Genomic DNA, 110,858 nt, shown 5'->3' with positions numbered 1-110,858 from the left:
TCAGTAGATTAGTATTTATACCTGATTTTATAAAACCAGTCAAAAATTGGCCCCTTTTAGCTAAATTGTTGCTGCAATACTTGCCCCAGGAAGGAAGGTGACTGCAAATGCAATTCCCACTGGTAGTTCTGTATTTCCAGTTCAGATGGATTTAATTTATTTGTATCTGAATTATTGAATAGCAAGAGGAAACTGGTGTCTCAAGGAGCAAGGCTGCCTTTCCTGAGTAAACATTAACCTCTTTCACATATGGAAACAGTGGTTAACATACAAAGAGGTTTTCTGTACAATGTCCAGTTGAAAACCATTTAGATCACCAGAAAACCTTGAAAATAAGTATTCTGAAGCCTGATAAACTTTCACTGGTGATAAAGGCATTTTACAAGATCAAGACCTGCCATTGAAATGTCTTCACAGACACATCTATTGCTCAAGAACACAATGCTGTAACAGCTACAATGACATTTTAGATTACTTTGATCTGGGTTGTGTATCTTGAAGCTAGGATTTCTGAATAAGGTGGATCAAACACATCATGTCGGAATAGCTCCCCTGTAGGTTTTTAATGTTGCAAATACTAAAGAGCCATTTCCAGGGAGGTCTCAGACCATCGCACATTACTCAGAGGATTTCAGGATTCCACAGCTGTATAAATCCTTTAATTAAAATTCCCCTGTGCACATTTTAAGGTAGGCTATGGTGTTCTTGATATACGTGGGTTTGTTAACTGTTCTTTCCATCTCCTACTCAAAACCCCAACATCTTTGCCAGGTGACAGTAGTCACCTCTGCTACTGAGCTGCAGTTCCTGGCAACTTTTTGAATTTCTGCATAGTCATATATCTCTCTGACAAGGATATACCTGCTGCCTTCTGTTTGATGGCTGTGCCACTGATAGATTCCTTCTCCAAAATCCAGCAAGGAAACCCTTCCAACCCAAATGAAGATCAATCGCACTGCACCTGAAGTTTTGATAAATACTTTTGATCATCCAATAATGACTAATTGCTTCAGGAGAGCACAGTAATTCTGATGACACTCATTTATCAAACCAGGGAGAAGTACAACTTGGACCTTTATAGCAACATCAGCCATCCCACTTTAGCAACTATATTTTATTTTATACAGTGTAGGTCAGCAAAGAGAGCCTCTCCTACCCTGCTCAAATTAATAGGTAAGCCTCTCTGAAGCCTGAGAGTGAGCACAGTGTAAATGTTGTCACAAATTATGCTCTTTGTCTCACAGCCTCTGTCCTTAACCAGTTCATCTGATGTCTGAAGGAGGTTATCAATAGACATTAATAAGATATGGCCAAAGCACATTGTCAGTTATAGAAACTGTTTCCACATCTGCAAATGGTGAGCTTCTCAAGCTTTTCACTGTCTTCTGAAACCCATCTGGTGTCATGGTTTGAGCCCAGAGGATAACTGAGGACCATAAAGCCACTCACTCACTCTTGCCCCCTCAGGGGTGTGGAGGAGAAAATACAACAAAAGGTGCAGGATCCAGACAAGGACAGGGAGGGACTTATCCATTATGGTCACGGGCAAAAGACAGACTTCTTTGGGGAAGAAAAGGAACATCACCACCACCACCACCACTTAATTTACCAATCAAGCAGAGTAGGATAGTGAGAAATACAATCATATCTTAAAAACACCTTTCCCCTACCCCTCCTTTCTTCCTGGGCTCAGCTTTGCTCCTGATTTCTCTACCTCCTTCCCCTGCAGTGGCAGAGGGTGCCGCGAATGGGGGTTGCGGTCAGTTCATCACCCGTTGTTTCAGCCTCTCCCTCCTCAGGGGGAGGACTCCTCACATTCTTCCCCTGCTTCAGTGTGGGGACCCTCTCACACGAGGCAGTCCTCCGTGAGCTTTCTCTGACATGAGTCCTTCCCACAGGCTGCAGCTCTTCGCAGACACCTCCAGGGTGGGCCCTTCCCATGGGCTGCTGTCCTCCCAGCAGCAGACTGCTCCCGTGTGGGTTTGCCTCAGAGTCACAGCCTTCTTCAGGTGCAGACACCTGCTTTGGCAGGGGGTCCTCCATGGGCTGCAGGAGGGCATCTGCTCCACCATGGACCTCCGTGGTCTGCAAAGGGACAGCCTGCCCTCTCACCACAAGCTGCGGGGGGGGGTCTCTGCTCTGGCACACCTCCCTCCCTCCTCCATCAACTGACCTCTGTGTTTGCATAGGTGCCTCCCTCACAACTCCAACTCCTCTCAAGTTCTCCTTCTTAAATACATCCTCACAGAGGCGAAGCCACCGTTGCTAATTGGCTTGGCCTTGGCCAGAGGTGAGTCTGACTTGGAGCTGGGGGAGCTTCGAGAAGCTTCTCACAGGGGGCCACCCCTGTAGACCCCTCCCCTGCTACCAAAACACTGCCACACACAAACCCAACCCACCTGGCTAAAGTAACCACGAGTACTTCATGTTACATCCATGGAAAGATGAATCCCGGTGTGTGGAATACAGAGCTAGTAGCTGCACTTCTCTCATACGCTGAAATGACTGTGTCTCAGATATGGACCCCTCTCACCGGCTGTCCCTGACTTCAGGGGACCTTGCCAAAGTCAAGCCAGAATTCTTCCTGCCTTCTGCTGGAAAGGTGGGAGCTGCTTGCTGTTCCAGCTGGTTTTGTCACACAGTGCGTGTCACTCTTCAGCTGCAGTATCCAGGCTAACCTGTGGGTGGAAGTCCTGCAGAAGGAAATGGGAGGCACAGAGGCAAGTTTCTGAAAAACTGAAAAACCAAGAGCGTTACCAAGACCCAAATATGGTGTCACTCTGGATGACGTTCTGGATGACCTTGCTGTCCTCTTCCAGCGACACATGGTAATTGTGCTTCTATCCTCTCTCAAGGTGTCAGTGAACCAAAGAGAGTGCATGAGTATCAGCTGCACTCTGGGCTGTGGAAAATGTCTGGTACAACTCTTCCCTCCCTTCAATGCATGTAGTGGTGGCTGAAATTAATACATCAGCCCATAAGCTACTGCTTTAGTTCGTGTTGTGGATTACTGTTTCATACTGAACTCTAGCTATGCTCTAGAGCAAATGCACTACCTATTCTGTCATATCCATGCAAAATGATAAATTATTTCAGAAGGCATTGCAGACAGTGGGGTGACAATCTTTTAGTTACCACAGAAAAACTGAGCTGGACTAGAGGATCAGAACCCTTGGACATAAGAAGGAATCAGTGATTGTCTCTTTGTCCAGCTCACCATTAAATTTCATGCTGTCTTCTTGCACATCTTTATGTAGCTTCCAGTCAGGAAGTGAATTAGCTGGTACCTTCAAGATTTCATGCTATACACAAGCATGGGTAAAATGCTCTCAATTTTAGCGTGATAGGTCGAAAGCCTCAGAGACAAATCTGCTTTGCTTTGAAGGGAGAAAAGATTGCACTTGACCTCTTCCTTCACATAGAAACTGCCTCTGGAGCTAGCTGGCCATAGTATCCAATACTCCATCTTCATCTAAGCAGTCTCCATGGAGTTTTGAACCGCCACCTACACTTAGAATATCTAAGTCAGATTTCAGGTGCTGTAGATTGTTGTCACCCTGGAGGTCAAGTGTCTAAAAGAGAGGAGCAGCTATAGCAAGCATGCTGTAAAGGTGTATGCATACATGACATGCAATGCTATCTGTTACATCTTGATAATATATTGGCCACTTTAAGCAGTAGCTGATGTGAACTTAACTTGTCCCAAGACAGTTATCAAATTGAGCTCTATATACATAGGTATATAACTCACTTGTTACCATTAGTGCAAGAGAGCACACTGATGAATACATTCAGATTCCAAGACCTGGGTTTTACTTTCTAAGGTTGCTGGTTATTATTCTGGCAAATCTTCATGGCATTAAGAATACTGCTCCTCAGAGAGAAATCTATAAAAGCCCAACCACATCCTTTTACCAAGGTGTTGATGCTATAGGAAGTATGGTGGGGAATGCATCAATATTCCTGTTATAATTCCTACATAATTCCCATCATAACAATAGATAAGTAAATAGATAATACTGATTGACCTAGCAAGCCAACAGCTCTAATGGATTCTTGGTAGAATGGCAATAGCCTCATCTGCTGGCTCAGAGCAACCATGGAGCTGAGTGGCTGTTGCTGCTTTTGCCATCCTTGTTATATGGACAGAGAGAGACACTACACACCTGGTTCTTTCTTAGTTTGGCCAACATAATGATTCCTGATAAACCGGACAGCAAGGCTGAAGAAACCAGTTAAAGATTTGGGTGAGAACACGGTGTGAGGGCTGTTTCTTTCTTGGGCTTCCCTTGCTTGCTGACACCAGTTTTACCTTGGACATCAACAGCTTTTACATACCAATGGTTACCACATGCCAAAGTGATTAATTCAGTATGTAGGAACTAGACCATCCGGATCCTTTTTTTATGACAAATTAAATGATATTGAAAACCATTGTCCCTTGGTCAGCAACAAAACACCACACAGCCGCTCACTCACTCCCCCACCAGTGGGATGAGAAGAGAATCAGAAGGGGTAAAAGTGAGAAAGAAACTCATGGGTTAAGATTAAAACAGTTTAATAATTAAAAATAAATAAAAATAATAAAAGTTATTATTATTAGCAAGGAAAAGAGACGGGGAAAAAAACCCGACAACACAACAAAGAGAGAGGAGAATAAAACCCAAGAAGGACAAGTGATGCAAATGAAAACAATCGCCTACCACCAACCAACTAATACCCAGTCAGCCCCAGAGCAGTGGCCCCCTGCCAACCCAGCCCCCCGCCCTGCTTTATATGCTGATCATGACATCATATGGTATGGGATATCCTTTTGGTCAGTTGGAGTCAGCTGTCCTGGCTGTGTCCCCTCCTAACTTCTTGTGCACCCCCAGCCCACTCACTGGTGGGGTAGCAAGAGAAACAGAAAAGGCCTTGATGTTGTGCAGATGCTGCTCAGCAGTAACTAAAAAAAAAAAACAGTACGATATCAACACTGTTTTCAGCACAAACCCAAAACATAGACCCATAACAGCTACTATGAAGAAATTGAACTCTATCCCCAACAAAACCAGTACACCTTGATGGATATTTTAGAATCCCTCCCTTCTCCACACTCCTGCCTCATAATCCTGCTTCATACACATAAATGCACCAATATCTGTGCATACTTATTATCATAAACTTGTTACAATGTGCTGTAACGACAAAATACTCTACACAATGTCAATCTTTTTTCCTTTTTTTCGATACTACAACACATCAGACCTGTGCTGGCAGACTGAAATGTTTGCATTTGGATACATTTCTTTATGGTGGATGTGTTAGGAATTCGCACTGGCTGGTACTTTGCTGCCTTCATTCACTATAACCTAGTAGATAAAAACTTTTTCTCTTCCCAAACACCTACAAACAAGAAACAAGAGTTTAAATGAAGGGAAGTCAGTGAGTGCTCTTTAGGTAGGATAGGAAACTAGTTAACACTTGGCAGATGGTTTCCTGGTTTTGTGATGACTTATACTAACCTTGTGCCTCCTACTCAAGCATTTCAGTGTGAAAGAGGAAGAAAAACTTTGAATAGTGTCCTTCTTAAAAGGGTCACAAGTCTAAGGTACAATGGATATGTGTAGTCATGGCTGATGCTAACTATTCAAGAAAGGACACATGCAGAGGGAGCTGACTTTAGTGTAGCAGAAGATGACAATGATGGGGTTTTTTTTCTTTTTTTTTTTTTTTTTTTTTTTTAACTGCTGCATTTGTGTGAAAGAGAAGCAGAAATAGATTAGCTGGACCTTACTTCTTGAAAGTGCCAAATTTTTTGTTACTAGTGTCATGGTAGTTTGCTCTTGTTCTGTAACAGCTCTTTTCTGTTGGACTAGAAACGGTAGCTGTGATGAGTCTGTGATATAATGACCAGCAGATAACAGTGGAAAGGGCTTATGAGAGAAGGAGAGGAATTTCTGAGTCTGTCAGGCTGCTAATACTAACTCCAAACAGCTAGCCTGTGCTAAGATATTATACCAGGAACATGATGGTTCAGTACAAACCACTGAAGAGTTGTTCATCTTCATATATTCCTCTTCCAAAAAAGGCAAAGTTGAAGTATGGACTGTGAGACATCATACCTTATATTCTCAGCCTGTGAACTGGTTTGCCTAGTCTCTGCATTGTTCTTCTCAGTCTGTCCTTGTAAAGATGTCAGGCTCTTCCATGACCTTCTGATTCTAGGACTCAGCATCCAAACCCCTTTTCTTCTGTGAAGGCATTTCCTCTTCATTTTGTTAGTCTGTTCTGGTTCAAAAAAATTAAAAACAACTTCAAAAAATCAAAAGAAACTTTTTAACCTGTATTTAATCTTCATATTAATATACATATCATTCTGCCATAGCATAGACTGTAGCTTGCGCTTCATGATTTCTGTGTGCTTGCTTCTAGTGTTTAAGAGATTCCACAACTCCCTATTTTTAATTTTCACCCTTAAACAGACAGATTGTTTGATAATAACCTTTCTGTTGAACAACACTTCCTGCAGGTAGCAGCTCTGCATACAGGGGTATAACATTCCTTCGCTTTTTATTTAAAACATTATTTTAACCATGTTAACGTTATCTCAATGGAACCATTGGCTATTCTGGTCTCAGATGAGAGCGCTTGTTGTCATGTTCTTCTGATAAATATTTGAAAACATAACTATCAAGTTGCAGCTCAGTATTTCTTACTACAAGTGGTTTCTGGCAATATCCATTTTCTAACTGCCTTCACAAACAGTGCAACTCTGGCCAATGATGGTAATAATCCAAAACCAATACATATTTGTCTGCAGTGCAAAGAATCAAATCTGTGCCAAACTTAGACCACAGTTGGCCTTACAATTTCTGAAACTGTCCTTCCAGATTTTTCATTCTGCTATTTTTGATATTTTTTTTTTTAAAACATCCATTGATATTTTTTCTCTACTTAGGTCCATTTATCCCTGCATAGCATGGTTCTGACCTATGGTCTAGATTCCATATCTAGGTATGCTATACAGCAGATGTAACACATTTTGTTTCAAGGATTTAAGAGCAATCAGTCCATTTCATCCCAACAAAACCCCAATAACATTATTACAGGGATGATGTATATGTTGTATAGAAAAACCAGTCTTGAAACCTGGTATTAGTTTTGGAAAATCTCATGACATTGTAGGTTCTGCAATGACTGGCCACCTTTTCTTAGAGGCTGAAAACCTCCTCTTGAACACTGGTACACAGGAAAGGCTGTACTGAGCCAGACTACAAGTCAAACTAGTCAGCATCCTCTGCTGATGATGGCCAGTAGCATATCAGTAAGGAGAAATTGCAAGAACAGGACAAATACAGCATCAAACATTCCTGAGATTACCCTCAAAGCCTTTTGCAGTCAACAGCTTGTTTTCTGAGACAACCACAGAGCTTACATTCTCCACATTTTATTTTATCACGCACCATTGGAACCATATTCACAACATAATCTGATACGATCTCACGTAGCTGTCAGTGCAGTCGCCTTTGTGTGGCATACACTCTCCAGGCTATGTGGAGTTTGCTTTTCTACTGTTTCATTCCCCTTAGCAGCAAGCTTTTGTGAAACGGCTTTTTTCTTACAGGTATAGCTATGGGTGGAAGAGCGCTGCTTAGTACTGTGTGTGCCCCCAGCCTGTACAGAATCATTCAGCTCCTTGGAAATCCAGAGAGTTCAAATTCCATAGACTTTTCTTTGTCATGCTTATTTTTGCCCAGACATTGCCTGTTTCTATGAGTTCAAGACTGCCTAATACCATCATCTACTGTGGCAGTCAGATTTATCTTCTAAACGGGCAGCTGGTCTGATGACATGTTCTGCTAGCTTTTTTGAAAGACTATTTTTCTATTCTTTGGCTCCCTGATGGATGGAAGTAAAGGACTTGGAAGCAAATTTGCAAGGTGTGCTCCTATGCCAAGCTCTGCCTATTTCTCTTATAAACACAGCTAAAGACAAATAAACAATAACTCTGGATCTTGGTACTTCAGCGGAATTGCTGCACTCTGAATCACATCTCTTCAAGGCCCATGCATCCTCTCACTCATTGCTTTCTACCTATTATGCAGCTACTCCTACTCCTGCCTTTAACATCAAGTACAAAAACACAAGAACAGAAAAACAAAATTCAGGAAGATATAGTACACCTCAGAATACTTTACTCTTCAAATAAGTCTATTTAATCTGCCATCTTCAGACATGTCTAATGCTGGTTCCTATCAGCAACATTAGCCATTAGCTAACATAATGGTATTCTAATGCAGAAAACCCCAGAAAAATAAGGTCAATATTGTGGTGCAGAAACCAACAGATTTTTTTTTTTAAACTCACAGCAGACCAGGAAGAAAAAAGTCATGTAGCTTATGTGTGCCTCAGTTTCCCAATCTGCAAAATGGGACTTGCATAATTGAGGTCTACTTGAAATGTAAATTATAAATTTAAGTAATGAATGCAGAGTAATTTACCCATATTAATATGAAAAAGGGAAACTGGATGCTAGCACTACATAATCTACATTGTTATTAGCATTACATTTCTATTCTCTTGTTAATTGTTGTGTTTATTCAGATAGCACCTTTAGTACTGGAACATCTCTGTCACATCTGTCAGTATACAAATATGGAATAAAAAGAGAGTCCAAGCCTTTCCAGAGCTGTTGCTCACCATTGGTTGGAGCAAGGAGTAAAGAATGGTGCTCCTTGGTCCTCTCTGTCAACAGGTCCTCCTAGTCTGGATGACAGGCTTTCCCATTAAATTCCTTTCCTCCTTCCCCCTCCTCAGCTCCTGATATATTTTGCTGTTACTATAGGTATTCAAAAGACCAATTCTTAAGGTTCCTGTGACCCAGTTATTCTGGTAAGATGCCTTACTCATCTACTTACCAAGGGAACACGCCAAGAAGTCAACCGGCAGGATGCAAACATTTGTTTTGACTAAGACCCTGCATGGGTGCACTTAGAGGCAGCTAAGGCAAAAGTAAACTCCCTCTGTTCTGTATTCTGATATGGAAAAGTTTAGGGAAAGAGAGTGATACACAGGAGAGAGCTATGATAAATTATCTTTAAGTTCACACTCTCACTCTGCATGCTGCATAGCCCTCAGGAGCATAAGTTAATGTTCCAGTAAGATGAAAAAGAGATAGAGTTTTGGGACCTGGTGCCACCTATATACACACTGAATATCAATGTCATTTATTTCACCTGACATGCTTACACAAATATGTTAAACTTCAAGAAAATTAGCTTTTCATCTTACTCTAGAAAGCTGAATTTAAGCTTTGGAAAGAAACCACAGAGCAATTCTTTATTTGTTAGAAAGCTAGCTGCCTTTTAAAATAAGGCGCTTTTGAGAATAGATGCATTGATCAAAGTTGTTTTGATCAGGGGACAAAAGGCTTTGTTTTTGGCATGGATTTTCTGTTTATGTTTGTTCTTCTGATTTTTCTTAGCTTGTTTTCCATCCTCCTTTTCCTTCCCCTCCCCACCATGTAGGTTTGGGGCATTTTTTTTTTTTTTTTTTTTAAATGCTGATGGGAGACAGCAGATACTCCCTACCTTTTCCTACTGTGCTGCTCAGCCTGGTTCAGCAGGCAACACCGAGCACTTGCTCTTCAGAGCCCACTCGCCTTCACTGCACCATTTGCCAGGACAGTTGCTAAAAGCAGCACTGAGGATTTGCAATATGGTACTTAAGCCTCAATGTTGGACCACTGTTTTAAGTGGAAGTAGGATCAGGTCCTTAATTCTTTTGGAACCAGACTGTGGTTTCCAGTCTGATTTAACACAGTTCACAAAAGCCAGCAAATTGTCGGTGCCTTGCATTCTTCACTAGCCTCAGTCGTGCGACTTACAAATGAAGCCCCAGCAGCCTTAGTCTCTATCCCCTGAGCCATCCTGTCCCCATCTAGCTGGCATTTTATAATTTAAGCACTTTTGTTCTCAGAAGCAGGTGAGATGCAAGATTAAATAGTCATTTTACAAACCTTTCAAATAACTGGAGAAATCTCTGACAGTTAAGTTAATCCTCCTCTCTCTTCCCCTCACGCAAACACTTTGTACGAAAGTAAATTCTGCAATTAGTCGCCTAAATCCTCTAATCCCACCTGTCGTGCCTGGAATCCTGGCAGATGGTTCAGTCGGTGCGGTCTGTGCCTGCGCCTCCAGCCCACGATGCTGGTGGCTCTCCCTGGCAGCGGCGTGTGGGCAGCCGTGGGCAGCAGGATGAACCCCACTCCTGGGGCTGCTGGGCACAGCGTGGTTTGCAGCAAGGTGGGGGTTCCGTACAGGTACAGCCTGTAAAGGTCTTGGGGAGCTGCTGCCTGGCCCTGCAGGCTGCAGGGCGGGAGAAGTTCTGCTTTTGAGAAACGGAGGTTTCCCCAGGTGGAAATTTTGCCCCAAGCTCCCGTTGCCCAAGAACAGAAATAGGATCAAAAGGTAGAGACAGAAATAGGATCTCTGGTGGAGACAGTTGGCAGTTGGATGTGGTTGGGCACAGTTGGCATCGTGGCATCGGGAGGTGTAACTGCCCGGAAAATCAAAGCAGGCCTTCCCTGGACATGATGGAGGGCTGCTGATCAGACGCCTGCCTTCAGACACGAAGCAGTTAATACAAAGTGTTCATAATTAGACTTCATATTAGCTCTCAATTAAGGTGAACGAGGAGCGTTCACACCTCTCTCAGTGCTATTATTTCAGCCTTGCTGGCTGGCAGACTCCACAAGACAGCAATGTATCCTTGTCATAGGGACCAGCTGTCCCTGCTTAGGTGAAACAGTCCCTTTTTTGTCATTCTGTCCCATTAAAATAATTCATCAATTCCGATGCATTTTAGTAGGGGCTAATGGTGCGACCCTGTTTTCCCTTCAAATGTCCCTATTAATTACTTCTATGTATTGTTGTCTCATACAGTAAAGTATTTTACTTTTCTTTTTTCTTAATTCTTGAACATCGAGGGTAAAACAGCTGAAAAAAATCCACACTAAATAACCACCCTATTTCTAACACAAACCCTTTCTGGACATGGTAAATCACCATTGGATTACTTTGTCTCTCCAAATACATTGCAGTTAATTGCTTTTTGGGCAGGTGACTATCACTGCCCTCCACTGGATGGAGTCCAAACAATCCAGTCATATATCACAGACCCTATGTTGTGAGCTACCTGCTTCTGTTTTTTTGGACAGCAGGTAAAGAAGCAAAAAGGAAGGTTAGGAATCAGTAACATTAAAAAAAAATCCTGTTGAGTTGAATACTATATATTGAAGATATTTTAAGGTGTAGAATAAAGTTGTGTAGGTAATTTGTGGAAGGGTACACAATAATATTGAAACGGATCATATGGAAGATTAGACAAAGTTTCCAGATTACTGACTGTTTGTTTTGGTTTTTTTTTTTTAGAAAATAGTGAGCTAAATTTGACAGGACAAATTCTTTTCTGTGTCCATCTAGGAGAAATCCACAATGAAGAAATCTCTACTTGTTGCCTTGAAGGCTACTTATACTACTTTCAAGGCTTCTGGTTACCTTGTGCGAAGTGACTGTCACAAAGCATGGGCTGAATCTGACCCCTTAGGTAGGGATGGCATCTTTAATTATTGCCATGAAAGAAAAGGCATGGTTTAAAGATCTGTTTGATGTTTAAATATCTTTCCACTTAGACAAGTAGCATGGATAGCCCACATAGTTGTTGTTGATAGGAAGGTCTAGAACAATTTTTTTTAACCTTTTGAGGCTTTCATATGACAAGGTGAAACGGAATCATACAACGATGGTTCGGGACAGGGTCAGCTGCACAGCTTTGTGGCCATTCCTTCTGCCATCACCCAGGTTATGTGCATCACACCAGGCTGTGCTGTCACAGGGTACGTGTATCCCTTAAGCGTCAGACCAGCATGGAAGCAGCAACCTCATCAGGTGTTTGGAGCTGAGCCATCCTCGCTCCACGGGCAGAGCCTTCAATGGTTGCCATCCACAGCATCAACCTTGGGCATGCTGAGGATGCGGCTCACGCCTCAGTCTCAAACTCATACCTAAGGAAAGCTTAGGCATCTCTTCTCTGCAGGGTGGGGGGCAAGGCTGCTGGAGCCCATTCAGAATGGTCCTGTCTCTTTCCTGTTTCAGTAACCTTCATCCTCCCTGCATGAGGTGGTCTATACAACTAAGGTCTTAGCATTTTGAAATTAAAGCCCACAAAGAACCTACATCTTTAAGTGTCATTAAATAGATTTAAATCATGTTTTTAAATGACTTTTGGAAAAGAAAAAAAAAATGAAGGAAAGAAAAAAAAATCAAATCCAGCATGTGTTTTCAGTCCTCACTACTAGAACTTTATATCACTAATGTGGGGATGAATTAAATGAAAGTCAATGAAATCAATGTTGAGGTGTGTCATGGATAGAAATTTACATTGCTCTCCTATTACCACCTTCTCTCTTGAAAAGTGTCTTTCTCAAATACAAGGACCTAAAAGATATGACCTGTGGGACATTTCCATTGTGTCAGGAATTTCAAGCAGATACATATTAAAAAAAGGAAGCAGAATGGATTCCTTAGCCCGGCCAGCATTAATCTCTGTTGGACAAGTACCTCAGCTTTCTGTGTCATTCCTGTTGATAGAAAAGGAGCAGACATCAAGGGGCATAAGACTCCCAAAGATTGAGCTTGCTTTAACTGAATACTAAGGTTTCCTTCAAATCATCTTTCCTCATAAGGCACCAGTTTCCCCACCTCTAGTGGGGAGGATGGCAAAAGGGACAGACATGGCTGGGTTTCCGGCTGATTTCCTCACATCCCATATGTTTCGCGGCAAGGGGGAAGAACTGGCTCATTATTCAGAAAATTGAAAGATGCCCAGATTCATCAGTCAATTCTTCATGAAAGGCTTTATTATCTCTGCTGCTAAGGGGGTTCAGCTCTAGTGTGATTATTCTGTTTCTTTCAAGGGGGTTGTTCTCTCATCCTCTCTTTAATTCCTTTAAATTCAAATGGGTGAGTCCAGTTAGCTTGATAACAATAAGATAATAGATCTACACCTACAAGAGGATTGTGAAATTTACCTTTTACACAATCTCTTGGGCCATACCCTTATGAGTCTAATGCTAGCAAATTTTGGTGTGAAACTACACAACTAAGATACAGGCTCAGTGAAGATATGTCTGGTTTTCATTTGGCAGATAAACAGTCACTGAGGCTCATATCAAAATAAAGGTATAGCTAAAATATCTCAAGTGATACAAAATCATGATTATACAAAAGAAGCTGAAAATTGAGATGGACTTCCTGAGGTGAATCACACATGTACAGGCTAAGGTAAGGAATTTTTCCTGGCATAATTATTTTCTGTTTTTCTCCAAGCTGTTTCTTCTTGGAAATTACACATGTAAATGTGCATGTCTAGTTATGAAAGCATAGACACATACAAACATATAATATATGATTTGGATTTGTTCTTCTTTACCACAGTTTTTAATAGTTAAGCATGAAGCATTTTTCTGTGCTTTACATTCCCAAAATCCCAAAGGACTTTCAAAGTCCTACATTCATACCAGAGACACTGACCTTGCTCTCACTAAAACAAGAGAACTTTCCCCATTGTCCCTATGGATAGGAAAGCTGGCATTCTGCTTGATGATATTCAACTCATACACAGCCTTGGCTATTCTAATTTTTAAATTTATTTTATTTGCATACAGGTAAAGCAATGCCATTGGGGGCCAGAGATTTTCTATGGTTTTAGTGAAATGCCATGGAGTCTTTAACTTCCACTTGGACAGCCACCAGAGACAAACAGAAAGGACCTTGGGTTTAATGTCTCATCTAAAGGATATTATAATGTGTTGGCCTCATTATTCACAGCAGAAAAGGCCTTTGTCATGGTCAGATGGCTTTAATGTGTTTCGTATGCTACATAAATTCAAACTTGATGGCTCATTTATTTGTTGGATTGCAGCGTTATTCAACCTAAATGAAGCCTTGGTATTTACTAATAATTTGGGCTCTGGCTGTTGTTTACTTAAGCAAGCAGCGTCCACTATCTCCTCTGTTGTCTGTATTAAGTTTGGACTCTACTAATTCAATGAATATTATAGAGGGAGCCAAAAAATTGCAGAGAAAATAGCTTTTCATTTGCAGACAATTATTTATCTAAGCCTTAAATGATTAGTATTCCAATATTGCAATTTCTGACATCAATTTTCTCAGGGTCAGAAACAACTTCTCAGACTACATCTAAGCCTCAAAGTACCCCCCATGAGGAAGTGAGTCGTTGTTATCAACATTTTGAAGAGGGGCAAATTGGAGGTAAGAGGAGGTTAGATGGCTTATTCCATGTTGACAGAAAGACACCGATTAAAATGCATCCAGAGTCCGAATCTGCCTTTTAATCTTAGGACCGTATTTCCTGTTGTGATGTGACAATATTCTCTGATGAAGCTACATACATCAATTATCAAACTGTGTAGTCACACCACACCAGAAATGTTCAGAACATAGAAATTCTCTTCTATTGTCTGAAAAATGAGACTACATGGCTATGTGGAATTATGTAACTATGCATCCTCTATTCTACCTTATAGAGAGATTTACCTTTTAATGTGGCGGTTTTTTAAATCTGAATTTCATAGTGAAATTCTAGCTGAGCTGTCCCAAAGATGATTTTAAAATCTTCACCCACTTGGATATTGTGAGAGCAATCTTGAAATTAAAAATTATCCATTAAATCAAAAGATAAACTAAGAATCCTATTGTGCCATCTTAGATCAAGTCAGAAACATGAGTAAATATCCATAACCAAGGCAAAAGACACTCATTCTTCCTGCAGAAACATACAACTGGATTTTAATAAACTGAATAACCACAAGAACTCAAATTGATTAATAGATTCAGAGTGGAACAGGATTTGTAGAACTAATTCACAGCTAGGAAATACATAAATATAGTATAAATACCAGAAGTTCCTTTATGCCATAACTTTAAAATTATATACATGGACCCAATTTTTCCCTTTCCCTGTGGATACAAGTGGGGAATAATAGGATAACTTTAAAACTTAGGAAAAAAAAAAAAATTCTGGCACTGAACACAGGTGTTCTTGGGCCAGTTCTCCCAGTCAAGTTTCTAGTATGAAACAGCTGCTGCTTGCTGGATCTCCAGCCAGTTAATAATTTGCCACTCTACCAAATAACTTTGAGTGATTTATTAAGCGATTAGCAGTCTGCTCAGACAAATCAATTGGACGTTATTATCACAGCAGCAATAATTCAGCCCTGTATCAGAAGGAAAGGTGTACCTGGAAGTACAAAACAAAGTCCTTATTCAATACCTTTCACTTTCCTCTTGGAAGTGCAAAGCACTTTAGCAGTGACTTACAAATCTATTTTCTCTTTTCCCTTCCAGCACAGAGCTATGCCAGCATCCAGCCTTGCGGGCATACTGGCTCTGGCTGGGAAGGAGTTAATTTTCTTCACGGTAGCTCATATGGTGCCGTGGTTTGGATTTGTGACCGAAGCAGCGTTGATAATGCAGGGATGGTTTAGCTCTTGCTGAGCAGTGCTCACACAGAGCCAGGGCCTTTCCTGCTTCTCGCCCTGCCCCACCAGCGAGTAGCCTCGGGGTGGGCAAGAGGCTGGGAGGGGACACAGCGAGGACAGCTGACCCCAGGGATATTCCATACCACATGATGTCATGCTCAGCAGTCCATATGACATCATGCTCAGCAGCAAACTTAGGGACCGAAGCTTCTCCAAAGTTGCTGTTACTCGGGGACTGCTGGGCACTCCTCTGCTGGCAGGGAGGGACCGCTTTTTCATCACGTTGTCTTCGCCACCTTTTTTTTTTTCCTTAAATTCTCCTTTCCCCTTCCTGCCCCCCCCTCTCCATTAAACTATCTTTATTTCATCCCCTGAGTTTTCTTGCTTTTACCCTTCCAATTCTCTCCCCCATGCTGTTGGGGGTCGGGGAGCGAGTGAGCTGCCCACCGGGGTTAACCCACCACAGCAGGTTACAATGCATCATGCAAAATGCTAGAAGCTTCTGGAAATTTCTTGACTCACCCTACTCTTAAGCGAAGACCCTGTTGAAATTACCTCCTCAGTAGCTTCTGAGTGGCCTTAGTTAGACAAGTTCATCACTGTGAGAAAATGGTGGCTCTAAGGTCAGATTTAACTTTTTTTTAGTGTTGATGTTCTCCTCTGATTTCTTACTTTAGGTTCACTAGCTCGAGCTAGACCCTAACTCATAAGCACACCAATGTATTGACATTAAGAGAGTTAGTTATACGTCATCATAATCTCATGCCTTAGGAGCAAGAAGTTTGCTTTAGGGCCTAGTGTCATGTACTAGGGATATGCAAGTTATAAAAAGCTACAAGAAGTGTTAGGTATTTTCGCTATATTTAAAACTAACCTTGAAGCACATCCTTTACACGCTGATTCATTTTGTTGCCTATAACATGTGCCAGCAGTGGAAAAGGATTCAGAAGTGAACAAGACATTGGAATATTTGGCATTTTGTGGTAGGTGAGATACTTTCTGCCATGACCACTGCACTTTTTCCAGTGAAACCATTTACATAATTTGCAGTGATTCAGCTTTATACATCACCAACGTGACCTATCCTTGTCATGGTTAAAGAACTGGACCTTGCTAAGGTGCAGCTCTGTATCTGCTTCGGGATCAGATGTTTCATAACAAGTACAGCAGAGCTTCCAGTGGAATTATTCAGGCGCACTCCTGTTAACAAAATTTGGTAATCCTCTAATAAAAACATCCAATCTGTATCTGGCTTCTACCATGTACTGAGTAACCTTATAATCCTCAGTTTTAATAACATCTGCAGATTTAGGGAATAAAGTCTTGCAAGTGACAAAACAGATGACAACCCATGGGAGGGAAACCTGGAGGCTGAAGATGAAAGGAAGGTTTGTAATAAAATGGGATGAAGAAAATAGATTTTTCTCTTTGTTTTTTTTCCTGTATCTATTAGAACAATTTCTGATGCATTCAAAGGGTTGCTTTCCCTTCAAGAAGGCCACAGTGAATTTTTTCTGTGTTTTTATTCTTTTTTTTGCAGGCATCCTAAGGCTGAGAGTAGAAACAACAACCAATCCAAGGATTTCTCTATGTGCCCTGGAAACAGCTGGTTATCCTGTTTAACTGGAACTGAAAGACTCCACATTCATAAAACACCCCAGCAGGAACCTTATTTTGTACGAATGTGTACTAACTTCATGGGGGAAATCTACACCAGCATACCTCATTATATCTAATGGAATACTATTAAGAACTCCATGCCCTGCGAGTTGAAAACCTTCTTGTAAGCAGGTGGCATTCTCAGTTTTGCTTATTAATGCATAGATTGGAGCTAGTAAAAATGTAGTCCCTTCATGTGTTTTGCCTCCTATCTGCCCTCTGTTTTTCTAGAGCCAAACACCCAGCTTCAGAGATGCTCCAATCATTTGTGCTGCTGGGTTGGAACTAATGGGATTCACCTGGTCTGAAATGAGAATCCACAGAACTACGCTGTGTCTTTGCAGAGACCCTAAAACCTGGCACCATTTGAGGAAGCTTTGTTCCACTGCACAGTTAAAGGGAAAATAAAAAAAAAAAAAAACAAAAAAAAAAGAAAAGAAAACAAAAAAAAAAAACAAGACAATAACAAGCAAATATCAACAATACCAAGATCATCTTCAGACCAAAGTGATCGTTCTTACTTGCTCTCCCTCAGGATGGTCCCTGATTTTAATTAATCTTCCCAGAGGATAAATTCAGATGAAAATATTTACTTCAGATAGGAACTTCAGTGTACAAAATATTTATGATAAAATTCTTAAAGGTAAGAAATTTAGAAACTAAAATGTTTTTATTTAATTTTCCTAAAAATGGTTCACCCATACCATGGCCCATTTGACTGGTCAAGAAAACAATCTTAACAACTTACACCAAAATGTCAAAATGATTTTAAACAAAGTAAAAAACTCTTGTGTTTCTAATCCATGAACATCTGATCTCCAGAACCACTCTCCACAGGGGAACTTAAATACGTGCCCAGGCTTACAAAAGCTGCATGGAACTAAGAGACGTTAAGGTCAGATGAGGAGCTGGAACCTCTGAAATTTCAGATTGTAAATAGAGGATTTAGGATCCCGTGTTTTCACCAAGACAACAAAAGTGGATATAATTAACACACATTGTTAAACTTCATTAGTCTTCCAGGGTTTCAGTTATGCTTACAAAAATCAACCCATTAGGATAAATATGGCTAAAAAGGTGGGGAGCCACTTTACAATTCTTATTCTACAAAAAAAAAAAACCAAACCAAACAAACAAAAAAAACACGTTTGTTTTTTTTTTTTTTTTCTTTTTCTGCTGTTCTGAAAGATATGAATACAATGTTTTTTACCACAAACTGATTTGAAAAGTACTCATCAGTTCAGCCCCTGAAACAGCCATCTTCTTTGAAAACTGCATGTAGTATCCAACCTTAAACCATATTTTTATTTATTTGCTTTTTTAATAGCAGCATACCACAACACCTGTGGTGAAATACCTGCTTTGAGAAAGCTTCCAGGAACAAAACCTGCTCCTCTGCACCATTCAAGGACAAGGAACCTCCTCAAGAGCCTCCCAGATGCTGCTGAGCGTTGACTTCAGCAAAATCCCAGGGCTGCTGCCTTTCCTCGCTGCTGGTCAGAGGCACCTGCCCCCTCCCACAGCACTTGCAGTTCAGCTCTTAGCAGGGAGGGAACTGCTGTCTGCTAATAGAGCCAGGTGGGCTTTTTAATTCATAAAACATGATTGCCCACAGCTTCTTCTGAGCTCTAGCTCGCTCTTGTGCAAAGCAGAGCCTTTAGTGCCTACAGGTGTCAGCAAGAATTTAAGTGCTAATGGGAGGCTTCTTGTCTGGGGCATGGGAGTGCCAAGATCCTCCCAAGTTTGTAAATAAAACCTCATAATTTTTCGTTTTATTTTGTAACTTGACATGCCCATATGACTCTCCATTAAAATGCAAATTTAGGAATGAGCACAGCTTTCCTGGTTTGGGAGAGGTGTGTCTTATGGTATTGGCAATTGTAATGAAGGTGCTGGGGAGTATGGACCAACTGGGAGACTTTTACAAACAGGTGCTGCTTGCAAGAAATAAGAGGGTCAGAAATGTGAAACTTTGGAGGTGTATTTAGTCTAGTTAGCATGAAATATCCTCATCTTTGCTTCCGTGGCTGATGAACCATTAAATTACAACAGGTCCCATTGACTCTTTTGGTAGAAGGGAGATATAGTGATGTGAGGATGTGCACATAAAAGGTGGTTTTTCATTAGTTTTCAGATACCTAAGGTTTCAGACACTACTTAGTGTCAGGCAGCAGTTCAAAGACACTTCGCCTCTCCCAGGGGAATACTGGTAATTCACTGAGATAGGGCCAGTAAATGATTTTAGTTCCTATGAAGTCTGAGGACTCAAGGAGGATAGACGAGGCCCAATCCAGGAGTCGCAGACACAGAAAAACCACTAGAAGAGGCAGACTTTTTGCATTCGCCTGAAATCTGGAAAGGGAAATAAAAAAAAGTCATCAGGTACTTCTTATTTTCTTTCTGTGAGAGAATAACAAGTCTCACATACAGATGTTTATCTTAACTTTACTTGCTTTACTAAATATCTTAACTACCATCTCACACAATATTCTTACACACAGGCTGGGGGAAAAAAATGGTCTTGATCACACTCCTATAAAGCAGGTACAGAAACAGCGGGAAATCTGCACCCAGTCTGGAAACCAGACAGTTCCCAGTAGGGAGGACAGCCTGCCCTGGGTGCAGAAGTTTGTCTGTGATTTGGTTTTATTCAGCCCTTCTGTTAATGACTCGGATGACAGAACAAAACGTAAACTGATTAAATTCACAGCTGACACCAAGCTGGAAGGGCTGTAAATACACTGTGGGGAAGGATTAGAACTCAAAATGTTTGTGACAAGCTGGAGAAACAATAAGGGGTGGGGGAAATAAAAAAAAAAAAGGAGGTAACTCAACTAAGACAAAGGTAAAATCCCATTTCTGGCAGGAGTAGCCAATTAAAGAAATGTAAAATGGAAACAACTGCATAGACAGCAGTTCTGCAAGAAATGATTGGGCAAAGATCACATTATGATATAGAGAGTAATATAGTTTGTCAGACAGTGCAGTAGCAGTCCATGCTGGTCAGCTGGTGTGCTGAGGTGTTTATGCACTTCTCTTCCAGAGAGAGGTGCACAGTCCATAGGAAATGGTGATCTACACAATGTAGGAGCCTATCAAATTTAGGAGGAAAGCTTAAAAGAATTGGGACTGTTCAGCTGAAAGAGGGAAGGGCCCTTGGTGCAGAGTTAAACTCTCAGGTTTGCACAGGGCTGTTGCAAAGAGGAGAATAATCTGTCCCCCGTGGCTGTAGTGGATACAACCAAACCAGTGGGTCTAATCTGCAGCGAGATCCAAGCTAGAGAGCAGAAAAACCTATAAGAGAAACGATAATCAAGCTATGGGTGATGGTGGAGTCTTAATCAACGACGAGTTTGAAGAACGGGAGAGACAAGTTTAAGTTATGATTTACATTGGCATGGTTGGATACAGCGCCTCTAATCCCTTTCAGACTTTAGCACAGATACAAACCAGAGGGGCAGGAGTGGACACACCACCACTTTTCTAGCATTCTTTAAACAACTTGTATTCATTTGCAGTTTGTTTTCCTCCTACTCTTTAACTGCACTGGCTATCCATGACAGTCCATAGCCTTTCAAATAAAATTTGGAGGGTATTTAAAGAGAACACTGGGTTATGGTTTGTTCGTGGGGGTTTTTTTGTTTACTTGTTTAAATAAAGTGTATCTGTATTGTAATATGTAAATCAAAAGAGTTTAAACTCTTTTTTTTTGAAATATGTCTGCTGTTTAAGTGAAACTGGACCAATCCTTTACATATAAACGTAACAGAAGTTACACTGAAATGTGTGAAGAAGGATCAGGCCAGTTTTGGGGCTCTTAAACTTTTTGCCTGTACAAGCACCTGTAATTCCTCCTTTCCTACCTGCTTTCATCCCCGCTTCTCGCAGTGGCTCTTACCTGCCCTCCCTCACCTTGCTGACATGCTCCTGAGGCCGGGGACGAGCCTGGGCCGGGACTGGGCTTTGCTCCTGTGAGAAGGGACCCAGCTTCCCTCTTTTGGTCCTGGAAAGTCCCGCTGCCCCCTACTCGAGTAGGAGGCCTGACGTTGCCCGCTGAGGGCCAAGGAGCCCGTGGCGGCTGTCGCTGCCCACAAACCCACCTCCCGCCCCAGCAGCGACCGCGGGCGCCTCGCAGCCTGCACAAGCAGGGATTAACCCGTTACCAACGGTTGTGCCTCTTTAGCACACTAGAAGGACAGAAATACCTGAAAGTCACGCTCAGTTCATCCACGGTGCTCGTTAGACTTCCGAGACGCTTGCTATCAAGTGTCATTAAAAGAGAGATCGTTCGGCATGTGGTTATTTGTACGTAGCCGCTGCTCGTGTATCTGACCTACTGGCCCCACCTCCCTGAGGCTCCTGAGCTTTGCCCTGAAGATGCACACAGTGTTGAAGTGGTGAGAATATGCACAGTGTGTTCAATGTGCACTTTGAAATAAAGAAAAAGTCAAGATACTTCCATTTATGGACACTGGACACTGAACTTGAAGAAAGCCTTATTTCTTGTCTCCTCTCAAACAGCAAACCCCCTCTTCAGATTAATGTTATACAGCAGAAAGGATAAACATTTTATAAACGATGAGGGAATTAATGCAAACACAAATAATAACCTAAATTATTTAATAGCTGGGTTCCGTCCCTACTTTTTACGTTACATATTTATATTTTATATCCACATGTGAAGATGAAATTCTGTTAAATTAGGTTGACAGACTAGAATGAGTTTCTGAATGCCACTTTTTCAGAAACCTTACTTCAGTTCATCTCTCCCTCACTCTCATAAAATGATTTCTTCTTAAGCTATTAAAGAGGAAAAATTTCAAGAATTTTTCAAACTGGCTGATGTAGAGAAGTTTGACAGTTGCATGATCTTCTATTTTCAAGAGAAATTATTTCCCAGAGAGAACAGTGTTGTTTCCCTTTTGTATATTTATCTACCTTGATTTTTTTATGGGCAATGCCCTGAAAAGTTGAAAATGCATATAGCTCTTTTGCAAGATTATTATAAATGGATTCTTATCTCAGGCACTAAATATTTTTATTTCTTTAAATAGAAACACCAAGTCAAGGAACAGGATTAAACAGGAGGAGTAAGCCTAGACCAGTGACAGATTTTTCCATTTGCTACAGCAAGATTTTTTTTTTTTTTCCCTTCCTATAGCAATTGCAAACGAGTTCCTCCACTGTGATTTTATTCAGGACTAGGTGCAGCTTGCAGTCCAGCGCCAGCCTTGCGCCCACCACGCAGGCTAAACCCCCCCACTCCAGGCCCCAGCCCCTCTCTCGCGAGCACCAGAGCTCCGCTGGACACTCACAGGCCGTGTCGGGCAACGCGACCACCAGTCAACAGCCAAAGCCACCGCGCCCCTGCGGACACCCTGCCAGCATTTCAGCTTTCTAAATCCTGCCTGCCTCGGCAGCACTGCTCATAGCACTGCAGAAGAAAATCGGCACTGCAGGCTTTACCCGTAGACCCCCAGGCCGGTGCTGGGACGCGCCGGAGGCCGCGCGGGGCCGGGGCTGCGCTCGCAGGCAATTGCTGCCCGGAGCCCGTCCGACACCATGCCAGGCTCAACACGTGGAAGTTTTGGTGCCCTGCAGTCTCCATACAGCAAACAGGTAACTCCCACATGCCAACACATGCCGGACGCCCCTGCTGCAGCCTGATGACCCACCACCGTAACTGGCTCCCGGGCTGACTCGGAAATGACAGAACGTGCCCTGAACTGAAGGAGCAGATTAGGTTCCCAAAGATCTTGATTCTCCTTCCCTCAGGCTACAAACATCCTCCTTCTTTTAGTGGCTTCAGCCTCAGCCATACGTGGAGAAAAGCAGTCAGCTCCATCACCCACTGCAGAAGACGTAAAACCTGCATTCTCTGGGTGTCATTTTTATGGAGAATCATTCTACCATAAAATCACTGAGAGCAGATCCAACTGCTGGAGACACAAAACAAGGTTACTGCTTGCTACAAAACGATGCTCTCCTATACAGAGTTTCTTTGTCACATTTAACTCTATGCTGGACAAATCAAATGATGTTAAGTTGAACAGCAGGGTGATGCAATGGGACAATGTCACCACAAAGCAAACCCACCAACCAACCAACCAACCCTGAAGGTCACAGCGTGGATGCAGAACTTGTGAGCAGAACCACGTATAAAGTCCATTGTGAAGCCCATGAGTAAAGCCAAGTCTGTTTTTTCTATGTGATCTAGACAGCCTTGAAGAAGTTGTTTTGACAACTCTGTCTTGTATAGCCCGGGAGACTCTAGGACATTGCATGAAATTTAGGATACGATAAATCCTGTACAACTGAGACAAAAGCAGAGGTCTATTTTTTAAAACGGGGATTGTAACACAAGTACAAGTGCATGGTCAGGTCACTGTAGGATTTCCTCCCATTAACTGCTGTCTGCTTTAAAGGCTGTTAGCCCATTATTTGGCACCTCTTTTAACCAGAAAACTAAAACACAGGCAGTGGGTAACAATAGACTTTAATGATACACCTGGTTAGCACTTAGTGACTTCCATCTTTCAGACCCAGACTGAATGCCAAATCATCCTGGCAATTGCATTTCTTGTAGTTATCAGCCCTTCTCCTTTTTAAAATACATCTTTCTGACAGCAGCCCACAGCTAGTATTTCCTTTTCATTCTCTGAAGTGCAGAGCACTACAAATACATCATTTAGCTTTGCTGCAGTCCTTTCTGTCCTTTTGATCATCTCCTTTACACCCCTCTGCATTTCTGCTTCATTCCCGCATGTGCAGTACATCAAAAAAGAGCTTTGCAGCAAGTACTGTGGGCTTTTCAGGGTGTTTTTTTTTTCAGGGACAGAATCCCAACTGCTGTAAAACAGCACAAATGCCACTGAAATCAGCACCATTATTGTATTTAAACCAGCTCAAATACTGACCCTAGGTACTATTTCAGATGGCTTATAATGCAACTAAAGCTTTAAAATTCCTGGAGCGCTGATTGCTAGCCTGGAAATTTCCTTGCAGAAGTGTTAAACTCAATTGTAGTCCGTTACTCTGTGACTCAAGAATTAAACCATGAACGATGCTCCCCTCTTCCTTCCATTCATCCTGTTCCCTTAAAAAATGGTTTATGATGCTAGTTTTTCTAATAGTACCTAGTCTGGACAGTTGCTTCTTGCATTTTACAAACTGAAACCACCCCCATTTGCATTTGGCTAGTTGTTAGCGGAACGTTTTTTGCATATATTTATAAAACCTGATTATAAAACATTTTACTTCTTTCAAACGCTTTAAAACAGAGCAATATCATAGTATTACCAAATCGCAAGCATGGATTTCCCCAGCTCAGAGGCTGTCAGTGCATGAACTTGGGAAAAGGCTGCAAAGGAAGTAGCGTTAGGCTTGGGGTGATGGACAATCCTGGCTCTTGGTCTTAAGGGTTCAGCTTCCACTGAACACTACATGGTTTTCATGAGCACAGTAATCTTAACAACTCATAAATACCCTGAAGAAAATAAATACTATTTGTCCTAATTCATAGATTAGGAACTGAAGCCCAGGGCTAAAGTAACATGTTCAATATCCCAATATCCCAAACCGAAGTTAACTCTGTATTTCCAGTCCCTGCCTAATGATCCAAATAGTGGACACCCCCTTAGCTCTACTCTCCCTCATACAGAAAGAAAAAAAAAAAAAAATCAGCTGTCAGATAACTATCTCAGATCTGATGTAAAATATGATAGCAACAATATTAACACACACAGTTTTACCATCGCAGAAGCTGACAGTCCCATTCCTTACCCAGCTGGCAGGAGTCTGAACTGGGAAAAAGGATTTTCATTGCAATTTTCTTGCGTTGAGTATTGTTCCTGAGTAATAACAGCTACTCTGCCTCTCTACAGAAACCTCGGCCTGTTAAATTGCTGCTGTGACAGCTGAATCCACATTTCAGCTACAACAGTGGGAAGCGCTACAGGCAGGGCAATGCCCCCGAGAGGAGAGCATTTCTCAGTTCATGGGATGATGAAACACATGTGAACTCTCTGTGCTCCAGCCAGCTTCTGGGAAACAACCTCTCTGTGCCACAGTCCGATGTTGCACTGCCTCAGTACTTCTCTCTTTGGAAAGAAATCACTGCTGTCTCCAAAAAAAAGAAGAAAAAAATTACTTCAGTAGAGCAGATAAGTTGGCAAGAAAAGTAGTAGGCAGTAGCCCTAAAACTTTACAGAGGAGCACTGCTGAAATGTACCTCAACATCTGACAGTTTGAATTGTGCATTTCAGGTTTTAAAACCACAGAAACTTTGGTACACATCCATGTGAAACAGTTCATGTTGCTCAAGCACCACTTTCAATTTTGGCTGGTAAAGAAATAAAAATGCAAACCAGCTCCATGGCAACCAGCACATAAGTGAGCGAACTGCCCAACTGTGCCTTAATAGAGCTCCTTCCTCTCCCCTCACCACATGGTGAAGGTCGCTTGTTTTAGATAAGCACATGAAGTCATCAAAAGGAAGAATAATTTAAAAGCCTGACAACTTTTTTCCTCTATTTTGGAACGTCCGTGAGGACTGAGAGCCAGACTAACAAACTAACCAAGAAAGGAAAAAGTGTTTAGCCTGCCCAAAATGAAAATGCCTAAAACTTTTCGCCCTCCCTCCCTCCCTCTTTCCTTCCTTCCCCTCCCACGGTTCTCCCGGTGACGCCTCCCCTGAGCCAGCATTACCTAACTTTTACACAAACACACTGTTCCCATAAGCATCAACTTCAAACAGCTCTGGCTTTCTGTCTGATCACATCTCTGTTCAGGGGAGCAGAGGCAAAGAGCTACTACTGAGGGGTTCTGCAGCAACTCCGCAAGGTAATCAACTTGTTGGATTTTTACTTTTCATTTGTAATGCTTAACTAGTAGTTAAGTGGATGGACCCCAAAAAAAGCCTCCTGGCCAGCTGTCTGGCTGGAATGTGTAGTAGGAGAAAGTTATCTATAGAGACTCAAAAATAGATTAAACAACACTTCGGCTTACTTGCTTCCTGCAGGGAAAAAGAAGCAGTTTTAAAGATCAAGATCTAGTGTAAAATATAAAATCACTAGTATTTCTTTTAATCATGGGTGTTGGTTGTATGTGTTTAAACATGCGTATGCATTCTGATTTAGTTTCAATTCATCACATTAGACAGATTTAGAAAGCAGCAGTCCACCGGGACCATGCTCCAGCTGTTCTGCTCAGCACTGCTACAGGCTGCGTGCCTTTTTCTCCAGATAAACTGCTGCAAAAACCCCTTAATTCTTTGTAGATTCTTGTACCTTCTGCAGGCTCTGAATTGCCAGGATGCTTCTGCTTCTTTCTCTGGTCACTGGGCTTGCCCTGTCGGCCTCTGGTGTCGTGACAGACAAAGAAACTGATCCAAGCCAAGAGCTATTTCATGACATACAGAAAAAAGTGAACGACCTCTGGCAGAATTTGGTCTATCCAGTAATGCCTGATAATGAGACTGATGGGATGACTTATGCCACTTGTGAAATGAAGCCCAGCTCCAAAATAGATGCTGACAAGCCACAAGTAACCGGACAAGTCTTATTCAAACAGTATTACTCATATGGAAGATTAGAAGCCATTTTTCACTTGGATGGGTTTCCGTTGGATAATAATCAGTCCGGCAGAGCTATACACATCCACGAGCTTGGGGATCTCAGCAACGGCTGTGATTCTACAGGAGGACACTATAACCCTTTCAGCGTGAATCACCCTCGTCACCCAGGGGATTTCGGCAACTTTTTTCCTAAGGAAGGCAAGATCAGAAAATACAAAACCAATCTCTCTGCCACTATGTTTGGTCCCTATTCCGTCATGGGCAGATCCGTTGTGATCCATGAGCAGGAAGATGACATGGGCAAGGGCAACAATAAGGCTAGTTTGGAAAATGGAAACGCTGGGAAACGCCTGGCTTGCTGCGTCATTGGAATATGCAATAAGAACTTGTGGGAAGAGAAACTGTCTGAGGTTACAGACAAGAAGAAGAGAGGGCTCAGCAAACGAACACAGAACCAGGCTTAAGTGAAGACCAACGAGCTGGCTAGAGCCTGGGCAGCACAAAGTACCCCAGGCTGTGCCACTGGCCACTAAGATATAGGGATAAAGGATTCCCCTTTCCATTTGCTTGCTCCTCTAAGAAATGCATATCACTTTGTAGAGCCTCCTTTCTGTAAGCCCATCAATAAAAACAGCATTAACTCAACACTGTGATGTATTTTCTTGAAGAGGAAAGATTCCCTTTTATGCACTTTGGGAGCTGAATGCATACAAGTAAGAGTACTGACAGATATGGTTGACAGACTGTAAAGAGTCTGTGCACTGTAAGGGGCTCTTAAGGGATCTTAAGTTGAATACCAAAGGAAAAAAAAGGTAATGAGTAAGAAATTGCCTCTCATTAGACACTATGCTGTATTTAGCCGCAAATCTGAAAGGCAAAAAGATCTCTATGCTTTCAACAGTGTTGGGTGTTGTGTTGCAAGACCTGGATAATCAACTTCCCCTAAAAATAAGGGAAAGTACAGAAATTTCTGTTTGAAATTTTAGATCCATTATGCTATTCTAACTTGTATTTTCAGGTTTTATTCTCAAATACGTATAAGCTTCTTAACTATTTTAAACTGTCCACATGACTATAGCTAAGTCACACTGTTTACATCTGAAAGTAGACTTAAAAGAAATATTCCAGTTTACCATCACTCCGCAGCAAAAGTTCCCTAAAGCCTCTAGTTTGTGCCTGTTGGTAATGAATTTGTATACAAAAGTTTTAATGCTGCTTGGACAACGATGATAAAGTTAGCAGATCAGAGATAAACATTATTTTCAAACCCCCAAAATACAGAGTGTGTTTCCTCGTACAAAAACATAGGAAGTGAATTCAGGCTGGGAGAAGTGTCAGTGAAAAGATTTAAGTCAGACAATTTTCAGACTTAAAACTCTCACTCAATAAAGCTTTACTTTTTTAATTTAGCACAATTCACTGAAAACACTAAAACTCTACCTCCTGACTATCATTCATCTGATACTGAGAAAAGAAAAGGAAACAAGCAGGTAGAACAAGCATATCAGGAAATGTTTTTATTAAAGATGACAAAATGTATTAATATAGTTTAACCGCCTTGTGCAGTTAATCCAGGCAGCGACAAAAGAGAAGTTTGCAAATAAATTAAGCTGCATAATTTCTAAAGTAAAACTACAAAACAGAAGCTGGTAAACAAATTCCTATCTTTTAGAAATGTAGCAGGCTTTCAACTTAATCTCAGTTAAGATTTTGAAATACATTCCTGAGCTCATATAGATTAAAGAAATTCCACTGTCTTTATTATACAAATTCCCATATGCTTAAAAATAGTCTCACTTAGAAAAGAAGCAGCATTCTAAAAGATGCTTCTTAATCTGCCATTTTCACACACATATTTTACAAATGCAGTGAACATTGTTCTTCAAGTAACCACAACATTGTACTTTCAAATGAAATCCTTCTCACAAATAATACATTAATTCACTTTTAGGTGAGACAACCTCCTTAAAATCAGTTTGCAAAATGCATCTTCTCCATACCCCTGCCACAACATTCCCTTCCCAGTTTGTGTCCCCAAAGCCCAACACCAAAAAGGCTTATATGTCTGAATGCAATTTCTGCATTTCTGAAGTCCTGGAAAAGGGAATACAAGTCTAATACAAAAAAAAAAAAAAAACAAACCAAAAAAAAACTCCAACAAAATCAAATGAACGAACAAACAAAAAAAAAAACACAAAAAAAAACCCCAACCAACCCACCCATCCTTCCATCCACTCCCCCAAACCTAAAGTAATGTTGAGTCCATAACAAAACACTAATTTACTGGGGAAAAAAACATCGTAGCACAACAACATTAATTAAAGCAATAGACAAGGAAGATACTGACAAGAATATTCAGTTAGTTATCACATAGCGCAAGCAAGGATGTCTTCCTTTTACAAGTCTCCTGGCTTTGAAGTCTTGTGTTCCTGGGAGAGAACTAAAAACATAGCTAGAATACACATTCACCAGGGCAGAGAGGAGAGGGAGAGGATTGCGGCAGTGATATAGTGCTAAAAATGAGGTTTCCTGAGAGCTAGGTATCTCACTGGAATTTAATAATTGCAAAGATATAAAAATGGCATCTAAGAAGGAGAATGGTGTGAGGATAATTACCAAATGCCCTAATTGTTGGGTTGTACATCACTATTTTCTCAGAAAAAAAAAAAACCATACTAAAAAGAATCAACGAATGAGGCACTAAAAAGCTGTCGGTCCAGCACCGCTTCTACCTGCTCAAATTTTTCCACCAAGGTCTTCATTAATTAATAGCATTAACTGGCTGTTAAGGGACCAGGAACAAAATGCTAACTCACACAACTGTGGGTCAGGAAAGACACAGGACAGGGAAACAATATGCCACCTCAACATTTCTGAGCTCAGCTACGTGAAATCTTGACCTTCTTATTTGCTTGCCTCAATTCTGACTGCACTGATATTTAGTTCTGCACAGGATTAGTCTGTGAAAGATAGAAAAAAAATACATCTTGAATAAAATGCTACTTCATGTGACATTCAAGCATTAAAGGAAAATATCCTGCCACATTCTCCTGGAGATTTCAGTTTCTGCATCTATTTCTCTTCCGACTTGTCAGTACTGTCATATAAATGAGTCAATAATGCAGTCAGTTACAATTAATGGGAACAGCTTAACAATATTTCAAATACTTAAACTCTTCTTGGTTTTTCAGGTGATGAGGAGCTTAAATGGTGATCAGGGTAAAGAAAGAAAAACTTTTTACTGCTCATGTCCCTAATACGCTTTAAATATACAGATGGTTTTTGTTCCTAAGAGCTGCTGTTTAATATCAGTGAAATGCTGCAATGTCAAATTACCTTTAAAGAGAACTGAAACATATTTGAGGAGCACTGTGAGTAGGGCTTTATTGCCTGCAGACAGACACTGAAAGGGTTACATGAATGCACCTGCAAGGGAAAACACATGAGAACAGAGACAAGCCACATTTTTCATCTTCCCACTATCATTCCTTATATTTATATGTAATAATTTACATACAGCCTTTCTTCTGCTGAATACAAACTGTTCATGGACTCTGACACCTTGATTATGGCAGCACCTGCTAGCTCATCTTCCATATACAGAAGAGTTTGTCAGTATCGCTAATATAAACTCTGTTTATTCAGTAGCTGACAAGTGGGCTGTAAAAATTTGCAGCTGGCAGTTATTTGTCAAAGGAGGACTCAATCTGGGAGGGATTCTCCTTTTTATTAGTAGCATTTTATTAAATTTGGTTTCATTCTCTCTGATTGGTTTCAAGCTCTAGGAGTGAGAAATGAACATTTACAGACAATTAGGTCCCAAGCCAGCAGAAATATTGCCTTGACGGCTGCTGGCCCATAGAAGTTCCACAGCTGCAGCGACTATTCCTTATGCTACAAACAGGAGAGGAAGGACGTGCCTCCCCTTCTCCAACAGCTGCTAACTTCAACATTAAGTATTCCCTTGTTGCTGCCTTCCTAGGAGCAGAGTGGCACGGCTCCAGCATCAGGAGCGAGCTAGGGAATGACACAGCAGCCTTCCTTTTCCCCCGTCATCAAAGGAATGTTTTCCTACGACTAAACATCAACGAGGGAAGAAGTTTAAGAGGCAACAATGCATATAAGCCTTCTACCACACCACAGACTGGGGAAACGAGGAGGAAAGGAAGACTCATCCTTCATTCCAAAACATAAGAAAATAAAAAGGACACAGATTCCTTTAAAAAGGAGGGCACAGATGGGGTAGGCTGAAATCCACCACCCGTTACTCAGCCTGAGGGCTGTTCCAGCTCCTGTAAGTTGAGGAATGCCATTCCAGTAACTGAGAGCCGAGTAGGTGGACAGCACATCACTGGTTCTCCTCTTGCTGTTCTTGCTTTGGAACAGCGTTGTCATTTCTCACAGGAAGACTTCTGGCTTCTCTGATGATGTTTCCTTCAGAGCTTCCTTAAACTGCATTTTCAGTATCTGGTGAAATAACTCCCTGCATTTTCATGAGATGAGCTGGGAGACGGAAGGAAACATTTTGTACAGTTGAGAAGATACAAAGGTTTGTAATGAGAGAACTGTATACATGCAGGGATGGTTTTCAGAAACTTCCTATGAGGGAATGGTGATTTTATTCTAAGGCTGTATTTACAGTCACTATATGTGAAGAGGCGTGGAATGCAGTCAGAGAAACAAGCAAAAGCTTACAGCCTTAAGATGCATCTCAATTTATAACTCCAAATTTTTCATCCTTAGAAGACACTTCTAACCATTAAAATACAGTCCAGCACTAGGACCATACACGTTACGGAAGCCTAGTGATAACATTATCAATCATTATCATTGGTCTCTTTGCTACACTAATGTAAATTACATCAATCTATGTAGAAACTTCAAATCATTACAAAAAAACAACATGATTAAACCTCATCACTCATCACTAATTCTTTCCTTTAGGTAATTTACGTTTTTGGTACACTGTAGCCAAAACTAACAGAAAAACACCTCTATTAGACAAATATTAACAGTTCAACATAAAAATCAACCCTATGGCACACTGTTTCACTGATCATATTCACAGCAGCCCAGACACTGCAAACAGATTACAGTGAGATGCTCTAGGGCCTGGATTTCATACCTCAAGCCAAACTGTTATCCAAATATACAGTTTTCAGCAGGATTGGATGGTTTCTTGTTTAGATTCCGGGAGCTCCTCGAAGCTGTTATTTGTGTGTGCAGTTGTAACACTGAGCCCTCCGTGCCTTCCAGGGTCCTCAGTGTGCACCACATCCACGGTGCTGCTATTTCGACCCCCTCTTTCATTTGGAATTTCACAATCGCTCTCTGAGGTTTCGTCATTGTCTTTCAGAGCCTCGGTTTCAGCTGTTTGTTCGTTCTCTGAGTTGGAGGGGTCTGTGGGGTCGGATGGGTCAGGGCTAGAAAGTGGGAACTCTCCCTCAGATGAACCATGAAGCTCTGCTCCAGTCACCGGGTTCTGCTCCCCTGCAGAAGCGCCTGCTCTTTTCCCTTCCAGTTCTGCAATTGCCTGCTCTGTCAGTTTAATTATCTGACTTCCAAGCTTGTTTATTTCTTCTTCCTTGGAAGGTAGCTGGGGTAATGAAGGATAAACATGCTTATTCTGTTTTCTGTTATTTAAGTTTGTTCCCTCTGGAGCCAGGGACTCACTTGCAACAGCACAAGTTTCATCACATTCTCCCTTCTGTTCTGCTGAAAGAGAAACGGAACAGCGAGATGCTCTAGTCAGTCACAGGTATTTATTACGTATCTGACCTGAAGGCCATCACCACCAGTGCCAGACCACAGAGATACTTACCCCAGTAAGGAATTTCTAAGAGTGATTCCCTATCCTATCCCAGACCCATTTCTTAGATGATAAGCAATCAACACTAAGTTTTTTGCTGGATTTGGCCCTGTTTTGGAGTCTGTCTTTCCCTAACACCGACAGCTGTAGGAGAGTCATAGTCAATACCATACCGTAGAACAGCAGGGTCAGGCAAACTTTTTCAAAGGAGTATTAACTCTAAGCAAGGCATTCAGCCACCATAATTTTTGGCAGAGCTAAACATTAATCCCCACATCACTACCACCTTCAAGGGTTAACACACGCTCTGTTTATTTGGAGCTTTTCATAGGCTTTCATCCAATAATGAAGTTTCGTTATTGGTCCTGCAACATTTCTGCTAACATAAAAGATTATTCTAATTCAGGTAGCAGCATAAAACAAAGCAGCAGTGGAAGAATTTTAAATATACCATTATACCAAAAAGCAAACACTGAACAAAGTGTCAGAATAGAGAAAACAGCAATGTGTAAACAAACAGCTTTGTGAAAGAGAAAGAATTTGTCCTCATCTCGGTTAAGGACAAAAAACCTCATTGAAAATAAGCTTGCAAAGTCAAAGAAGAAAAATTAGGAAATGCCAGAAGTATGGTTGCATTGACAGATTAACATGACTCTTGTCATGCAGATGCATTACTTTTTAGTATATGAGCATTTACTTTATTTCTCCTGCAGGAATCCTGCCTCACGCAATGCATGGGACAGCCTGGCTGCAGAGAGGGACCAGAGCTACACAATACAGAAGCCTACTGTCTCCATCAGACCCACCTCATCTATAATTTGGGAGCTGCCGAGTGAGACAAGGGTTAGCATGAAGGAAACAGACACTCTTACTACCATTAAGGAAGCCAGGAATGCTACTCTGAAGAGCTGGAATTTAAGCCTGTGGAAAAGGCAGGGATAAATTAATTTTCAAAAGGTGATCACCCACTGGATCCAATCCTCATTATCTGAGCACTCAGCTGGAAACCTAAGAGCTTGATTTGCACTACTGTTCTGTTCATGTCATGTATCTGAACACACATACTCCAAGTGCTCCAAAAAGAGTCAAAACTTATGTACCTCAAATTAGCACTTGAAATTAGCAGGGACGCTACCGTATTCTTTGCATGCCTCAGTTTCCTCCCTCTGCAGTGGGATAACACCATCCCATCACCCTGCTGCAGTTTTCTGAAGATAAATTGTTTCAAAGCACTACATCACCAGAGAAAAGTTCAAAGAAAAAAAGTACTTTTGTCTTCAGGGAATGCTTGAAATAGCACACAGGTAATACAGCAGGAACAATGCATTCAACAATGAAGAAGAAAAAAACCTGAATAGCTGTTCATTAGCAGCTGTGATGCTTAAGTACAATCTATCCCACGACACTATCCATCCTGTGCATTGGATAAAGTGAGATTTGGTGGCACAAGACAGTCTTTAATTTATAGGACTGTACTATGTCATTATGCATTTTCACACGGGAACTGCACACTGTATCCTACAGACTTCCACCATCCAGCTTAACTGAAATAAAGATAACAAGTATAGACTAAAACAGGCCTTAATGAGGCCAGGGTAAGCAGATAGATTAGATAAAAAAAGCCTGAAAAGCCCTCTGATTATCTGTGGATCTAGCTAGAGTAACATTTGATGTATAATAGAAAGTTCTGATACAGAATGCACGTTAGTGCAAAAGCTAAAAACATTTCCTGGGCCAAACAGACATGAAATATCAATGGCACTATTTAAAGGGCCACAGCTGACTGACATGACCTCAGGCCTAGTATTTAAAGATATGTAAGAATGTCATTGCTATTCTTCTTATCAACTGTTTTAACTCAACTGATCATTCAACTAATAGGAAAATAAAAGTGGTTTTGCTTTTATTTCTGGAATACTTTTAAACCAAGGGCATACTTACTTCGGAAACAAAGGCAGATGAACACACTTCTATGTTCTTCCCAGCTGCCAAGCTCCCCTAGATTTTGGAGGTGCACTGTATAGATGAAAAATTGCTGTACGCACCAAGCTCCTAAAACTCAACAGCAGAGGGTCATTCTCTATGCGGAGTGGCACAAAAGGTGACTCAGTGTATTGCTCCCGTTTAGCTGCTGAACGTGGAGGAGCTCTGTGACTCCAAGCACAGGGCCATGCTCTACAGCTGAAAACACGCCGCTTCCTTTCCGGGCTCCAAAGGGAAGATGGCAGCCCCAGCTGCCATTGCTCCACCGACTCCTATAAGCTATGGTGTGCCCTGCACAGCTGGCAGTATACACGTGCTCATCTATGCCAATGAAAAGTTGGCCCAGTTTATTCAAGCTGTCACAGAGGTGAGTTTTGTCTGAATACTCACTGCAGGTTATCAGGTACACTGGGCCACGTGCAAAGGGAAAAACCAAGCTGGTTTTGCAGCCGGAACAGTAATTTCTTAATCTACTCCAGTTTAATGACAGGATTTCTCTGATTGATCTTGGCTCTGTTACAGTTATGGGATGGGGAGGAGGAAAGAGAGTGATGACCTACCGGGAGCTGATTTTTCCCACGCCACAGGCCTAAATATTGTCTGCCTTCTCCTCCCCAAGGCTGTTTTCTTCTACTCTTCTCTTTCCCTGCCTACTTCTTTGTACCTGCCCTATATCCCTTTGTTTATCCAGTCCCTATGCTCATTCTGTCCATTTATAATCCACCTTTCAATCTTTATCACATCTTGCTTTCACTGTCAGCATTTCGATTCCTCACTCCTGTGCTCTGACCTCTGTTCAGCCAGATGCAGGTCACCCCTCACTCAGACTTCCTTTGACTCAATTACAGAAATACTAAATACTTGCATGTTAAAAAAAACAACAACAACAAAACAATCAAAAAAAAATTAAAAAAAAAAAACAACCATAAAACACACGGTCATCAGAATTGACCACAAAAAAGTGATCTGGCTGACATTAAAAAAATCAGCTGAAGTGGAAAACAGCATGGAAAGCTTCAGCCCAGAGCTAAGGTTTGGCAGTGTTACAAAGCAGCAGAAACAGGGTCTGATGAGATTTGACAGGCAGCTTTAATCAAAACTGTAATACCAACCTCACCTAGGACAAATATGTAAAGGAAAGAGCATAATGCCACCAAGTAAATACTTTCAGTAACTACAGATTTAATTAAAAATCAATGATTAAGCAGACAAAAAATGAATATTTATGAGATATTATTACTCACCGGAGAACTATTCACTATAGTGTCACTTCTTATTTTTAGCAAAAATATCAGCTGATCAAGATTATAAAAAAATTATCAGTCCGGCTGTCAAGTTTTATCAGATGATGACATGGATAATAAAGTCAAAATTAAGCCAAAATCTATTTAGTTTCAGGACTAACAAATAAATTGTTTATGATGCTTCATGGTTAGCTGAGTAAGATCTGGGCATACCAAAATGTTACGCCCATTAAAGAGCTTATCCAAATGCCGATAGGCAAGCATAATAATCCATCTCCCATCCATTATGAAAAACTAAGGGAAAAAAAAAAAATCAAGGTTATCAACAAAACGCTATCTTCTGCTACTGTCAAATAAAGTTAAGCTCGACTTTGGAGGGATATTATAGCTTGCTATTGGGGAAGGATTTTTAAGAAAACACATGCAAGACTATAAAAAAAGCAGTCAATTTCTTCAGGAAAACGAGTTGGGTATTTCAATTTACTGGGTGCAATCAGGAAGCCTTTCATCTAGGTATCAGCTATAATGCAGGGAAGTGCTAAGCCAGTTCCACAGGCTGCTTTCCTACTGTGCATTTTAACTGAGGGAAGAAGAGCAGGAGGCAGTTAACTGTAACATAGACGGCATGAATAACTTCTCATGGTATCAAGTTATATGCCAGGAAAATTCTTTGAGTTGTAAGACCTGATCTCTAGCCCTATGCAATCTATTCAACAGTCATTTTTCAGTCGTTTCTTTGCTGTTTGTACTGGGACCATCTATCCATTTTACTTGTGGATGATTTATTCAATCTCTGTGACCAGTGAAACTTTGCCTTCTGCTATCCCAGCATGAAAATTTATTACTTTTTATTTGGAAAGAAATGAGTGCTCAGCTCTCATCATGTTCCTTACGATCCAGGTACTCACCTTGTACATCAGTTTTCTGTGGCTTATCAGTAAACGCTAACAACGGTGACCTGGATCGCTGTAGAACAGGCAAGGCTGGGTCACTGAATGTTATGGTATCCTTTCCACCTGAAACAATCGAAGTGTTAGAACCATTAATTCACCAATTACATCCATTGTGCACTAATGATATTCAAACATACCCTACGATTTTTTTGCAATGTTATTGAAAAGCAGAGAACAGGAAAAGCATCTCAAATGATCCTTCTGCAGCATGGGAAAAAAATACTCTGTACTGGAGCTGGAATATGCAAGTCAAAACCAGAAAAGGCATATGTTTTCACCCACAGTACTGAGTAAAGGACAGATTTTGAAAGAAGACCAGCTGCTGTATGCAGCTAGTTGTATTAGCAATTAGCATTCAATTCAGAATATTAATAATCCGATCATACCAAAAGCTTTACAAAGAGTAATGGATCATTTGCATGCTACTACCAGCAAGTGTTCAGCACTGACTCTTTTCTCTCTATTACTCTGCCTCAATGATGAACCTGCTTGTATCACATATGTAGTTTCATGTTAGAGACACACACATATTATCCTGCAATGCTCCTATTAAAAGAAGTATTAAAAGCTTAGCATAACTAAGAACAGAGGGAGCGAAGAAGTATACGTTGCTGGGGAACAGGAGGGATTTTAATCTGAAAATTCCAAAACCACTTCAAAGCATTTTTGTTTTAAACCAAATGGAAAAGGGCAGTTTTCCAGCTCTTCTGTAGACAAGATAGTGCAAGAAACTCTTCAGCTGAGGACCCTGCTGTAGATGCCTACTCTTTACATATTTTAGCAACACAGAAAGCAACTCCTGTAGATGCTTTAGGAAATCCTCCACAATTCAGGATGCTCATGTTTTTAGTGACTGATGCTACCTTAAACCTAGAGGGGAAATGGCAGGAAATGTGCAAGTTCAGCTAAGCGCGGTGTTTGCGAGGCCTCCAGAACAACTGCCAACCCATAAGTAATGGCTGGGGAGGCAGCAAGCTACTGCTCTATTTATCTCCATAAGAACGGACATTTATGTAACCACCACTTCTCCCCTCTAAATCTGTTTGTACGTTTCACCTTAAGGCAACATCCTAAATCTAATCACCCATCTAAGACAAAGACTTTCAAAAGAGCATCGGGTCAGGAGATATCTGGAATAAATCCAGCTCTGAGAAAGTTCTGGTACCTACCAAGAAATAACGAAAGCCAAGCTCTTCACATGGAGTCGAACTGGACTGCTCCTATCCCTAACTACTTTTGAAAGCATTGGCTATAAATACCTTGATCTTGAAGGTATTAGTGATGTTTTGGTATCCTTACCACGTTGGGGTATATACTGCAGCAATATCAATGCAATTAATGCTTTTGAAACATGAATCTTGTCAAGCTTTGATTCCCCTATCAAGTATGCATCAGAACTCTGCCTTCACCATAGCAAGTAATAAAAAAATAATATTAGCTAACAGCAAAGTAGAGAATGTCCCCAACGTAAGGCAAAATTAATTAAAAAAATTTAAAAAAAAGGCAAAACAGATCCAATGACTATTTCAAAATCCAAAAGCCCCTAGACAAATGCACTTTCCTGTAACAGTGAAGGAATTTTGTGTTGAAGAACTAAATCATACAGGGAACAAGTGGTATGAAAACAACCACCACATATTCACACCCAGTCAAAAGTAACCACATACCCAAAAAGATACAGAAGATTCCAACAGAGGAAGTAAAATTCAAAAAGATGATGAATAAAAAAAAAAAAAAAAAATGGGTGGGAGAAGTTTAACAGGACAGTAGAAAGAAGAGAATCTTTTTCTTTTTCTTTTTTTTGAATAAAAAAAAAGTAAAGCCTGAGCTAAAGTCCCTGAAGATTGCAAGACAAGCTTCAAAATCAGAAACATCTTGACTTACAGCCAACATTTACACAGTAAACACATCTACTTTCACATTTTTTTCTCTAAAAACCAACTTGGTTACAGAAAATAAAGCTAAGCTTAGTATCCACACATCTAAGCAACAGATGTGGCCCACAGAGTCCGATGCATACTTATTTATTAGCAGTGACTCACATCCATTCATGAAAGAGGAACATGGGGGTATTGCTGCACTATAGTCTGTGAATCATGATCCAGAGTTGGATTACACACAGAGAATTTCAATTAGCTGCCATGTAAGCTCAGTTTCACAACCTATATAGCTTTCTGTTCCTCTATGCAATGAATTTTTCAAGGACTTTAGCGAAAAATATTCAGATCTCAGAATAACCAAACAAGTTAGTTTTCACTAGTAGTAAATCTTTGACTTTTTTTTTTCCCCCCAGGATTGGGTATCCTCTTATACCCACCACTGCAACCGACTACACCCACAGCAGCTGCCGAGCCCATTAATTCTACCTCGCCTCTGCTCCACGCTGATTACTGCAGAGCAAGAGGCAGCGCTGAAACTTTCTTATCACCCCAGATGGAAAAAGGCTGAGTCACGGTCAGCTCTTTTCTTAGGCTTTTTTTCAGTGGACATCTGGAATTTTCAGGAAATGATAGATTTTCAAAAATACAGAATTACTTATCTGAAAGTCTAGTGACATCAGATTGTGAGAGGAATATGGTGGTGTTTACTATGTACTATTACTGTGTACACTCAGCATACTAAGCATGCATATTTGAACCACAGTGTACCTAAGATAAAGCAAAGAATTAAATGCTGCTGTGAACATCACATTCTCTGCATTCTTCTTAAGGCAAGTAGGTTCATAAAAAGAAAATCAGAGCCAAATCTATGCCCAAGCTTGCTTTCTCTTCATCAATGAACCTCACAAGAAATTTGTTTAATTAAAGCTAATTTTCCAAACAGGAGAAGCTAACGTTTGTGGTAGGTGGAACTACTACAGAAAATGAATTATGCTACCAGTTTCACCATTTCAAAAATTAAATATGCATTTCCTCTTGATTTAGCCTCTCTGTAGTTCATTCATCAAAAAGTAGATGACAAATATGTTACCTAACAAAAAATTAGAAGTGGTCAAGCTCGCTCTTCAATAGGATAAAGTTTATTAACATCATCTATTAACACCATTTGGAAGATATTAATATCATGGTGACAGCGGATGTTATAAATGTTATAGGGACAATGATGCCTAAGTAGGAACATTAACTTCAGATTAAAAACCTGCAATTTATAATGTGCATGTATTTCAGTGCTAGGCTGAACATCAGCTTTCATCTGCGTATTTTTTCCAATGACAAAAAGTTCAACTCACATTCAAACAAATTTTTTTCCTGTCTGGATTTAAGACTGACTAGATGAGATACTCTCCATGTTCTGCCCCTCACCCGAGCCAACATTCAGCTGCAGCATCCACTGTGGTAGTTCCCACACTGTTTGGTACATGCTGCTGTTTTATGGAGCAGAGGCTTTCCATGCTCTGAAAATAAAATTGGTGACCCACCAGGTGTTGCAAGGCTCTTTCTGACCACCTTGGGACTAGAGTGCACTAGAAAGAAAAGTGCATTATTGATTTGAAAGGCAAGCAGCAAATCAACAACCTTTGGTGCTCAACAGAACTTGCAATCCAGTGTAAAATTCCTTTACAACTACTTAAGATCATCCTTTCTTACTATTTTCGTCAATTTAAAGGAGTTGCCTTGTAGAGTGGTCTCTATTTCTCTTGTGGTCATCTAACTCACTTGACTGAACATCCTAATCTGCCAGATACAAAAATGTTCAGATAACACTTCCGTTTATTTACATGCAGTGACAATATTTAACGTACTGCCAAAATCAGTTACTCAAAATATATGTTAAGCAGAACCTACTCCCAAATCCCACTGAGACATTGTAGCTCAGGCCTTCAGGCAGCAAAAGAAAGGAAGGAAAGAGACAGTTGTTATTGTATAAACATTAATTTGATGTCTTACCTACACAGACCAACAATGGCGCAAGAAGTTCCCACTGTTCCATTTTTTAAAATACATCTTGCAAAGAATAGAAATGCTGAATTTACTAGTGTATGAATTTAATGGAACACTATTCTTGGAAAAAAAAAAACCTACAGTACCTTAAACTGGTGAATTTATGATACACATTTGTCCCAAGGTACAAAACCACATTATCAGGGTCTTACACAAATATCTTTTGGAGAATGCGGGGAGGGACAAATGCACTAAGTTCGGTGACTAACTGAAGAGTAATCCATGGAAACAAGTTTGAGACCTTCAGTTCTGTAAAGCATCAAGATGAGAGCCAGTTCCAGAAAGGTGATTGAGAATGCCTACAACAGGCAAGCTAAAGTGGAAATACACCACATCAGGCCAAACAGTTGAACAGCATCCATTTGCCACAAGGCCTCTTCAGCTTTGTCAAATGTCCTCTTCTAGATGGAAAGGTTAGGTGGAAAAAACACAGAGCCAAAAAATCTAGAAGCCTAAACCCCACTTTCTCCCACCCCCAGTAGCACTGATAAGAAGCCATAAACAACAAAGCCTAATGATGCAAACACCAACAATGGAGTAGCATAATTTACAATGGTTAAGGAAGACACAATTAGGTGTAATGAGAAGAAAAGAAGCAAAAAGTAAATGTAAATTAAATATTGCACATTTTCCTAACAGCGAGGTCTATTAGGAAGCAGATTAATCTCCCATTACTTGAGTAATTCAAAACCAAATACAATACTTAAGATGCTACAGGGAATAAGCCTGTTCTAGAGAGATGGACTAGAAAATTTAAGTTCATTTACATTTCCAATTTCTGAGAGTTTATGGTTCTACAGAAAACCATTAAAAATACAGTCATAAAATCCATGGAAGCTACAAGAAGTACAAAATTAATAAATAAATTTTTTTTAAAAGCATAACGGCCAATATCCTGTGTATAATTTTGTTTTATACTGTTTAAATAAAATATTTCCCTTTTTTTTGCCTGCAGACTGTGAAGACAATTTGTTTATTTCCAGTATTTAAAACTTTTTTTTTTTTCAGTATACACATTTGACTTACAAGTTTAAAGAGTCTAGTGATTTTAGGTTTCAACTTAACATTTATTAGAGGTCTAATTTTGCAAATGTGCTGAACAGCGCATTTGCAAAATAACTGTCATTAAAAAAATTATAGCCAAGCTTTTCTTAAATGCAAATATACCCTTGAAAAATAAACAATGCAAGCTGTTCTCTTGAATTTTTACTAACCTGGAAGACTCCACAAGCCAGCAATTTCCAAAGTTCTTAATTTCTTTTCTAGTTCTGCCACTCGATTACCTAGAATTCTTTGGAAAAAGAACACAAAAACAAAAGCCAGGGATTGTCAGCTGAGATAAGATTCCTTGTTATGTTAAGGTAAACAAAGCCCAATTGCTTACAGGACTACAGTTGGATTTTTAACTTGTTACTTAACTAGAGCAGTAAACCTGTATCCAGTCATCAATCTGTCTCTTTTTACTAATGCAATCACCCCCAAAGTTAAAAGAAAATGAAATATAGTTGTCTAATCTATCCCATGGTTTGTTTTTAGGTTTTTTGGTGGTGGTGGTGTTGTGTTTGGGTTTTTTTGTTGTTTTTTTTTTAAGTCTATGATGTACTGGATATTCTGTCCTTACCCTCCAGTAAAGACAAAGAATAGCAACTCACAATATTTCTATTTCCTTGCCTGCAAATATCTCTTCCTGGTTACTTTCACTTTTTCTACAGCTAAAACCAGAAGGTAAAAGCTACACAGATAATATGTGGAAAACTAAAGACGACATCTAGATTGATGTTCTAAGACACAATTTTAGCCTAGTCCTTTAATCACAGGGGTTTCTCCATCGCTAAGATTGCTTAAAATGGCAAGGAATATCTTTTCCACTGCATCTTTTCTTTTAGTGCTGAACTCTGTTTTCTACTTTACTAAAAAGCTTCAAGCTCTTTAGTGCCTTTATCACCCACTCGTAGTTTTCACTGCATTTCTTGGGTCATCTCTTCTTTTGTATCTGATTCCTACACAAATACTATGTGCAGTTAGCTCTCCTGCAGGATTTAACTTTTAGTCTTAATTCTCTCCCCACATCAAATGAAAGATTTCTATCTTGCAAAGAAAGCTCTTTTTTTCCAGTGAATTTTTGAAAGTGTTTCTCTCACAGGCACAGCAAGTCTCCTAGAGTCAGAAGTCTTCAGATAAATCCCAAACAGTACTCAATAGAGTGAGAAACCTAGGCGAGGCAGCAATTCTAAACATGACAGGAGAGATAATGGACAGCAAGTTTTACTCATCAAATTACAGCAACAGGGTAAATCAGTTAAATTTGAACTGAATGCTGAGAAGCAGCATATCACCACACAGCAAGGCAATAGCATCTTCCCATGCTCAACAGAACTGTGTAATCCTGCACTGCATGCTCTCCAGTGAGGGTTTTATACTGCAGACAGTTGAGCATACTGGGAATGCCATTACTGACAAGATGGCAGAATCTGGAAGGGATGTGAAGAACAGCAAAACCAACAAATATCAAAGGGCCTAAGAAAAATTCATTAACAACGTCCAAGTATTTCTGAAGTCTCTACTGTAAGGGCTTGCAATGACACAATAAAAGCCTGTAAGTATTTTAAAGATTACAAAAATATCAAGATGAGAGAGAGAATGTAAAAGAGAAAGAGAAAGCCTACATAATAAATAACAAAGAAAGCACTGAGAGGTACAGAGGTGTATATCAACTAAAAAGCAAACAGTCCATCACATTTACAAGCAGAGTAGAGAAGACATTTGGGAGCAGTTATGTTTATTTCCCCATTGAAACTCAGTAATCAAATAGGTTACCAGGGTTATGATGGATCGATTACTGTCTTCTCCAATTACAACCAAAATTGTTCAAGTCTAGATTTTGCTTTCAGACTGCTTCAGTCTTGAATGAGAGACTCTGCCTTAATAACTCTATTTTCATATCCCAGTGTGTGGCCCAACATCCAGCAACTGCACTCTGCAGCAGAAAGCAACAGTTGATGAAGAAAGGCACAGAGCAACTTTTAGGAAGCGGTACCCTACGCACAGGGAGCCCACTCCCACGTTCTTAAGGCCCCACTAAAGGTCAGCTGGAGGACGTGGAGTTCCCCTGGCTTAGAGCAGGAGGGAACAGACAGAGGTGATGCAAGACTTCCTCTGCGTCTTGTTAGCTCAGCCAGGGAGCCAACAAAACAACGTTGATTTAGCTAATGGTTGTCACCACAAACGAGTCACCAGTTTAGCACTTATACCAGGAAAAGAAAACCCCCATATTATTTTCAGAAGTAGTTCACCAGTAGTTCCATGGCAGAAAAGAAGGGAAAGATACTGCCCTCCCTTTTGGCTAGTCGTAACACAGAAGGAAACTTGATCCTCTTCATCAGGTTCAGTTATTGCTACTGCTCTTGTTATTGAGACAACAATAGCAAAGTCACTTTTCTCTTGCTTCTCTTAAATTTTATAATTAATTTATCAGCTGTACCACGCTATCTCTAAAGATTTTGGAGCAAATATACCCTGATAATTCCTGTTGGATCCTCAGAAGAGGCCCTGAGATATTTTTTAACCTTTGTTTCAGGTTCTCACATAAAAGGATCATTCTGCAGCTCTGAACAATGGTTGTCAAAAAGAGAGGACAATACTTAACCCTGTTCCTTTCATTCCAGAAGACAGCAAAATACATTCAATGATGAGCATGATTCTAGTTTGCTTCAAACCACATTATCTGAAGACAGGTATGAGAAGAATGAACCCTACAAAGCTGCAAGTTCTTATAGAAACAGTTTTTGAAAAATACATGTCTAAGCAATCCCGAACACAGTAGGGTTTATCCCATTCCTTCCTTTCCCCTGTGACCTCCAGACAATTTGCCACCTCCGTATGAACTGTGGGAAGACTGAGCTGTGGTGGCCTGGAACAGTACGTATTTTTAAAGGGGCTGCATGGGTTGGTAGTGTCAAATTCTCTAATTTTTTTTTTTCATCTCTAGCCACAGCAGACCAGATCCTTTGACTAAAACAGAAGGATCATGTTATGGACAAAGGTGCTGATAGCTGTTTCTGTTGCCCTCTGGTTATGTGTCTAATGCAAGAAGGGAGCTAGTCTAAACCTCCCTCCAGGATAAGGTTTTACAGAAATCTGTTGTCCACATAATAACAGCAACACTCCCACCGGAATTTAGAAGCTTCCTTCTGGCTCTCCCATGCTCCCCACATACACGGCTACAATCTGAAGGGAGCTGTGCTGATTTACAGCACCTGAGCTCCATTCACCTCTACTTTAACTTAGATCTTGCTTCAGAAGACATATACCCTCATAGAGATACAATCACCCAAATGTCTGTAAGTAGGGTCAGTCATGGTCACGTATCTAGTTCTATGCATCACATGGAAACGTTCACTCAGTTACAGACTGACACAATCCTTTTTGTAATTTTGGCCATGACTGAGCTTGACCAAGTTAGAAATGTTAAAATTAGTGCAACATGTCCATGCAGCAGAGCAGCTTCTACATTGGTCTGGCTTGCATGGGTGCTGGCAATTTCAGGAACAAATTGCACTACAAAGAACATCTAATAAATGGTTTATTGCTGGCAGAAGAAAAAAAGATTTTTATCAACTTGCTAGGCAGAGTTAAGACTGTTTATTTTTGCATTTGTGTAACTATTTAATCTTGCAACACATTACTGAACACATTACTGCATATGGAATTCGTTTACAACTGCCTTTTCAAATTAAGCTAATGTGCTTGTGAGGAAAAACACAGGACGTTACTTAAACTTAGCAGTAGTAGCTACCAATCAGTTGGGGAAAATGACCTGTTTTCTTCCCAAACAATTTTATTTTTTTTTTTAATCGGGGCTAAAAAAATAAAGGCTGGATTTAGTCTACTTGTTCTTAGGCACATACTCCCACACTTCCTTTTATCATGCCACATATTTAGAAAAGCGGCAATAATAATAGTGTGTCTGTTCCAAGAGCAAGTGGCAACAGATGTTTATAACAACAGTATAACGGCAGAAAGTCAACTTCAACAGCACATCCAAATTCTAAGCTACGTAAAAAAAGCCACTGTCTTGTTATTGCTTCAGTTAATCAGAAAGCAAATCTACCATTCTACTACTGTAAACTTATATAGTTGTATCTCAATCTGCAAGCAACAAAAGAGGTTTTGACTTTAGAGTAGGTTAACCATTTGGAAGAAAACAATTTCATATGGTCTGATTTATTGTGAGACTTCTATTATCAGGAAGTCTCATTTACCGATAATAGAATCACTAATTTGTCAATCAAATATCGAAACCAAATTTCTTCCCTGAATGAAACAACCACCCCAAAATTCTTTACCCAATAAATCTCACTTTCTTCACACAACAATCTCCAAGAGTAACCGTGTCCTCCAAATATGCTCTTTGTGCAGGAAAACCCAAGCAAACAGGACAGAAGAGTAAAGGAATAAGACTTCTACTTTCTGATTTATGTAAAACCTTTTGTCATTACAATTCTCTCTGGCCTTACATCCTTCTCATCTAATGCATATTCTACTGTAGCAGTTTGTGGACCTGCCTGTTTTACTTGTGCACTGACCTCACTCTCACCTCTAACCTTCTCTGACACGTGGGCAGTTTATTCACCATTTTCAGAGGTCAGCAGTCTTTATTTGTAACTTATTACATAGCACATAAGTGTCCCCAATAACCAGCTAATGCCCCTCAATAAAGAATGTTCTTCCCTGATATCCTACCTGCATTTCCCTTTCTCACTTCAACTCTTCTGTGTTTTAAGTGTTTCTACTTGAATTAGTTCCCACTCCTGCTAGCTCCTTAAAAGCTTGTTTAATCTAACTAAAGCCAAAAGAGACAAAAAGAATGAGTGTACTACATAGGAGTGTTGCCAAGGATCTTGACTTAACTTGCCCAGGATTTATCTTTATTTTTTTTCCCCTGAAACATCCTGAACTTCAGCTCTGAGCACACTCCTGACAATGGGAGAGATGCAGACTGCCACCTTCCTCTAAGACCCGATCTCCTATTGGGCATAGAATACTAGTTTGTGCATGCATCCAATCTCTATGTATGGCCAGTTGGGCATGCAGATAAAAGAACTGTATCTCCTTATGGAGGCTTATCTCAAGAAAACCCATAATCAACAGTTGAAAGCAGATAGTGGTATCAGAAAGCGAAGCCAGCATTGCAATGATACCGCTGAGAGATGCAAGAGACTGCATGTGCTCAGAGAGAGATACAAAATTAAGAATGAAGTTTGCTACAGTTACAGGCATGTATGCAAACTAGAACACTACGTAATGATACAGTATCAGTATGTAAAAGGCAAAGACTGGTTAAACCTGGAATAACAAAAGTTGCTCCCTGGATGTTTGCCTTCTGATGTTACATTAGCAGTAAGAAGGCACTAGGCAGGTGTTAGCTCCTCATTAGCACAGCTCAGTGCAAGAACTCCTCTTGCATTACATGACACACAGACATGAATTGACAGAGCTGCCATCCTTTAGATCTGGACTACATTTTCACCTCTTTAGTCTCCCTTTAGCTGATTAGGCATTTGCTTTCTCAAGAGTATTAAAAGTGGCTATAAACTGCTCCTCCACTTCTGTTGCCACATCTCTAAGAATTATGCAACGGAGTCTGCCTAGTATCAGAGTTATCAATTTTCAAAATGAATCATCTATTGTAGTGCAATACTGTTTACTTCAGTAATACTCCCTCCTTTCATGAAAGACGTCTGCCTGCTTCTGGCATCTGGTCCTGATGTGCTTTTGAGAAGCCTGAATAACCTCTGATTACCAGTAGTGACTCAATGTTTAAAAAAAAAAAAAAAAAAAAAAAAAAAATGGAGAGGGAAAAAAAGCCTGAGCGCAGAATCAAGGAACACTTCCTAGCTCTGATTTTCATACACTGTATAAGGGCAATAATATCAGCATGTCAGAAAATGTGTCAAAAATGATTATATTCTGCCATGATAGGAGCTGTGGAAGACACAAAGAATTCTACTGATGAGTAGAACAGCTAAGAGTAAACAAATTCTCCTTGAAAGTTCAGTTCAGGGGTTTTTTTTTAAAAAATTGTATAGTAGCAATCCAACTGTGTTTATCTCCTACAACTTTTAGCAAAGTAACTATAGGAGCAACAGCTATCATTCGTATGGAACGTAGGCAGCTAGCCTGTGACAAATGGTATCAGATCATTTCCTAGGTGCAGCATTTACTATTCCCACAAGTGTTCATTAGCAGTTTCCTACGTTAACAATCAATTAACATTTATCATCTTCTCCAGTTCAAGCGTGTCCTTCCTCCCAGCATCTTTTCTTTAGCCCTCCCTGCAGACTACCTGCTAGAAGTCCCCTCCTGTGTTGTTATGGTTTGACTTAAACCTGAGCAGCAAACCAATCTTTGCCTAGCAGAGGCAGACAGGTCTCTGTCAACCCCAGACTTTACTTTGAAAACATCTTTTTTCTCTAAACACATACTTGATCTTAAAAACTAAGGAAAATACCAGTTAGCAATGACAATGAATTTTCTGTGAAAATGGATCTTCTTTCCTATTTCCCTGAACCCTCCCCAAAACTATGACTTTTCCATAGCTTGATAAATTCTATTTTACTTAGAAGTCATGCTACTTACTTGTTGGTTTGTCTTTGGTGTTGTATGACCATGTTTTTTTCATGGATAGTTTCCAGCAATGCAGTGGCCAGTGATTTGAGATCTGAAATGGACTGTGGTGTGGCTGGTAGGCTACATCCATGATCCTCCGACAACAACTCTTGGACTATAATGTTAAAAACACACATGAGTTTTGTCTTCTCATGCAGAGATGACACAAACATTTACTTAGCATTAAAGAACCATTCCCATTACTTCAACGTATACATATTTTTTCTTTCAATTAACAAGCAAAGCCAAGAGACCAGAAATATAATCTCTAGCTGGGATAATGATTGTGGCTTTCTAATCTGATCATTATTCCACAGCAATTGCCAGAACAAGTACAGGCAGACACATCTTACATTAACTTAATTCTGCTTTTGGAAGATTATTTTTGTTCAGAAGGAAATAAACTCATTCTTCTACAGGCCTACAGGTGGGTAAAAATTAGTCATTTCTCTCCCACTTATATTAAAACATAAGCCCACAAGGAAGCTTTCATATTACTTTTTAGAATTATTATATCCTTCGGGTTATTTAAGACTGATGTGAAAATACAGTCACTCATGAACTCTTCCTCTGCAGCTTAGAGCCTGCAGCTCTCAACCACATCAGGAAGTTCATTATCATCATTAACTCTGGTAACTAGAATCTGGCTCTGCTTCTTTATATCTATCTATATACATACATGTATGCATGTAAGTACATGGAGTAGAGAACAGAAAGTTAAAACCAGAAAAGTAACTTTCAGCCTACCATGACAAATACTACTGATCTCATGTATGTGTGGGAATATACCAACACCTAAACAACAGGGTGCCAGGCATACTGGTTGGCTCAAAGAATTTTCTCTTCCCTTTTCTTTCCTAACCTTGCTATTTTCTTTGAAGGGGGAAAAAGAGATTACTCCATTTTGCTACCCATGAAGAAACATGGGACAAAAGGATTTCTTGCAAAACATCTGAATGTAAAAGCTTCCAAGATCAATAACAAAAACCTGATTTAGGGCCCCTCTCCTACCACCCAGTCTATTTTTCACTGGAATACAAATTGTGATTGCCATTGTTAGCAGAGTAAAGAGATGAATAACGAAGTGATTTGTCAGGGTCAAAGTTGCAGAGGGGTTTAGAGATTTAAAAAAAAAAATGTTGATAAAATTGATGGGGGAGAGAACGAATGGCAAAAGGAGCAGCAGTACTCAAGAGGCAAATTTTATATTGTCAAGTCAACTGAGAAAAGGACAAAAATTAGCACATAATAATAAACAGAAAATGAAGAAAGATTTTGGCTTGGTTGGTGAGGAAAAGGTTACTGAAATTAAGAGGTAAGATGGAAGGAATTAAATGAGATATGCAACACCATGATGCATTTATGTAATACCTTGTTTTGCAGACAGGACTCCAGTCAGAGCACTGCTACTGGACCTACTATGAGTCTTTGAATTTTTTCGTCTCTCTAGTGCATTCTAAGGAAACAACAAATACCTTATTTAGAAAAACAGTAGCCAACAAATCCTTTCATTAGGAATAAAGAATCTGGAAGTTTGGATTTTGGTCTCAGAACAACTCTGTGGAGCCTGACACTTACACCCATAGTAACCTGGGGGAGTGTGATGCTCCTAGAGTATTATTCTCCAGCCAAAAGTCTTCAAAATGTTACAAAGACTCATTCTGTCTCACTGCAATCACTATATTGTAGTCTCTCCCACCCACTTCCCCCAATGCATTTTTAAGATTTGCCTATTTTTCAGTAATCTGTTGAGTGCCAGTGAAGATACTGCAGTATCCTGCAGAGAATATCAGGTGGGAACAAAATCAGACTTTTCCCAGCATTTCTTCAGATTGAGCTTTGTGTTGAAGCCTAACTCCTCTATCAGGGCTTCTAGAAGCCCTTTAATTTCAAATACTTTCAGAAATCATCTGCAGAAGGATCCTGCTACAGAAGTCCAGCTCTTCCGAAACAATTACAGTTCTGTGAAACCCACCAGACCACCAAGATGCTCAGTTCTCACCAACAAACTGACTCATACTCCGAGAGACCCAAGTCATAAGTGTGAACAGACACCAAAATGAACTTGGTACTTTGAGAAGCTTTGCTCATGCACAAAAAGCAATTAGTGCTGTGAGTGCTTCATAGTGGCCTAAATGGTTAAGAAGTCCTATTTACAGTCCTAAAACAATCCTTCCCATGCCCTGAGAAGCAGCCCTCCCCTCCCACACCCCAAAATCACTTGCAGAATAAAAGAGTGCTTGACTCTGGGAAGAGCAAGAATATTTTGCCCTTGGGATTCAGTCCTGAAGATTTCACGCAAAACAGCATATATCTTAACCCAGGAATGGAAGAACAATGAAGACTTAGCAATCATTAAGACACATGAAGAAACAGTGCAGCCATTAGGCAACAGGGAGACAAGACCTGCTTGTGACAGCAACACGCTTTCAGTCATTCACCACACTGTGCTGGACCTACTACTCTTCACCTACCAGCAGGCTGGAAGGCTGATCACCCCACCCCAAGCTGGAGGAGGGTTCCCCCACAGGAGTTAAAAAAGGGTATTTAATTCATTTTTCAGCATAGTCTTAAAGAGTATCACTTTGTCCTACATCAGCTAAGAAGCCTACAAGGAAGACTGAGAATGTAATATGTATACAAATTAATATTGTCAGAATGTTAATGGTGGATTTTCCTTTGAAGATGCAATTTTGTTCTTTAAATGTGTGTGAACATGAGAATGAACAATAACCTCCATGAACAACGAAGCACAGTTTAGATGATGCACTGAGAGGATCTTACCTTATATTTAGTAATATTAGACTTAAGAATGTTGACTTCCTCTTGAAGTTGTTTTAATCTCTCTTGAAGATACCTGAAAAATAAATGTAATCCTTTACTTCATGTTACCTTCAAGTACTGCCTCTAGCGCTCCTCTTCACTATTTGGCATGTTCTGTCTTTGAACTACTGAGAGTTCTTTTCCCTCTGCAGTTCTGTGAGGGATAAAATAACAAAATTTTACTGCTCTTGACCCCATAAAACTTTAAGTAGGGAAACAAATTGCATCAGAAAAGGAGGCTGCCCTTCTGTTAGATTTGTCAAGCATTCTGTGCAACCATTTTGTATCAGTCCTCAGGTTTTTGGGGAGTGAAGCTAAAAGGATATATTTATGTCTAGAGGAAATAGTCAAGAAGCATTAACTCGTGTCCTCTGTACTTGGAGGTTTGTGAGATGGACACATGAAGATTTGTGTATATGTCAACACAAGACTCAACTATGCAGAAATTTTGCATTGTAGTATCCATCACTTACATGGCACTTCTCATTAGCTATCACAAAGTAGAAAATTTAGCAGTATAGTTGAAAAATAGTATACAGTTAACTGAAACAGTACAGTTCTTCCTAATAGAATTTATGTACTTGGATTAGACAGTTATTTCCACATAGGAAAATATCTTTTTCATGTATAAAGGGTTTACAAAACATCCTCTTTCATGTAGTGCAACTGCAGCTGTATTAGGGTTTGTGACAATTTAACTGTTTTAGAGGAAAAAATCATACCACTGTCAGTGGAGCAGGGAGCTTAAATTGATACAGAACTCTGTAGGCCACGCAAAACTGAAAAAAAACCAAGCCTGGAGTTGCTGAGAGGAAGGAAAATGTAATACCAAAGGCATTACTACCTGAAGCATAAGTGTCTCTGTAATTGTTGACATTAAGGGAGGTACCTACTATGGCTATGTCAGTGACTCCTCTCTGTTGTCCTTAGCAGAGACCATAAAACATATTCTTTTCCCAAGAAAGTGGCAAGAATATTTACATGGGTGATTTCACCAGCAACTTTTGTTGGCAAATCACGCCATGTTGACAACCTCTCCCTGTGGTGAGAATTATGTCTGAAACTGTTAACTCATGGTACTCTAAGTCCCTGTTTCCAATCCAAGATTAGCCCATTACAGCTCACAATGAGTTTCTGAAGACACTGATTTTTAATATTGTTGTTTTTGATGCCAGAGTGATGGAAATAAAAAAGGTCTGCACTTCTCTTCCTTTTCCTTGTTTAGCTCTATTTGGGAATATCACTGACATCTCTGTAGCCAAATAAAACATTGGTAATTTCCTGCAGCCTAACTCAACACTGTTTGATGGTTAGTTACATTACAAACAAAACAGACAAAACAAATTACCAAAATTTCTTCACTTTTATTCTTGGGTATATTTTCTTTAAAGTTTTGTTGTGACTGACTTCCTGAGGCTCCTGTTAAAGCAATACATTGCTTATTCTAAGGAAACAGTAAGGTTTGCAATGCACTCACCGGTTCTCCATACATAGAGCATCTACGTCGATGATACGGTTTTCATGCCCTCCTAAGACATGATTAAGTTCTTGGTTTAGTCTATCAGACTTATCTTGGTAAAAAGAGCGTTCCTCTTTCACATCCTGTAACTCATCCAGTGCAGCCTGAAGATCATATCTCAGAGTCTCGATCTGAGAAGAAAGGAGAGCTGTATGACTATTCTGAAGTTTAAACAAAAGATTATATAGCACCCAAACTGAAAACAGCAATAAGCACTGCATGTCCAAACAGGATTGATTTTGACAGTCAAAAGTCTTTCCAAAGCTCATAAGCCCTAGTACTTTTACTCTATTTTGGTATTACTTAATTAATTTGAAGTGAAGTAACTTTAGCAATTAGATATATTTTGCAACATTTCTAGAAAACAACTAAAACGTAACAGCAAAAGAAACCTTAATCCATACTATAATTCTGCCACAAACATATGAAACTGGTTTTAGTATATAATTTCTAGCACTCCAGGAATGAACTCAACTGAATAGGACTTTGGCAAATTTGGAGGATGAAGAAAAAGTCTGTAGGGGGGTATTTATACTAATTCCAGGACTTTCAGCAATGAAGTTCCACAGAATAGGAAGAAGAACTAAGAAAAGTACAAAATGAGCCAGCACGGAGTTGACAGGGTGAGCTTTGCTATGAAGCAAAAGGGTGAAGGAGTCAAGTATGAAAGATACTCAAGGACAAAGAGCTTCAAACATCCAAGGAGAGGAAACGGAGAGTGTGAGAAAAGTCCACAGTGAGTCCACTGGCACCTCAGAAAACACTGATAAGCCAGGAAGGACAACAGAAGACCGTGTGAAAAGAGGCCAGGTGATGAACAGAGACAGTGCGAGCTTGGGAACAGAGATACCAGAAAGAATCACGCTAGGAGAAGACCAAGTGCAGTCAACAGTCCTTCTGGTAAGCTAAAGTAGCGCTGCACTTGAGTGAAGACTGAAAAACAAGAAATATGCACCTCCTCCTGAATCACAGAATGGCTCATTCAGGGTAGAACTGACACTGGCAAGAATGAGTATTGGAACAACAGAGAACACAAACCCCCAAAATTGTCCAGAAAGCTATGTATCAGCATTAGGAAAGAATCTGATGAACTGGATGCTGCATGGTACATAGTATTAATACAGACTTGAGGTACAGAAAAGAGGTCTGATACAAGAATTTTTTGAAGGGGTGGAAGAAATAGCTGAGAGGCAGGAGGAAGAAGATACTAACAACATTTCTACAGAAAATTTGATTCAGAGAATATCTTTCGTAGATGCATCAGCCACCACATATTGTGTTGAGTACTTGTAACTGCTTTCACTAAGGAGTCTTTCAGTGACATTCATTGACAATATTTAATTGTCACAAGTCACTGCTGCACATTATAAAAAGAAGTGAATCAATAATCTAGAGAAGGAATTCCTGAGATTAGGAAACTCACTCTAACCACATATGCATGTTTAAGTTTGTGCTCAATAAGAGCTATTTCAGTAAAAACCCCAACACCTTCACCAATACGTGCAATGTTAGTCAGCTATCAGCCTTCCAAACACAGTAGAAACAGTCATTTACTTGCACTATCTCTGTAAAACATGACAGTATATGCCCATTTAGTTATTACTTGCTCTCGAGCCTTCTCCAGTTGTTGAACAAGGTCCTCCCGTTCATGTGCTGCAAAGTGGCGAGCCCCAACTTCATCATCTCCAAGTCTTTGCTTTGCTATTGTCATTCGAAGGAGCTGTGATTACAAAAACAGATCTGGTAAGCCAGAGAACACAGGCTGTAGCATCAGAGTACATCTGCATTAGAATGAGGAAAGCTATCATAGATTTCATCTCTTCCAGGCCAAACAGCTGGTATTATTTAAGACAGACGGAATTTTCTGAGCTGAGGGCTCAATTCTGTTCTCAGTGAAAAATTCCAGTTGAACATTCAAAGCATCAACGGAAGCTGAATTAGACCCTGCAACAAACAGTCACCAGAGTATACAAAAGATGAAAGACCATGTAAGCACAGACACGTGGTCAATGCTTTTTAGGAGTGACACGAACTAATCCCAGTCAGACTAAAACTAGAGAATTCTCAGAAATCGATTTTCATATGTAAACCTGAAAATTCTCTGCAGTAGAGAACTCTTCCCAGCTAAGAATAAAAAGGCACAAAATGGCTTGCCTAGCTTCATTTTACTGATACCATTTAAAATCCCACTGTGCTACACCAGTGCAGAATTTTCATTAACAGTTGCTAATACATTTGCTTGTGCACTATTTTTTTTTATCTACTCACAAAAGTTAATTCATATTAAAAACAAAAAAAAATGACCAACAACAAAAGGACTTGGTCAAAATGTTCGAACAGCTAATGAACTCATGAGCTTTGTGATTGCTGAAAACAATGTGACTTGGATTAATACACAGTTGTATTCAATACTCAAAGCAAAAAGCAACCAGCTTTCAAGAATCATGGAGTATTAAAATAACAGTCTATACGGCATTCAGCAATTACAGTTGTTTATATTAAGTACAACTAGGCAAAAGTGTTGCCTCCCCATGGCCTCATTTGTAGGAGCTCCATGGAGACTAGAGAAACCCACCACAGCAACCAGCCTGACTTTCCCTGTATCTTTGACTTCACCAAGGAATTAATGTGCATCATTATATTGCAGAGTTAGGAAAAAAAAAAAATAAAAATCAATCTTCTGAAGTAGAAGATTGTACATTAAAATCTATCTTTGGTATTTATGGGATGCCAGTCACCATAGCTGCAATGTGCCAATTAAAATCCTGCTGATGCAAGACAGACTACCAAAATCATCCTCCCCACTTATTTCAGTTTCAATTCAGTGCCAGTCACTGAAGCTAGTACAACTTGTTCTGATAAGCAGTTCACTTGCTCAGGGGACGCTGTGCCCCCAAAAGTAACTAGTTTTGGCAAACTGCATTTCCCTATCCCCACAGGGAAAGTACAAACCACTGCACAGTTAGTAAGGCTGAATGGATCCTATGAGATATAATTCCTATTAATTTCTTTATCAAAACAAGTAAGTCAGAAGGGCAACTAGCAAATCCTGGAATGGCTTCATAGCTATGGGACTGTTTTTTTAAATGCTAAAAGGCTGATGAACAAAAGGTATGATAATGTGATTTAATTCAGCTAGGTTAATTTAATGTCTAGAATCTCTTGCTAGTGAGAAATGCAGTAAGAAACAATTGTAATAACATTTTGAGGACTCAATCTTGTTCAGAAAAATTGGAAATGGGAAGGGGAAATCACACTTTACCAATGTCTCCAATGCCCACAGCAGAGCAAAACTTCTGCGTAACCCTCAGCACGAGGCTGGGAACTGGATCAGAGCTGTGACTCATGCGCTATGGCCAACTCTCCTCCAGTCCAGGAGAGGGTGTGGCATAAGGTGCAATTATAACTGCAAACTATTATTACTTGCAAGGTCATACAGTCAGCTAGTAAAAGAAGAATTCTTTATTTACTATTGATTTGGAGGTGAAAAAAAAAAATATGAAGTCTTATGAAAAGAATGCTTCAGAAATCCAAATTCAGCCAGTAAAAGCAGCATTATAAACATACAAAAAATAAAGTAAAATACCAATCCATAAAACAACAGAGTGGTTCTTCCAGACAGTTGGCCAATCAGGGAGTTGACAGGGCAGAACAGGCCAAGTCCTTTAATTCTGCATTGTGAATGTCTCATGAGGCAGCACCACCTGCTATAAAATTCCTCCCTGAAAATGCTGTGACCCAAAGAGACACTAAGTGTTATGCCAGAGGCTTAAGGGTTTATTTCATATATTAGTGCTTTGTTATAAACTTTATACACTTGCCCTCTGGCTGCTGTACTTTTACTTCTGTCATTCAGAAATCACTGAGGAAAGGACTGCTCAACTTTTTGCAGCTAGAGAATAGGTTAACGCTACCCCCCAGGACTCTGTGAACAGCATCCACAGCTGAGAGGATTTAAATTAATGTCACCTTAGCAGAGATATCTCCTGTTTGTCAAGAACTCATAGGTCATTAACCAAAATAATCCAGTGCTTCAAGCCACTAGGCTTTATTGTTTTAACATCACAGCTTTTTCTTAATCAGCGTCAGAAAAAAATAATGATTTATAAAGTAGCAACTCTGTAGCAGTCTCACAATGCCCCAAACAGGCTTCACTGCCATAGCTGCTGTGCAGGCTAGGAGTCCACAGACAATGTCTGCGCCGAAGTTGTACATTCCTGATTTTTGATAAAACATGCAGAAGAAAAAGTGAAACAAGCACAACCAGTAAACTCTTCATGGAAGGCAGAAACGATCATGTTCAGCCACAGCCACTGACAGCAATTGTCTTCACCACGTTGTCTACAAAATCTTAAGAAGTGAACCAGAACTATGCAAATTTGCTACCTTAAGTCCTAGTTCTGCCAAAACATATGCACCACATTTAACATTTTGCACTGTTGCTGCATAAATGATCATATGCCTTATAACAACAAACTGTCAGCAATACCGCAGCCATTGTTTTCCATGCATCCTCCTCTCATTTAACGCTGCCCTCAACAGCTTACAAAACCATTTCTTTGCATGGGTAGGAATCCAAGTGAAGGCAACTGAGTCATCTAGTCTTCCAGAAGCCTCCAGTTTCTCTTATGCTTTCCGTTTTCACCCTTTTACAAGAGAGAATCAGATTTCCTACCTATCTTTTTCTAAGTTTCAGTAATTGTTCTCCGAGCATTGCTGCCAGAACATTAGGAAGGAAAAAGATTCTCAAATAACTGTCATAAACATAGAACAGTTTTCATGTGTCAGAGCTGATAAGAGATTGTGATCAATCACAAAAATAAGGAGTCTTAGATAACTGTTGCTGGCGTACTGCAGTCTAACTATTGCTGTATTTCTCAAATTGCATCAACAAATCCTTCCAGAGTCTGCCTGAAGAAGTTTTATTATTTGTGCCAACGGAATTCTAGATTAAATTAGAGGAAAAAATTAGTCCAGTTAAACCAAATGCAAGTAATTTGTTATTGCCTAACTGATAATGTACTTAACGTGATTTCAACAAGTAAGATGTCATCAGTTTAAGGTCTTCTTGCTAATCCATGTGACTGTATCCTACTAGTAGCAAACATTAAAGCCACGAAAAACAAGTCAAGCCATCAAAACATTTCTTTATCAATAGAGCTAATGTGTGATATTTAAAGAGTTTTTTTTCTTTTTTAGTCCTGCAAAGCTCTTGCCACTCAGTGACAAAGCCTGCATGAGTCACCCCTGCTCAGACACAGGCAGAATTGTTCATCCATAAGCAGCTTCACTTGCTGCAAAAGCAGCTGTTTGTTCATCTCTTGCCAGAAGTAAGGTTGACGTAGACCAGCTGGGCAGGATGCCCTCCCTCACTTTGGAAAAAGCAGAGAGAAGAATGCAGGGGGAAAATGTAAGAACAAGCAAATTATTATAGTTCTTTGTTTTTGTATATACCATGCATTATCTGGACTCCAGTGCCTGAAGTAACCCAGCTGCCAGTACAGGAGAACTGATGAGCAGAACAGAATGGCTTCGGGAACAAGCCTAGAATTTTATCACTGAAGCTAGGAGGGAGCAAAATCTGACACAGGAGGAGAGCGTTAAATCCCTCAGAGAGATGGCAATGCTTTTTTAGGCATTTCAAAAAACAGCAACCTGACTCTAAAATAAGCTCTATTTCTCATTTACTAGAAAAGTGAAGAATGTGTTCCAAAAATGAAAAACCTAGTCTAAATTAATCCTTGTCTGATGCAGTTCTTTCCTCCCCCTCTTTATTTAGTGATGCACTATTTTGCACCTTTTGGAGAGGGGGGTATGGTGGGCAGAATAACTTTTTGTATTTTTCCATTCATTATGACTATCATGAATTTAACTTCATGCTGAGGATACAGATGTCACAAAGATAACCCGCTAATATCAAAACAACCCACAAGGGCAAACCTAAACAGAGCCAATTGAAGCACAAAGAATTAGGGTCTGTGTTACCAAGATCACATTGTTCTAAAGAATTAGAATAGGTAAACAACCTTGATATTTAAATAGGTTGTAGTTTTACTAACTTTGTGTTCTGTTTGTAATCACAAACCCTTGTTATCTGTTCAGGACTGGCTTGGGAGAGGCTGTACGGCATAATATTAGTACTGGCGAACTGCAAGGCATTGTCTTCTACACTGTAATATAGTTAAAACAATAACATGCAAATGAAAAAAAACATTGAGAAAGCTGGTCTTCGAAGACCTGAGCAAGTTACACTGAATGCTACACATACTACAAATTCAGGTGTCACCTGACCCTTTCCCAGCCCCCTGCATACCTTCAAGCAAGTCCTTTGTGATAAACAATGAATAAAACTACATTACCACAATATGTGGTATTTTATGTTTAAAATAAAATCAATAAAATGAACTTAAACAGAAAGAAAAAACCCACAACTGAATACTTAGAAGCCACATCATTTTTGTTCACATTTTTAAATCCTGTAACTTTAAAACTGTAGTTCAGGGAGGGAAGTTATCATTAATTATTTGTTTCATTTTTTACTTCGTTAACCACCTTGACTCAAATTCAACCTCTCACTAGTTTGATCTCTGAATGTACTTTTGCATACAGCTCCAGCTGTGAATGTTACACACATTTGGCTTGAGTTTAAATATTTCAATTAACAGAGACAACAGGAGTTTGATTAATACCAAATGGCAGATTTTGAGCAATGTTGCATATAACTTGCTAAATTTAGCAATAAAATAAATTGGTTATGTAAGGGTAGTAGGATGAGGGCTTAATACAAAGCTATATATATATACTTGTGATCAAATGCTTCATATTTTTGAAAGGAAAAATTATGCCTCCCCCGGTTTTAGCATCTACTAAAATTTTGCATTTTCATTGCAAAAAAAATTAAAATTATCACATGATGAAGACAATGTGCTTATCTGTACTTATTTGTAAGAGGAAATACCACCAAAAAATATATTTTTAAAAAAGAAAAAAAGAAAGTCTGAGATCATTAATGCAAGGGTAGGTGCAAAATACATAGTTAAGGACAACAGAGCAAAAGCAGCATACAAAAATCTATAATAAGCTGCACTTACTGGTATCCTGTACAAGCTTCTTTTGTTCTACTGTTTTGAGTATTTATTGTAATCAAAGTATTCTAGAAGTTCTGTAACCCATTGTTTTATTGGTTTCCTAAGAAGTAAATGAAAAACTCAAGCCCAGTTTACACATTCCATCCCATTTACTGATAACAAAAGTTTATAATACCTTATTGTCCCCTTGTACTTCTCCCAGTCTCTGTTGGAGCTCTCTAATCTCTTCTCCAAGATGTTTATTTTGATCTTGAGCCTCACTCAGTAGTTGAGCAAGATTTGCCTAGAAAAGGAGTAAATATCAGTCAGAAGTTAGTGCCTATGGAGAGAAGTGTAAGTGGTGATTGAAAAGAAACCTAGACTTACTCCTTTATCTGCCAACAATCTTTACTTTTATTGTTGTTGGTACCCAGACTTCATGCTTCATTAGAGAGATAACAAGAAAAGTCTCCAGGGTTCCTTTATCTTTAATAGTAGTAAATACATACAGCATGTGTGCATACACGTTCCCAGAACAGCATACAAACCCCCAACAAGACAAAGTGAAAACATTTATGGTAGTTCTGTTATCTTGGCTGGTGGGAAGAGCAAAAGGCAGAGTACTTTGACAATATTTATACAAAGTTGACAAAATAATAGTTTTAAACTTGCATATAATTAGACAAAAAGCACAGATGAGAAATAATTATGATATAATTACATTCCCTAATAGTGTTTACAGCAGATTCCTCGACAGTAAAATAGGATGCCAGACGGAGTCCCTGCCCCTATACAGAGCTGTACCATGGATATCGAGTAGCACAAAACTCAAACGTGACCTGACTTGTGTTGTTAGCTAGTATGCAGACTTCTAGAAAAAGCAAGATGAAAACCAGAGATTAAAAACAAACAGCCTCCTCTCAGCCCCATATAATCCAGGTCAAAAGTTATCATTCATATTAACCTACTGAGTTAGCAGGGCAAGCAGTCTAGTCTATAATTTTACAATTAAATTCCATCAGCTTGATCACTAGCCAAAAAATAATGCAATCTCCTCCTTTTCTATCTATGATATCAGAAAATGAGCAAATACGACAGATAAATTTATTATATTTTCACCCTAAAAATATCTCACGAATACACAAAAACTGACTCAGCACAGGAAAAGCCTACCAATGACAGCTCCTCTACAAGAGTTATAATCATAGTAGCTAATGTGCAGCCTTTCAAGACATTGGTTCTGGACAGCTAGGCGTGTCATCCATTGCCATAAATCTGAAGAGTATAACAAGAAATGAGCAAAGAATTTTCAGATCTTCTAAACATGACTTAGTAAAGCCCCATGAGTCAACATTTTGAAGCTACTCTTAACCTACTCCCTGGGTTTGAGGCCAACTTATCAACTGACTTTTCCTAGTTCTCTCTCAGTATTTTAGGTTTAGTTTTAGATTCCCTACTTGCTATTTTTCTCTTCCAACTCCCCCGTTTCTCTATTTTGATACCTGTCTTTCTTTTTCAGTCCTTCTCTTTTACCCAGTCATTCTCATTACCACTTGACAGTCTCATTGGATGTTTTTGTGAGTTTTATCTTTAAAACTCATACACTATCAAACCAACAAGGTGTCTGATAGCCATTCCTGCAATCTTTCCCCTTGTTTACTAACAATCGCTATTTCCACATATCCTGTATTATATTTAGGAGAACTATTAATATGAATGTATTAACAAGAGTATTAACATGAATATAGCTATGCATGCATTTGACCATTTGTAGGATTAGACTGTTAAACTATAATCAACTGGAACTTCTGTATGCTACTATACGAAAAAGCTGGCTCCAAATTACAATTGGTCTAAAACAGCAACAGCCTCCAACTTTTAAACAGGAAAAATAACTTGAGAAACTGATATATCCTACCTGATGAACAACAAGCCTAATTCACTGCTACAGCTTCTGTACTTTTGGTTCTCTGAGATCAAAGGTCCAGAAGAAAGTAAGGTAAATTTCCCCACAGTTTTGGAAGAGATTAACACATTTTTTAAACTACTGATTAACCTGAAGACTGCAAATAAATAATTTGAGAAAAGAGTATAATAGCAAAAAAATGCAAATAGCAAATTATAGGGCCAAAATTAAGCTGCCTCTAATTTTATTTTCACAACAGCAACCATTCAAGCAATGCAAAAGGTTCCTCAAGTATGCTTTGGTAGGATGATTTTTTTTCTACATGTTAAACAAATGTGTAATAGTCATTCATATACTGAATGAATCAAGAAACTTCATAACACATTCAGCCAACAGTTTTGAGAGGTACTTCTTAATGGCTGTTTAAAAGAAATAAACCAAAGAACACATGTTTGCAGAAAATGGTATTTAAACTGAAGTACCTGCGGCTACTGCTCAGTTGCCTTTTTTTTTTTTTTTAAGAAAGCTGACTTTCAATAAAGGCCATCCAAGCACCAGACTGAGTTAGTTAAAAGGAACATGATTTGCACAAACCTCCCCGAAACACTTCTATTTATAAATTCCCTTTTTATGAGGAATTTGAACAACTCCTAACACTGCAATAGCACATGTAATTTCAACACCTGGGAAGAACTCAATCTCACTAATCAGTGTTTACAGCCACAACACTGGAATTCTAGCAGTCTGTAGTCAAAATCCAGCTCCCAGTAACTGCAGAAAAGGCATTACCATGCCTATACTAAATCTTCCTGCTCAGATTTATTTCCTTTAAAACCATTTCTCTGGGACTGCAATTCTATGCTGAATTTTATTTGTCAGTCATATAAATGACTTAACGTGACAAAAACCTTTATATGCCAGACAAGGATTTTGGAAGAAACTTTAAACGAAGAATTTTAGACACCAAAGTAAAACAGCCTCATTTAAGCATGCTAAAAGCATTACAATGAGCTAAGTATAAACTTGCTCCTTAATACAAAGCTTCTATTATACTTCTGTTAAACTAAAACAACCAGGATATGTCACAGAAGTAGTCTCCAGCAATTATTCATTTCCCTGGCTTAGAGGTTCCATACAACGTCTAATTTAGATTGTTCTGAGTTTTAAAGGTTTTGGCAAAACCTCATTAAAGCTTTCGGTTAAATGTGGATAGAAGGAGAAACACTTGGTTTTCAAAAGTGCTCTACTGGGCTTTAAGACAGCCAGCCAAAAGGATACGTTGAGCAACACCTGGACTTGGTACCATTTCTTTGGCATATATAAGAAAGCAAAACATATGGCTGAAAGATGATAAAACTAACAATGGAGGACTGGCTTCGTAATCCTGTAAGCATGTATTTTTTGAGGAAAGGGGAGAAATCTATGCAAGGAGAAAGGTGATTCATTTTTCCACCTGGCAACTTCTTTTCAATATTCATAGAACAAACACAGAATTCACTTAGAAATTCACAAGTTACTTCAGCAAACAATACAGCTCATATCATTTACTTGTGTAACAGAGAACAACTCTCTGAAAATTAGCCAATTACAGCTTTTCTAGACTCAATTTCTTCAACAGTTTCTTTTGATTCTAGGTGAAGCCTGAAAAAGCCTCCTGTAAATGTCGAAGACTTTACTTCTCTCACTCACACTATTCAAAATGAATGCCAAAGTTCTGATGAAGAGAGATTTCTCAGACATGGGTAATGGGAGGAAAGATGCAGAGGTCTATACCTTTCTGCTGCCTCATCTTGTCTTACCCCTGCAACAACCCACAGCAGTGGAAGCTACTTGTTTCTACGACCCTCTCTCAATGCAACTGTCTGTAATACTAAATAACAGATAGTGCTTCATTCATGTCTCTGATTATCTGCCAGGTATCAGACAATCTTTCTAGAGCTCTGTCCACCTCTGGCGACATCCAGTTTTCAGCGGGTATTCTTGAGCCTCTGTAGCATGATAAGCTATTTGTTTTACATCTGTCTGTCACAGGAAGCTTGCATGGATCATAGAATATCTCAAGTTGGAAGGGACCCAGAAGAATCAGTGAGTCCAGCTCCCTGTTCCTCATAGGACTACCTAAAACTAAACCATATGACTAAGAGCATTGTCCAGACACTCCTTGAACTCTGACAGGCTGGGTACCATCACCACTTCCCTGGGGAGCTGCTCCAGCGAGTGACCACCCTCTCAGTGAAGTATGATTTGACTGCAGTACTAGACGTAAGAAACTCTGCCCATATTCCTTTTATCTCTGATCAAAAGCAAGTGTGATCATAGCCAACAAACCTACCAGAAGCTAGGAAGAAAGGAAAAAAAGACTGATGTGAGAGTGCCAAGTGGGAAGTATCTACTTTTTTCACATAGGGAAGAAAAAGCACCATAAATTAGAACCAATCAGAGTGAAAGACTCAATGGGATGGGATCACAAGACCTTACCCTTTTCAACTCAGACTTTGTTAAAATGTGCGAGAACATTTTTGGGATAGATGGTGGAAGAGAACCTTACTTTTGGCCACAGATGCACATCTAAAACTACTGACAAAAATACCTATAAATATTTATTAACATAAGCTAGTGAATACCTGTCAGACAGCAACAGATCTTTGCTCACTACTGACCAATGACCCAAGAAGAAGGGGGTGGGGGAAAAAAAAAAAAAGTAACTCCAAATAGTCAACCCCGGCATTATGCACTACACTTGAATTTGGCTCCTTTAACAATTTTGCAAATCTAGCCACACATACATACAGTGTTATTTTTCTTCACACCACTTAAAAAATGATGGATAGTAACACAGTCTTTAATATAGCTCTCAATTCTCTTGCACATAAATCTTATCCGACACTTACAAAAAAAATAATTTAAAAAAAGGACTTTCTGCCTTTAGATACTGCCTGAAAAAGTAATTTGGCGAGGGGGAAACTTCCAACATACCTTTACAGTTTAAAAATATTTTTAAATACAAACAAGCATCTCTATACTGCAGTTTACAGACTTTTATGTTTCTTTCAGCCATACCTTCAAACAAAGAAGAACACCGATTATAGGGCTGACAGAAAAAAAGTTTGATGAAGCATTAAGCACACTTGATGGGTGTAACTGATAGCAATTTAATCGCAGTTTCTCCTCCAAGGCATTCATATGATTGCAATGGCTGAATTAATACAACAAAACCTGCTTTGCTTACCAACTACCACTGTTCACTCAAAGGTAGAACAACTGACAACCTTCCCTAGCACCAGCTTCTTTATGATAAAAAGCAAAAATTACTGTGTTTTTCTCTTTAAGTTGAAAAACCACATAGAGAAGACTTCTGAAGTAATAAGTCCTGGGCATATTAAACAAAATACGCTTAATATGAGTCATATTTCCCCACAGAAAAATAAGAGTCACTTGACATAAAACTGGAGAAGAAGAAAATCCTCTCCTCTCCTCCCGAGCATGCACTGCTCTGAGAACCAGGTAGGAATCCCACCACAGAACCACACCAGTCAAAACTTGACAAGGCTCTGCAACACAAGGACTCGCTCATGCTCACATACCTTCAAGATACTCAGCAATGAGAATTTTTATAGACCTGATTAATAGAACCAGAAAGCCATTTTATCAGTAGACATATAATATGAATAATTTTCCCCTCCTTTTTATCGAGTATTTGGATGCACGGGTGTGGATAAATGTCTCTATTCCATTAAGGTAAGACACAGGAACCAGAAAAGAGGTGGTTGTACACATCAGGTCTGAACAGCACTCCAAATTTTTGAGACAGACTATCACATCTATTAGAATCAGCATTTCTTCTCTCCTAGCCTCTTGTTTAGTGCAGAACCTACATGTTGAAGAAACAACAGTGTCACTTCACAAAGTATGACTCCTAGTGTGGCTAAGAAGTTCTAAGTTTTGCATACTGTCATCTGATCCTATCAATGGAACAGCAAATTTCATTGTGCAGAACCAAAATCTCTCTACTAGCTGTGCTCTCAGAGCAGGTAACTTTTGAAATCCACAGGAATATTGCTCTCTGATACACTGCAAGGGCAAACGACCTCACTGTTTTCCATCTGCCACCTCACACTATGGGAGTCAAACACATGCATCTACAAACCAGAGCACAGTGCCCAGGTTCTAAGTTTGGCACATGCATAATGTTTTTTCATTTTCAAACCCTCTGAAGAGAGGAAGAAATCACATTAATCTTCACAGCACCATTCTGAGATAAATACAGAATGATTACTTACCCTGTATTGTGTTTTATCTGAAGATTTTATCTCATATGACTCTGAATACAGCCTTTGTGCCTTAGTACAAGACTAGTAAACCTTCTCAAATTCATTAATTAATAAGAAATAGCCACACTAGTCATTTTTTCTGATGATGTCAAATACAGTCATAAGGGAAGCCCTGAAGTTTGTTTCAAAAGTGAATTGTGACAGCTGAGTACATTAAGCTAGAAGCTGGAAGCGGAAGGGATTAAAATGGGTCCATTTGTGGTATGTCACAACATCATCCTGTCTGGAACCTCCAGCCCTTCTGACGTTCTGCTTGTCCCAAAACACCACACTCATGAACTTATTCATTAGCAGAAGTCAAGCTGTCTGACCAACTTCTTGGTGAGTGGGTAGCACGCTGCTGTGATGTCAATGATTGCTGAAGCAGCGTCTTGGTTTGAATGAATCACCTCAGGACACCTACAGACAACTGTAACAGAGTTAAGGACCATGACCTTCAGGAAAGATGCACACAGGTTCTCTGATGAGACTTTTTCCTGGCAAAAGAGTAGGTATCAAGCTGTGCTCTTTAGTAAGACTATGTCATCATTATGTTATGAGGCTCATTATTAGGAGTCTCAAAGAGGGTTCTATGACCACAGGACCCTAAGGCTCAACAGCTGCTTGCAAGACACAGGATCTGCTTGACAACATGGGGTAAAAGTATCTTTGCCAATATGCCAGCCAACTTCATAAGGAGAGGTTTAAACTAGAAATTCTGGGGGAGGGAACAAGGAGGCTTGGGATAGTGTAGGCAAGCCAAGAACCTGGGATGAGAGGAAGAGACACATCAATTCACAAAGCAACTGAGCTGAAGTGTAATTCCTTTGAGCACAGATATGTAAAGAAGGAAATGCCTGCAGAACAGCCTTGTGGGGAAACCTCTCAAGCCTCTACTGCAGAACCAGCACACTTGGATGTCCCTCAGAGGCCTCTAATGCATGCAACACGGGGAGGAGTTTGAAATCTGCGTAGTTACAGGACTATAACCTCACTGGGATCATGCAGAAATGGTGGGATAGCTCACACAGCTCGAGTGCTGTGATGGAGGGATACAGGCTCTTTAGGAAGCACAGCAGGAAGGCGAGGAGGAGTGTTGCCCTTTAGGTGAGAGTAGATGGAATGCACGGAGTTCTGCCTTGGGACAAGTCAGGAGCCAGCTTTTGGGTCAAGATTAGTGGGCAGATCAACATGTGTGCTGTTGTTTTGGGTATCTGCTATACATCTCCTGATCAGGAAAAAGTAATAGATAAGACCTTCTTCACAAAACTGGAAGAAGCTTCATGTTCACAGGCCTCCTGAGGGACTTTAGCCACCCCAATAACTGCAGGTATCTATAATATCTGAACACCACCCCCTTCCCCTTTTTTACTGTGAGAGTGGTCAAATGGTGGAACAGGTTGCCTGGAGAGGCTGTGGAGTCTCCATCCTTGCAGATATTCAAAACCTGACTACTGGACATGGTCCTGGGCCACTTGCTATAGGTGGCCCTGCTTGAGCAGGGGGATTGGACTAGTTGATCTCAAGAGCTGCCTTCCCACCCCAACCATTCTGTGATCTTGTGATATTTAGCTCCATTTAATTTGATTCTTCATACATTTAAAATACAAAGATAAGCCCTCACCAGTGAACATATGCATTGCAGCTTTATTCTTGACACACAGTACCACTACAAACCCATTATCTCCAACTGAGTGGTCTCACTGAGATCAAATTAAGCAAAACGTATTTAGGACTGTGGCCCAGCACAGTCACTTTCCTAACCATGTATTTTACTTTACCTTTGTTTATTCAAAGGATCTCATTTGTATTAAAAGAACCTTCATTTCATATAGAAGGTCAAAGGATTCACTGATCTGTTATTTCAATGACAAAGCTTCTCCCAAGTTATACTGCAAATTTAAGCAATATAGACGAAAATAATAGTCAGTATAAATCAAGCTAGAAATCCCACCTATGTTTTTTTTTCTTTAAGTTTCCCAGCATGGCAACATTGTCCAACAGATATACAATATTTGTTTGCCAACATCATAAAAATGTTCTGTACCACAGCAAATGCATATAAATGTATACCACTGCAGAGTGATAGAATTTCTATTTATATAGGATGCACAATAGAGGCTCTGTAGACAGAGCAACATTTTAACATGCCTTTCAAAATGGTGAGTGTTTATTGTTTACCATTTGTGGTGAATGTTAACATCAAAATCAACTCTTCATTATTCCTATCCTCCTGAAACATTTCAACCCTCCATTACTTATCCAAAAATTACCCTACACCTGACACCACAAGACTTTATAGAACTACCTTCATCTGCAACATTTAATTGTGAATGCTTGGTAAGAGGGGCCAGGAGAGCACTGACAGCTTACGGGCTGTGATAACAACACTAATGGCAAAACACCTACTGCAGTAGCACAATTTCTCATTTCCTGCTTTTGTTGATTGGTAAAAGGTGATACACATAGTCCATCTTTGGACTATGTCAGGTATGTGTACCACTCCACACACAGCTTTGAGAGGGAAAATACTGCAGAGCACTGCCTGTTAAGATACATTTAAATAACACCAATTTTACAAAAAGACATTCTGAGTTAACTGTTTGTTGATAGAAATTGCCTGGTTATGTGATACTTCCATGTAAAACATGAAAATTCTGCTTTGCAAAACAGGGAGAGAAGGCATGGTGTAGAAAACAAGGTATTTTAAGAAGTCACAAAGCGTAATTGGTAATAAAGGTGAAAAATGAAGAGATGAAGGAGAAGAAAGTAGTAATTCCAACACACCTATTACATTTAAGGTTCTAGATTGCAATTTCAAAATAATTTCTGACTTGCAGTAAAGAAACACATTATTCAGCTTGTGTTTTCGTGTAATTTCTGAATATGAAAACAGCGTATAATTTTGTGTCACACAAAATTCGTTATAAGATCAGGGTCTCTGTTTTTATAAAGTGACTGATGTCACAAACTTCTCCAAGCAGACAACCAGGCTTCTGGGCAAAAAGGGGATGAAAAAAGTGCAAAATAAGACAGAGAATATCACTCTTTCTTAGATGAGAAAATGCTAAGAAATGTATGTACAGAAATAATGGAATAATATTAATAACTTTATTATTCTTTGATGCATTTCTCAAAGCAAAATTATATGCTTCTTCAGAAAGGTTGCCCTATCTACTCCAGATTATCCACCTTGTATGCTACAGACACAATTCTCACAGAATAAAAACTCAAGTGCACTAACTGCATATTGCTGTACAATCTAAAGTATATATTGTCCTTGGGGGAAACCTATAAATGACCCCAATTGAGAACAAGATTTTCGTCCTTTCACTGTTACCCAGCATGAACACATACCTTCCTCAGAAAAAAAAAAGACTCCTAGCTAGATTATTAAATGGCTTTCCATGCATTTACCATGGTAAGATTTACCAAAACTTTATATAATCATAGCTTCTGATTTTAGATGAAATTTTGCTAGTATTTTAGAAACAAGTATCAGATTTATTTGTCTTGAAAGATGGAAGATGAATTAGAACAACATCCATGGGATGGCAAATCTCCCTTCCAAATTATCTCTATAATGACCCATATACTGCATTTTTTTTTCCCTTTTAATTGTATATTCTTCAATTCCAATTTTAGTAGTCGGAATGCACAAACCTATTTCTGGTCATAAACTTTTATTAGAACTCTGCTGAAATAACAGAATTTCAAATAAACTATGCTAAATAATGAGGAAGTTAAATGATTCTACACTGAGCCACTGACTCCTTGGCAGCTATTTGTTTAAGTGTCTGAAGGAGTAATTATATTGCCTCTGAAAGTTTAGTTTAAAACAACCAAAACCATAAGCCCCTAAAATTTTAAGAAAATAGCAAGAACTGCATGGAAGTTCCCAGAGAAAGGATGATCAGTAAAACTTCTGAGCCATTAAGAGAATGCAATAACCATTTTCTAAACATGGTTAAAAGACTTGCAGGACTAGCAACTGCAGTAACAATTTTTGTTCTTTTGTGTTGTCCTCCTCCCCCTCCTCACATATTGTATTTTGGGTGTCATTTTTCTCTAAAAATTTTGATAATTTTAAGATATGACAACCAACACTCCACATGAGGGACACATTATGTGGATCTCTGGGAATGAAAAAAAAAAAAAAGTAAGCAGGCAAAAAGTTTTTCAGGGGAATCCTAAAATGCAATTACCATGGTTCTTACCATTTATAACTCCTAGAGCCCAAGTGACCTGGGAGAGTACCTAATGGAAAACACTACTCACAACAAATAAACTAACAATTATGGAATGCAGACAGTGCATTTCCAGATTGTTTTTATGTACAAGAAGTCCTGTCAGAAGCCCATTTTAGGACTCAATACAAGAAGGATAAACAATAAAGAGAACAACCTCAAGTCTCCATACACTGATCAATTTCAGTCTCAGGTGAACATAAAAGCAATAACCATATATTCTAATTAATGATAGTTCAGATATTTCAGAGTGAAACATGTTTAGACAAAAGTACAAGAATCCACAGTTTAAAGACTGAGCTTTTCAACAGATACAAATGCTTGCTTTTTACCAGATTTCTTAGCTAATATTTTCACACTTCTGCAAAGTACTTTTGTAGCAGATAAATAATGTCAGCTGAAAAATAAATCCTACCTGTTTCCTCTTCTCAGGTGGAAGGGATGGATCCCCATCCTACAAATAAATGGACATATTTTATTGGCAACTTATTTCTGAAGCCAGCAACTATATTAAATTTGTGGATCAAATTTTAAAACATGTATTTCGACTAAAATATTATCAAAATAGTTTCTAAAATACTGCATCTTGATTAATACCAGTTATATTAATTTCAACTCAAAAAATTGTCTAAGACTGAAGATTTGTTTACATATCTAGAACAGCAGGTCATTACAAATTTATGTTGCATTATTTTTCATAACGGTACATTAAGTTGCTGTGGAATAATAATACCGCAGTCAGTTTTTAAATGGAATTATGACTGAAACTAATTTCCTCTGAGCACACACTGTCTTTCTGTGTCTTATATAACAGGCACTACCTCATCAATGCGGAACAAATGAGTAATAACATGATCAAGGCTGTACAACTGCAGGACTACTGTAAACAAGTACCTAAACATTTTTACAGCAGTCATTATGGTTTTCTTTCAATTTTTTTTGAGGTTCACCCTTGTCCCCCAATTATACAGTATTCATAAAGAACAACCTACAATCAGCTCCCGATACTTCTTTTTCAGAGACTGGTGCCGTTCCCGCAACTGATTGGCCATAAGCTTGTACTGGTCTCTTTCTTGTTGACAGGTGTCCAGCTCTTTGGAAAGGATTAGCAATGCCTCCTTTTTACTTTCAAGCTTCCTTTTGCACACCAGATACTGCAGAAGAGAAAAAAATTACATAATTGTAACAAGCCATTTCTACCTCAGCCAATACTGGATTCAAGAGACTCAAGTTTTTCTCTGAAAAGATGGAGGAAGAGTCTCTGCACGAGATCAAAGTCTGCCAGAAATCATCTCAGTTTCATAACAATTACGGGAAAGAAAACTGTTGTATCAGAAGCCTGAAATTAATTTGTAAGGCCACATGCTCACCTTACCACTATGAGTTAGAAAAATTCAGTAATTCAAGTTTGTCCTCTTTTTCCTCATACGCAATACTATGAGGAACCTCACAATTTGACCGACAGCTCTGAGAAAGCTGCTAGAAGGAAAAAGCCTTTGCAAACTGCCTTTTTTCACTTGTACCCAGCTCTCAGCAACCAGAATTGCTCACCTCATTCCCCCTTCCCTCCTCATCCTCCCCACTACCAGCAAGGTCCTCTGGGCTCAGCCTCGCACCTGGACAGTGAAACAGGACCTTGTTATAGCAGATGGGGTAGCATGAGTGGCAACCAAAACTTACCTTGAGTCTGAAACAATTGCAGTGTGATACTCTGTTGGCACAGGTAAAAGAAACTAATTCAGCTATGATACTAAATGCACATGATTGTTGAGTCAAAAGAATGGGAAATAATACAGGAATATTGCAAACACCTGAATGGGGAGGGAAGGCAGAGGCAAGCCTTCCCCTCCAGCCACTGCCTCTTATGCATAGGGCTCATGCACAAAGCAAAGCAGAACTTGCAAATCTTAGCTGTTCTGCTTCATTGCCTTTCCCCACTGAGAGGAAGAGAGTAACATGTATGTCATCCTTTCTTGCACTGGCTGAATGTTTGCTATCAGAAGTTTCAGGCAACTTTTTTCCACTTAATGTGATGTCCAATCAGCAGATTCTTCTTACCCATCACTTGACACTGCTCATGCTAAAGTATATATTTCTATTTCTGATGTTAGTCACATAAGACGTGGCACTAAATACTTTCTGAATGTGCTCTGCAAGAGACCAAATATCACAGCAGTCATGAAAACAATTTATAGTTTCATTATATACTCTGACAAGAATACTTTGTCATTATGGGCTCTTGCACAAAGCAAGAGCATCAGCACTTCCATACTGTTCAAGTCAGTGCTGTTCTGTGGGACAAAAATCATTACTTGTATGTACTACTTGCTTGGAATTGACTTTGTTAACCTCAATTTCAAGTCAATGAGAAAGGGAAAAGTGAGTTTGGTATATTAGTACAGCCAATATTTTCCAAAAATGGTAAAGGCTTAGCTGCAAAAAAGTAGGAAGGGAATGAGAAAAGCAATTCCAAGAAGGATTTGAACTCTCAAAAAGGACACTTCCACCTTGGATTAATTTCATTTCTGGCAATACTGAAGTTGAAATCCTGCCATAAATTTTCTGGATTATGATGCCTTGGCATCCACAAAGGCAAATGTACCTATGTACTTATGTCCTTACTGATACCTTACACAAATGTCAAGTCCCCTGATAAAGCACTGAAAGGTATCAGAAGCTAAACTTTAATATTGTCAGCAAGTGATTATAGTGACACGGTAAACTGCTTCAAACTTGATAAAATAATTCCTTCCTTTACAGTGAATATTTGCCTCTGACAATCTCTCTTCTTTTTTTCCAGTTGCATCTCATGTCTTAGTCAATTCTAAAACACGCCTTCACTAAATTGCTTTTAAACACTAAATACTAAATAAATCTGATTCAGTAGTTGCATATAAAAACAAGTAAACACAAACCTCACAATCGCTTTAAAAAAAAAAAAAAAAAGAAACAACCAACCAACAGCTCAAACCGCTGAACCCGGTAGCTTGTCTTGTTCCTTTAGCCATCGGGAAGAAAGAACCTGGCCCATCCAGCCAACACCTACGTGGAGCAGAACAGCCTATACAGTGTGCACGTGGGAGGGGGGCGAAGCTAAACGTGTCCCCTTGGGCCACACACACCACCAGCCAGCACCTCCCAGCCTTGCCACGGGCGCTGCTCTAGGAAACAGTGCGCAAGGGAGTCGGAAGCTAACTGGAACATCTGGACAAGACTATAATAAATAATACTTATCAGGCAGAAAATGCATACCTAGTGCTAAACAAATCTTGCTTCTGCCCTGAGTCGCAGCCCTCCACAAAGGACACCCTTAAAGCATAAATGGTGGCTTCACCTTTCACAGCAGCACTGGCAGGGGCAAGGGAATTCTCCATTATCTACCAGGTTGAGGAAAATGAACTATAAATAGATTGTGGGGACAGTTGTATACAGCGTCTAAATGAGAAGGAATAATGATCTCCTTGTTTAAAGTATGCTTTATCTTGATGAATTATACACTGATGATGTATCAGAGGGAAGGAAGGGGCTCAGCATCTCTCATCAATGTACTGTTTGGATTTTACTATAAAAATGACCACCTAAAAGACTTTCTGAAGCCATTTTTGCGTTTTGCATATATTGACTTTGCCAAATAAATGAAATAAAAATAGTAATAACGTATAGCAGTTTGTTTCCATAGGCTAATGGTATGAGAAACAATAAAGCCACAGCATTTCTGTGGAATTTGATTATTCAACAGAGCTCTGTTTCAAATTCCCATTACTATTTTCGAAGGAAAAACAAATTATACAAAGACAGACCTTAAAGAGGCTATTCAGTATATATGCTTCGGAATGTTATTAAAAAAAAAAAAAAAGTACTGATAGGGACCATAAACTGACCTAACAACTGTACACCAAAAACTTATTCTACTCAGGGAAACACCTGTGTCCCACCAACAATTTCCCATATACAGACAAATAAGTGCAGCAAAATTGGTATGCTGTCAAAAGGAATATAGGAGTTTAACAGTCTTTTTGGAGCAATGCAAGCAATAAGAAAAATTTTCTCATATAGTCTAAGTCAATAGATGCTTCTGGCACTCATATAGAGATTTCTTCCTCTGCAACTGAAGGAAAGCCTATGTCTTGCATACTGTCTATCAACAAGACAAAGTGAATTCTATTATGCACTATAGTTACTACAAAATATTCTTATCGTCTTTTATTTCTTTTTAATTGAGGTTCCAAAATAATCTTTGAGTTTAAAACACAAAGTTAACCAAGAACCAGCTGCTACACTTTCAATGTAAAAGCTACAACATACAACTTTTCATATCTGCCTAGTGACTTTTATCTACCAATTCACTGTTATCTGCAATAAAGCAAATTATAATTGCTACAAGGAAGATCATAATAATTAAAGGAATATATATGACATCCTACATTGCTGCCTGTACTGCTTTACAGCCAGATAATTACTTTAGTCAAATTGAGTAAAAAGTGACTGACATTATAGGAGAGTGTAACTGCTCCAAGGTGACCCTCTACATTGAACACTTACTATTTGTCCACTGCTATTTTTAGTGACAAATCTGGATAGATCTCATTAATGACACCGTAGACATGGTCTAATAATCTGATGAAGCTGGAACACTGTCAAGGTCTTAGACTTTCTTTTTTTAAACCAACAAACATACTGAATTCCTATCACAAAGTAATTTCTTTTACATTTGAGCAAATTGCTGGCCTATACTTGAGTATTTAATGGCAATTAGTGCCAGGAAGGAAAATACATAATTTTCCGAGGGCAAAAGCAGAGTTACTATCTCCAAGCTGTGCTTTGGAATCACTGTGGATCATATTCTGCATTCTCTCAACACTCCAGGACCTAGTGCCCTCCCAATTGCCGATGGGCCACCACATTGTATATGAGCCTGGAAACCTATCATCCACCATGCTCTCAGAGAAGCCATGAACCCTACTCGCCATCTTTTGGACAAGAGCTATTTGGAGTTTTATCAAACTTCTCCTCACTGTACCCTTGGAGGCAATTTTGTTGTGGAAATGCCAAACTGAAGAGTCCCAAAATGTATTGCAACGTCACTATTCGGGGTGTTTGTTGACTGTGTTTCAGTAATGTTGATGCCCTTGACTTCAGATTAAACTGTTCAATTTATCTGAAAGAGTTAAGCATTCAAACCCAGAGAAATACACAATTACTGGCCATTTGCCAGACATCTTATGTCCTCATCTCTGATAAAACCTGAGACAATGGCGTGTCCTTGGTTTTATCCTACAATATCAACTCTGCTTTTCCTGATGCCCAGCGCTTGCTTCACTAGCTACCTCCTGACTGCTGAAACACAAAGCAAGCTGGTATCATTCACTGATGATATAAGTGATATGAGCAGCTCCCCGGAACACCACGTCTTGTCTTGATGACAATATTACACCACATGATCTTCACTGGTCATTTAGGAACTACCATCATTTGATTTGATTAGTCAAAATAACACTATTTTGCGATATGGTTCAGCCCTTAAAAGTTTTGTATGCTGTGCATCAGATTACATTATTAATTTCTCTGTGTTTGTTGCTCAATATCCCTGTGGGTATCTTGGTCCAATCTGGAATATGGAAGTATTAGAAGCAAACACTTGTTTTGCTGCCTGAAAGCCCAGCAGGCAGGTCTCTAGCACCTCTCCCATAGCTCCCTGAGAACTTTGGAGAGCAGTAAGTCACAGTGCCAGCTCTTTTAGCATTTCCACTTCCTTTTCCAAACGACAAAGCCATCACGATGCCAAAACAAACACCTAGGGACCAACTTCACTTTGTTCTTCCCTGCAGCCACCTGCATTTGCCCATGTTTAGAAAAGCTCTGAAATTGGTGGATCCAAAGCCTGTGGTGTCCCCTCACATAGGTTTGGTGAATTACATTTCACACTGTTTGAAAAGACAACATGAAAGAAAGTTAGAGAGATATTATAACTATGAAAATACCACTAATTTTCCTTCCTCTTCTCTCTTGTCCACATTAAAAAAAAAAAGTGCAACCAATGGGAAAGGTATGCTCTGCCAATTACAAGCAGGTTAGGTTTCTCACTCTTATTCAGAACTCCTGTCTGGAACATTTAACTATTTCAACCAGAACTACTGCTCAATAATTGCATGTTTGATAAATAATTCCCCAAAACTCTTTCTCCAAGTTTTAAGTTGGCAGTTACTAGGAAAGGGAGCTCAAGAGCACAAGCACATCACTTCCCTCTGTGGTACTGAAGACCATACACAGCTAATAATCAAGAAATAACCTCTTGAGAATCACAAATTAAATGGAGACTAAAATTCTTCAAACTGATGTTAGCAGGCACAGTCACATATGAGTAGCCGTAAATAGCATACAGTAAATGCTCTAATGTGTGAGAGGTGACAAAGAAAAGCATTTTGAAATTGGATTTCGTTCTAGAAGTTGGCAAATCAGAAGGAGAAGCTAGCAGAAATGATGGAGGACAACCACTTTAGTTTTATGGGTTTCCTAGGAATCCTTTCTTGCTTCCAGTGGAAAACACTGCCAAAACTACACATTCTCCAAGCAGTATTAAATTAGGACTAGTGCCAACTCTCAATGAAGTGAATGGAAGCACACTCACTGACTTCAGCAGAAAGGAGACTGATCTCATAGAAGTCATCTCTCTAAAGTAAGGACAGAGGTGGCCTTGCAGATTATGCAAAAGTGGGTTTTCCCTACCCCCTATGACCTCTCAGTACTATTCAACTCATCCCACCAGCCCAAGATCATGCTACCACCTACTCCTTTCTTCATCACCGATTCTGTCATCACCCTTAGATCAAATTATTCCAAGATAGATTACATGGAATTCAGGCAAAAACTGAAATCACACCCATCTCCACAGCACAACATACAGAGTTGGAAGCTTCTATAACCTTTAAAAAGAAGCCCCCAACTATTCCTTGAACAAAGTTCATGTATCATGGTTTTCACTCATACTCATGGGATTTATTTATGTTTCATCTCCCTTATAGAAACAGGAAAACTGACCTTCCAAGAAGTTGACTTACATGAGTTTGTGTAAGTCAGCAGTTTAGCATATCCACAAACATGGTTGTTAGGCTAAGAAGGAAGTATGGACATTTAAAAACACTTGAAAGCAAACAAACAACACTGCAACCAAGATTTTAGTGACCAAAATTATTCTCAGGAATTCTGTCCTCTTCAGCAAAGAGTACAGGATAGCCACCCTTCCATGACTGCTTTCTAGCAGTGCACTCAGCAAAGCAACTAACAACTGTCACACTTTCCTGTTTTCAACCTCTTCCATATGGAAGAGGTATTCTGTTTGCAACAACGATTTTCTTTTTTTAAAATAAGAGACATTCAAATGCATATTCAAAGGAATGGGCCATACTCTTGGGATAGTATTTTGACATTTATGAAGATCATTTATTTCTGGAGGACTTAGGCTACCACCTCAGTCCAGCCAGCAAGAAAGTTCTTGCTATGGCTCAGTTTCATTTGTGTCAAACAAGCAGTTACTGATCAGGTCTTCATCCTACAGCTTTACACTGGATTTTCAATATCCTAAACACGGGTCATTCAGTGAGGTAAATGTCAGACAAAAACCCAGACTCCAAGCAAAAATTATGTGGTAACCCAACAGAGTACTTTATATATATATATATATATATATATATATATATTCATCCACCATCATTACTTTAACCCATCTAAAGAATGAGCAAAATTTATGTGGATTCTCACTCCTGAAGTTTGTTCTTTTGCATTCAGTCTGTGATATTACCAATGGAAATAATGACTCTTTCTGCTTCTTCAGTATTTGCTAAGTTGGCTTTGCCCTAGTATTCCTTCCTATGTCATCCTATTCAGAGTTAGTTTAAAGAACATTCAAGGCGCTTGTTGTGCAAAGATCATTCTGAGTACCAAGTGCACATTAGGCCTGAAATGCATGTGGCTGTAGAGTAACTGGAAGAATACATGAACATGGAGGCAAAAGAACAAGCAACAAGTCAGTGATGAGCATAATAAAAGCAGAGAAAAATATGTGAAAGAATACAGAGCAAAAGGCACTGAAATGGAACAAAAGTCAAAAGGAAAAAGAAGAGTAAATACATAAAAAGACTGGAACACACCCAAAAAAACAAGCATTCTTTTTATCTAATACAGAATCAAAAGCCAAACTACAAAAATATACAGTTGTGTGTTTAAGTGTTTGTGTATGTATATATAAGGACCAAAAATATATCTTACCACTCTTCTTAACACCTGCACTTTTAAAACTATTACAGTCGGTTTGATTGATATATCAATTACTCCTAGCTTTCAAATTTGGAGGACTGAGCTTGTGAAAATTAAAAAGAACACGACAGTGGATCTGACCCACCAGCTTCTGGTCTTTTACACCAAGATTTTGAACCCCATTCTATGTTTTAACTGTCCAGCATCAGCAAAATGAGAGTGTTCATTTAGAGGCACCATGTCTTTTCCTGCCTATGTTCTCTTGTATCTTGAAAGCACTTCAAAATGTTTACCAAAATACATAGAGAACAAAACTTAAAATACCTGGCAGACACTGAAACTAAGAGGTCTGGAGAAGCTCTGTATCACTGGGGGATACAGTAAACTGGAAAAACTTATTAGAAGTTACTTCAGAAGTTAGAGCCACTTTCTCACATACCCATTAGGATGTTGGAGTTAATGGGTAAATTGCACGAAGTTAATCACAACAGCCAAAGGAATAGGAAGGCAAAAGAAGGAAGCTTATACCCTGATAGCATGCGCTACAGACTTCATGCAGAAAAACAGGTTGTAAACCTGCTGTGAGAACAGAGAGAAATTAAGGAAAAATGGAATATAAATCACTAGGCCTCTAATTGTTCCTGAAAAAAAAGAAATTACATGTATGCTTAAGTATTTGCAAGAATGTAGCTTTGCACAGTCATTAAACTTCTCTACAATCAAGAAGCCCCTAAACCCAAAGTAAGTGTTCAATTTCAGGATTTTTTTAGGTTAAATCATATCAAAAGTAAAAAAGTTCCAAAGTAATTCTAAATGACTTTTTAAAGCCAAGAATAGGGACATTTTCTTTGAACACACCTCATGAATTGCTTCCCTCTCTTACCCTTCCCTGCCATGTGACACCACCTCCACCCCAAAATAAAACTCCATTTGGGAAATGAGATGTCAGAGGCAATACTGTACTATCAGGATATTACTAAAAGTGCACTTTTCACTTTTTTTCCCAGATTATTTTGTATGTTTGCAAGCACTGCATGCATAGGTAGACTCAAATTCTGATTGTACTGTACTAGCACAGATCTAGGCCCACACAAATTCCCACCGAAATCACCAGGAGAAGCAACAGGCTCAGGACCCTGAACTCATGCTTCTTTTTGACAGGTCAGGGCCTTAAGCCATGCTCACATAACGGAGGCAAAGCCCTGCTGAAATCAGAGGAATTAAACTGCGTGCATCATACTCCACAACAGTAGATTCAGTCAGGCTGATCCAGGCCTATGCCATTTGCACAGAAGTTTTGTTTGCTAGCAGTAAACATAAAAATACTCTTTTTATACATATGCAAAATTAATGCAATGCAAAACGCAATGCAAGAGTCAGCATGCCAATTTACTTCAAACTTCAGGGGTCTGCCTATTAAATAGACTTGATTTTGGTGGTATTACTTTAAATTATACCGACCTGAAGTTGTTTTGAGTTTGGTTCCTTGTCCTACATGAAAACGTACCTGTAAACATCATGGCTCTCTTAAGGCGGACATAGTAGATCATAAGATTTTCTACTCGTGTGTTCTGAAAACCCTCCACCTGTTGAAGCTCATGGCCACGGTGCTATAATAGATTTTCCTCCCATTTTATAAATGACACCACGGCTCTCAAAACCCTTTCACTCGTGTTTCAAGTGAAGCAAGAAAACAAAGCGCATGCCAGAGGAGCGAACGCCCAGGGACAGACCCGTCACCCCCGCCGCTCCCGCTGCGCTGCGAGGCCCGAGGCCTCGGCCCCATCGCCGCGGGTGGGGGAATCCCTGGCGATTTCACGCCAACAGCAGGCTCGGCGCCTAAACTCCAGTTTCCTGGCGGCCCCACGGCAGTTCACGCACGCGAGAGACTGGCAGACGCTTGCCGCCGGTGTTTAGCTGCCGTGGACGGGTGCGTGAGGGCGGGTCGGGGAAGGGCTGTGCCCCACGGCAGACGCGGCCGTACGGCTCCGTGCCCCCCCCGCGCCGGCTCCACCCGCGGGGGCCGGGGCCCCTCTCGGCCGCGGGCTGGGTCGGGATCCCCTCCCGCCAGCCATGGCCCGCGGCCCGGCAGTTCCCCCAAGAGGCGTGGCCGGCCAGCCCGTCACTCTCCCCCTGCGGCCCCGGCCCCGGCCCCGGGGCTGCCCCCGCCCCGCCGCCTCACCTCGCTCACCAGGCCCTGCCAGTCGCTCTCGCTACGGTGGGAGCTCATGGCTCCGGCGGGCCGCGGCGGTGAGCGGCTCCGCCCGCCCCGGTCTTCCGCCGAGGAGCCTGCGGGGAGAGGCGGGGCCTGCGGCCGCCTCTTGCCAACCGGCCGGGGCCGCCCAGCCGCCTCCCGGGCACGGGCCTGCGGGAGCGGGGCCCGCGGCGCCTACTCGCCGCCCGCGGCCTAGAGCGGCCCTGCCCGCCGGGCTGTGCCGGGACCCTGCCCGCCGCCGCGCGGCGAAGCACCCGGCAGAGCCGGGCAGGAGGGGGAGAGGGGCACACCGCACGGCGGGACCCGCTCTGCTGAGGGCTGCGCGGGTGTCCGGGGTGCGTGGCCCAGGGAAGGGTCCTCCTCTTGATACAACCTCCGCCTAAATAACGGCAGGGCTCCGCTGCCAGCCCGGGTGCTGAACAGCCACACGTACCAGTAGAACTGTCGATGAAAGGGTGGGCTTCAGGGTACTGTATTGCAATAGAGATTTTAACATAGAATCACAGAATGGGTTGGAAGGGACCTTAAAGATCATCTAGTTCCATCCCCCCTGCCACGGGCAGGGACACCTGCCACCAGACCAGGTTGCTCAAAGCCCCGTCCAACCTGGCCTTGAATGTGTCCGATGATAGGGCATCCACAATTTTCTCTGGGCAACCCATTCCAGTGCCTCACCACCCTCATGGTAAAAAATTTCTTCCTTAAATTCAGTCTAAATTTATCCTCGTCCAGTTTAAAACTGCTGCCTCTTGTCCTGTCACTACAGGCTTTGGTAAAAAGGCCGCTCTCCCATCTTGTTTGTAAGTCCCCTTTCCATATTGAAGGGCTGCAATAAGGTCTCCCTAGCGCCTTGTCTTCTCTGCAACTGCAACTCTCTCAGCTTGTCCTCATAAGGGAGGTGCTCCAAGCACCTGATCAGCACCAGGATCCTCTGGACCCACTTGAGCAGGCCCACGTCCTTATATTGGGGGCCCCAGAGCAGGATGCAGTACCCTGTTGAGGTCTCACAAGAGCAGAGGAAAGGGGAGAAAATCACCTCCTTCAACCTGCTGGCCAGACTTCTTTTGATGCAGCCCAGGATACGGTTGTTTCTTGACTAAGAGCACAGATTGCTGGCTCATGTCCAATTTCTCATCCACCATAGATACTACTTGTATGTGACAAAACCCCAGTGAATTGGGTACACGTTCATATTGTATGTGTAAAGTAAGACACAGCAGGAGAGCAAAGAGGTAGAAAACCACCTACTCAAAACGTGGTGCTGTTACACTGCCCGCTTTGGGCAGAGATCTCTACTGTCACTCAGTTCACAAAAGTGTAAATAATATAACCCCCCAGGGCTTGGTCTGCCTTCTTTTTCTCCCTGCTCATGCAGACTCCTCCATCAGCACTGGAACCCAAGCACACTACCCACATGGCACTCCACACCCTGCCAGAATCCTCCATGGCTCAGCCACACCTGCTGCACAGTATGTCCCCACAGACCAGGTCTACCTTGAGGCACATCATGTGCAATCTTTGTTGTATTACTAACATGGCGAGTATTCCCAGGATTTACATTTTCCAGACAGAGTCCACGTGTAATTGCATGGAGTATTTGATCAGTTTAACCCACAATTACTCTTTGTTTTAAGTAACACAACAACAATAAGCAAGACAACACAGTAAAATATGCGTGCCTCATTCCTTACCACAGTTTCCCCACTGTTAAGATTTTTTTTAGTGGTTTGTCATCCAGGCACAGTGTCCTTCTGTTCTCTAAAATGGCAGGGAGATCTTCCTTTGACAACTTCACATCCCTTTGAGCAGGTGATGCCTCGACCTTGCCACTGACAACATTTCTGTTCCAGATGCTTAATTAACAGCTTATATGGGAGGAAACATAGGCAGAATATATATAGAAAGAAGCATCTAAACCCAGCAGGAACTCTCGTTAACTGTAAGATTATCAAATTCAATAAATGCCTGTGGTTACCTCCATATAAAAATAGTCCAGGAGAGCAGCTAGCTTAGTATGGAACTTTAGGTTAGTAAATACAAGTTCATACATTTTACCTGAAAATTATAAATCAAACTTGGACACTTTCTCCAAATTATAGCCTATTTTCTCCTAAGTTAGCTGTTCCTCATCTCTAGGAATTCTGTAACTTTAATGCTCTAGAGGGCACATTTGTCTTTCCTCTTTGTTCATATTTTCCTGTGGTTTATGTTGTCCTGTGTGTGATATATCACAATCCTGCATGTCCTTGCAGGCTTCTTGGCAAACTGTTGCTGAAAACAGCATCTTGTTTGCACAGGCAAATAGCAAACAATGAAAATTAAATGAGCGAGAACTGTAATTTAAACCCACTGATTAAAAGAATTGTTAATGACATTAGAAACTCCATAATTTTCAGAGTATTGTTAATAGTTAAAGCTATAAAATTGCTAGTGTAGATGAACCAAACAGAATCTTTTTCCCAGTTCTGCTTCTTATTTGCAGAATTTCTCTCCTCCGTTTTCTTGGTCTTGTAGTACTCCAGACTCAGAATGCTTTTGCAGAAAGAGCTCGACTTGTAAGAAAGATAACCATCTAATAGCCCTCATTTTTGAGAGATGTCACTCATCTTAATCCCAAAGCTTCTTGCACTCCCCACAAACATAAGGTTTTCATTTTTATTGATGATAATTATTCAAATGAGAAGTAAATATTCATGAAAGAGAGGTTATTGAAACAAAAGGAACTCTCAATGTTTCCAGCTCTTATGATTTTATCAAAAGTTTGATGAGAGCTGGTGTTTTCAGAAAGCCTAAGGTCTTGGATGAGAATAACTACTTCCTTTTGAAGTAAGAGAATGATTCAAGGAAATAAATAAAAAATAAGCTGAAATGTGCCTTGAGTACGCTTGATAAGATCAGAAAGGAAATAAAAGAACCCAAATATGTATTTTTAAGTAATCACTTTCAGTGCCTGATATCAAGCCTTTGGCACCTTCTTCAGCTTTCCTGATCCTCTCTGCCTTACTTACCAGTAGGTACTGTGATGCTGCTATGTAATGGTCCTAGCTGAGACCGGGTTACTCTGCTAGCCTCTAGGCAGACATGTATTGAGATATTGTTCCTGTCTAAACTCAGACAGACAAGTCAAGAAGATGACGATAGAAAAGAAATACTATCACCCTAGTTTATAAATAGGAAACTGAAGAGAGAAGTAATTGCCTTGCCAAGAAAAACAAAGTTTCAGACATAACCAGGAAGTGAAATTGCAGGTTTCAGGAGTACCAGTCTGCTGTTTTAGTTGCAAAACTAACAAGGTGTCTTGATTCTTCTCCAACCTGCTGCAGTAACTGCTTTTGTGCTGTCACCTTACCAACATCAGAAGAATACAGTATTGTCATTGAACGTCTGAGAAAAAAAAAAATCATCTCTCAGCCTTCCTCTTCAGCTACCATCCTGTTGTCTTTGTCTCTAGATCTGTTATCTTCTTTGCTTTCTTCCTCTATATGTTCACTAGATAAGTTTATCTTCTTCTAGTGTTTCATATCCCTTCTCTGCAGTTCTGCTTTGTGATCAGTCTTTCCCTCGGTATCTTGAGTTCATCTGTCTTTTCACCAGATTACCCTCTACTTCTCTAAGCATTTTCCACATTTCATTAAGAAGGCTCCAGTCTTTCAAAAAGCTTTTTCCTGCCTGGACAAATTACACATTCAGAATCATATCCAAGCTACTGTGGCTCTTTGATGCAACTACTCAGGTAAACATATGTAGGAGATTTAACCAACAGTTTTCACTTGTAGGAGATTTAATCAACAGTTTTAAAATACAGCTTTTAGAAATCAGTATCTTTTTCAGACATTAAGAAAGAAAAGAACCCAGTTTTTTATCCATAGGTAAGCCAATGAATGGATCGCTTCAAATTTTGCTGCTTATTTTTGTCAGCATTTGTCTACTGCACTAACATGATCGTTACATCCGTGTCCAACTCTAAAGAAATATATGATTAGAAAAACAGTGTAAATCCTTAAGATCTGGACAGGCTACATAATTGAAATGTAATGAAAATATGTAGTGCTTGTCCCCTGAAGGATCATTCAATTTGTCTCTCCACAGATGTTTCAGGTTCTCATTTAATCACAGTTTAAATACCTCTGAATGGAGATATAACCTATCATAGATAAAGCATCCATTTTAGTACCTTTGGTAATTTATATCAGCATTATTCTAGTTTGTGTTCTTGCTAATCTGATGATAGATAAATACATATTTAAACCCTCATGCACACATTTTGGAGGAAGCATCCTATGTTTGTGTGGGCTATTACTTTTAGCATTTAAATGTTCCCCTGTTTGTTTTCTTTCCTTTACTTTTGCCTTTCCTTGTCAGAGACTGCTTTTTGTCCATTTATATTCCAGCTGCGCCTTCTCAATTTTCTCAGGTTCATTGCTGGTTTCACTATCCTGTATCAGCTCTTCTGCTTCACATGCATGATCTGTCAGCAGGACAATATGATCTGCAGATCAGAAGCGGTTTAGCAGTTACTCATTTATGTTGAATCCTTTTGTGCCCAGTCAAGTCCGTGAAGGACACATCTTAAGCAAACAACAAAGATCTTTAAAGTGATGGTGTTTCTTTTTTCCTCTTCATCAGTTTTGGTCCTTCAATGTATTGTATTTCTTTGTGTATTAGGTGCTGCATGTAACATTGAAATTGCAGACGGCCTTACTTTTTTTTTTTTTTTTTTTTTTAAGCTATTGTATTACTGTTAGCTGGTGTGACTGTATACTGGAGTTCAGAATAGAGTAGCTCTCTCATCTAGAGAGAGTGGAAAAAAGAGAATTTGAGGGAAGAGACAGAAACTGACTGTGATCTGCACAAGCCAGCTATGGAAAGGAGCTAGTCAGTCAGGTCTGTCTGAAGGAGGGAAGGGAAAAACTACGCGAAGCAGCAGCCAAGAGGGAGGAGGGGAGGTAATGGATGGGATACTCATGGAAAGAATTGAGGGGGAAGCTGTAAGGTGGTGGAGTGGAGCAGAAACTGCAAGTTTGAAAAGAAACTGATTTTGAAAATTAATGAACACGTATAAGCAAGAGAACAATCCTAACTCTTGAGGTTTTCTGAGTGATTGAGAATCCAAAGTCAATAGTGTTCTGTTGTATAGATTTTCTAGGAGCACTGCGTTATGTATAACTTCATATGCAAGTGCTTCAAACAATTTTATTTTAATGGCTGGTTTCTCCAAGACCCTGTGGTGCTGCAGCACCTAACTCTTAGGCACACTTCTGTCTATAGAAATCTTCAGCCTCAGGTAATATGGGGAGTTTCCATGAAGAACAGCTGGTTGGGTGCTTCCTAGCTAGCTGTGACTGAAATGCTCAGAAAATGGGTAGGATACTGGCCACAGGTGTTTGAGCAGGTCACCAACCCTTAGATATTGCTAGAAAACACCCATTATACAGAACTGCATAGTTCAAACACACTCCTGTGTGGATGTACTCAGCCTGACACCAAGCATGGATTTCAGTGAAGTCCCCCAAGACCATCAGGCTGTGGATGAGGCTCTGAAAGATGCTGGGGGGAGTTCAAATCCAGCTTGGTCAAGAAGGCTCTAAATTCTTTAAGAGCATCTGTAAAATTAATTGGTTTGATCTAGGCTGTATTGGAAAAGTTTGGCACTGTTGTCTCTGCTAATGATAGTAGGTAACTGTGTAGGAATTTTGAGTAAGTTATTTTATGTTCACCAGCAGAATTCATGGCTCTTCCCCTCACCCTAAGAATAAGGAAAACTCAGTAGGAACTAGAACAGAGCAGAAAAAAAAAAAAAAGTACCAAATCTCAGAGCCTGTTTTAAGGCCTTGTCATTACAACTGAATATAAAGTTAATGTAAATTAATTCTGTTTTCCCAGAGGCATCAAACTCCTCCTGTCAAGACAATCTCGCAGGAGAGACTGGAACGTCTCTCACTGCCCTCCTTCTGCATTATTATTATTTCCCTTAAAATATCTTGCTATTGATGTAACTAAAAATGCGATATAAGATCAGAGAAAATATTTTGTCAAGTGACTCAGACAGGCACAACTGACGGGTACTGAGGAAACATGTACTGCATTTTATGTTCCTCTGAGTGTGTTAGAAAAATATAAAAAATAGTTCATTTTACTAAGAAATGCTGGTGGGGAATTCAGACAACTTTCTGCTACTATGAATTGAAGAGTGACCTACTACTGTCATCAGATTTGACATATGAGTGGCTTTTCAGACTTGTAAGTTCATTTTTCAACTGGTGGGGTATATCAAATCTCTGAAAGCTCTCTGACCATTGCAGAGACATTTATTGCTGTGACCACACCAGACTCTTCAGCACAAAGACCATCACTTTACCTATGTGGTCAATACTCAGCAGAATGTAAGCAAAGAATGAGGTGGAGAATACGAAGGACAACCATCCTGATACTGTGCTTCCTAGTCAATTTAGAGGGAATAAAGCTCACTGACTGAGAGCAGAAAAATTAAAGCGAAACAGAACTTGTTGAGAATATCACAGCAAAAGAATTTTCCATTTGAAAATGTCTATCTGGAAAAAAACAAAATATACCTGCTTTGGTAAGCAGTTTTTCTGGATTAATGAGGAAATTTCTCATCAAACTCTGACTGCACACCTCATAACGGGCAACAGCACCATACAGAGACACTGAGCTGAAGTTTGCTTGTTTTACATTCATGTTGTGCAGACCTTTGGGACTCCAACCTCAGTCTCTTCTAAGTGAAGCTTGGTGAGCATTCTTTTATCTCCGTGGAAGCTTCTCCAGTTGGTGAAAGCAGTTAAATGTTAATTGGATCAAAGAGCTGAAGCTTGTGTTTCATAAATGGCAGGATATAACCTCCCTCTTTTCACATAAATAGTTATAAAAGTGCAACAGCTTTAACAGAAGAAATTAAGAGATCTGGCTCTATGTTTCAGGTTTGAATCAGATAGAAAGAAATTAAAGGCCATAATTCCTCTCTCATAGGAGCCATTGGAGTAGATGCTGTTCTAGAGTGACCGTCTCTTTTCTTTGCCTCTGCTGCTTCCTTGTATTGGTGACAATGTTACTGATGAGATTGTGATCCTATTAAATTATTATTCCAGTGGAAGTAGATCTATACCTTTAATTTGTTCATTGCTGCTTGCTTTAACTTTGAATTTCATATCTTTTTATTCTCAGTTCCTAACTGTTTATTTTTAAAATAAACTCACCAATAAAGAGTTTTTTCATCATGCTTGTTGGTCACTGAATCAATTTAGAATATAATCTCCTGGTCCTAGTGAGAGGTCTTATGTGGATGGCATGTTTATTTATTTACTCTGACAAACAGTGGAGGCACCAAACAGTCAGTACCAAGAACCCCATAAAACTGGATAAGATAAGGGCTGAAGGCTCTGGCTTGTATTCAGCAGCAGGCAGAAATCACAGGCTGAAGTGGGTACTCTCCCTGGCCCTTGCCTTGTCCTCCAGAGGCAGTGTGTAGGGACAGACAAAAATTATGAAACATCTTCTGAATCACAATTTTAAACCAAGCATACTAAAATGAATGAAAATGTATTTCAATTAATTTGTATATGCCATGCATATCTATGGTACTTTCTTTAGCCATCTGTTTTACATCTGCCTTCTTTTGCAAGTGAGATTCCTGAAACCTGCCAACAGGACACAAGGGGTGGTTGTGCGGGTACGTACCTGCAGTTTGATGTAGTTAAATGTATGAAGAGATAAGGAGCCAAAGACATTCAGATTTCTGCTGAATAGGTCAGACCTTGCATGGTTTTGCCAGAAATATTTTCTCCGTCAAGGGTTTTCTCCATCTTGGACTTAAAAGTTTTGTATTTTCACTGACAGGGTTATCAAGCACTGGAACATGCTGCCCAGCAAAGTGGTTGAGTCACCATCCCTGGAGGTGTTTAAAAGAAGTGTAGATGTGACACGTAGAGACATGGTTTAGTGGTGGACTTGGCAGTGTTAGGTTTATGGTTGGACTCAGTGGTCTTAGGGTCTTTTCCAATGTAAACGGTTCTATGATTCTATATCAAGATTCCTGTTACATAGAAGCATCTTTGCTTTACAAAAATACATACTTTTAAAGGCTGGAATAAATAAAATTAACTAGTGCTTTCACCACTGGAGGTGGTGTCCAAGAAGACCACACTGTTTAAGCGACTTCAGGGCTAGAAGATGTGGACAGACCTGTGGTGGAACTTTAAATGCTACAAGGAGCCTAATTCCCACCCAAATTTTAAGACATCTGGCCTTTCCGCTTCAAAAGAAGCAATAACACTATCATCTAATAGTGTATACTGAGTAAATAATGTGGCCCCTTGGTGTTTCTGTGTTTGAGTAGGATGACAACCAATTTTTGTACACAAGGAGTAAGATTTTGATGGAATATTGCCAGATTTTAGGACCCTCCTATGAGCTTGCTGTGCTCAGTCATAGTTGTTCGCAGTTCTAGACTGTTCTCATTCTATTCCTAGATTAAAGAGAAAAAAATCCATACAGTAATAAAAAAGAAGTCAAAGCCTGGCTAAGTCACTTCCTTGGACATTTTGCTGATGGAGAGTGCGGTCTGCAGTCCTCCAATTCTGCACTGTTCATGGGTTCCACTAACAGCACAATGTCATTTTTCTTAACTTTAGTGGTTGGACAGATTCTGACACACCAGGAAAATGTATATGTTTCAATTTGGTATTTAACAAGGTGCACAGATGGTGTTAAAAAGCAGGTAGAAGTGGTTAATCACCTGTGAATTTTAGGCGTTTTTCTGCTGTCCGTAGAGGACTTTAGAAGTGCATTTACTGCATGGGTTTCTCCATGATGATTTGCATTTTCATGGTTGTTTTCAATCAATCACCCCAGAGAGGCTTGCAAATCTTTTTATTCCAAAGCAGTGAAGACCTGCCCATGTCCACATTCCTAGCGCAACAAATGATTTGGGACCTGAATCATGCGGTATTCAGTATTCACGTTCAGGCATATCCGTACCTCATCGCACCCTGAATTGTTTCATTTTACTGACACCATCTGTTTCTTGTGCCTAAACCAATTTGTATTCCATTTCAAGAGTTGTCCCCTATGCTCGGCTTTCTGGCCTTGTAAATCGATCTCCTGTACAGTCTGTAACAAATACTTTCCTGAAATCTGGATGAATTATGTCAACGATTTCATCTTTACCAATTCAGCAATGCATTGAAATGACCCTAATACATTTGTCATACATGATCTTCTTTTAACAGAACCATGCAGCTTTCCCTTTACTAAATCACATCTCTAACTGAATTGTAATCTTCTTCCTTATAAATGTTTCCATTATCTTGCTCACTAGTACAGTCAGTCTTACAAGTCTGTATTTTGCTGGGTCTTCCCAGTGTCTCTTTTTGACAGCTACTGAAGCTACTCAACAGTGAAGTGCATTTCAAGTAAATATCATTGATATGCTCCTTAAAAGAAGAAGAAAAAATTAAAACCTAGTAAAATATACTCCTGGCATTCAATAGTAGTTTTAGAAATTCACTGAAATGAATGGAGAATAAAGAGGAATTTCTTTATTGCTGGAAGTTAGTGGCATTGATGGATCGTGGCATATCCATTCTCAGTACGGCCAAATAATTTCACTGCATAGAATTTTATATAGCTTCAGCTAAAATTCAATGAACTGATTCAGAAGGTTCAGGATAAACTATAACAATAAGTTAAGCCCTTAAATCGATTTGGTATTTTAAAAGGATAGGGAGCAGCAAGATGTCATCTTCCTTCACAGATGTAACTTTAACTGGAACTGTAAATCCAAAGCAGAGTATTGGGGGATAAGGGTATATAATGTGTGATTTAAGACTCATCCTGGAAATCAGTGAGGATTTGAGTACACCGACTCTAAAACATAATTGGACTGTTATAAGAGTCCATCCAGAAAGTTAGGAGGATTTTTTTTTTTTTTTTAGAAGAATAAAGATAAATTTCATATCTTAAAGAGGCTATTTTTGAAGAGTACCAGACAAGATGAGAAAAGAAAATGTGAAAGAAGAAGCAGAGCAGCAGAGGCATAGATAACCACTCATCCTACTATCCTCTCAAGATACGAGCTGGGGATGATTTCTATCAATGACTTCCAAATATAACATTATTCAGCTTTCATTATGTTGTCAATCTAATTTGAATGTAAGTTGTTCAGAGCACAAGGCTGTTCTGAACAACAATTTGTGTTTGCTTGTAAAGCGCTGCACACCCCAAGCCAGGAAAAAAAGAGAGAATTCGTGGATTAGAGGAGATAACATCCTCATTGAAAGTCCTGTGTGCAAATGCTTGTTTTCTAATCACCTTTGTGAAACCTGCCCCTGCTATACCACACAGAGCAATTCCTCCTCAAAGTAAGAAGAACTGCAGCGTATTTTATACTAACCCTGGACAGCCTCTCCACTTATGAGGAATGTGAGAAACTCCTGCCAACTTCCATTGGTTTCTGGGAAAAAACACCTGACTCCCAAGATTCGGCTTTAGTGATGACCTTAAGTTCACAGAGCTCTCAGTATTGAACAAACTCCATGTTTGAGATGAAATCTTGAATTCACACTGAAGTGAAATAGAGTTTTTTCATTGATATTAGAAAGGCCAAGGTTTCAATCCTTCCCTTTGAGACAGTTATAAAAGTTTTTGCATGCTGTGACGTGGTTACATTGGAATTGAGTGCTGTAGAGATAGCCTACAAGTAATATAGAAAATATTATCCCTAGGGCTTCAAGATCTAAGATAGTCACTGTGACCTAAACCAGTAGCTCGTTATGTGCCAACAAGTCCACCTTCCTTCTCTTAACTAAATAACAGCATAAAAGTTTATCTGAAAGGACATTTAGAGCCTGAGAACGTGCATCTACCTGCCCTTTATTAACCTACTGGGTAATTTTCTAGCTTTCAGCTTCTCTTTCCCTTTTTCCTCTGCTTTACAATAAACCTACTCTAATTTTCCCTACTTTTGTTACATTGGCTCTTTTTCCTCCTCTTTGTATTTTATTTTTGATCCCTTTCCACCCTTGGCTCTAGATGGGCCCTTTTTCCTCTCTGACTCTATTTTGTGGATCTGTCTTTGAGCAGCTTTCCATGCTTTCCGCCCCTGGGCCTGACTGAAGGACTAGTTCACAATTACGAAAGTCTGGATCAGAGAAGGTTTCCTCTCCTAAATCCCCAGATCTGTCACTGGCCCATCCATGGCTCCCATCTCGTTCTCAGACGAGGCCAGAGGGAGGGCTGCTGTCTCTGCTGTAACTCTGACAGTTACTTTTGGGCACAAAGTGCATTTGCAGTCTGATCAGAAGCCATTGCAGAACATAACAAAGAAAGCACTTGTAAGGCACTACAGCACATCCTACCCAAGTCTCCAGTGATGGGAGCCAAGCATAAAGTCAGTCCATGACAGTAACTACCAGCAACAGACTGAGCAGTGCACTTGGACTGGGGTGTAAGCAGAGACGGTGCGCGACAGACCGGGATCGGTCAGTGTGCTCTTGGAACACCACCTTTCCCTGGGACAATTCACAAGAGCTGGGTCCAGCAGATCAGTCCACAGCTCTCAGAGAGTTCACTCCGCTCCCTGTGAGGGTGGGCTGGGTATGTGAGGCGGGACTTTGAAAAATGCCAGCTAATGATAGAAAGCACAAGAACTGACCATACAAGATGAATACCTGCCATATAAAGCTAGGTATGTAAAGTTAAGCTATGACAAGTGTGTTGAATATCCAGCTGAGAGTATAATGGGAATAGTTTAACATATGAAGACAATACTGTTTCCATCTCAACATCCAAAATAAGAAAAAGGAAAAAAAAAAAAAAATGGAGGCTATTACTTGGGAAAAAAACAGAGGATGGTTCTTGCCTCCATACAACAGGATGTACATACTGGTGGTGTGCTATATTCCAGTTCTGGGAGCTGAGCTACCCTCTCTTCACAGTGGCAAGAGGTGTGTCCGGGCACATGATGCAAAGCATGGCATACCTGAGCACATGGAACAGGTCAGTTAGTGGTGATGGTGTGCAGCTGCAGAACGGCTCAGTGGGGAATGCCTCCTTGCCAAGCAGCACAAGGGGTGAAGGACAGGCACAGAATAGAGGAAGAGGGCTAATGATGGTGGATTGTCACTGTAGTCCTTTCAAAAGCTAAAAGTCAGCCAAGCAGAGAGTGACAAGTAGAAGAGCCAGCACCTGTACAACTTACAAAGGGTGCAGGAGCAACTTGGACAACACCAAGCTGGGCTGAAGGTGTGTTCCCACAGCAGAGTCAAAGCACTAGGCCATAACCTGCCACCAAGCAAGTCTGGGTGCAGGCGCTAAACACCTCCTCAAGCAACGGGAAAAAGTGGTACAGGAAAGCTGAGGAGAGGAAGATTCTCAGGAGAGTGATGGAGACCAAGCTGCTCAGCTCCCAGCCTGAGCAGAGGGGTCCTAGCATGGAAGAGCGAGTTGCACACCATGCAAACCACACAGAAAATCAGCAGTGTTATGCGATCCTATGTGCAAGTAAAAAATGGCAGAATTTTCTGACATTTTTAGGGGTTTGACTCACAATTTTGGGGCTTCAGGTGAGCAGCAGTACTATAGGCAGTTCTGTAAAACATCCTCCGCACAAGGATCTATTCCACATATACAATACATTTACTGAATTTTAAAATAACTAAACGTATTAGTAAATGATACTGGAAAAAGCTCTTTATGGTAAAAAGAGGGAAAAACTACTTGAATTTGAGTTGTCCACAGGATAGCGTTTACCCTGTAGCTTACCTACATAAGAGGCTGAGCTGTCCCACGCAGGCTGCACCCGAGATGTGCCCCCACAGCCATCTTGTGGGCAGTAGGGTTGTGTTGGTGCTTGTGTGACCTGAACCGTGTGTACCACAACAGCAAGAGGCAATGTGGGAGTGCATCCCCCGGTTACGTTGCCTGTTGGGTTCAAGCCTGCCACCACAGCTACTATTTTTCTTTTTTGTTAAGGGAAGGATTTAAATCAGCTCCCAAGTTTTACAGTGGCATGATGTTAGGACAAAAGCAGTTAGTAACCAGTGGGGAAAAAAACACTGCCACAAAAAATAAATAGAAATGTGGTATTCTGTTACAGTATTGGGGCATTTCAACCCTCAAGGGTTATTCATGTAAATGAATCTTGTGCTTATTCTGTCAGGGAACACAAATTAGTAGCATATGAAGAAATAAGAACCAGCAGTCTTAAAACCCCAGATGAAATCAAACCACACAAACCAGATCCCATTATAGATTTCAGGACCATGCTCTTGATCAGAGGGAATTTTGCTTCTGTAAATAAAGTTGTTAAAGGTGACCCCTTATTAAGTTGAGAGTTTTGGACTTACCTCCCAAAACATCTGGACTATGGTTTTTCTTTTGAGTTGTGCCAGTCACCACATAAAGCCGAAAGTTTGGCAAATATGGTTTATTTGGAGAGCATGTGAAGGTTTGATTGATCCCAGATCTCTATTGGCATAGAGATTTACCAAAGTGTTCTTTCAAGAGAACATATTTGACTGTTCAATGCTACCACCATAAGGGCTAACACCATTCCCCACAAAACCTAACAGCACTTCTTCTGCTTAGCTGTGACCCTAAATGTGTAAAGTTGAACTGTGAGAGGGGTTACTCCCCATAATTCCATTCCTAAATATGTGTGAATCTCCAAATACTGAAAAAATATCAAAATTTAGACTACTACAAAAATTTAAAAAAAAAATAAAAATTTCAATGATATAAAAAGTGATCAGAAGAAAATCACTCTTGATTTCAATACCATTGGCAATCCAAATATCTGAAATTTACCTGCTACCTTGTCATCTGCTCATCAGAATCACAACATTAGGGGTTTTTTTTTTGTCTCCTTGTCTCTGAACAATGAATTTCCAGTAACTCACACTTTCAAACTCTTTAGACAATATAATGAAAGCAAGGTGATGAGAAGAAGAAAGATTTTTGCTTGGTCACTTGAACCTTGGATTTGGAGATCTAAATTACCTGAGACTAATCTAAATTACCTAACTCACTTGTAACAAGAGTGAATTACCATGTTTAGTCTGAATCAGAATGGCTTTCAGTCTATGAAAGGCATGCTTTTCATCTCACAGAGGATGCATCGTTCCACAGCAGAGGAATCCAGATTCAGCCCCTATCTGCACTAGCCATAGTGGTACCCAGGTACCTTACCTTGCTTATCTGTCCCTAGAGGTCTTTGTTCAGCAACAGAGCATCACTTTAGTCTTTCTGCAGCTTGTTATGTTGTTTACGATCCTACTCAGGCTGCTGTTGAAAATGCTTTTTTCCTCTTCCCAGTGTGAAGGAACAACATGCTGTTACTGTTTACAGCAAATAGGCTATCATGACTATGCGAGCTAAGGAGAAACATACATGCACTGGTATATGTGCTCTAATTTTTTCACAGAAGCTTGAATATATACAATTCTTAAATGGTTTTGGTATCAAAATTTTGTAAAGGAAAATGAAAAAAACTCAAAATGAATTTGTGGAAATTATTGTGAAAGGGATAACTTGAAAATGCGACCCGCTGTTAATAACTTCTTAAGAACTGGCCTAATGTTAGTGACCTCTTAGAGGAACATTATACTACCTAGTCTATTCAGAGGTAGTATATTCTTTCCAGATTAGTGCAAGGAGAAATCCTGAAAATGTTATTCTGGACAAATGACTTCCAATTTCATTTGTACCTATACAACTCAGTCTGTGAGCTGCTTTACAAAGATATGATCCAACCTCTAAGGAACAGCCAGACTTGCAGACTTCACAATTCATTGAGACTTGGAGGAGGAGGCTGCTCTCTGAAGTTGTGAAATTATATGTAAATATTTAAAGTCTATATGGTGCTTTTTGTCCTGCCTTTAGAAGTCACCCTGCCTACTTCTAGTATATGTGTGCATGAATTAAAACATGTTGCCCCCTCCTGGTAACATGAAAAGCTTTGTCAATTAATGTGTCAAAAAGACTTTGGTATCTATCATAAAATCATAGAATAATTGAGGATAAAGGGACCTCTGGAGGTCATTTGGTCCAACACCATGTTCAAAGCAGGGCAAATGTCAAAGTTATGTCATGTTACTGAGGCTTTGTGCAGTCTGGTTCTGAGTATCTCCAAGGATCGAGATCCCACAACCTCCCTGGGCAACATGGTGCAGTGTTTGCCCATATTCACTGAGATTAATTTATTTTCTTTTATCTAACAAGAATGTCCATTGCAGCAACTTGTGTCTGTTGCCTTTTGTCCTTTTGCTGTGCTGTACTTAAACATAGAAGGAAAATTGTTCTCTGTTCCACCTAACTACGCAGGCCTACCCATATTATGAGGCAGGGAGAATGAAGATATTTTCTGGCTATTACAGTTTCTTTTTGAAGGCTATCCTAAATTAAATTGTACAGTCAATTCTCCATTATCAGAAAGTAATGGTTGAATTCAATGGTTTTTACTGATGCATTGCATTGGTGTTCAGATATGGGATTTCCCATGCCTCAAGGCTGCCTTTACAAGGATTCACAAATCTTCATTTCTATGGTAGAAATACACTAGGTTTTTCATGTTTATGAGAAATACGAGGAACTAGTGATATTCAGCTAGTCTTCTACTTTGTCCTTAAAACGTATGTGGCAGACCTGTAACCACTGAAGTAGCTAGTTAATGGTTACAAATGTATTTATATTAGTGAACATATAGGTAGACTGTGTGGAAGGGAAATTACTGCACTTCTTTAATCTAGACTGGCTTGCTTAATTTTTTGTTTAACTGTGTTACAAAGACAGTCTGAATTATAATCTTTCATTTAAAAATTAAGAATTCTATTAATCATAATTATTTTTATACCCATAGGTAAATAATAAATTAGGTGGCTACCTCAATAATACATCTAGATGATTAGGAAATATGATTATCAAAGGTTAAGGTTGGGAACTGATGTAGAGTGAGACTAATGACAAAATCCACACCTAGTACTTGCTTTGCACCTTGGATTTGAACACCTATGTTCTGCCTAAGCTGCAGTCCCCCATGCCGTAGCTAACACAGTAAGTTTTGCAGGTAAAGTCCGCTGAGCACCTGCAGTTATGCTTGTGCATGTGGTCAGCATCACCTTTCAGTTTGGACTGAACAACTGCATATCCATCTTATTATTAGGTCTGGTTGAAAACCTCCAGAATGGCTTTCCTCTACTTAAATCTTCAGTTTTGCTCCACTGCATCTCAGAGCACAGTTGATATGTCTACAGATCACAGCCACTTCAATTTTAAAACAGTACTGGACAGGAAGCTACTAAAGATAAGGGTGACCTCTGCTCCACCTGAAAGCCCTCGAATGCAATCATACACATTTCTCACAGGCTGAAGCGGAGTTCAGCTCTGGAGTGAGTCATTTTGCCTTTGATAGGTCCCCAGACACATACACTTCTTCACTTTCACAGAGGTGAAAGCCACCCCGCATAATCCTGCATTCATTGGAGGGTATGAGCAAGCACTCACAAAGGTGACAGTGTGCATCTAGCTCATCCCACAGAAACTTGCCCATAGGGTTCGTCACCGCTCCAGCTCCAGAAGAGGCTTGGGCTGTGAAACCCTGCCTCCTGGTAATGGGGATCTGCATATTGCAGGGAGGCCAGGATTAAATGCTTAAATCCTGAGAGGGAGAAATCCCATGGAGTGGTTTATGGATGGCCAGCACAGTTTCTGATCTCTTCCAAGGTGCCTGCTTCTACCTATGAGCTGTGCAAGGGGTAGTGTTGTGGTTTACTCAACCCAGGACAGGTAGGGAGCAGCCCCCAGGCTGTGTGGCTGGATGCCCAAGGGACACATTATCATCCCCCTGACATTCTTGTCAGTCTAGCCCTAAGTGACTCGATGATGGACATATGGACTGTAGGCAGAGCAAAAAATGCCATTTAGGTCCTCAGCATCTTGTCCTGAGGCCTAACCTTATAGATACCATGTCCTAACTACCTTATCACCTGCGGAGCCGCGGATGAACGACACGCCGAGACGGGTTCAGTGTGGGTGATAGAGCATCAATCAACGTGTGTGTTTATTGGTCCAGGGTACATATATTTATACAGACAATGATAATTATTATGCCTACTAGTCACTAGCTGATTGGCTTAAGCTCTAAAGGTCGTATTCGCACGGTCCACCTACTTGCAGTTAGCTTACAGCACAAGCTTCCTATAACACTAAGTTTCTCATGCTACTATTTCTGATTCCTGTTGACTTGTTTTCAATACACGACAGTACCGTAACACAATGTTTCTCAGACCACCGTTATCATAACACTGGGTTTCTCAGACCACTATTCCTAATTCCCCTTAACCTGTTTTCGACACACCACGGTACACAGGGCTGAAGCGTCCTTGACATTCTTCATGTATCAGCATCTGTGAGCAGCTGCAGGCAAACCCTAGTGAGGCTCAGTATCAGCAGCTAGAGCAGGCTCTGATCATACAATTGCTCGGTGGGCTCAGGACCCTTGTCTCTGAGCCATTCTCCAACAATCACCCACAGTTTTGTATGCCAAAGTTGAGCTCCAGGTAACCTTCACAGCTCCCATGCAGAAGAATTTGTCCTGTATTCACTAGAGGGAGCCCATGTGGTCCTAGCAATGCTAAAGAATAAACTCATTTAAAGGCAGTGACGAACAGCATTGCTCTTTTCCCAATTTGGTTTATACCACTAGTAATCTTAGTTCCTTTTTCTCTTTTCTAGATCTGGGACTTTTATACAGCCTGCAGTTGGGGAAGGGAGACTTTCAGAGCACTGTCTGAAGACAATCTTGAATTTTATAAAGAAAGACTATATATGAAATACTAACATGGTCAGCTGAGCTCTGGTCCAGACATTGTTGTCTGAGGTCAAATAGCATAAAAATGGCAGCTGTTTAGATGTTCCCTTAAGCATCACCCTGACCAGGAGCATACTGCAGTGCTAACATGTTCAGACACTCTTCTACAACTTGAGACTGAGGGCTCAAATCCCATTTAGAGAGTGGTGCAATGAGGAGATGACCTCCTCCCCAGGCTCCCGTGTCACAGTGGCTAGAGGGGAAGAGTTCACCCCACTGGTGAAGATAGGGACTCACCACGCAAAGCAGTTAGGATAGACTTCAACTAGTAGTAGCACTGATGCAATGCACATTTCAAAGGACTACACAAGATGTGACGTGGCCTTGTTTTTCTTCTCTTCTTTGTTCCACTGTACACTGCTGCTGTAACCTCTTCTGGTGCCTAAAGAATCAAACCCAGAACTGCTGCAATGTAGGGAGATGGGCAAGAGTTGGAGAACCATGGAGTGAGGCATCCTGTTAACTAGAAGGAGGGGCAGGGTATAGGTACCCTAACATGGATCACAGCAGAGGTGTCTTAAGCATCATGGGATCTCAGAGGGCAGGATGTACTCCTACTGCGTGGGTCAAAAATGCAAGGACATGACAAATTGGAGGTTCTTTGAGAGCTTGGGCTTGCCAGCACTGCATAAGTCTAACGTTAGTGCCATTAGCCCTGCATTTCTCTCATTCGCTCAGGCTCTTGCTACGCTTCCCTTTCCTGTTTGAAGAGGCTTGTTTAATTTTGCTAACGACTCTGAATGAAGATAAGGCCCGTGTGTGTAATAACAGACTAAAATTAAACTTCAAACAAATTATCTGTTAGGATTTAGGAAAATCTTATCTGGGGAGGAATTAATCCTTGCTGCTTGTTTTGGGGCTTTAGCAGGCCATCGGGGATTTGAAAGAGAACATTTTTTCAGTCTGGCATATACAGAGCAACTGGAGCAATGTGCATAATTCTGTGGATATGCTAAAAAAAAAAAAAACAAACCCCAAAACAAATCAAACAAAAACAAAAACCCCCACAGACACCTAAGCATCTGAAGTATAGCGTGAACTGACTGCAAACCAAATGCAGGTGCTGTACATCATCAGCTGTCACTGTCAAAGCCCTGGTCTCCTTGTGACTAATGTCCCTGCTTCCTTCATCATTGCTTATCAGGACAATTCTGTAAGCTGCTCTTAAACCCTAGTGCCCCATGCTGCGTGGTTCGGAAAGTAGCTATTGCACCCTCCCAGTGATGTGAGGTTGCTTTGAGAAGAGGATACTGCTCAATCCAGCCTATTCAAATTAACAGAGAGGGGGCAAGGAGTGCCTGTGAGAGTTACTTTGCTGAAAAATGCTCATGTGGCTCAAAGCAGTGTTGGGAATGGGACTAGAGGTGGGGCTGGCAGAGACTGAGCAAAATCAGCCCCATTTGAATGCTACTACCTCATTATGGTTTGAGGGATTTTGTCCCAGGAACGATTTCAGGCTAACACTTTAGTTATGCTTCACTCACCTGCAAGTAATACCTGTGACAGACAATAAAAACAAAGACAGGAAGACCTTTGGAAAGACCTTCTTACCCTCTTACTACAGAGATACCTCAAATTTCCATCAGTGAGGGAATCCTGGTGGAAGTCTTTCATCTTTTTCTCTTCCATCCATTTTTTCTTTCTTTCTTTCAGTTTAGCTCTCCACACCAGCTGTAGAGTGAAAGAGCAGTAGGAAGAGGGAACAAGAGAGAAAAGGAGCTTTAACAGCCCAGAGGAGATAAATGGATGCTTTTTGGAAGCATAAACTAGACTAATAGTCAGGACAATCATGTGGGAAAATCACCATTGTTCATTGTTTTGTGGTTTTCTTAAGCATATTATTCTTGCAATTCTGGGGGCATAGATTATGCAGGGTTCAGAGTAAAAAGCCCTCTCAGAACTGCACAGCAGTGCAAGAAGAGAAACTGCCTGAAAACACTGTCTCAGATTTCCACGATCCTCAACCACACAATGGGGTAAGATGCAAGTCTGAGGTGGAAATATTAGGCGCCTGAACTCTGCAGAGGTTTCCACTGAATCCGTTGTGTATTCCACTACTGTCTTGGGAATATTTGACTACGTTGCCGTGCTATCAGATGGTTATGGTTCAGGGTACTTAGAGCAACCTAACAAGTAATACAATGAGCTAAAGCTGCATCCTGAAACCACAGAAGACTGAATGCACCCACTGTGGGTGTCCAGAACATCTGACTGCATTCCCTAAGGCTGTGTACGAAGAGGGATATCTTGCCTGAGGAAAGTGCATGTAGTCAGAAGCTCAGAACACAGCAGGAAAGCATGTGCAAATAAAGAGCAAAACATCCTTTCCTCCTTTTTGATAGTTGGTTTAGGTTCCTTCCCACCCGGGTAGAGAATAGCTCTTTGGCTACTCTGCCTCCCCATCCACTCTTCCTTCCCTCCTTATAATATGTAGCAGCAGTCCTTTGGTATTGCAGGTCTGTTCCCCATTTCAAGGGCTCCAAGACATTGCTTGGCCTCCTGTAATGATGCAGTTTATTAGGAAGTTAAAACAGACAAGAACCCACTGAAATCCAGCTCTGCTCCCCCTCCCCAGACAGCACCACCTCTCATTGCAGAGGTACAGGTCTCCATCACTGCTCCATCCTGTCTCTGACCATGGATTTCATCAAGAAGAGGAGCTGAGAGGTCTCAGTTCAATGTCTGGTCTTCCTGGTCAGGAACCACCTCTCTCCAGAACAGGGCTCTCTCCACTCCCTGAGCTGCTTATGACTCCGTGGTGCTTATCATAAATCTCAGGTGTCAACAGAAAAATTGAGCATAGGTGGACTTTGCAAGGAAAGATCTTTGAAATAACTTTTTCCTTTTCATCACAAAGAGTCGGAAGCAAAAAAGGAGGACCCCTTCTTTACCTCTGAATCTTCTGGCAAGGACACCAAATTTACAGCCACTGAAGGCCAGTGGTGCATCTCCAGCAGTGCACAGTGCAGTGATACCCAACCCAATAAACCCATGCGCAGTTATACTGGGTTTGTGTGGTGGGATTTTGGTAGTGAGGGAGGGGCTACAAGTGTGGCTTCTGTGAGAAGCTGCTAGAAGCTTCCCATATGTTGATAGAGCCAGTGCCAGCCAGCTCCAAGATGGACTGACTGCTGGGCAAGGCTGAGCCCGTCAACAATAGTGGTTGCGCCTCTGTGATAACATATTTAAGAAGGAAAAAACCCAAACTGATGGGGAACCTGTAGTGGTGAGAGAAGTAGGCGTGAGAGAAACACTTCTGCAGACACCAAGGTCAGTGAAGAAGGAGGAGGGGGAGGTACACCAGAGAGGAGATTCCCCTGCAGCCTGTGGTGCAGACCATGGTGAGGCAGGCTGTCCCCCTGCAGCCCGTGGAAGCCCACAGTGGAGCAGATGCCCGCCTGCAGTCTGTGGAGGACACCATGCTGGAGCAGGTGGATGCACCCAAAGAAGGCTGGGACTCTGAGGGGAGCCCATGCCGGAGCGGTCTGTTCCAAAAGGATGGCACCACGTGGAAGGCCTCTACCACACTGGAACAGTTCATGAAGAGCTACAGCCCATGGGAAGGACTCACGTTGGAGAAGTTTGTGGAGGACTGACTCCAGTAGGAGGGACCCCACGCTGGAGCAGGAGAAGAGTGTGAGAAGTCCTCCCCCTGAGGAGGAAGGAGCAGCAGAAACAACTTGTGATGAACTGACCACAATCCCCATGTCCTCTTGTGCAGCTGGCTGGGACGAGATAGAGAAATCAGGAGTGAAAATCGGGAGTGAATTCAGCCTGGGAAGAAGGGAAGGGTGAGGGAAAGGTGTTTTTAAGATTTAAAATGCGTTTCACACTATGCTACTCTGATTTGATTAGTAAATCAGTAGTGGTGGTGTTCAAATTAAATTGTAAGGGGGGGTGTGTTTGTTGTTTTGTTTTGGGTTTTTTTTCCCCAAATCAAGTCTGTCTTTTGCCTGTGACCATAATTGGTGAATGAGCCCTCCCTGTCCTTGTCTTGACCCACGAGCCTTTTGTTATCTTGTCTCCTCCCCATTCCACTGGGGCGGGAGGAGTGAGCGAGCAGCCACATGGTGCTTAGTTGCCTGCTGGGCCTAAACCAGGACAGCACCGTGGAAACCTGAGGATGTACCAGCCCAGAAGTGCTGTGTTGGTGCAGTACTTTGCCTCAGCTGTGCACCCATGTTGGATGGGCAAACCTCCCTGCTCTCCCCTTCCCCCTGGTTCCCAGCAGTGCCGCAATCACACAGATCAAATGTGGTGCTCTTGGTGTGTCTCTTACCTACCTAGCCATCTGCTGAGAAGTAAATCAACTACAATGTGCACCAGCTGAAGTCATTCTTTCATGTTATTTCTTGAAAGACATCTAATGACCTGCTGGTGATCACTACCTGCATGGTCTTTCTCAGAATGCAACCAAGCAGAATGAGACAGAAATCCCTATAGACACGCAGTCTTTTTTCAGTCCAGCCTTTAACTGGGCAGAGAGGTCACTACTGAGCAATCTCTAGTCCATGCAAAACAAGTATGTTATCTTGGCAGCATTTCAAATGTCTGCTGACCTGAAGAGTGAAAGACTAGAGACAAGAGGTTAAGTAGTTTAGTGTGCTGAACACATGGTATAATGACTCCTTTTTACCTTTCTTGAATTTCCATCTGTATCTCCTGTACAGCACCTGACAATAAATGTCATATGTTTATCGTAATAGATATTACTGGCAAAAGGCAAATACGTTTCCAAAGGATTGAATTTGTTGCCACGGGAGGCAATGCAAATAATTTGGGGTTAAATACAAAGAGACAAAAGAAAGCTCTCTTGTTAAAGTAAATACAATCTCACTGCTTTGCATTCGATTTTAAAAGGTTCATGAATATCCTTGTTTTCTATAACCTTGCACATTATTGAAAAAGATCTTTCATTTGCTTCTACTCTTTGCAATTTCCTTAGATATTCTATTTCCTTGCATCTGCAGAAACTGAGCTGTTTTTCGTGTGCTTGACAAACCATCAAACTCTGCATGTGAAAGATTTAAGAGAGAAGAAACAATAAAAAAAATATAAAATAAAAACATTTCCTAATCATTTTTCCTTTGATTTTCATACACTTGTGTAATAAGATGTATCCAATGGTGGATTTTTCTGAAAATATATTCAGATTTGATTTGTTGACACTAGAGAACAAACTCAGTGAAAGAAGTAGTCTGTCGTGCTCAGAAGCTGCCTCAGACTGAAGCTGTGTGCTCCTTATGGGAATATATTTGTATCTTCTTATAAGAACCAGCTGGAAGACTGATCTTGAATTGAGAACATGAAACAAAAATACAGAATTATGCAGGTGTGATACCTATTGGCAGTAGTGTCTGTGACTGGAGGGTCACCAGCCAGCACACTGAGGTGGCACGTTCGAGTACCTACTCAAAGTCATGCTGCAAAAAGAAGGGAGTGCCGAAAGGTGCTGTGAGCATTCAGGCATCCTTTCCCGCTTTCCCACACAAAATGGTTTGTAACTCTGTGCTGTGCCTTGGTTTCTTGGCAGCAACAGTTGTCAGGTTTTACCAAATAAGAGAAGGGAATACCCAAACCCCATCATTATGAATTGGAGCAAACTTCCTCTCAGTTTCACTTGCTGAATTGTTCATGTAAGCTAGGTGCTTCTGACTGAAAATTTGCTTTGTACAAAATCAGATGCGAGAGCAGTTGCCACACACTGTGGCCTCTCCAGGTGGGATAGGCTGCTCCCCAAGGAACTCCTGTCCCCATTTTCTGTTCCTCAGAGGAATTGAAATCCACTGCTTATAACACTCTGTCTTTTGCCCAAAGACCCACACACCCTTGGATGCTGCCTGTGCCTAACAACCACGCATCATTTACCAAGGAACGAAGCGGATTGTTTATCTATTCTTATTTCCACATGTAGGCTCTGGGGAGCCCCAGGACTGGGACACCAGACCCTGTCTCCCTTCAGGGTAGAGAAGGGTTGAGCTTTCCTACCACTCGACCTCTTACAAATAAGAGATGTCCCAACAAGGTTCTCCTTAGCCCACTGATATGGAGACCCTGGCAGCAATTCGTGACCTACTTCAGAGGGTCTGTGGAAGACCATTTTTTCGTCATTGTTATGACTCTGGATAATTTTTACAATGTTTACCTCGATGTCACTATATTAATGAATAACTACAGATATTTAGTCTTCTTGGATTGAAAGGGAAGATCCTGAGCTAGCTGTCAGTGTAGACAAGTGAAGGTGAAGTACAGCAGAGAAGAAACCCATGGATGAGTTCGAGATGTTTTTAGCGGAGACAAACTTAATGCCTTGGGCTGCAGTTGGGAGCAGTAGGAGTGACTCACTCTCTTCCCTAAATTATACCACTGCGTGGGGCATGCATCAGACATTAGCAAGCTCCCAGTTATTCCAGAAGTCAGTATGCTGTGCCAACTCATTACTTCCTAAATAGCTTCAGTGTCAGTGCTAAGTGGTGACTTAACTGACTGCTGACATTCACTACAAGGTCACTAAGCTAAGTCTAAACTTAGGAACACTTTGGTGCTGCAAATGACATGGAAGTGATTTCATCTATACACATTTTGACGAGGATAAGAGGAACAGAGAATTATATATTCTTAGAATGGCTGGATTTTCTACGCAAGTGGTTATAAGCAGTATATTTCTTCTTTGCTCTCCTTCCATAAGGAAGACTTGAACATAAGTTAAAAATTAACAGAAGGAAAAACTTTTTTGCTGTGAGGGTGACTGAACACTGTCACAGCTTACCTAGAGAGGTTGTGGAATCTCCGTCCTTGGAGATCAAAAGCCTTCTGGACATGGTCCTGAGCAACTGACTCTAGGTGACCCTGCTTGAGCAGGAGGGTTGTCCCAGATGACTTCCAGAGGCCCCTTCCCACCTCAGCCATTCTGTGATTCTGTGACTTTTTCTGTTTTGGCTCAGGTTGTGATCTGACAGCCTTTCTGACACCTGAATGCCTTGTCTTGTGCTGATCCTTCCTATCACAGACCTGGCCAACATGGACCACAATGGTAGAAAACACAATTAACATTCAGCTCACTAAATAAAACCTGGAGAATGAGTCTCAGGAAAGCAAACAATAAAGACACCACCAGTAAGGAGTAACAGCTGAAAAATTGAACATTCTTACATTTTTTCCTAAGGAATCTAGAATGCCTCTGCTGATGACTGCAGCAAATGTGCAGCATTTATTACTGTGGAGAGCTCTTCTTGACTTTCACAGTTCTCTTTACAGTCCACATGCTGCAAATGGGTTCTTCCTCCCAGTGCTCACTGAAGAGGATGTCCCCAAAAGGCCCAGTACCTGTGGTCAGATGACAAAGATGTGTACAGCTCTACCTGTCAGCCTGCAGCTTTCAGCTTCTTTGTGAGTTCCCACATTCAAAGGGTAGTTCTCATCACCCTACCCCTACAGCTGTTAGCACATCAGCAAGTAACCTATTCCCAACTGCATCCCCCTACTGCCCCTTGCTACTAAATCTCTGCCTATCATAAAGCTTCAGGCATTTTAGAAATGCTTCCTGCAACCCCTGTATACCAAGCGACATCATAGAGGCTACCAGTACCATGTTCAAAGTTCTGGTCACATTTGCCAACATATTCCAGAGTAGAGCAGGACACTGAAGTCAATGCCTTTTTTAAAGAGGTTTTTTAGTTCACTGCTTTCATGGATAGATAGTTTGTCATTTCCCTTCACACCTTCCATAGGGAAGCTGGTCTCTTTACTGAGAGGAAGAGTCCCAGAACTACCTGATGCCAAGCTACAGGAACCTTTTTGTTATCCTCTTCCCATCACACCAAGGGGCCAGGATTTGAGCCAATTGGCCCTCATTGATAGTCCGTCAGAAATATCAGAAGGAAAATTATTCTCATCTGACCTGCAGATGTTGATATGAGTCTCCCTACAACAATAAAGATAAATATCTCAGCTGTCATTTAAGGGGAAATGGCATATGGTTCTTCAAGTCTGATGATTCAGATGTAATAATCTCCTAGCGATTAGGAAGACAGAGGCAAAAAAATTGAGGGCAAAGGGGAAAGAAAGAAAATTGAAAGGAGATAAACTCTCTATTACCTTCCATTTTACCCCCAAATCTGTCTTGATCCATATCTGAAAAAAGCAAAGGAACCAATCACTATTTGTTACTAGTGGGACAGCATGGGATTGGCAAGTGCATCTGCACACATGTACGCTCTATTTCAAGCCAAAAGTGGCAAGAAGACACTAAAGTGCCAGTTAGCTTTGTATTTCACTTTATTCTCTTGTCTTAGGTCAAGTACATCCCTAATGCACATTGGAATAAAAACATATGGGAGCCATGGAGCTCCCGCAGCACTGGGGCTTGCTGGCTCAGGCTGCACCTCTGTACCTGCGCTGTCGTATGGGGTAGGGCTGGGACTCATCACAGACATAAGCATAGCCCTCTCCACACAGTTGTCACCCAGCATTTCTTTATCATTTTTCACCCTAAAAAGCAGTGATTTTTTTTTTCTCTTACCTGCACCCATTTTCAGCCAGCAGCATGCTCCAAGTTCATCCAGCCTGTGTTGTGACAGGGAAGGAAAGCAACCTAGGCTCTCACAGTCCCACCTGTGTGGGATTTTATAGGACAAACTTCAATTATGAGGTTTCACTTTTTAAAAATCATAAAAATGAGGTGGTAGCTATTCCTATGATAGAGGCAGCTGCAATAAGTTGGTGGGGAGTAACTGCAGGACTCTGTAGTTACTCACTTCATTAAGTCTTAATTGTAACGATTTCAAGGTGCAACCCCAGCACTGTAATCAGATCCTGAGGTGACAGAGGCACAGATAATTGTAATGAGCCTTCCTCTGAAATGAAAGGCCTGCAGTTTTCTCCCCAGACGCTAATGGTACAAAGCAGAGTCAGAAAATGCTGTCAGCAGGAACCAGGAGAAGCTGGGGATCCAAGGAGACCCCTGGGCTACAGAGTTTACAAACAAATAGTAGGCAGATGCCATTAACCAGAGTTGCTGACTTAACTTCTGTTTCCCCTTTCTATTTCTAGCTTGCTCTCAGAAGCATCCCAAGTAAATCTGCACTGCCCTGGCCTCATCGGCACTTTGCTTTCTGTAAAACTCTGGCAAAACCATCTACTGTACTAGCAAGACCAGAAGAGAAAGAAACGGAAGAGAGAGAATGATCAACACACGGAGAGCAGTGCTGCCCCTCCTTCCATGCACCAGACCAGGCTCCATCCACGCTGACCCCACCAGCAGTGGGTGGTGAGCACTTTTGTGACCCACTGGCCTTTCATTCATGGAACTAAAATGGAGAATTAACTGTCAGGGCACACCTGCAGCTGGAGGATGAGTCAGTCCCAAGGGGCTGCTGAGTCAGAAGAACTGAAACAGCCATTAAAGTTGGAAAATGAGCATTCTTGTACAATCCAGTGCTAATGTCCATGCAGGAAATAGAAATGAACTTTGGAATAAAAGTCAACAATTGCACATGAATAAAAATGGGAGCAACGCTACCAGAAGCCCTTCATTCTGGTGATGTCATGGCTCCCAAATGCCCTTCAGAAATGCAAATTGCCTACAATGTAATAAAAAGGGCATTTTCTAAAGTGTGCAGAGCTTGCATAGTTTAATTAAGCATAAACTAGGGTGACTCTGGAAAGGAAAATGATGTGGATTGCATTCTCTGAGTGACCTTGGAAAGGCACTTAGATACTTTCTCTACGCAGCAATTAAGTAAACTCACACTTCATATGTTGTCACTCCTATTTCTTTCCTTTATTTAGAAACATATTTTTTGTTGTCCCTGATTCCCTGATTTCACATTGAGTTATCTCTGTGCTTAGAAAATGTGATTTGTTTCCCTCAAGGTAACTAAACATTTGTGTACAGCATCACCAGCTCTCTCTAGTTTTCTAATCTCTGCTTCAATATTACTTATATTAAACTTCTGGCACCTGCTCTCCTTGCTTTCCACCAAACTCCATCTAGGCTACCTCACTGACATGACAAAACTGGAATAAGGAAATGCCTATAGAAATTTCTCATCCAATCTTCCGAAGACCAGCCTAGTGGCCTTCTATGATGGAGTGACTACATCAGGGGACAAGGGAAGAGCTACGGATGTCATCTGTCTGGACTTCTGTAAGGCCTTTCACACAGTCTCCCACAACACTCTTCTCTTGAAATTGGAGAGATATGGATTTGATGGGTGGACTGTTCGGTGGATGAGGAATTGGCTGGATGGTTGCATCTGGAGTGTAGTGGTGAACGGCACAACGCCCAGATGAAGATCAGTGACAAGCGGTGTCCCTCAGGGGTCCATATCGAGACCAGCACTGTTTAATGTCTTCTTCAATGGCATGGACAGTGGGACTGAGTGCACCCTCGGCAAGTTTGCAGATGACACCAAGCTGAGTGGTGCAGTTGACATGCCTGATGGATGGGATACCATCCAGAGGGACCTGGACAAGCTTGAGAAGAGGGCCCATGTGAACCTCATGAGGTTGAACAAGGCCAAGCGCAAGGTCCTGCACATGGGTCGGGGCAACCTCCAGTATCAATACAGGCTGGGGGATGAAGGGATTGAGAGCAGTCCCGCAGAGAAGGACCTGGGGGTACTAGTAGATGAAAAGCTTGACATGAGTTGGCAATGTGCACTCACAGCCCAGAAAGCCAACCGTATTCTAGGCTGCACCAAGAGAAGTGTGGCCAGCGGATCGAGGGAGGTGATTCTGCCCTTCAACTCTGCTCTCATGAGACCCCACCTGGAGTACTGTGTCCAGCTCTGGGGCCCCCAATATAAGAAGGACATGGACTTGTTGGAGTGGGTCTAGAGAAGGCCACAAGAATGATCAGAGGGCTGGAGCACCCCCCAGTGAGGAAAGGCTCAGAGAGTTGGGGTTATTCAGCCTGGAGAAGGGAAGGCTCTGGGGAGACCTTATTCCAGCCTTTCAGTACTTCAAGGGGGCTTATAAGAAAGATGGGGACAGACTTTTTAGTATGGCCTGTTGTGATAGGACAAGGGGTCATGGTTTTAAACTAAAAGAAGGTAGACTTAGACTAGATATAAGGAATAAACATTTTATGATGAGGGTAGTGAAACACTGGAACAGGTTGCCCAGAGGGATGGTAGATGCCCCATCTCTGGAAATATTCAAGGCCAGGTTGGATGGGGCTCTAAGCAATCTGATCTAGTTGCATATGTCCCTGCTCATTGCAGGGGCATTGGATGAGATGACCTTTAAAGGTCCGTTCCAACCCAAACTGTTCTATGATTCTATGAAGACCCATATAACCTCTTTTACCCCAACCCACATATTGTAAAAAATGTATCTCGCTTGCCTGTCAAAGTGCATCATACCCCTCTGTGTGGCACTGTGCAACTCCATATGATTCACTTCAACATTTTCTTCACCTGGAGCCATGATGTTAGGCTCAATTGGACTTTGATTTTGCTGTGCGTGGCTTTGTAAAGAATCACTTCCAACTTGCAACATAGGCAGTTAGCCACCATGCATGTGGATGGCTCCAAACCATCCACTCAGACCTAAAGATAGCAGAATTTGCCTGGTTCTTCGTAACATGGACGTCATCTTCCAGAAACTTTCCTCCCATTCAAGGTTTTGCAAAACACATCTACAAATCATCACACAGCTCTGTGGCAAGAATGGCAATGGATTATGGGGAAAGTGGTACTGGGGGTGGTTTAAGTTTTTGTAGCTATCGTTTGAAATGTTTTCACAGTATCAGCCTCTTATTTTGTGGAGAGTCTAACACCATGTGGTCAGCTGGTTTTGTCAGATTCTGAAGGTCAGTTTTGAAGCCTATTAGATCATTTAGCCTGCAGTTTCTCACAAAGGAGGCTGGACTGTATGGGGAAGGCAAGAGAGGTTGAGGGGTTTACAGATACTAGGGAAAAAAACCTCAAACCAGTGTTAGCAGCTCAGCTCCATTTCTTCTGGGTTAGTGTATGAAAAAAAAGTGTCAGTAATTCCTTGCTATGAGCATCACTGCCAAGAGGAGACAGTGGTAGCGGCTCAGGTCTGTAGGCCAGGAATGAAGGGGACGTAGATGGGCTGAGCGGGACTCTTACAGCTGTTTCTTATACATCTAACTTCAGCTTGGCCTTTCAAAAAGACCCTGCTCTGTGTTCCCCTTTAAATTTTCAGAGTGACCATCCCTGCATTGCTCTTTGGCAATGCTTTTCTCTTGGTATCTTGTGGTAACTTCCAAGGTGGAATAGAAGCTTTCCAAGGA

General features: G+C 40.6%; 2 protein-coding genes across 8 annotated transcripts; one reads left to right on the top strand and one right to left on the bottom strand.

The window, feature by feature from the left end:
* The first annotated feature begins 25,915 nt into the window (after window positions 1-25,915).
* Window positions 25,916-27,422, top strand: SOD3 (superoxide dismutase 3). Of its 2 annotated transcripts, none has more exons than XM_009967926.3 (2): window positions 25,916-26,044; window positions 26,500-27,422. In XM_009967926.3, the coding sequence occupies exon 2, from the start codon at window positions 26,516-26,518 to the stop codon at window positions 27,239-27,241; it is 726 nt and encodes a 241-aa protein (XP_009966228.1). In that variant the 5' UTR covers window positions 25,916-26,044; window positions 26,500-26,515; the 3' UTR covers window positions 27,242-27,422. The 2 variants fall into 2 exon arrangements, with proteins under 2 accessions (XP_009966228.1, XP_032840275.1); XM_032984384.2 differs by having other exon boundaries at window positions 26,481-27,422.
* Window positions 27,423-28,268: 846 nt separating this feature from the next.
* Window positions 28,269-80,895, bottom strand: CCDC149 (coiled-coil domain containing 149). Of its 6 annotated transcripts, XM_042808171.1 has the most exons (14): window positions 80,683-80,894; window positions 71,240-71,401; window positions 70,663-70,701; window positions 59,981-60,088; window positions 54,321-54,437; window positions 52,676-52,848; window positions 51,160-51,232; window positions 49,747-49,831; window positions 48,346-48,490; window positions 41,922-41,998; window positions 40,552-40,584; window positions 36,722-36,829; window positions 31,903-32,492; window positions 28,269-31,280 (listed from the first exon to the last, which is right to left on the bottom strand). In XM_042808171.1, the coding sequence occupies exons 1-13, from the start codon at window positions 80,728-80,730 to the stop codon at window positions 31,936-31,938; spliced, it is 1,725 nt and encodes a 574-aa protein (XP_042664105.1). In that variant the 5' UTR covers window positions 80,731-80,894; the 3' UTR covers window positions 28,269-31,280; window positions 31,903-31,935. The 6 variants fall into 6 exon arrangements, with proteins under 6 accessions (XP_042664105.1, XP_042664106.1, XP_042664107.1 ...); XM_042808172.1 differs by having other exon boundaries at window positions 28,269-32,489; window positions 80,683-80,895; XM_042808173.1 differs by having other exon boundaries at window positions 28,269-32,492; window positions 80,692-80,895.
* Between the last annotated feature and the right edge of the window lie 29,963 nt (window positions 80,896-110,858).

Source organism: Tyto alba, unplaced genomic scaffold (assembly GCF_018691265.1).
Source record: "Tyto alba isolate M040663 unplaced genomic scaffold, T.alba_DEE_v4.0 Super-Scaffold_6, whole genome shotgun sequence".
NCBI lineage: Eukaryota > Metazoa > Chordata > Aves > Strigiformes > Tytonidae > Tyto > Tyto alba.
This window is presented reverse-complemented; position numbering and strand designations above follow the sequence as displayed.

Coding starts and splice junctions, on each gene's coding strand:
- SOD3 (XM_009967926.3), top strand. CDS start 26,516: ATGCTTCTGCTTCTTTCTCTGGTCACTGGGCTTGCCCTGTCGGCCTCT.
- CCDC149 (XM_042808170.1), bottom strand. CDS start 80,730: ATGAGCTCCCACCGTAGCGAGAGCGACTGGCAGGGCCTGGTGAGCGAG. Junction 70,702..71,239: donor AGAAGTATCGGGAGCTGATT/GTAGGTTGTTCT, acceptor ATTTATTTGTAG/GATGGGGATCCATCCCTTCC. Junction 41,999..48,345: donor CACCAAAGACAAACCAACAA/GTAAGTAGCATG, acceptor CTTTTTCCAAAG/AATTCTAGGTAATCGAGTGG.